The sequence below is a fragment of the Lithobates pipiens genome, unplaced genomic scaffold (assembly GCF_037356315.1).
Source record: "Lithobates pipiens isolate NorthernLeopardFrog02 unplaced genomic scaffold, aLitPip1_a1.2 Scaffold_13, whole genome shotgun sequence".
Taxonomy (NCBI): domain Eukaryota; kingdom Metazoa; phylum Chordata; class Amphibia; order Anura; family Ranidae; genus Lithobates; species Lithobates pipiens.
Genome location: NW_027507718.1, coordinates 241,672,359 through 241,816,537, shown reverse-complemented (window position 1 = coordinate 241,816,537; position 144,179 = coordinate 241,672,359). Strand labels below are relative to the sequence as shown.

The 144,179-nt window shown below is 44.3% G+C and overlaps 1 protein-coding gene across 2 annotated transcripts; it reads right to left on the bottom strand.

The window, feature by feature from the left end:
* Positions 1–22,818: 22,818 nt before the first annotated feature.
* RASSF6 (Ras association domain family member 6) lies at positions 22,819–112,914 on the bottom strand. Of its 2 annotated transcripts, none has more exons than XM_077476427.1 (11): positions 112,783–112,914; positions 82,451–82,543; positions 75,977–76,055; positions 69,819–69,967; positions 63,866–63,963; positions 60,861–61,045; positions 48,052–48,153; positions 33,821–33,872; positions 26,582–26,700; positions 26,400–26,497; positions 22,819–25,710 (listed from the first exon to the last, which is right to left on the bottom strand). In XM_077476427.1, the coding sequence occupies exons 2-11, from the start codon at positions 82,513–82,515 to the stop codon at positions 25,635–25,637; spliced, it is 1,023 nt and encodes a 340-aa protein (XP_077332553.1). In that variant the 5' UTR covers positions 82,516–82,543; positions 112,783–112,914; the 3' UTR covers positions 22,819–25,634. The 2 variants fall into 2 exon arrangements, with proteins under 2 accessions (XP_077332553.1, XP_077332552.1); XM_077476426.1 differs by having other exon boundaries at positions 112,650–112,789.
* Between the last annotated feature and the right edge of the window lie 31,265 nt (positions 112,915–144,179).

Here is a 144,179-nt window from a genome sequence, read left to right as displayed (position 1 = left end):
TTGACAGTGAGGAAAGTACAGAGGCAATGCCTCATACCAACGGCAATGACAGTTCTGGGCAAGCAAATATACCTTACAGCTATCAAGCGCAGAGCATGCCAGTACGTGATGAGAGGAGCCCGTAACTTCACAGAGGGCTAAAGGAATCCTTGCACAAGGGCCAGTCTTCATCCATAGTCAGGGGCGGACTGACCATTTGGCTAATCGGGCACTGCCCGAGGGCCCGGGCTACTCAGGGGCCCCATCAGGGTTGCCAGCCTCAGTAAAACCAGGGACAGTATGTAAAAATCTGTGTTTTTTTTTTATATCTGGCTCTGAAATGTCCCTTGTCTAAAAATCCTGAGATTATAGCTGCCCCAACTCTCCAGTACCTTCTCAGCCAATAGAAACATGTCTGTGTATACTTTGTGTACATGTATGTGTATACTGTGTGTAGGGATGAGCCGAACACCCCCCGGTTCGGTTCGCACCAGAACTTTCGAAGGGACCCCACGTTCGTTACGAACGTTAGAACCCCATTGAAGTCTATGGGACTCGAACGTGCTAATTTTAACGGCTAATATGCAAGATACTGTCCTAAAAAGGGTTTGGGGACCTGGCTCCTGCCCCAGGGGACATGGGTCAATGCCTAAAATGTTTTTAAAAATGGCCGTTTTGGCGGGAGCACTGATTTTACTGACGATTAAAGTGAAAAAAAAAAGTGAAATATTCCTTTAAATATGGTGCTTGGGGGGTGTCTGTAGTATGCCTGTGAAGTGCCACGTGTTTCCCGTGTTTAGAACAGTCCCTGCACAAAATGACATTAAACGGAAATAACATCATTGAAAACTGCTTGCGGTTTTAATGTTATATCTGGTTCCTGCAATATGGTTGAAAATCATTCAGAAAAATGGCATGGGTAGCCCTCCCTGCCCATTACCAGCCTATTTGGGTCTTGTACGCATATTAAGGGGAACCCTGTACCCATATTAAAAAAAGGAAATGCGTGTGGCCCCCAGGCCCTATATACTCAGAACAGCAGTATACAGGCGGTGCAAACAAGACAGGGACTGTGTAGGTTTGTTGTGTTAAGTTGAATCTGTTTGTAATTTTCAACTGGTACATTTTTAAAGTGTAGCTCCAGTCAAAAAAACTATTTTTAAGCTTTTTGGAAAACATAGGGAAGGGTTATCACCCCTGTATAATTTGTTTTGTCGTCCATCTTTTTTCATCTCACTTGCTGCTGTCTCCTTGCGTTTGCAAGTAGGAGATGTTTGTAAGTTGGATGTTTGAAAGTAGGGGCCTGCCCTATATGCTCTGCAGAAATGGCGGAACAAGGTGTTGGTTTTGCCACAACATTGTAAGCCCTCAAAGTGACTCTTGGTGGGCGCTGGAGCGCCCTGCTGTGAACGATTATATCAAGAATTGTAATTACATGCCATTGTTGAACAGTGGTAGAAAAATTGACCTTTGGTGGTTGTGGTGCTGGTGCCACAACACTATAAGTCCTCACCGTTACTCTGGGTGGGCACAGGAAGTGGCCCTCCTGTGAAATATTATATCAAGAATTGTAATTACATGTCCCTGTTAAACAGGGGCAGAAAAATTTGGCCTTAGGCACTGCTGCTGGTGCCACCACACTGCAACCTCTTCCATATACTCTAGTTTTTTTGCTGGAATTAGCCCTGCTGCAAAGCATTGCATCAAAAATTGTACTTAAACGCCCCTGTTAAACAGGGGCAGAAAAATTGGGCCTTAGGCACTGGTGCTGGTGCCACCACACTGCAACCTCTGCCATATACTCTAGTTTTATTGCAGGAATTAGCCCTGTTTTATTGCAGGAATTTGCAGGAAATAACCCCAATTGGGCTCAAATAGAGAACAGCTATGTAGGTGGATTATAGCGGTATGTACTGGGTACAGAGCACGCAGACAGCACGCACTATCTCCTAACACTACTGACTGCAAGCTCTATTATTAAAGATAGATCACTAGCTATATAGGTGACATGAATATCGCGGTGTATACTGCGGTCAGGGCACGCAGACAATAACCAGAAAACAGCAGAGATAAAGGGGTATATACAGATGTATACTGTGCTGTGCTGGAGGCACACACAACTTCCAATAACTCCTGCAGATGGCAATTGGGCTCAAATAGAGAACAGCTATGTAGGTGGATTATAGCGGTATGTACTGGGTACAGAGCACGCAGACAGCACGCACTATCTCCTAACACTACTGACTGCAAGCTCTATTATTAAAGATAGATCACTAGCTATATAGTTGAGGTGAATATAGTGGTGTATACTGCGGTCAGGGCACAGACAATAACCACTACACAACAGCAAGATAGGAAATCAGCCAAAAACGATCGGTGTGTACTGTGTTGAAGGTACACAGAACACCCACTGCTTCAGATGCCAACATACTACACGAGGCCGCCTCAATGGCGGCCTTATATAGTGTGGGGCGTGCACTACACAGCCTGAGCTATGATTGGCCACAGGCATCCTGCCTGTGGCCAATCATGGCTCTCCTCGCTGCTGGCGCTGCGATTGGCCAAGCATGCAGGGTCACAGTGCATGCTTGGCCAATCATGAGCCAGCAATGCACTGCGCCATCACAGTGCATTGTGGGCCGTGAGCGCCATGCGAATTTTGACGCGAACGGACCAAGTGTTTGGATTTCGCCGAACGGACGAACAGCCAATGTTCGAGTCGAACGTACGTTCGACTCGAACACGAAGCTCATCCCTAACTGTGTGATTGTATACTGTGTGTGTATACTGTGTGGCCCCATAACCTCTGATTGCCTGGGGGGCCATAATCTCCTATTGCCCGGGCGCCCATAATCTCCTATTGCCCAGGGGCCCCATGAGTTGTCAGTCCACCCCTGTCCATAGTGGTAGATGTTCAAAGCCACCTATGAGACTTAACCTATAGAATGTGTTATTGCGGTGTCTCTTTTGAATTTCACAACATTAATTTATTAACACTAAAAGGGGAAGATATTATGTTTCTTTAAATGCAACTCTATGTGGTGTTTCCTGTTCCTGCTGGGTATTAACCACTTCCCACCCAGCCACTGCATATGTACGGCTGGGTGGGCACTCTCTCCTGAGTGGACATTCAGGAACGTCCCTCAGAAGGAGGGGGATCGCGTGCGCGTGCCCGCACAGCGGCGCGATCCCAATGCACTCATGTCACCCGGACACCGTGCATCTCAGATCAGCAGGAGGGCTCTGTGATTGGCCCTCCTGATCACATGATGGCCGTGTCCAATCCCAGCCGTTATGTGATGTAAACAGAGAGCCAGTTGCTAGGAAATCACTCTCCTCACACAGAAGTTGTCGGCGAGGAGAGGAGAGCGGATCTCTGCAGCCGGCTGGTGATCAGTGAGTATGAGCTGTTTTTTACAGCTTTTTACTCACTGATCACCATCCTAGTGTCCCCACAATGTAAAACACACAGTGAACACAAAGTAAACACACATGTGCCCAAAACACGTGTCTCCATAGTAATGATCCCCAAAACACATGTCCCCCACATATATAACAGTAAAATCACATGTCCCAATGATCATTTGCACACATATGTCCGTGATCATCTGCACATAATCATTTGCGTTCATATGTCCGTGATCACACAAACCAATTATTATACACTTAATGGGATTTTTATTTTCAAAAAACATGTAGCAGAATACATTTTGGCTTAAATTTATGACAAAATTTGATTTTATTGGATTTCTTTTAAAATAGAATAAAAGAAAATATTGTTTTTATTCCAAATTTCCGCTATTTTTTTGCTTATATCACAAAAAATAAAAAACAGAGTCGTGAATAAATACCACCAAAAGAAAGTTCTATTTGTGTGAACAAAATGATAAAAATTTTATTTGGGTACAGTGTAGCATGACTGTGCAATTGTTGTTGAAAGTGCGAGAGTGCTGAAAGCTGAAAATTGGTCTGGGAAGGAAGGGGGCGAAAGTGCCCAGTACTGATGTGGTTAAGCTTCTGTACATAATGGCTTGTGCTGTCTTTACTTACATCACGTCAGACATGGGGGGCATGGATGAGTTGGACAGAATAGCTGTCTCTGATGAGGTGGACAGCATGGTGGGCACTAATGAGTAGACAGAATGGTGGGCACTGATGAGATGTACAGAATGATGGGCACTGATGAGATAGAATGAGGGGCATTGATGATGGGGACAGAATGGGGTGGGCACTGATGACAGGATGAGAACACTGGATGTGATGTCAGTCTGTGCATAAAAAAGACACGCATGAAAACTGATATCAATGTGCATAAAAATTCACTAAAACACGCCTGCAAACTGATGTAAACTTGTGTCTCTGCAAGTGAAATCTGTGCAGAAATCCATCAGTTTTTATGCATTTATGGTGTGTACTAAGGATGAGCCGCACAACCCCCCCGGTTCAGTTTGCACCAGAACATGCAAACTTGGACGAACATGCGAACACTGTTAAAGTCTAATGCCGCGTACACACGATCAGACTATCCGGCGGACTTAGTCTGGCGGACAAACTGCCGTAAAGTCCGCCGGACTTTCCTAACGAGCAGACCTGCCCACACACGGGACTTTTCCGGCAGACTAGGTCCGGTGGAAATGAACGGACTTGCCCACACACGGAGGAAAGTCAGTTCATTTTGAGCGCGGCTCCAGGTAGCTGGGACTAGCGAAGGTAGTCAATGTCGCCGCCGAAGGTGGCAAGATTGACACGTCGCTTGCCCCGTCACCTGGTATGAACTTAAAGGGGAAACCCTACGCTGAAAAAACGGCGTGGGGGTCCCCCCCAGGTCCATATCAGACCCTTATTCGAGCACGCAACCCGGCCGGTCAGGAAAGGGGGTGGGGACGAGCGATCAGAGTCCCAGCATCCTCTTTTCTCTGTAATTCACCGACTGACACAGCTCCTCTCTTAGCCATTGGGTTGTTACGCCACATTTAGGAGATGACTAGGCATTACATGTTATGGAAAACACAGAACTTTTCAGTTCCGCCCAAGGGGTGGTCCCTTAGGTAACAACCCCCAGCCTGCCATGCAGCCATCAGTACGTCAACAAGCAGTATAACGTAAAGAAAAATAGGAGGGGCGGGTGCTGTGTCAGTCGGTGAATTACAGAGAAAGGGATTTTACGGTGAGTACAAAAAATCCTATTTTCTCTTATATTCACCGACTGACACAGCTCCTCTCTTAGCCATTGGGACGTCCCCAAGCAGTGCCAAAACGAGGGGTGGGAAACAGCATAAAAACTTCATCCACCATGGCAAGTGGGAACTAGCAAAAACTTTGCCCACAAAAATGACCGTCAACAGGGAGACACTTCCCTCAAACCGCACTGAAACTGCGGAAACGAATGCAACCGTGCATTAACTTAAAGGTACTGCATTTTTACCCAAAAATTGTGTATGCAATTGCAACTACACGGCCGCCTGCTAAAAGTTGCGGCCAAAACAGGCATCAGCCGATGCACTGACATCTACCTTGTAGAATTTTGTGAAAGTGTGTACAGACGACCAGGTCGCCGCTTTACACACTTGAGCGACAGGCGCTTGATGTCGAAAGGCCCAAGACGTTCCGATTGCCCTTGTGGAGTGGGCCGTGACTGGAAAGGGGGGAACCTGCCCCTTCAAAGTGTATGTCTCTACTACAATCTGTCTGATCCACCTGGAAATGGTGGCCGACGAGACCGCCATGTCTTTCTTTGGACCAGCCACCGAAAAACAAACAGTGAGTCTGACACCCGGAAGGGAGCCAAGGCAGACAAATACACCTTCAGAGCCCGAACCACGTCCAGAGCATGAAGTGCCACCTCCTTAGGATGTCGGCTTAGGACACAGAGATGGTAACACAATGTCCTCATTGATGTGAAACGCCAAAACCACTTTCGTTAGAAAAGACGGTTGTGGACGCAACACCACCTTATCCTTGTGGATAACCAGATAGGGCGACTTGCAGGACAAAGCCGCCAGTTCCGAAACCCTCCTGGCCGATGTGATGGCCACTAGAAAGACCACTTTCTGGGAAAGAGTCAACAGGGGAATCTCTCTGATATATTCAAATGGCAATTTTTGGAAGTACCAATAACACCAGGTTCAGATCCCACGGGGGTAACGGCCCCGCTTCTTGAACACCTGGCTCTCAATAGCCATGCCGTTCAAGCCAGCGATGGTAAAGCAGGATGGAGAATCGAACCTTGAGACAGAAGGTCCTCTCGCAACGGCAGTCGCCAGGGAGCATCTGCCACCAAGCGCACTAGGTCTGCCTACCAAGGAAGCTGAGGCCAATCTGGGGCAATCAGTACTGGGATCCCCTTGGCTTCCACTCTGCGAAGAAGACACGGTAACAGTTTCAGTGGAGGAAAGGCGTAGATCAGCTGGTACTGATCCTACGTAGCCACCAGCGCGTCTGACGCATCTGCCCATGGATCTCTTGTCCTGGACACGAATCTCGGCACCTTCCGATTGAGATGGGAGGCTAGAAGGTCCACATCTAGTGTGCCCCACTGCAGGCACAGTAGCCTTTACACCTCCGGATGCAATGCCGATTCTCCTGGGTCCAGCATCTAGCGACTTAGATAGTCCGCCTGCCAGTTCTCCACTCCCGGGCTCTGCCCACCGAAGTATGTGAGCGACCTCCCGTGCGGCGGCCGAGCTTCTTGTTCCTCCTTGGTGATTGACATATTCCACTGCAGTGGCATTGTCTGACTGGATCCTGATCGGACGCCCTTGCAGTCTCATCGACCATGTGGAGAGGCAAAGCCTAATCGCTCTCAGTTTGAGCAGATTGATTGGCAATTTGGATTCCTCCGTCGATCAGAGGCCTTGAGTCGACTGAACTCCCATTACTCCACACCAGCCGTATAGCCGGTTGTGACCACTGGCAATTTGGACCTCAGCCACCAGAGCAGGGAATCCCTGACTAACTGGCTCACCTGGATCTGTCAATCCAGGGACAATGGAGATTTGTCCCACTTTGTCAAAATCTCCTTCTGCAGGACTCTGGTATGGAACTGGGCATATGGTACTGCCTCGAAGGAGGCCACCATGAGTCCCAGGATTTGCATGCAGAAGCGAAGTGACGACCACTTGCGGTTCATCAGCAGTTTTACCATGGCTCTGAGAGTCTGTAGCTTGTCTGAAGGGAGAAACACTTTCGCTTCCCTGGAGTCCAGCAGCAAGCCTAGGTACTTCAAATGCTGAGTCGGTACTATCACCGACTTTTTTAGATTCAACAGCCACCCAAATTCTTGCAGGGTCTGTATGGTGATCACCACATCCTCCTCTAACTCTGAGGTGCAAGAAGCTCTCAGGAGGAGATTGTCTAGGTAACCCACGATCGCGATCCCGCCTTGCCATAGTAACGCCAACACAGGAGCCAATACCTTGGTAAAGACTCAGGGGGCTGATGCGAAACCAAAAGGGAGAACCACAAACTGGTAGTGGACTTCCCCGACTGCAAATCGCAGAAACTTTTGATGCCGGAGGCATATGGGTATGTGCAGGTACGCATCCTGGATGTCTAAGGATGCCAGGGAGTCCCCTTGATGGAGTGCAGCGACTACTGAGCGAACTGATTCCATTCTGAACCTCTGCACTTTCACAAAGTGATTGAGGGCCTTAGATCCAATATTGGACGTACTCCTTCCTTCTTGGGGACTACAAACAGGTTTGAGTAGACCCCTGGAAACGTTCAGATTCCGGAACAGGTACAATCACCCCACGATTCAGCAGGTCCCTTACTGCCCCCAAGAGGGCCTCTCGGCGAACCGGGAGAAAGGGTATGCTGGAGGGGAAGGATCTGTTTTGTGGCCAAGAGAGGGACTCTATCTTGTAGCCGTAGGAAATCAGATTGCAGACCCATTGGTCGGACAGTTGAGAGGACCACCAACAGGCATCAGCCGATGCACTGACATCTACCTTGTAGAATTTTGTGAAAGTGTGTACAGACGACCAGGTCGCCACTTTACACACTTGAGCAACAGGCGCTTGATGTTGAAAGGCCCAAGACGTTCCGATTGCCCTTGTGGAGTGGGCCGTGACTGGAAAGGGGGGAACCTGCCCCTTCAAAGTGTATGTCTCTACTACAATCTGTCTGATCCACCTGGAAATGGTGAGACCGCTAATGCCTTTCTTTGGACCAGCCACCGAAAAACAAACAGTGAGTCTGACACCCGGAAGGGAGCCAAGGCAGACAAATACACCTTCAGAGCCCGAACCACGTCCAGAGCATGAAGTGCCACCTCCTTAGGATGTCGGCTTAGGACACAGAGATGGTAACACAATGTCCTCATTGATGTGAAACGCCGAGACCACTTTCGTTAGAAAAGACGGTTGCAGACGCAACACCACCTTATCCTTGTGGATAACCAGATAGGGCGACTTGCAGGACAAAGCCGCCAGTTCCGAAACCCTCCTGGCCGATGTGATGGCCACTAGAAAGACCACTTTCTGGGAAAGAGTCAACAGGGGAATCTCTCTGATATATTCAAATGGCAATTTTTGGAAGTACCAATAACACCAGGTTCAGATCCCACAGGGGTAACGGTGGAGGCACCGGAGGGACTACATTCGCACCCCTTTAACAAAAGTGCTCACTAGAGAGTGAGACTCCAGGGGTCGCTGAAAAAAGACAGCCAAAGCTGATATTTGTCCTTTAATGGTGCTTAACGCCAATTTCTGGTCCACTCCTTGCTGAAGAAACAGCAGGATCCTGGATATAGAAAAGGAGAGCGGATGCCATTCTTTCTTCTCACACATGGAGATGTAGGCCTTTGCAGTCGGGGAAGTCCACTACCAGTTTGTGGTTCTCCCTTTTGGTTTCACATCAGCCCCCTGAGTCTTTACCAAGGTATTGGCTCCTGTGTTGCAAGGGTTGCAAGCTCTCGAAGGCGACCCCCCACCGAGTCATGGGTGGGGGCAAACCTTCATGCGGTATCACTTTTGTTTGCAGGCTTGTTAGGCTTGTGGTTCCAGGGACGTTTCTGTCCTTCCGTGGTCATCCTGTCGGGCTGGGGACGTTTAGCCGAAGCTCCGGGCGGACTAAAAAGCCGTTTGTGAGCGGAAAATGAGGGCCCTTGCCTACGGCGTGGTTCCTTAGCCTTCCTGGCCTGTGGGAGTAGTGTACTCTAACCACCTGTGGCATTCTTAATAATGTCATCCAAAGAGGCTCCAAAGAGCCGGTCTCCAAGGAAGGGAAAATCCGCAGGGCTTTTTTGGATGCCTGGTCAGCAGACCAGCATTTCAACCAAATCAGGCGCCTCAGCACCACTGCTGACACTGAAGCCCTGGATAACAGGGGGAGGGTATCCAGAGCTGCGTCACAAATGTACTTAAGGCCTTGCACTAGTTGGTTTGCTAGTTCCACGCAGACAGGAGAAGCCTGTTGTTCTCCCAATTCACAGTGCAACAGTTTTGCCCACTCAGTTAGTGTCTGCGAGACAAGTGCGGATGCCAGTACTGGTCGCATGACTGACCCCACAACCGTAAACAAGGAAGGAGCCACTGCCTCTGCCTTCCTGTCCGTGGGATCCTTAAATGCAGGAGTTCCCTCTACCGGGATCGTGGTTACTTTGTTTAACCTGGATACTGGGGGGTCCACGACTGGAGTAGCCGAACACCTTTTGAGAAGGCTCTCCTCAAAGGGGTAATGCATGTATTTGGGGACCGAAAAGGTCCATTGCGGTCGACCCCATTCCTTGTAAATGAACTTGTCAAAATAAGTCAGATACGGCCGGGAACACCTTAGGTGAACGGGCTGGCTTACGCGACCCAAAAGGGACCTCTACATCAGCAGAGGAATCTGCTGGCTCCTGAATCTTCAGGGTATCATGCACAGCTGTGATAAGTGCTCCAACAAGCGCTTTGTCACGCACAGAACTGGACGGGGGACTGTCCAAACGGTCCTGGTCAGCGTCATCTGAAACGACAGAGCAGGGGTTACCAGCCTCAGCAGGGCCGGAGTCTGCGTCAGAGCTCTCCCCAGAGGACGGGGGGGCAGGGGCTGCTTTTTAGCACCTTTGCGCCCACACACCACCTCCATCTTGTCAATGAATGAATTGAGGACCTCCGACAAAGTGTCAAAGGGCACTGCGCATTCCGCAGGAGAACCGGTTGCAATTGCCTGGATTTCGGGGGAAGAAACACCAGTTTCTGAAGCCATGCTGACCCTACCCTGTCTGCCACCTGAAGGGGACTTAGGACAGTGATGGTCCCACGATCCTTACTGCTGCTGGCTGAGGGTTTCTTTCCCGCAGGACTCACCACCCTGACAGGTTCTGCACTGTCCAGCAAGTGGTGCCGTGTTCTCTGTCAGCTCCCAGGTGCAGAGGAATCCACTCTGTGTCATTCAAAGCTGCTGCTAATGGCGCTGAAACCGCTCTGGAATGTGCTCAGGCTCAAAGAAAATGGCCGTCCAGCATAAGGACATAAAGCACTGGGAAAATGGCTGCTGGATTACAGGAACACATGCTGTCTCTAGAGAATGCTGAAAAACTTGCTCAGGCTTCGAGAAAGTGGCCACCGGCGTCCAGTATAAGGGACAAACCCCAGGGAAAATGGCCGCTGAGACACAGGAGAGCATGCTTTCCCTTGCCCATACCTAAGATGGCCACTGACACTGAAAAAACCATGAGGGAAAGAGCTAGAAAATGGCGGTGATCAGCGCTGCAGAGATCACAGCCACAGCCTCACAGGCACCAGCCAGGGACATGAAAAACACCACTCAGGACACAGCCAGCCAGCGCAGCCCCCCCACAGGTGAGAGCCCCCCGGAAAGCCCCTGCACATGACACACACACTGCTAAGCAGCCACATGCAGCATCCCCCACAGAGAGGGGGGAGGGGAAGATAGGGACAGGAAGAGAAGAGAGGGAGGCGAGGGACCCCCGAATCGACCTCCCAGGGAATGCTCAGCTGCTCAGCCCCACCAAGGCAGGGAGAGCTGTACTTACCAGTCCTGAAGCTGGGAGACATTCCATCACAGACCCACTCTCTGATCAGTACGGGGTGGCTGCTGGCCTCGGCACACTGTGATGCAGACATCAGTAGCCGGTCATATGTGTGCCCCGGAGCATAAAAGCTCACCGACCACCTCTGGAGCTGAGGTATGTCGAGGCTGGCCTAGTGCGTAGCTGCGACCTGCACACGCTCGCTGGCTGGGCTGGGGAGACTACAAGGATAAGAGTATCCAGCCTGTCACCCAGCCGGCTGTTGATAGCAGATCACAGGATCTTTCATCTTGCACAAAAAGCAAAGCTTCTGCAGAAAAAACACAGACCGATGGGCCTGTCAGGGTTCCTAGGTCCTTCACCTTCACTAGCCAAAATAAAGCTGATGGCTGCATGGCAGGCTGGGGGGTTGTTACCTAAGGGACCACCCCTTGGGCGGAACTGAAAAGTTCTGTGTTTTCCATAACAAGTAATGCCTAGTCTTCTCCTAAAGGTGGCGTGAAAACCCAATGGCTAAGAGAGGAGCTGTGTCAGTTGGTGAATATAAGAGAAAAACAGATGACTGCAGTCGTGTGGTGGCCGATAATCCCAGGGAGACCTGGACAAAACAGCAGATCCACCAAGCAGTGACGTCACTAGCTCCTGATCAGAGAGTGTTCATACTGGACTTAAAACCAAATTGAGTGGCCTCTTACACGTATGTACTCTTCGCCCTTGTACACACGGTCGGACATTCCGACAACAAAATCTGTTGGATTTTGTCAGACGGATTTTGTCCGAAACTTGTGTTGCATACACGCGGTCGGACAAAGTTGTCGGAAAATCTGATCGTACGTAACGTGATGACATTATTTCGTTAGGACGGGACTACATTCAGGCTAGTACCCAATAGCTTTGGTCTAGGAAGTTTTATAGCCCAGCTCTAATGCCGCATACACAAGACTTGAGTTTTTGAGGGACTAGGTCCGACGGTCTTTCTGACTGACTTTCGGCGAAGTTCCAACGGACTTTCCGAATGAGCGACGGATTCGAAAAGTGATGACGTACGACCGGCAAAAAGAATAAGGAAGTCCAGTAGTCAATAGCTGCCCTAGCGTCGGTTTTTGTCCGTCAGACTAGCATACACACAAACGGATTTCTCGTTCCGGCGGAGTTCCGGTGGAAACATTTAAAACATGTTCTATTTCTAAAGTCTGCCGAATTTTTGGCAAGCAAAGGTCCGATGGAGCCCACACACAATCGAATTGTCCGGGGCACAGTGATGTGCTTTTTGGGGCACAGGGAGGCTACAATTTGGGGCACAGTTATGCTGCAATTTGAGGCACAGTGAGGCTGGAATGGGGGCACAGTGAGGCTGCAATTTGGGGAAGGAACAGTGAGGCTGCAACTTGGGGCACAATGAGGCTGCAATTTGGGGCACAGTGAAGCTGCAATTTGGGGCACAGTGAGGCTGCAATGTGGGGAGCACAGTGATGCTGCAATGGGGGCACAGTGAGGCTGCTATTTGGGGCACAGTGGGGCTACAAATGGGGGCACAGTGAGGCTGCTATTTGGGGCACAATGAGGCTGCTATTTGGGGCACAGTGAGTCTGCTATTTGGGGCACAGTGAGGCTGCAATTTGGGGCACAGTGAGGCTGCAATGGGGGCACAATAAGCCTGCAATTTGGCGCACAGTGAGGCTGCAATGTGGGGCACAGTGAAGCTGCAATGTGGGGCACAGTGAAGCTGCAATGGGGCACAGTGAGGCTGCAATGTGGGGCACGTTGAGGCTGCAATGGGGGCACAGTGAGGCTGCAATTTGGGGCACAGTGAGGCTGTAATGTGGGGCACAGGGAAGCTGAAATAAGGAGCACAGTGAGGCTGCAATGTGGGGCATGGTGAGGCTGCAATGTGGGGCACAGGGAAACTGCAATGTGGGGCACGGTGAGGCAGCAATGTGGGGCGTGGTGAGGCTGCAATGTTGGGCACGGTGAGGCTGCAATGCACGGCGAGGCTGCAATGGTGGGCACGGTGGGGCTGTAATGATGGGCACAGGTTACGCTGCAATGATGGGCACAGGTCACACTGCAATAATGGGCACAGGTGAGCCTGCATTGATGGGCACTGGTGAGGCACTGCTGAGGGGAATTGATAAAGTTGTTAATATTTATTTTTGTATCTTAATTCTGCATAAAACATTTAAGTGTCATTTCATGAGATAATTTTTGATGGCGTGGGCAGGGTAAGGGTTGGGTGGGGCAAATGGTGGCGAGTAACCCTTGAGACCTGGTTAGTAGCTCAGGACTTGAAATTTTGAGTTCTGCTTTAAGGGATGTCCCTTCCGACAACCTTAAGAGACAACTGGTGGAACTTGTTCCTGTATCAGGTCCGACTTATTGTCAAGAGAAAGGTGTTCATCAGTCTTCAAGACATTGTTGGAAGCATTGTTTTGGGCTCCATGGAAGAATAAAACCTGTTCAACTGAATTGACCTGATACCCCAGTCGATACTATCAGAATCCCTGACAAGCTGATTTACACAGGAGGTCTTCTTGATTCAGGTGCTTTTGCTAACTTGGGACTTCTACAAACATCTCAAGTATACAATTCTGCAGTTGGAAGATTTAGATGTTCAGCGCATCAGAACAGAAAAGTACCCTGTGATGGTTGATTGCAGGTCAAGTTGACATTTGATATATTAACTGTTGGACAACCCAAGGTCTGTAAAACACTAGCCATTGTGTGTTCTAAGCCACCAGGGTCCATGAGAAATTCCTCAATTATAGGGACGAACACAGACTTTCTGAGGCAGCTGTTGGTCCCTGTTGCCTCCAAAAGTGGTTATTTGGTAGAGCGAGTGCACCCATCATTGAGGTCAGTTGACAAGTGAAAGAAGGAAAGAAAAACAGAAGTTCTCCATTCAATCAGCTATGAAGCAAAGTGATTAAATGGCAATTTGCCCAGCCAAGAGACACATTGGGTGAGAGGTGTGAGGATGCTATCTTTACCTCCCAAGGAACTGATAAAATGTAAATGTTTCCCACTACAGTTTTAGTGGAGGACGACTTTGGCTCAATCCCTGACACACCTTGGTGAACCACACCACAACCTATATACAAGGCAACCCCTCTCCCTGAAATGGTGGGAGGTTCTCTTGTCAAAGCTCTAGTTTGAATACATACTGTTTAATTTTGTGTGACTTCTAACCTAACTTTGCCTCCTATTATATATACAAAGCTATGTGCCAGGTTATGGACATTTGCATGTTACTGGACATAGTCCATCCTTTGGGGGACCAAAGTTTCTTTGTTGGGGGGTGTGTGTAGCTGAGTGTTGTCCCCCTGGGTGTGCTACTGGCTACAAGTGAGGAGTGGGCTGGGCTCCTATGCCTGCTTTTCTCTTCTCTGCTGCTGCTTTAGGGCTGAGTGGCTGTGGCCAGGAGGCAGAGAAGGCTGTGGGTATTCTATCCCCTCTCCCCCCTGCTGCTGGCTGAATTGCAGGCTGAGCTGCTGACAGGAACAGGCTCTGGGTGATATTGTCCACTCGTTATTTCTTTTTCCCCCCACCTAGAACTGTAGGTATCAACAATCACAAAGGAGAGACTGGATAATGCAGCTGCAGCTGATTTTGGGAGCATTAGTCCTTAAGGGGACACTGTACAGCCATCAATGGAGGCTATGGGCCAGGATTCCTTGGCACATAGGGGAGGGGAGGACAGAACATTTTCCAAGCAAATTACCACAGATCTGAATAGTGTCATATGATGCCAGATGATGCCTGTTTAGGAGAAACGTGTCGGGAAGGGCTTGTTGATGCCACTGCGTTGCCATATTTTAATTTTATGCTTGTATTTGCCTACAACTATGTGAGTACCCATTTATGCTTTTAGTGTGAAATAAAAGTTTTAAACGGTATTACACTATGAGGCTGTATTCTCTCTTTGGTCTATAATACACGTGGAAGAACCACCGTCCTCAGTCACCCCATATGGTGGACAACTATATCATCCATTTTGGGTCATCTCTCTGTCTGCTCCGATATCCATGAGAAGTTGCAAGTTTGCCAGCTGTTTTTTCAGGTGCATCTATACCAATATACTTGCGCGACTCATTAGGTATACACCTAACTGGGTCCATAACATCTGGTAAGCCTCCCCTCAAGTGGTGGTGGATTTCTGCAAACTACTCACGGAAGTCACTATAATTTTTCAAGATTTCGCACTTTGTCACTTTTTTGATAATTTTTGTTATTTATGGACTTTAACACATTCACTTTGGTGGATATATGTATATATTTGTTTATTTAACATATTTGATATAGTGTTGTTCTAACAACATATAATTATCCCTAAGAGGAGTTGAAAATCACTATTGAAGTTGATTATATTTATCAGTATATTCTTTTTCATTGGTGTAAGATTATACAGACATTATCACACGTATAATCTAAGCGCTGCACTGTTTATTATTTTTTTATAAGAGAGAGAGTGCAGACCTGTGCTGTCTGAATCTGCACTCCCCCTAAAAGAGAGAGAAAACTGGTGAGAGCTGAGCAGAGCTACTGGGGACCATATGAGGACTGGGCTGGAGCCGTGCAGATTTTAGAGCCGTGTCTACATCGGGGCTGAGAGACTGAGCCATAAAGGGTCGCTGTCTCCTGAGATCAGAGTTGGGAGACCTGTTGCCTTGTGTGTCTACAGACAGTGAGGACCTAAGCCTTCTGGGATTATCAACAGCCAAGTGGATTCGTTGCATACTAGGAGTGGTGAGCGGGGCAACCTAGCCTAACTCCTTATTGCCTACAGTTAAAGAGGAAGTAAACCCTTCCAAACAACTTGGACCTATAGGTAAGCCTAGATTAAGGCTTACCTGTAGGTCCAAGCAATATCTCCTAAACCTATATGGTTTAGGAGATATTTGCCCGAAAATGGGCACCGCTGTCTACGGCGCATGCGCAGCGGCGAGCAGGCGCACAGCAGCGCGCAGGCGCACTAAATGCGGCAAATCCAAGAATGGATTTGCCTAATTTGTCGACTCCCGTGCGCATGCGCGGGAGTGACGTCATCGCGGCTTCGCCGTATGGCAGCGGCGGAGCTGCGAGACGCGACTCCCGTGCGCATGCGTGGGAGTGACGTCATCACGGCTGCGCCGCTGTGATTCGTCGGAGCTGCGAGACGCCACCAGCAACATGGATGCGGCGGACTACAGGGGACAGCGGCGACTTCGCTGGCTCCTGTGTCAGGTAAGTGACACATAATGAGCTACTATGCGATGCATAGTAGTCCATTATGCTTTACCTTTGCAGGGAAAAAAAGAGGAAGTAAACCCATCAGGGTTTACTTCCTCTTTAATGTCATTAGAGACTGCCTTTCCCTGACAATATACAATATACAAGTAAAGGCGCAAATATCTGGAAAATATATATGAAAAACCCGTAGCATACAGACAATGTATATATATATATATATAAAAGTATATTATACATACAGATTGGATAAACATTTTAAAAACCAGGGGAAAGTCCATAATAATAAAAATTTTAAAAGTCCAAAGATCGAAGTAAGGAAGAGGGAATGATGAAAAGGGATCCGCATACAGGGCTGCCTCCAGGGGGGAACTTAAACCAGGTTCCAACATTCTGAGAGAAACACAAAAAGAGAGGCGCCTCTGGGTGTAGACGTAAAAACTATTTATTCACATATCAGATGTTTAGGCAACTCACATTTTGGAAGTCATCAATAGGCATGTAAATTAAAGTACATCCATCATAGGGACAATCATCAGGTCTGTCAGGGGCTCTTCCTGCTAGCTGGGCACCTGGCCATATGTTGTAGACACCGCAAGATGGTGAAGCTGACTGTGGTGGAGAGAAACTCAAAGCGAGGCCTAGAGCGCAATGGGAGGCAGGCAAGAAGAGATGTGCAGTAGACAGCGGCACGCAGACGCACTGAGCATGCCGCTGCTAACAACGATTAGCCACTAGTGGCGGCTCCCGTGCGCTTGCGCGAGAGTGACGTCATTGCGGTTCCGGCCAATCACAGCGGTGGAGCTACGATACCCAGAAGGAAGATGGATACTCCATGAAAGAGGGGACATCGTTGACATCGCTGGCTCCTGTGTCAGGTAAGTGACACATAATGGGCTACTATATTTTACGTTTGCAGGGAAACAAAGAGGAAGTAAACCTATCAGGGTTTACTTCCTCTTTAAGGTTTGTTCTTAAGTTGAATTTGTTTGTTAAGTGTAGCTCCAGCCAAAATAATCTTTTTCACATTTTTTGGATAGCATAGGGAAGGATTAAAGTGGTTGTAAACCCTTACAAACCACTTTGACCTACAGGTAAGCCTAGATTAAGGCTTACCTGTAGGTCCAAGCAATATCTCCTAAACCTATATGGTTTAGGAGATATTTGCCCGAAAACAGGCACCGCTGTCTATGGCGCATGCGCCGTAGACAGCGGCGCGCAGGCGCACTGAACGCGGCAGTTCCAAAAATGGAGCTGCCGCATTTGTCAACTCCCGTGCGCATGTGCGGGAGTGACGTCATCGCGGCTTCGCCGAATGACAGCGGCGGAGCTGCGAGACGCCACCAGCAAGATGGATGCGGCGGACTACAGGGCACAGCGCGACTTCGCTGGCTCCTGTGTCAGGTAAGTGACACATAATGGGCTACTATGCGATGCATAGTAGTCCATTATGCTTTACCTTTGCAGGGAAAAAAAGAGGAAGTAAACTCATCAAGGTTTACTTCCTCTTTAACACCCCTGTAACATTTGTTTTGCTGTCTGTGCCCCTCATTTTCTGTTCCACTTTCTGTCCTTGTGACAATTGGATTTTTAAAATTTTAGGTTGTTCTGGAAACCCAGGATTGGTGATAAAGCTTCAGTGGAGACATGTTTTTCCCATGATAACTGATAATGCCCCTTACACACGAGTAGAAATGCCACCAGCAAAAGTCCGATGAGAGCTTTTGGTCCAAAAATGCGACTGTGTGTATGCTCCATCAAACTTTTGCTGGCGGAATTCCAGCCAGCAAAAGATTAAGAGCATGTTCTCAATTCTTCGGTGGAAAAAAATTCTGATTGGAAATTACGATCGTCTGTACCAATTCCGACGCGCAAAATTCCTACGCATGTTTGGAAACAATTCGACGTATGCTCGGAAACATTGAACTTCATTTTCTCGGCTCGTCGCAGTGTTGTATGTCACCGCGTTCTTGATGGTCAAAAGTTCAAAAAACATTTGTGTGACTGTGTGTATGCAAGCCAAGCTTGAGTGGAAATCCGTCGGAAAAATCTTGGATGGTTTTTACAACTAAATTCCGCTCATGTGTACGTGGCATTACAGGAGTGAATTTCCCCTCCTAGGGGTAGATTTGCTATCACTTTCTGTTGTCTCCCTACATTTGTAATTAGCAGTCTTTGTAAGTCAGATGTTTGTAACCCGGGGACAGCCTGTATTGCTATTTAACTCACATGGACAAAGAAAAAAGAATCCGCACTTATGGAGTCTGGTGTTTGCTGGCCAACATACCTAGATATTGGAAAAAAGGTTAAAACCCCATAAGAAATGGGATTTTAATGGCAAGCAATACACCAATGGACATAGACTAAAATGTAACAATTCATTCAAAAGCTTAAAAAACCTGTAGTAAAGATATGAAATACAGACCACAATAGGTTACATAAAAATAACTGGCTAATATACATAACCATCAAAGTATGTGTTAGATTTAAAGCTGTAAATAACTTCAATCACCCAACACATTTCAGGTATGTATAACCTTTCTTCAGGGGTGTTAGTTAAGGAGATATTTGATTTGTTTCTATAAAGAGAGAATGTACATCATGACATTAACATGACAGAATATTTCAGCGTATACCATGGAATACAGAAAAATGTCTGCATTACCTATCACCTTTGATGCATAGAGAAATATAGCCAAATGCCACTGCTGTGGAGGATGCGATAAGACACCACCCAGGCGGATCAGAGATTTAATATAACATTTGTACACAGAGAATCAGGAAACATACCGCAGGGCTACTGCCCTACAAAGGTTGCCTGGATATTGGCAGAGGCAACATAATCTTGTCAGTAACAGAAAGGAGACAATAACAGCCTTAGGGACACCATCTAATGAGTTCCATCCCTACAATATATAACAAGAAAGACACCAGTGTGTCTAATAGCTAAATGCCTCCCAAGGGCATCAGTCAATTCCATAACTGTTTCTAGTAGGGCCCCACCGGCTTACCTGCATATGGGACACATGATCCCCATCTCTGCAGTGTATCACTGAGTGACCCCAGGGATTTAAATGTGGCAACCAATGCTCACGCATGCAAGCATCGCCACATGGGATGGTGCCATGCACTCCACAGCCACCGTCACAAACAAGGGGCCCCCGCCCACAACACACCCCGCATTCCCCTGCTACAGCCCCAGTGGACATCCCCACAGGCACACAACAGAAGGCAAAGCATTGACTATATGCAAATATACCGTAGAAGGAAGAACATGAGTCATGAAATGGAGACCAAAATAATTGAAATGATAAAAAAATCACTAACTCCATATTAATGGTGCCCCCATATTCGACAGTAACACGCTCTTAATTGCACCTAGATTTTTTACTTAAACAGATGTTAACATATAGAAAAAATTTTATTATTGTATTAATATTGTAAAATTACTCTTTCCATCCCCCTGAAGCAAGACTGATGCCCTTGGGAGGCATTTAGCTATAAGACACACTAATGTCTGTCTGGCCCTCATTGGATGCTGTTTCTAAGGCTGTTATTGTCTCCTTTCTGCTACTGACATGATTATGCTGCCCCTGCCAATATCCAGTGTTTAACCACTTGCTTACAGGGCACTTAAACCCCCCTCCTGCCCAGACCCATTTTCAGCTTTCGGCGCTGATGTACTTTGAATGACAATTGCACGGTCAAACAAAACTGTACCAAAATGACATTTTTATAATTTTTTCCCCACAGATAGAGCTTTCTTTTGATGGTATTTAATCACATCTGGGGTTTTTATTTTTTGCTAAACAAACAAAAAATATGGAAAAGTTTGTTTTAAAGTTTTGCAAACAGGTCATTTTTCTGCTTCATTGATATGCGCTGATGAGGCGGCACTGGTGTGCACTGATAGGCTGCACTGATGGGCACTAATAGGCACACTTAAGGCAGCACTGATAGGCACAGATAAGGTGGCACTGATGGGGACAGATAAGTCGGTACTGATGGGCACAGATAAGGCGGCACTGATTACCACTGATAAGATGAAACTGATGGGCCCTGATGGGTGGCATGGATGGGTGGCACAGATGGGCACTGATAGGTACCACTGATAGGTGGCACTGATAGGTGGCACTGATGGGCACTGATAGATGGCACTGATGTGCAGCACTGTCCAGGCACTGATTGTGGGCACTGATAGGTGGTACAGTGGGCACTGACAGATGGCACTGTGGGCACTGACAGGTGGCACTGTTGGGCACTGACAGGTGGTGCTGGTGGGCACTGGTAGGCGGCACTTTTAGGGGGCACAGGTGGGCACTGAGGATCTGGGCGCATGTCCCACTCACTGCCATCTGTGATCGGCTTTTTTCACCACAGAGGATTTCCGGCTGTGTTGACATCACATGATCAGCTGTCATTGGTTGCACAATGGTGCGCAATAGTGACATAAACATTATCTCATGGCGCACAACTGTGCGCATGCCAAGTAGTCCAGTCTCCCACAGTCTGTTCTCCTTTCTTCTTCTTGAGTAATTGCTCAAGCAGGTGGTAAATGTTTTTTTTTTGCCCTAAAGAACTGTGTTCATATTATATGTAATATACGTACCAGCCCCACTGGTCAAAACATATTAATACTTTTTTCATAGACTGGAGTGCGTGGAGCCTTTATAGGACCATTGATACACCTTTTCATCTAACGAACACAACCCTCTTATTACACTGGGTTACTGGAGGAATCATGTGGATGAGTGGGGATACAGCTCTTGGCTATCTGTTCTGGTGGCGGTCCTCTGTTTCGCCATTGGTCTGGCAGTTAACACTCCTTTGTGTGCTATGGGTATGTTTTTTACATGCTATGTTCTATGTTTCATTATTTGCCACGCCGCATGCTTTAGTCTTCAATTGTCAGCATAGATTATCTATTTGTATTTCTCATTGTCTTTTTGAATCCTTGTTATACAGTATGACTCTCTTCCTGACAAGTGCCCCTGACGAAGGGATATAACTGGTCTCCAAACGCGTCGGGCTGTCCGGATCTACATGAGAATTTACCAGTATCACTAGCCTTGTTTTTATAATCTCTGTATATTGTTGTAATTATTTATGTATGTATAGATGTAATTTTTGAATAAAATATATATTTTTTTACCATTAAAGACCCATCCCCTTTGTTTTGTTTTTTCTTCTCTACGCTGCAATATCTGTCATGCCAGTGTCATTATGTACATTCTCTCTTTATAGAAACAAATCAAGTATCTCCTTAACTAACACCCCTGAAGAAAGGGTATACATACCTGAAATGTGTTGGATGAATGGAGCTATTTACAGCTTGAAATCTATCACATACTATGTGATATTATATATTATGTATATGAGCCAATTGTTTTTATGTAACCTATTGTGGTCTGTGATACATATTTTTTCTACATGTTTTTTATGCTTTTTAATAAATTGTTACATTTTACTCTACATCCCTTGGTGTATTGCTTGCCATTAAAATCTAATTTCTTATGGGGGTTTAACCTTTTTGTCTTAAACTCACATGTTACATATGGTTCGGTGCAGCATTCAACCCTTCAATAAACTTGATACTATGTGAATTTAGAGATTGGATACTAAGTACTAAAGAATGAGCTTTAACAGCTTTGATCCTAAAAATACACAGTTTTTATCAAGGGGCTGATGTTAACTTTCTGTTGGGCTAAAGTTAAGCAAGCCATGAATGGATTGAATTTCGGCCCGTTCAGCAGGGGCCAGCGGAATTTCAATTCATCTATGGCCATTCCTGTTCGAGAGGAGTAGATTTAGTGATCAACTTCTCTCAAAGGGGACTGCTGGAAAATTTGAGTTTGATCAGGGCATGCAGCCAATTGGCTCCACAGGGGAGGATCCTACAGTCAGAATACAGTCACATAGCAGGGAGGATTCACTCATCCACCCCAAATGTGGGGATGGGGGAATCTGCTCATTTATTGGACAACTTTAGCGTGCGTTTAGGTGAGGTGTGTGAATTGCTGTATCAGTTAGCTAATTTGAAGTAGGGTAGAAGCAATTTTTGAACTGTGCATTAGGAATTGTGATGGAAAATTCCTACTGCATGTTTCTGGATTGAATTTATCGCAGCTACAAAACTGGTATATGGACTTTGACTGGAACTACAACAGTAATATTATTATTTTAATTGAGTTTCTAATTGGCCATAAGCCTTATGTCACTACTAAAAGCACTTGACTGCAATTGCCAGAATTTCCCACAAGTACATGTTTTGTCCCGTTGAACCACAAATCCACAGTAGGAAGGTAACATTTTAACTCCTAGCATGAATGTCAATATAAAAATAGAGTGAGAAAAATGTGTAAAGTGTTTATCCATGGGGGATAATGTATGCCACTATGCCATCAACTCTGGGTTGCCCACTTTGAGTGTTTTTTTACGACACCCAGTGTACTATAATTACAACTTCCAGCATGCCAAACTGTCTTTGTAACTGTAAAATTAGTTATGTGCCCCCCTAACATATCTCTTATCCCTGTAGAGTTAAAAGTTACAGCCATCAGACAGCCTGTACCAACAGTCACATTCTGTGCCACATTTTTTAGACTACTAGCCAGCAAAGAAATCCCACAAAACACATATTATTAATCAGAAAATATATATTTTATTTCTAAAAATATATTCAGTTTAGGAACACAGAAACAATTATATACCTATATAACATTTTCCTTTTGTTCACCAATGTTCATACAGATTGGACAAATTAGGGCTTGTCTAATTCCAAAACAGTTAATTGATATTGTGTTTTATCTGCTCATTTCTTGGTATACTGTATATGAAATCCAATATACTTATTTAAGAAAATTGTGTGATTTGTTGAATTAAAAGAGTTTTTTTCCCCAATCTATATTTACACTGCTCAACAAACAAGCACCTTTTTGTTATAATCAATAAATACATAAGCTTATAGTCCTAAAAAAAAAAGAGAAGTGTTAACTCTTTTCCTGCCAATGCAATTTATGGTGGGCATAATCAATATTGATGGATGGAGAATGTGAAAAACTGGTGGCGGAAAAAGGTTATGATGACAAGGTATCCATGTGTAAAATCTTTAAAATCTCTATAACAAATAGGCACATACAGAAACAAATGGTAATTGCTGTTTAGACTGCCCTATGTACATAACAGCAAATGCTCTACTGAATACAAAAGAATAACATTACATTTCAAAATTAATCATAAAATAATAATAATGGACACCAGTTTTGCTAAACCTTTTTATAGTCGGAGCATCCTTTAGCCCTTGTACACACGGTCGGAGAATCCGTCGGAATGTGTCCTATCGGACCGCGTCGTCGTCGGATAATCCAACTGTGTGTGGTATGCATCGGACTGATTCCGTCCGAATATCCGTCCGACCCAATTTTCCAACATGTTGGAAATATTTCCCGACCAACTGGGCCGATCATGTGTAGAGAATTTTGATCGGACCAAGTGCCACGCATGTTTAGATCAAATTCCTACATCAAAGCTATTGGCTACTAGCCTGAATGTAGTCCCATCGTAATGAAATTACGTCATCACGTTCTGAAAGATCGGATTTTTCGAGAACTTTGTCCGACCATGTGTATGCAACAGTTTCGGACAAGATCCGACGGACAAAATCCGACGGGCAAAATCCGACGGATTTGGTTGTGGAAATCTCTGACCGTGTGTACAGGGGCTTAGAAGTCTAAGCTGTAAAAATCATAAAAGTTACTTATAAATCAGAAACCTGAGCCTGGGACGATGCATATACCAGCCTTGATGAAGTTAACTTCACATCAGAGGTTCCCGCATCACATCAGGGGTCCCTTCATCACATCACAGCCCCCCTTCATATCAGAGTCCTCTTCTTGTCAGAGTCTCACTTCATGTGGGAGCCCATCTCAGCAGAGTCCTTTCTATACATTAGAGCTCCCCCATCACATTGGAGGACCCCAATGACAGAGTACACCCATCACAATAGTGTCTCACCATCACCATTGAGGTGCCCCATCACAGAGCCCCCATTACAATGTCCCCACAGGTCTGGAGGAGGCAGACTGTCCCCTCCAAAATGCTAGGGGTGACCCTCCATGGCGTCTGCCCTGGATAAGCATCAAGTGTTACCATGGTGAAGGCCGGCCATCTGCTAACACCGTAGCAATGAATGATGCTATGTGGCCTACCCTAGGGCATTATTGGTTGTTATGGTTCTGGCAGATGACCTGATCCAAGGAAAACTGTGTCCTGTGCTGCTGCACCTTACGGGGAACCCAAACAACACCCCAGTGGAGATACAGTGATGTAGACATCTCTTTTATTTTAATAAACTATACCTTAACCTATTACACAGACTTAACCCCCCTGACGGTATTCCCGAGTCTGACTCGGGGTGGATTTTTCATACCAAAAGCGGTATCCCCGAGTCAGACTCGGGACTGCATCGCTGGATCCAGGAGGAGGTTTACTTACCTTCTCCCTCGCATCCAGCGTCGTCTCCCCGCTGTACGAGCGAGCCGTGTCTCGCTCGATCTATCACATCGGCGATCTCCGTGCCCTGCGAGCGTTGCGACGCACGGGGACGGAGATCGGCGCCAAATTCAAAAAATGAAACACACAGTAAACATACAGTATAATGTAATCTTACAGATTACATTGCTGTATGTAAACATTTCACATCCCCGTTGTCCCTAGTGGTCTGCCCAGTGTCCTGCATGCAGTTTTATATAATAAAAACTGTTCTTTATACCTGGAAACTGGAGATTGTCCATAGCAACCAAAACTGTCACTGTACATCAAAAATGATTTTAGAGCAGCTAGAAAACAGCGATAATAAATTAGAATCACTCGCAGAATTGAGCGACAGCGATTTGTGGGGAGATTCGTCATCAAATACTGAAAAGTAATGACAGTGACAATTCTGCAACTGAGCAAATTTCAGTGTTTTTGATGTGATTACATTATTGAATAATTTTTATTATTGTTATATTATTATTTGGTACAATTATTTATAATTATTTCTTATATTATAATTTATGATTTCATTTTTCAAACTTTATTATACCCGGGATGTCTGCTAGACTCTGGTTTGGACAGATTTAAGAGAGTTATTCCTAAGAATTGCAGGACTACAATATAAAACGCCAAATTTTCATGCAAAATAATGGTACCGCTTTTAGCACCTAAAATCCGAAATAATCGTACCGCCAGGGAGGTTAATACATTAATACATAACTAAATAAATCACACTACTTGAATGTTCTGCAGCCTGAGGTACATGTGTTGTTTTTAATATAATATTCAACTTTCCAGTTCTTGTCTTCTGTGGGATTCTGCTGATCATTGGTGCAGCCTCTGTAGTGACTCTCATTGTAGAATCTTATGCTGTTGAAATATTTACTTTGCTTCCTCTTCATAAAATGTATTTAGACAGCTAAACAGTAGTCTCAGTTTTTTTAACTGTTTTAAAATTCAGGTATTGAAGTACTATGGACTTTTCATAGATGTACCTAAAAATGAAGAGAAAGATGGTAACTTTTTTTTTTTTTTTTTTTTTTTTAATGATATGATAATTCATTGAATGAATGATACAGTCAATAAGATCTACAATACTAAATCGCAAGATACTATTTTTAAATCAAATGTGCATTGTATATTGTTAACTTTACACTGCTTAGATTTAACAAACTCCATATGCCCTAAGTCTGTGGTTAAATTGTGGCCAGGTTATGAACATTCAAATACTGTATGTACACTTTCCTATCAAATAGTAAAGAAAGGTTAAGGCTTAAAATATGCTGGGCATAACATTTTGGGAGTCATCTAAGCACCAGTGCTTCTGTATCTTGGCATTCACACATGCATAAATGTATGAGGCTTTTCCCAACATTTTTGCTTTCAGTAAACATGATGTACATGCATGCACAGGTAACAGCAGATGCACAGAAGCATATGTGTTTATATAAGTACAGTCTCATACAGGCATTGCCCTGCGCCACATGCTGTATTGGGCACCTGTGGCTTCCGAGGTGTGGGAAACTTATAGAAAATTTATGCCCAGGTTATTTTCAGCCTCTCACCATCTGAAAATATAAAAAAAACTTTATTAGCTATAGTCCAGGCACAGCTACACTTTTAAGTGTAAAACATGTTGACTGCATTGCTATCCTTTAGGATCAAATAAACTGCTAATACTTACTTATCTACAGTTCTCTGAATTTCTCTTTCTTCTTCCTCGTTTAACCTCTGCAATATTTTTTCTAAAAGTGGAAGGTTAAATTTAATGTACTGTGCTACCTGCCAAAAAAAGGAAACCAAAAAGCATATTTATAATCTTTAAATAGCTAAGAAGTAAGAATTGATGTACCAGTATGTACTTACATCACAGCTTATCTCCTCTGCCTCTCTGTCCATGAGGAACATCCTTGCTATGCTTCCTGAAGGACCTTGTAAGAGCCGCTCCCACAAAGGGCAGTCTGTGTCCTTTAGTTTTTTCTTTTCTGAAAGATAAAGATATTTTAGTACCGTATGTTTATTATGTTATAGATCATGTAATTTAACAAAGCAATAAAAAGCCTACACTATATATTAGATTGTATATGCTGAAATAATGAATTACATGAGCTTCAGTACTATGGTTTTACTATGACGATCTAGAATTACTAGGTAGAAGGAAAAAAAAGTAACGTGGATTATCAAAATGACCAATATCTAGGAAAATATTGTTTACTAAAAACGTTTTTGGGTTTACATATTATAATAGTATTCAATATATGAAAAATATTTTTTTATTTTCTTTATTTATGAATTCTATAATTCATATATTTCTCCATATTTACATGTAGACCAAACTGTCCAGTAAAAAGTAACATGTACAGGGAATGGTACAAACTAGAATTCTAATATTTTAGAATTCCTAAAATGAAATGAGATGAGTGATGAGAAGTATTTTATTTAGCTCACTGCCCATCCACTTATACTCACGTTCCCCGAACTATCCCAATAATTAATAGTAGCCATGGCAAATACCCAGTATTTCTCAGTATAGAGTAGTATGTGACCTTCTCTAATGATGTTGTCCTAAAACCTGAGAGGCCAATAACCAGGACTGTGAGATGGCACTCTAGCATTCAGGTTGTTTAGCCAGTTTTTCAACCTACCAGGGATATCCTGTTAACAGCTGTGCAGGGACTAAAAGCATGTAAAGCATCATCTTGTCCTGCCAGTTCCCATTTATGTCTATAAGCAGTTCACTTTTCAGACCCTTGGCCTGGATAAGAGTTCTTCACACTTCCATGTATTTACACAAATCTCCAGCACATTTACAGTATGTGTAACTCCCTATGTAATTAAAAGTAGCTGACAATACTGTAGCAGGCACTAAGGGGTTGATTTACTAAAACCAGAGACTGCAAAACCCTGTGCAACTTTGCATAGAAACCAATCAGTTTCCAGGTTGTTTTTTGTCAAAGCTTAATTGAACAAGCTAAAATTAGAAGCCAATTGGCTACCATGCACAGCTTTTGCACTCTCAGGTTTTAGTAAATCAACCGCTAAATATGTTCCCACATATACAGTATATAAAACACAAATAATCAATATACAGTGTCAAGCAGTTTACCTGTAAGTACAAATATTAATGCCCTATTTGCAAAACCTAATTTATCATATCCAATTTTAATGCATCAAAATCACAAAACAAAATGTCTGTGAGTATATAAAATACAATATACTATATCCAGTCCACCATTTACTTAGATCAGTGTGTATCCTGTGTATTTATAATGCTACGCTTAAAATACCTGTAGCACCCTCTAGTGTGTGCTACTTGAAGAGTAGTGAAGGTGCTCTAAGATTAAAACCTGAGTCACTGTATCTGGGTCAGTGTTACTAGAAGCCAGGTCTAGATCACTCATCCTGGCAGCTCTCTGGTTTCTCCCCGTGGTATCTTGAATATTGAAGAATGTTCTAGAACTAGAAGGAGGAGGTGGGGAGGAGCTACCATGAATATTGATGGGACCTCAGCCAATCCCCAGAAGTGGGCTGGCAGAGGGACTGAGAAAATATCATAAATTGACATGGGCCATGCCAGCAGGAGAGTCGAGTGGAAGATGGAGATGGAGTGCTGAGGAGAGGCTGTCGGTGGCCCTTGAGGGAACCCTGCCAGGGAGGGGTATTACCTCAGGCCAGAGCTCGGGAAGCTGGCCTGAAAGGATCCCACCATAGGAGGCAAATAGAGGGATGCCAGAAGAGTCAGCATGAAAGAGCAAGCAGAGACAGTGAGTAATATCAGTACAGTGCAGGGATAACACAAGCCCTGGGGAATCTTCATAGAAGTGTGCCAGTCAGGAAGGACTGGGGAAGAGTGTGCCAGTCAGGAAGGACTGGGGAAGAGTGTGCCAGTCAGGAAGGACTGGGGAAGAGTGTGCCAGTCAAGAGGGACTGGAGAAGTGTGTGCCAGTCAGGAGGACTGGGAAAGCAAGCAGCCAGCTGGTATCTTCTGCAGCAGTAGAACTGGGCTCACGGTCTACAGGGAGGCAGAAGGAGATGCAGTTTACTCCATATTGTACTACTTTATTCATAAAGGGACAGGATTTTCCCAGCCTGTAATGGGCAGATACTGAATTAACACTAAAGACTGATCAGCAGGAGCTGTACATGTGAACCAAGTTTGTGCAGAAGGAAGAAAAAAAGAGGACTTTGTGTAAATAAGGAGGGACTTGTACCCTTTGTTCATAGTTCTGGATATTTTTCAAGTTGGGCATCCCATAAATTTCCTATGCCATCGAAGTTATTAACCCCTAATAAAACAACAAAAACAAGCCAAGGACTGTTTTCTGTGTTGGAGTGGATGTAGGAAATGCTATGAGCCTGGCCATGTAGCAGTTGGGAATCGTAACTCAGCAGCTCGTACGTGGGGACGTGCTACATACCTTTCAATGATATTTAAAAAAATCCACAAATCAAGCAGCATATGGTGATTTAAAGGCACAGGACAGAGGAGGAGACAGCAGACAGTGTACAAAGGCATGAATTGCAAGTGCAGTACTAAAAATACACAAGATGCACACAGATTTGAGTAAATGGTGGACCGGATATAATATATTGTAATTTAAATATTCAGGGATATACTGTATATATTTGTGGGGATTTGTGGATATTCTTGAAAATCATTGACAGGTATTGCAAGTGTGGTGTTATAAATACACAAGATACACATGGACTTGAGTAAATGGTGGACTGGATATAGTGTATTGTATTTGATATACTCACAGACATTTTGTTTAATTTGTGATTTGATTTTCATTTTGATGCATTATAATTGGATATGATAAATTAGGTTTTGCATATTTGTATTTATAGGTATATTGCATGGCACTGTATTTTCATATTTCCATGGAGCTAGGGCCAGTGAGACACAGATGCCCAGACTTTCTATTGGGTGCACAATTTTGCATGACCATTGTAGCTGATTGTCACTGCTCCCATCCCGAAACTAGTTGCTAATAGCTCTCCCTTAGGTATAGATTGAACCTGAGTGTCAGTGGTGTTCTAATTTAATTATACTCAGCATTACATAGACAATGGTTTTCTTTAGCTAGTTTACTGTGTACAATTTTCTCAGAAGAACCCGATATATTTATATTCAGTACAACATTACCTAAATCTCTATTACCGCTAACCCCAAAGACATGAATAGAGTGAAAAGCAATGGAAGAAAAAACACACGGTTCAGAACTTGTCACATACAAGGGTAGTGAGATGGAGAAGAGGTGGGGGGACAGTTGGGTGCTAATGTGTGTGCTGATATGTCCTAAAATAATGGTCTCGGTTCCTCTCAGGTCATAGGCCATCCCACATACCCAGGGGACTGGGTTTTACAGAACGGTGTCCTTCTATTGATGATATTGATGCTGATGATTGTGTTTTTAACCCCTTCTTGTGAGTTGCCTACTATGTGTAAATATATGTTTTACTTCAATACTACTTCTTACAGGCTGGCTCATTGTCATCTGGAGAGAAGGGATGTAATCAACCCTGTGGAAGCTTCAAAACAATGAAACATGAAGCTTACGCATACTTAGGACTGAAGAGCAATTGAGCATCAGGAGAGCATGGGGAATGTAAGTATTTGGGTGTACATTGTATGCCCAGGACTTGCTTCTCTGTCACCCTTGCTTCATGGATGAAATTGCCAATACCAGCTATCAGTTTTACAGCCAGATACTGCTCTGTGGTTCAGGAGGGTTAATGACAGTTGCTGTGTGAATACAGCCTGCAAAGAGGCAGGCTTCTTTCACAACTAGCCACCAGCAAAATAACTTGGTATACAGTTGTGCTCACAAATTTGCATACCCTGGCAGAAATCATGAAATTTTGGCATTGATATTGAAAATACGACTTCATGCCAAAATACTGTCTTTTATTTAAGCCATTTATGATCACATAGTTGTTTGGATCCTTTTTGAATCATAACGATAACAAAAATCACCAAAATGGCCCTGATCAAAAGTTTACATATCCTGGAATGTTTGGTCTTGGTGCAGACACACAAGGTGACACACACGGGTTAAAATGGCAATTAAAACTGCCAGAAGAATTGTTCAAGATACAAAGACCAACAGGTAACCTCAGGAGAAATACAGACTGCTGAGGAAAAGGATGGTGTGGTTGTTTCAAGGAGCACAATACACGATACTTAAACAAAAGTTAGCTGCAAGTTGCCAGAAAGAAGCCTTTATTGCACCAATGCCACAAAAAAGCCCGGGGAGGTGTGTTAAGGTGTTGTCCGGCATATTGTAACCGGGCTGTTTTGTGACATTGGCACAGTAAGGCTTCTTTGTGGCAACTGGACCATGCCACTCATTTTGTTCAAGTATCGTTATATTGTGCTCCTTAAAAACTACCACGCTGTCTTTTTCCAGAGCAGCTTGTATTTTTCCTCTGTTTTTTGTATCCTGAACAATTCTCCTGGAAGTTGTGGCTGCAAACTTTCTTGGTCTATCTGACTTTGGTTTCAAGAGATCCCTGATTTTTCTACTTCTTAATAAGTGATTGAACAGTACTGGCTGGTATTTTCAAGGCTTTTGATATCTTTTTATAATTTATTTTATTTTATTAAATATATATTTATTTTATTAAATAATTTATACACAGACACCAATTGTAACTTAAAAAGCCACAGATGTGGGGAAATAAACCTTGAATTGCCATTTAAGCTGTGTATGCCACCTTGTGTTCTTGTATCAAGGCCATACATTCCAGGGTATGTAAACTTTTGATCAGAGCCATTTGGGTGATTTCTGTTATCATTATGATTTAAAAAGGAGCCAAACAGCTAAGTGATAATAACTGGCTTCATATGATCACTATACTTAAATAAAATACATTTTTTTGGCATGAACAGTCATATTTTCAATATCAATTCCAATATTATATGATTTCTGCCAGGGTATGCAAACTTTTGAGCACAACTGTATGTAGGTATTCAAAGACCTGTACATTGGGTAGATACAGAACCACCCAGCAACACACAATCCAGCATAAGAGGATGAATTGTGTAGGTCAGGACCCAACAGTCTTTCTACACTTTTATTATAAGGGAAAGTGAGGTGCACATTTTGAACTGAGAGGACAACAGGTTTGAAAAAGGTGTGAAAGTGGCCATCTAAATCAAACTAGAACAATTATCCCTAAAGAAGCCTGGGGCTATTGAACACGATCTTTTACCAATATAATGGTCTCTTAACATATTTACTGCAGTCGTTTGACAGCTATTACCTTAAATATTTAACACCAGCTCAAGAAGTCATGGCACCATGGTGAATGTATTAGGTATATAAGAACATGGTGGTTTTCTTGTTCAATATTTTTATTGAGTTTCAAGCACTTTACAATAGTCAAAAATACTAACACAATTATTTAAGGTTCATAGAACTTAGCAAGGTGTATGCAACACAACAACAAAAAAGCGATATACAGTAACAGAAAACACATTGCGTTGCTAATATATATAACAATTCTTTTTTCAGTTACCAAGAACAAACCTAAGCACAGTAACATTCATGACCAACCTTAGCAACCAAGAACAGGGTCTATAAATTGAAGGCGTCATGCGTGATAACCTGGTGAACACATCAACATCGATCAGAGGTGAACAACAAGAGGACACGGAGGCAGGGCTGGACTGGGACAGAAATTCGGCCCTGGACGTCATCCAGACCGGCCCACTTACGTTTTGAGTGTCCCATCAGCATCCCCTTTACATCAGATTCTCATCAGCAGCCCCCTTACATCAGAGTCCTATCACCAGCTCTTTACATCAGAGTCCCACCACAAGTTCCTTACATCAGAGTCCCACCACCAGCTCCTTACATCAGAGTCCCACCACCAGCTCCTTACATCAGAGTCCCACCACCAGCTCCTTACATCAGAGTCCCACCACCAGCTCCTTACATCAGAGTCCCACCACCAGTTCCTTACATCAGAGTCCCCTCACCAGCTCCTTACATCAGAGTCCCACCACCAGCTCCTTACATCAGAGTCCCACCACCAGCTCCTTACATCAGAGTCCCACCACCAGCTCCTTACATCAGAGTCCCACCACAAGTTCCTTACATCAGAGTCAGCTCCTTACATCAGAGTCCCACCACCAGCTCCTTACATCAGAGTCCCACCACCAGCCCCCTTACATCAGAGTGTCCCCCTCCCACATGTACTCACGGTTCTAAAGGCAGCCTCTCTTCTTCCTCTCTCCAGTCATGTGATAACAAGCGATAGGGGAGAGAGGAAGGAAAGTCTGCTGAACGTGTCTATCTCCCCCTGCAGGCTGGAGGGAGAAGAAAGCCTAATGCTCTCTCCAGCATATCTCGGAGACTGCTCCTCCTGACAGGAGTGAAATCGCGATCACTCACTGTCAGAGAGGAGCGGCTCCAGGACTGCACCAGACCGGCCCACTGAGCCATCGGCCCTCCGGGAATCTCCCGGTAGTCCCGATGGCCAGTACATGCCTGCACGGAGGGATGGATTTACTAAAACTGGTGCACACAGAATCTGGTGCAGTTGTGCACAGTAACCAATCAGCTTCTAGGTTTTATTATTAAAGCTTAATTGAACAAGCTGAAGTTTAAAGCAGATTGGTTACTATGCACAGCTGTACCAGATTCTGTTTGCTCCAGTTTTGGAACCACCCCCCCCCCCCCCCCCCCGCCCATGTCAAGCTTGTAAAGAGAGTAGAAAGGAACATAAGAAAGGAAGAGATAAGGATAATAAGGGGAAGGGATGCTGGGGAAAAGAAGAGGAGAGTAAAGTGAAGAAAATGGTGATTTTAAGAAACTTTGCTGTTCCCTGTCACATTCTTGGACAATCAACATTTCCCTTGACAAATTTCATGACACCATGGTGATTGGATTATGACTACTGAGTTACCCATGGGGATATAACTGCTGAGGTATATTGCTAAGAACCACGGAAGCAATTCGGATGAGTGCTAGAGAAGTTTTCAACATTACATAGCCATTCCCATTGAATGTGACTAACTACTACTAACAAAAAGTGTTTGATATATAGTGGAGCTTTTCACACTATAAAACTTCATTTATAAGACTTATGCATGCTTACCTCCTGACGCATGAATAATATATAGTGCAAATTCATTTGAGCTATTCTCAATCTGTGAGAAAAAAAAAGCAATTTAATTCCATAGGCAACAATATATAATTACAACGTTTCTTCACTCTACCTATGGTTCTTCTACAAGTGGCATAATATCAGCATTATTGGGCTTTGTACTTCCTAATATTATAAATGCCAATAATATTAGTATACTACTACTACTTATGTGAAAGTGTAAAAGCAGGAGAAATACATCACCATGATCTTACATTCTTTTCCAGATCTAAAATAGGTGTGGTTATCCATGCAAAATGGTCATAGGCCAAATTTTTTCACAGCTTGCTCCTTTCTTACAGTGCCCTGCATTTCCTCTTCATATTGGATATAATTTGGCTGTCAAAGTGTCTGGTTTCTCTTTTCTTAACCACTTGAGTAACAGCCTCGGTCACCCGTCATTATCAAGCCCTTTTCAGTTTCTAGTATTGTGATACTTTGACAGACAATTACTCTCATGAAACACTGTACATAAACAAATTTTAGGATTTTTTTGGAACCAGGTAAAGCTGTGTTTATCTTTTAGTATACAAAAAAGACAAACATATTAAAAAACAACTTGTTTTATTTACTTTCTGTAAAAAAAGGACAGTGCAAACATTCCCAAAATGACCCATTTTGGAAAGTAGACACCACAAAGCAATCTCATAACTTTTTGCCACAATTTTCTTGAAGTAAAAAAAACATGCTGATATTAAGGTGGTTAAGACATGGAGCTTAGTAATGGTCCACTAGATACAGCGCATACTGGTCATAAACAGGGGGAGGAGGTGGTGAAGGGGTTAATGTGCAAATGCCCAGGATAAAGGAGGTGATGAGTTAAAACGGTTGTTGTGTTTTTTTTTTTCCAACCTGCAAAGAAAAAGGCATAATGAGCTAGTATGCACCGCATACTAGCTCATTATGAAATACTTATGTAGCGGGGTCTCTTTAAGGACTATAAAACTACTGTTCCCAGAACCCCGCTGGTTCCCAGGATGTTTTGAGTTATGTCTCAAAGACTCATGGGGGAGGATATATAAGGAGGGGGAGAGGCCTAGTTCTTCCTCTTTGGACACCCCCCTCTCTTCAAGCAAGAGGAGATCTGTGCTGAACTGCTGAGGCACAAGGCCTGAAGCCTGGGCCTTGTGCTCTTTTCCAAAGAGCTCTCTGCCAGCCTAGTTGCACCTGAGAGACATTTTCTCATTCCTTGCTGCAGTACACCAGAAGGATTGAAGACTCGGAGGTCGGTGGATTCCTGTTCCTAGACGAAAAGGCAGAGAAACCGGACTTGGACTTGTCCGGGTGGTGAGAGCTGTTTAAAGACAGATGCTTTATCTTTATTATTCGTTTGGATTACAAAGTTGTTCTTCAAGTGCACCACCGAAAGATTGCTAGCGAATATTGTTTTACTGGACTTCCATCTAGATCAGTCAGGCCTGACTGCATAGGTAGATAGTGCTGGGTGTTAGTTTACCCATGCGGGGAAGTAGTTGAAAAAGGGCAGCGTTAGAGTTGCATAGCAATACTTTATTGTGCTGATTACTCTGTTTATCTTTATTACTGGTTACTGCAGGGACCTGCTTATGTGTTGCAAACCAAATGTTCAATTCATGTTATTCCTTTTATAAAACAACAAGTAAAGTCAGTTATATACTTTCAAAGATTGTCTATGAGCTTGAGTTACCCACGCACGCACACACACATATTTAGAGTATAAGTGATTTAATGTGTATTGCTAGATACTAACTGTGCCAGAGTGGGTAGTGCAGATTGCCGGGGGGTTGGTGGAGCTGTGCTCAGGACCCAAACCAAACTTGCGGCCCTCTTAAGTGAGGGTATCGCTATACGTGGGGGCTCGTCCGGGATTTCTGAGACAGCGGTGAACACGCCAGAGGTACCGGCATGGACCCACAGGGAGTCAGAGCATGGTGTGAAGCGGCTAAGGCCGACCCAAGTCAGTCAGTGGTCATTAGCCTCCCAGGGGAGAAATGGTCGACTGAGACCGTAGAGGAGTTAATGAAGTCAGTGTCCCCAGACCATGAACCATGGGTGATGGAGATAAAATCAGACCCAGACATCTCATATCAGTATGTGCTAGTGGAATACTGGGATGGGATGCCGGAGGCTTGCAAGCGCAACCGTGTACGGACACAAGACAACAGATCCTTTAGGTTGGCGCACGCAATAAAGGAGGAGCCTTCGCCAACGGGATCACCGCAGGCTGCGGCCCGTACCTCACCCGAGAGTCTCAGATCAGCACCGGCCACCCTTAGCGCAGAACTGTGTGCTGTCCTGTGGGAGATTGTGGCCCAGTGCAAGAAGGATCCCACAGATTACCCGATGTCGGGGTACAGAAAACTCCGGATGTTTTCAGGGAGGAAACCTGTACCTTCGGAAGAAGAGGGATTTGAAGAGTGGTTAGATAGCGCAACTCAGGCACTAGAGGAATGGGAAGTTCCAGAGTGCAGAGTGTACGCAACCTGAAGATGAGCAGGACAGACTGTAATGCGCAGGAGTACCTAGATGTACTACAGATTGTGTTTGGTGGGACAGAGAAAATCTCTGAGCTTGCTTATCAGTTAGAGCATTGCTACCAGAAAAAGGGTGAAAAACTATCAGACTACATGGGACGTTTAGATAAAATCCTGCATAGGATGATCCTAAAGAAGGGGATCAGCCCAAGAAAAGTAGATGAGGCCCGTGCTCAACAGGTACTGAGGGGAGCTCAACCCATGGATCCTATTGCATGGACACTGCGTTCCCGACTGGATGGGAAGAATCTGGAGTACACTGACCTCATCCGAATGATCAGAGAGGAAGAGGCCCTACTGGAAGAGAAAAGGGAAGAACATCTCACCGAGCCCGTCAATCAACCGGTAGCAATAGTTACACCGGCCATGACTACCGCTAGAGATAAGGAGGTGGACACTTTGAAGTTACAGATGTCCCAGGTGATGGAGATGTTGACTGCTATGATGGCGAAAGGTCAAGGGGGAGCCGAGAAACCAAGTCCTAGGAAGGAGTTGTTTCCAGATACACCAACACCAAGCCCCACTCGAGACCGAGAAGAGACGCTATGCTACAACTGCGGGGGCAGTGGCCACTTCGCCAGTAGATGTTCCAGTCCCAAGAAGAAGAAGATAGATAACCGCCAACCGGCGGGAAACGCCAGAGGGCCCCGGTGAGGGAGTCAACCGGGTGCCCATGCCTTTCAGTGAACTCCAAACTGAATAGAGGGAAGAGGAAGAGAGAAAACCAGACCCCTCAGAAGGAATGTCTACAAATAAGAAACGATAACATCCCTCAGCGGGTTTGTACTCCCATTACTGTGGGGAGGGTCAATGCATACCAGACTCGAAAGAGAATAAAGTCTAAAACCAACTGGATGAAGATGGGTCCCCAGAAGAGGGTGGCCTCAACCCGGCCCTACCCAGAAGAATTGGTCGGCCCATCCCCCACTGTCTCCATCCAGGTGGAAGGAGTCTACACGAAGGCCCTCCTGGATACTGGAGCTCAAGTGACTTTGTTGTACAGAGACTTCTATGATAGGCACTTGAGCCATTTGCCTATACAGAAGATAGAAGAGCTGGAGATATGGGGCCTGGGAGCTCAGAGTTTCCCCCACGATGGTTACTTGCCCATAAAGCTGACCTTCGATCCATCTGTGGCAGGGAAAACAGAGGTGTTTGACACCCTGGCAGTTGTGTGTCCTAGACCGCCCGGGGCCAGCAAGATGTCCCTCATCATAGGGACCAATACGGATCTGGTGCGAAGACTTCTGACCCCTCTAGTGGAGACGAGAAACCATCAAGATCCCAATATCCATCCCATGCTGAAGACAGCCTACCAACGGTTGGCCCTAGAGCAGAAGACCCCAGGAGAGGGGATAGGGAAGGTGTGGAGACTTCGGAGAGAGGGAGTGGTGCTGCAGCCCAGAGGGGTAGCCTGCCTCAGGGCCACGGTGAAGCTTACCTGGGAGCAGCCTGGCCCCTTTGTCATGCTGGAGTCCGATCCAAGGGAGGACCACTCAGGCCTGGAAGTGATACCGGAAGTGATTTCAATCAAGGCCCTGAAGAAGGCTCGAGGAAGAGTCCCAGTGAGTGTGAGAAACCCTACGGAGAGACCCATAGAGATCCCTGCCAGGATGCTGTTGGGGCAGGTGAGTCCTGCGGCCCCAGTCAGCTGGTCAGAAGTAAAAGGAACGGGTGAAGGAGGAGATGTTTGGGAGAAACTTTCCATGGAGAACCCGGACCTACCTGGAGCCTGGAAGGAGAGAGCCAAGGCCCAGCTGACTAGATGGGAGAGGATTTTCTCAAAGAATGAGTTTGATGTGGGATGTGCCAGGAGTGCCACCCACCGAATCCGCCTCCAAGAAGACAAACCCTTCAGGGAAAGGGTTAGGCGGGTCCCTCTAGCTGATCTGGAGGATCTGAGGGAGCAGCTTGCGGAGTTGAAGAAGACTGGTGTGATTCGGGAGTCTAGAAGTCCCTATGCCTCCCCCATAGTGGTGGTCAGGAAAAAGAATGGGTCGTTGAGGCTTTGTATTGACTACAGGACTCTCAACAGGAGGACCATCCCTGACCAGTATACCACACCGAGAATAGAGGATGCCCTACAGAGTTTGGCTGGTGCCAAGTGGTTCAGTGTAATGGACCTCAAGAGTGGGTACTACCAAATCCCCATGCACCAGGAAGACCGAGAGAAGACAGCCTTCATAACCCCAGTGGGATTCTTCGAATTCAACAGAATGCCTCAGGGCCTGTCTGGAGCCCCTGCTACCTTTCAACGCCTCATGGAGAAGACCGTTGGAGACATGAACCTCATAGAAGTCCTTGTGTACTTGGACGATGTCATTGTCTTCGGGAAAACTTTGGAAGAACATGAGGCCAGGTTGGAGAAGGTGTTAAGAAGACTCAGCGAAGAGGGACTCAAGCTTTCTCCCGAGAAGTGCCGGTTTTACCAATCCTCTGTGAACTATCTGGGACACATAGTGTCTGAAAAGGGAGTGGCTACAGACCCTGAGAAGTTGGAGGCAGTTACCTCTTGGCCAAGACCGACAACAGTCACAGAGCTCAGATCTTTCTTGGGGTTCTGCTCCTATTATAGAAGATTTGTGGATGGGTTTGCCCGGATTGCCAAGCCACTAAACGAATTGACTGAAGGAGAAGAGGATGGCTTGGGACCTAGGAGGGCCGGTGAGTCGGTTCAAGATCAGTGGAACCCAAGGTGTGAAGAGGCTTTCCGAACCTTGAAGAGGAGCCTTACCACGGCCCCAGTCCTGGCCTATGCCGACCCCACCAGACCATATGAGGTACATGTCGATGCCAGTCATGAGGGCCTAGGCGGAGTGCTCTATCAAGAGTATGAAGGGCAGCTGCGACCAGTGGCCTATGTGAGCCGGAGCCTGACTCCCTCGGAGAAGAACTACCCCACTCATAAATTGGAGTTCTTGGCCCTCAAATGGGCAGTAGTAGACAAACTGAAGGACTATCTCTATGGGGCGGAGTTTACCGTAAAGACAGATAACAATCCTCTGACCTACCTCTTCACTACTGCAAAGTTAGATGCAACCGGACACAGATGGTTGGCTGCATTATCCGGATTCAACTTCAGTCTAAAGTACAGACCAGGGGCTGGAAATAGGGATGCAGATGCCCTGTCCCGAAGATCTCATGTCATGGTCAATGACTGGGAAGACTGGACCCAGGTAGCACCGGAAGGAGTGCGAGCACTCTGTCAGGGTGCTGAGTTTCAAGCAAGAGGGGGCCCCAGAGCAGAGGAGATAGGAGTCACTGCAGTGGGAGTCCCTCAACCCTACTGTGGGGTAACTCAACTAGCAGAGGAACTCCTGCCAAAGCTGTCCAGAAAGGAGCTGAGCTATGACCAATTGGAAGACCCCATGGGGAGATTGGTCCTTGAAGCTTTGGAGAACGAGAATCCAGAGGGACTTCGACATCACCCTTCCAAGGAGGCTCGCCTGCTGAGGAAAGAGTTGGATAAGCTACAAGTACATCAGGGAGTGGTCTACCGAAGGGGCCCCCCTGATAACTCAGAAGATAAGTGGCAGTTGTTTCTCCCAGAGAAGCACCGAGAGACGGTACTAATTGCCTTACATGACCAGCATGGCCATCTAGGGGCGGAGAGAACTTTCCAGCTTGTCAGAAGCCGGTTCTATTGGCCCTGTATGAGGGCAGAAGTGGAGGAATATTGCCGTTCTTGTGCACGATGCATCCAGAGGAAGACTCTACCCCATCAAGCTGCCCCAATGGGCCACCTACAGAGTCAGGGTCCAATGGATCTGGTGTGCATTGACTTTCTCTGCCTCGAACCCGATTTGAGTGGATTGGGAAATGTTCTGGTGATAACCGATCATTTCACCCGTTATGCCCAGGCTTTCCCCACCAAAGACCAAAAGGCCTCCACTGTGGCCAAGGTGCTCATGGAAAAATACTTTGTCCACTATGGATTACCACAGAGAATCCACTCAGACCAAGGAAGGGACTTTGAGAGTCGTCTGATCCGGAACCTACTGGACTCATTGGGAGTAGAGAAGACCAGGACTACACCTTATCATCCACAAGGAGATGCCCAACCTGAGAGGTTTAATCGGACCTTACTAAACATGCTTGGAACTCTAGAGACAGGGAAGAAGCAACACTGGAGCCAACACATATCAGCTTTGGTGCACGCTTACAACTGCACCACAAGTGATGTGACGGGTTACTCCCCCTACCGGCTCATGTTTGGGAGGGAAGCAAGATTGCCGGTGGATCTGGCCTTTGGCATTTCCCTAGACCATGCCTCTGCTACCTCCCACAAGGGATATGTGGATCGACTTAGACACAATTTGAAAGTGGCCCATGAACGAGCTCAGGCGGCCTCGGACCAAAGGGGAGCCCGCAACAAGAGGAACTTCGATCTGAAGGTTCGAGTGCAAGACCTGCAGCCTGGGGACCGTGTACTGCTACGCAATCTGGGGATCCCTGGGAAGCACAAGCTTGCTGATAGATGGAGATCGGAGCCCTATGTAATTTGCAGAAAGCTACCTGGATTGCCTGTGTATAAGCTAAAACCAGAGGGGAAAGTGGGGCCCTTGAAGACTTGGCACAGGAATCATTTGCTCCCGCTTACTGAAGCAGTCAGAATACCTCCAGTGAGAAATCCACCTGAATCTGTTTCCATTCTGGATACCCCGGGACCCAGCACTCGGTCTCAGACCTCCCGGGTTAGAGATGGACAAGATCCCCAACGAGGTGAAGGTGGAAGAGGAGAGCTTGAGTGGCTATGGCCTTCATCAACTCCAGAAAATTCTGCCATAGATCTCCCACCTACTGAGGATACACAGGATGGGACACTGAACCCAGAAGCTACAGAGTTCATTCCATCTAGTGGTGTGCCTGAAGGCTGGGAAGATATCCCTAGCATGGCAATCAAAGGAGAACACAGTGCTGTAAAGAGCTAGGAGGGTGCTGCTCACCCCAAGTAGATACAAATAGAACTAGTTCCCCCACAAACGGGGTTTTTAGGCAGCAAGAGACAGTAATAGAAGCCAATAGAAGTAGTATAAAAGGTATTTTAATATTAATTGGTAAAAACAAACATGAGCTTCACCTGAACACTTGAATAACAGACAAAATCATGTATATAAAGTACATATAATGTCACATGGAAGTAAAATAACAGACACAGCTATGTTACACTGTATGGGTAGATAACAGTGAGAGCATAAAACTAACGCGTTTCAACCCCAAAGGGGGTCTTCTTCAGAGATGGTGGTCTGTTAAAAGAAAAACAAGATTACACTGAATAAATGGATCCAGTGTTATACATGTTAGGGATACCCAATATTAATTTAAAATGGTTTACCCAATAATGTACTTCCAGATAGGTAAGGTGGATTATAGTGCTTCGGATAAGATTCCCCCATAGGGCAATGTCTCAATTTCCTTTACGCATCTTGAGTAGTACCTGGTCCGTATGTGTTGCCAAGGTGCCAGAGGGAAGAGGAGGCAGCGTCACAAACCCACTGGCGTGACTCACGGGAGGTCACACTATTACCTTGCCCCCCAGAAGAGGAAACTCCGGGGGGGTAGGTGCGAGTAAGGGTACACCGAAGATATGGCGAGTGACACCTGCAGCGAGATCCCAACAACAGGCAAAAATTAATTAATTAAAAGCGAGGATTATTTAATATTGGAAACATGGAGTGCATACATGATATGAGGCTAATGATATCCTATCCTCATTATGTATGCCAAAGGTTGTATACATGTGTACATATATATATATATATACACACGTGCACCCCCAATTGTCCAAATATCCATATAGCATGCTTTCTAAGGCCAGGACAGAGAAAGAAAAAAGAGGGGGAGGGGGGGCCATGCCTGGGAGTCCAAGGAGCCTAGGAAAAAGGGGAACTTGATTGGTGAATTCCACCTGGCTTTTTGTGATGTTATGCCTCGACTTGCCACCTACCTTCCCTTTTTCCCCACCTTTGGATCTTCTCCCCCTTCACTAGCACAACTTTCTATTTTAAAATTTTATATTATTTTTTTTTTTTTGTCCTCCATGCTCCTCACCCCTACACTCCCCATCCCTTTATCATTCCCGAAGATCCTCGGTGGGTGCTCAGGAGGTACCTGGCTAGTCTCGGCTCTTGACATCGCTTAATTTTTATTTTATTTTATAATATAATAATTTTTCCTTCCGTTGGGAATATGTCTCTCTTCCCTCGAAATCTACAATGGTCCTTTGCCAATTTACAGTCCAGAGGTGAGGAGGGGACAATTGGGTCTGCCCCCTGTACTGACTCCCCGGCAAGGGTAGGAGTGGTTTCTGCCTGTATTTTACGGACAGGCCTCTCCACCGGTCCCCCCTCCCCCCTTGTTGAGGGATGGTGGACACATATTCCCTTGCCGGCGGCATCCTCGGACACTTCCGGGCGCACATCTCGGGCACGTCCGCTCGTTTGGGCGAACGTGCGCGACATATACTTCGCGCGCGTCCGTTCGATCGAACGAACGTGCGTAACGTTGTGACGCCACGCGTTTGCGACGGAAGCGACGTCATTTCGGGGCCGGTTTCCGGCCTTCCAGGACGCCGGGGCGGCCACACGAGGCTGATCCTATTCAGGCAGCCAATGCGTTCGGGATACACCGGTTGATTGGTGGGCGTATGCACCTGTAGCCAATCTCCAGGCTTTATATACAAACCTGCCTTCATAGGAGGTGTACATTCATCCAGGAGGAAAGAAACTTGTACCTGTTGTTTGGTGAGCACTTATTTTCCCTTTGTATTTGACCTATATTTGGTGACGTACTGCACCAAAATAAGCCTTTTTATTGGCTGTTTAATATGCGGACTGATCTAATTAATTTACAGATCGGACTTCAGGAAACATGTCATAGGGACTGCGCCAGTTACCCTTTGTGGATTAACGTCTAAGTCGCCGTCCCTCATCTTTACCTTCTGGAACAGTCTCCCATTAGGTCTTACAATCCAGGTAATAATCTCACCACTTGCCTGGCTGTTCTAATGAGGCTAGTATACCTGTTTGGTATTTTCTCACACACTACACATATACACTTTTTTTGTATGTATATATCATCATGCACTTGACTATAGACTATGTTCCCTACTACTGTCACCCATTTCAGCGCATCTTGTTTTTGCACACCTTCACATGCGGTGTTGTTTTTTTTTGTTGCATGATTCTTATATATTTTTCTTCACTTTTTCACTATTCCTTTGCGCATTCTTTCTTTCTCTGCTTGAGTGCACACTCACACCGTCTTTCACCAGTCCACTTCTCATCACCTTTTCATTTCCCCCTTTCCTCTTTTCCCCATCCCCCTTCTCTTGTGTGTCATGGCTCACACAGCAGCACACATTCACACACTCACTCATCTCTGGCTATCTTTTCCTTCGTTCCCCTTTTTCCTAGGCTCCTTGGACTCCCAGGCATGGCCCCCCCCCTCTTTTTTCTTTCTCTGTCCTGGCCTTAGAAAGCATGCTATATGGATATTTGGACAATTAGGGGTGCACGTGTGTATATATATATATGTACACATGTATACAACCTTTGGCATACATAATGAGGATAGGATATCATTAGCCTCATATCATGTATGCACTCCATGTTTCCAATATTAAATAATCCTCGCTTTTAATTAATTAATTTTTGCCTGTTGTTGGGATCTCGCTGCAGGTGTCACTCGCCATATCTTCGGTGTACCCTTACTTGCACCTACCCCCCCGGAGTTTCCTCTTCTGGGGGGCAAGGTAATAGTGTGACCTCCCGCGAGTCACGCCAGTGGGTTTGTGACGCTGCCTCCTCTTCCCTCTGGCACCTTGGCAACACATACGGACCAGGTACTACTCAAGATGCGTAAAGGAAATTGAGACATTGCCCTATGGGGGAATCTTATCCGAAGCACTATAATCCACCTTACCTACCTGGAAGTACATTATTGGGTAAACCATTTTAAATTAATATTGGGTATCCCTAACATGTATAACACCGGATCCATTTATTCAGTGTAATCTTGTTTTTCTTTTAACAGACCACCATCTCTGAAGAAGACCCCCTTTGGGGTTGAAACGCGTTAGTTTTATGCTCTCACTGTTATCTACCCATACAGTGTAACATAGCTGTGTCTGTTATTTTACTTCCATGTGACATTATATGTACTTTATATACATGATTTTGTCTGTTATTCAAGTGTTCAGGTGAAGCTCATGTTTGTTTTTACCAATTAATATTAAAATACCTTTTATACTACTTCTATTGGCTTCTATTACTGTCTCTTGCTGCCTAAAAACCCCGTTTGTAGGGGAACTAGTTCTATTGATATCCCTAGCATTTACTCAGAAGAGGAAGAAACCGATGTTCCAGAACCAGTGATGCTGTCAGAATGTGTTCCTGAAGTAGAGCCTGTGGCACCAGAGCCTGAAGTCCCAAGAGAACAGAGAGCTCGCCGAGTTGTGAGACCCCCCAAGAAGCTAACCTACTCTCAAATGGGGGAGAGCTCTGAGGACTCTGTTGTGACTGCTAGAAGAAGTGCTGAACGCTCTAATCCTTCCACTGACCCTTTGGTGGAGGGCAACCCCAGCTCACTCTCTGGCACAGTTAGGCAGGCCACTCATGTCAGTGTGACCTGTGGGACAGGGAATCCCACCTCTGAGTTCTGGTGGAAATTCCCTGTACCAACATCATACCCAGCACTTTCAAAATTGGTACAGGATATGTGTTAAAAGTTTATCTTTGGGGACCAAAGAGTTTCAGTGGGGGGAGTGTGTAGCGGGGTCTCTTTAAGGACTATAAAACTACTGTTCCCAGAACCCCGCTGGTTCCCAGGATGTTTTGAGTTATGTCTCAAAGACTCATGGGGGAGGATATATAAGGAGGGGGAGAGGCCTAGTTCTTCCTCTTTGGACACCCCCCTCTCTTCAAGCAAGAGGAGATCTGTGCTGAACTGCTGAGGCACAAGGCCTGAAGCCTGGGCCTTGTGCTCTTTTCCAAAGAGCTCTCTGCCAGCCTAGTTGCACCTGAGAGACATTTTCTCATTCCTTGCTGCAGTACACCAGAAGGATTGAAGACTCGGAGGTCGGTAGATTCCTGTTCCTAGACGAAAAGGCAGAGAAACCGGACTTGGACTTGTCTGGGTGGTGAGAGCTGTTTAAAGACAGATGCTTTATCTTTATTATTCTTTGGATTACAAAGTTGTTCTTCAAGTGCACCACCGAAAGATTGCTAGCGAATATTGTTTTACTGGACTTCCATCTAGATCAGTCAGGCCTGACTGCATAGGTAGATAGTGCTGGGTGTTAGTTTACCCATGCGGGGAAGTAGCTGAAAAAGGGCAGCGTTAGAGTTGCATAGCAATACTTTATTGTGCTGATTACTCTGTTTATCTTTATTACTGGTTACTGCAGGGACCTGCTTATGTGTTGCAAACCAAATGTTCAATTCATGTTATTCCTTTTATAAAACAAGTAAAGTCAGTTATATACTTTCAAAGATTGTCTATGAGCTTGAGTTACCCACGCACGCACACACACATATTTAGAGTATAAGTGATTTAATGTGTATTGCTAGATACTAACTGTGCCAGAGTGGGTCGTGCAGATTGCCGGGGGGTTGGCGGAGCTGTGCTCAGGACCCAAACCAAACTTGCGGCCCTCTTAAGCGAGGGTATCGCTATACTTACCTTAGAACGAGGCCCCGACATCTGGCCCGATCCACGCCGAGGGAGCTGACATTCTCCCTCGGCGTTTCTTCCGGGTATCGCGGCTCTGGCGCTGTGAGTGGTCGTGTCCTATCACATACAATCCCCCATCGGATAGTGTCCGCTGTGTACTGCGCATGCGCAGTACACAGCACACACAGATTCCAAAAATAGCCGAGGATGAACGGTGCCTGCGCCGTGAGTCCAGGTTCTAGCCCCACCATCCAAGTGGACATAGAGTAGGAAGGGAAAAGAGCCGAGCGCAACGAGGCCGAGCCCGAAGCATGGCGAGCGAAGCTCGCCCACGAGGGGCCCTCAAATTTTACCAACCCTATGTCCGCTTGGATGGTGGGGCTACCACCTCCACTCACAACGCAGGCGCCATTCATCTTCGAAGATTTTCCGAAGCTTCTTCTGCCCCGTACTGTGCATGCGCAGTACGGGGCGGACACTATATGATGGCAGGACACCATCTGCCAGAACACCGGAGCCGCGATATCGTCACTCGGCAGGGTCCGGCGTCTGCCGGGCTTTCAGCCGCGAATCCCCTTGTGCGCATGCGCCGCTTCAGTCAGCGGCGCATAGCGAGGGGAATATCTCCTAAACCGTACAGGTTTAGGAGATTTTTTTTTACCTACAGGTAAGCCTTATTATAGGCTTTCCTGTAGGTAAAAGTAAAAAAATTGACTATACAACCACTTTAATATACAGGTCATAGGAGGGAGGGTAAAAGGGTAAATAAAAATCTTTATGGGAATCTGCTGCTGCCATGATCTGTACAGTGAGTTGTAACTAAAGAATGACTCATTAATTCATTAGTTGCTCTTTCCTCTCATTCTTCCATTGTAAGAGAAGGGGAGGGCTCACTACACTGTTTACATATGTTATCACTGTGATTGGTCTCCCTTTTGTCTAAACACAGTGATCCTATGGTATAGAGGTGCTCGGATTGGCTCTGTACCATGTCCATAACTGGCCAATGTTTTTTTTTTCTGTAGTGGCTTTTATAAACATCACTGTAGAAATAAGTGTCCACCACTTCTCTGTTTAAAGATGTACAACAGTAGACAAGAGGTTAAAGTATATCTAAAGCCAAATTATTATTATTATTTTTTGCTATCTGTGTGGTTTTTTTGCCATAGTAAGAGGGTGATTTATGTACACTTCTTATACTGTAGACTGAACAGGAAGTTAGAGGATAACTTTTCAGTTTCAGAGAAATCTCACTAACAGAGACACAGACAGCAAAGAAAATCTAAGGTTTTAACTCCTTACCATTATATAAATGTATTTTCTATTTTTTAAAGTTGTGTCCTTTGTTATACTTTAAACCAACATTTACACCTTCTTGATTTTTTTGCCTAGGTTTGTGTCTATATATTCTTGTTACCTATTATTTATTTTAGTTACTGTCAGTGAAATTTTAAAGCAGTTTTCTTCTTACCAACATATTTATCAAAATAAAGAAGGAATGGGTAGCATGCGCTTCTTAGGCCCCTTTCACACATGCGGACTGTCTGTATTTCATCCATCCATTTTCAGATGAAATACGGACATTATTATTATACACGATTTATATAGCGCCAACAGTTTACGCAGCGCTATTGTCCAATTCTGCAGATGGAGGAAAATCCTATTTTTCTATCCGTCTGCAGAGCGGATCGGATTAACACGGACAGACGGTCTGTCTTCATCCGATCCCCCATAGGGGAGAGCAGAGATTTCACAGGGCGGTCTCTGCACAATGTGCAGGGACCGCCCTTTCATCCGCCGTTGATCCCCGCTGAGCAAGCGGATGTTCACAGGGCAGATCATAACTGATCCGTCCCGTGTGAAAGAGGCCTTATATTCTAGTTTAGTTTGTTTACTTTGTCTTTTTTTTATTCTCTTGTGTATGCAAAGAAAACTTCAATAAACACATTTTCAAAAAATAAAGAAATAAAGAAGGGATACTGGACACATGTTACCTACCATGAACTTATGCAATAATTGCTCAATGACTTCTTTCGTTTTCATAGTGCTGTTAATCATAACCTTTGTCTCAGAGCCAAAAGCTGGAGTGAATATAGAGGTCTGTGAATGAGAAAATATCACTTAGAACACAGTTCATTTCTAATAGCATGGGCTCACATATGCACTCAGAAAGTGGTTCTAAACCCTTACATACACCCTCCTACATAAATTCATCTTCCTCCACAAATCCTTTTACATAAGTTGTGCCTGTTTAGCTGCAGCCATCTCTTCTCTCCAGCCATTCAAAGTGCAGAATTTATACAACTTGTCTGAGCTTTTAGAAATCAGGGGACAGGGAACTCAAGTTACACTCTGCAGAGCTCAGCGAGGAGAACTGAGAGCTGATTGGAGGGAAGAGACACCCCCTTTCACATAGCACACAGGAACAGAACTGCGGCTGTCAGTCACAGGCTGTGTACTGGAGCTCCCTCCTCTGTCACATTTCATCTCTTGGTGTCAGGAGAACCTGCAAGAAGTGATTGACACAGATAGCAGTGGAATAAGGCAACAGACAGAATTGACACTTAGTGCCCTGAATTGAGACAAAAACACGCTATATAGAGGCATATGCTTTATTCTTTTTTCATGCCAAAGGTTTACTGACACTTTAACGTGACCCTGTCATAACATACAACTTTCATAAACAAGTAGACCTGAAAAATAAGAGAAGGAATACTTACTTTTTTTGCTGCCCATGCCTCAAGAATGCTGCTCTGTTCAGTAGAGATGTTCCTCAAAAGTCAGCAGGGAAACCAAAACTGTTGGGAGTGTCAAACATCTGGGTCACCCACCGCTCTCATTGTTTCCTCTCTCATACCTTCACATCACTATGGAAGAGAGTATTGATGTGAATCTCAACAGGAGGAACCAAAAAGATCTACGAGGAGACCCAGGAGATCGTCACTTCTGGAATGTTGTATGTCATAACAGGGTCGCTTTTAACCAGTATATGCAAACTATGTATTAACCCTTTGCCGTCCAACCATTGCCCATAAATGGCCAGGGCAGCTTCAAATCCGGGCTAATTCTCTCTCTCTCCTACATGTATTTTTTTGCTAGAAAGCTACACATAACCCTCAAACATGGGATCGTGTGGCATAAAAATATGCGCCCACCATTTTATTCTCTAGATCCAGAGGATCTAGGGAATAAAATGGTGGGCGCATATTTTTATGTCACACATTATTGGCGCAGTGGTTTGCAAATTTTCTGGAGAAAATACACTTTAATGAATTGTAATGCACAAAAACACAATATAATCCCCCATTGTTTGGTAAAATATAAAAGATGATGTTATGACAAGTCAGTAGATACCAAACATAACACACTTTAAAATCGAGTCTGCACGTGGAATGGCACAAAATTATGGTACCTAAAAATCTCCATAGGTATGTTGGCAGAATGGCACGGGCAGGCAAACTGGCCTACAGGTACGTCCAGCTGAAATTGCCGCCCTGCGCATGCCAGTCGGGTCCCCCGTGACCCCCGGGGATACCCGCGATCGTCTCACGGGGAGGCTGAACGGGGAGTTGCTGATGTAAACAGCATCTCCACATTCTGCCTAGCAACAAGTGACACTGATCTCTGCTCCCTGTGATTGGAGCAGAGATCAGTGTTCACTAAGACATAGCCCAGCCCCCCACAGTTAGTAACACGCCCCTAGGACACATTTAACCCCTACACTGCCAGTGTCATTTACACAGGAATCAGTGCATTTGTATAGCACTGATTGCTGTATAAATGTCAATAGTCCCAAAAATGTGTCAAAAATGTCCGATGTATCTGTCATAATGTCGCAGTCACAATAAAAATCGCTAATCGCTGCTGATACTAGTAAAAAAAAAATACTAATAAAAATGCCATAAAACTATCCCATATTTTGTAAACGCTATAAATTTTGCGCAAACCAATTAATAATCGTTTATTGCTTTTTTTTTTTACCAAAAATATGTAGAAGAATACGTATTAGCCTAAACTGAGGAAAAAAAAAGTTTTTTATATTTTTGGGGGATATTTATTATAGCAAAAACTAAAAAATAATGCGTTTTTTTCAAAATTGTTGCTCTTTTTTTGTTTATAGCAGAAAAAATAAAAACCGCAAGGGTGATCAAATACCACCAAAAGAAAGCGCCAATTATGGGAAAAAAAGGGCATCAATTTTGTTTGGGAGCCACGTCGCACGACCGCGCAATTGTCAGTTAAATTGACGCAGTGCCGAATCGCAAAAAGTGGTCTGGTCTTAAGCCATCAAAATGGTCCGGGGCTGAAAGTGGTTAAAAGCCTTTAGAAGGTAACAGTTTAGACTTACAGAGGATTCATGGAGCTAAAATTATTTCTCTCACTCTGGCGTTCATGGTGATACATATGTGGTGAGATCGCTTTTTACATATGAGTGCAAGACCTACGTGCAAATTCACATTTGTGCATTAACATGGGGAAACGGTGGGCATTTTAAAATTTTGTACTTTATTTTTTCTAAAAATTACACTGTATCTTCATTTTTTTAATCTCTTTTATTACTATCAGATGGGATGAACAAGATCCCTTGTGATAGCATAGGCCATGACAAGTCCTCTTGATGGACAGATCTGGGGTCTAATGGACCCCAGATCTCTCCTCTGCCCTCCAAAGCATCTGACCAAACCAAGATCTGTTTGATCAGATGCTTGTACACGCTGGCAAGGGCTTGTTCACATGAAACCTAAACCGGAAATGACAAAATCCTTGTCGCTTTTCGTTTCTGATGTCACACAGTGGGAGGAACAACATTCATTTTGCTCACTGTGTCCCAGGAACCGGATGCCGCCAGTCACATCCTTACCAGTGGCAGGAGGGGGTGGGAAAAGTAAAAGTAATCCAGCAGCTTCTTAGCTGCCAACATTACTTTTACATTAAAGGGAATTGCCAGCCCTAAAAAATGATATCTTGATCATTGCTCCAGCGATGACCTAGATATCACCCTTCCAATCCAGCAATGTACCGGTACGTTGCTGGACAGCATTAGCCTTTCCTTTGCATAGCATAATTTCTGTGTCCATTAAACATAGGAGATCACAAAACAAGGGTACAGGGACAAAGAAATTAGCTCTGTATCACATGATCACTGTGACCAATCACAAATGAAAACAAAGGCTGCATTTTGCAGCCAAAACTCTGCTTCATCTGATATACTTATTGGCCGTTTAAAGGATAAGTTTAACACATTTAATATTATTTTTTTTTTTTTAGGCGCTTGTAAGCATTGCACCCATGATCAGCAGGTCATGGGTGCAATCTCAGGTTCCTGCAGACTGTCAGTGTATCTGTCTGCTCATACAGGCAGGCAGTTACACAATAACAAGAAGACTCAATTAACTACCCAGAGCACCCACTAGAGCCCTGGTAGTTCATTGATAACTACAAGTCATCAGCTCTGGAAAGGATGAAGGTACTTGTAGTTCATTCATTCATAGATCTCTGTGAATGAATGACGTGCGTGTGGGTGGAGCCCTGCATGACTGTGTCCTTTTCAATTTGTGACAGCAGATGAGGGGAGAAGATCCCCAGCCCACTGTCTCATGGAGGAAGAAGGGGGTTGGGGTAGATCGGCGAGAGTTTGCAGGAGTGGGAGCATGTTACATGTTCCACCCTTACAACAGGGGGAAAAAAGGGACATATTGACAAAGGTGATCTTATACTTTAATAGATTCAGAGAAATGATTAACTCTCTGTCTGTAGTCTGTATGCAGAAACGCATATGTAATGGGAGAGTTTAATTTTTTTTATATGATTGTGCTGATCTTTATGTCTTTATTATCTTATGATCTTTATGTGTCTGTTAGACTTTTACCAGTAGCACAGTAAGAAAAAGCATATTTTGTGGGTGCACAGACTGTGCCATATGAGTGCGACACTGCATAGACCCGAGATTACCCACAATTCCGCACCATTCAATTTCCCCTCCCCTTGGTGCCCAAGGGTGCCAAAGTATTTCACAATCCCAGCCATGCTCCTGTATATAGATCTTTCGAAAATAAGATTCTTTTTCAGGACTGTGGTATTTTGTTCTGCTACTTAAAGGGGTTGTATAACCGCTGACACTTTTTTTTTTAATACCCCTGTTAGGCAAAAGGCATAATGAACTAGTATGCTCCCCATACTAGCTCATTATAAAATACTCACCTTAGAACGAGGCGTCGGTAACTCACCTGGTCTATGCTGAGGGAGATGACATGTTGCCTCGCGTGTCTTCCGGGTATCGTGGCTCCAGCACTGTGAGTGGCTGGAGCCGCAATGTCGTCACTCCCGAGCATGCGCATGGGAGATTTCTTTCCGGCAAGGTCTGGCATCTGCCGGGCTTCCAGCCGAGAATTCCCTGTGCGCATGCGCCGCTGCAGTCAGCGGCTCATTACACGGGGAATATCTCCTAAACCGTACAGGTTTAGGAGATTTTTTTTTACCTACAGGTAAGCCTTATTGTAGGCTTACTTGTAGGTAAAAGTTGAAAAATAGACTATACAACCACTTTAAATATCAGATCATTTTGGTTTACAATGTGCCTATATTTTTTTTCATGGGGTAGCAAAAGCATTCTTTGAACCTAATTGAGGAAGAAAAAGTCAGTATTGCAGCTCCTAATATTGCCACTAGATGTCACAGAAATACAACTTTCTAGAACTTGACAACTCAAGTCTGTATTCTGTACCCAGTGTTAATTTTGTTGAATAAAATAGTTTTGTTGACTAAATTAATACTATTTTAGTTGACTAAAATATGACTAAAAGTAAAACAATTCAGATGACTAAAATACGACTAAAATTACATTTTAGTCAAAAGACTAAAATATGGCTAAGACTAAAATAGCATTTTAGTCAAAAGACTATGACTAAAACTAAATCGAATCTACAGTGCCTTGAAAAAGTATTCACACCCCTTGACGTTTTCCACATTTTGTCATGTTACATTCAAAAACTTAAAAAAAAATTTATTGGGGTTTTATGTGATAGACCAACACAAAGTGCACATAATTGTAAAGTGGAAGAAAAATATAAAATGGTTTTAATTTTTTTTTACAAATAAATATCTGAAAAGTGTGGCGTGCATTTGTATTCAGCCCCCCTTAGTCAATACTTTGTAGAACCACTTTTCACTGCAATTACAGCTGTAAGTCTTTTTGGGTGTGTCTCTACCAGCTTTGAACATCTAGAGAGTGAAATTTCTACCCATTCTTCTTTGCAAAACAGCTCAAGCTCTGTCAGAATGGACGGGGAGTGTCTATGAACAGCAATTTTCAAGTCTTGCCACAGATTCTCAATTGGATTTAGGTCTGGACTTTGACAGGGCCGTTCTAACAAATTAATAAAGTTTGATCTAAACCATTCCATTGTAGCTCTGGCTGTATATTTAGGGTTGTTGTCCTGCTGGAAGGTGAACCTCCTCCCCAGTCTCAAGTCTTTTGCAGACTCTAACTCTAACAGGTTTTCTTCTAAGATTGCCCTGTATTTGGCTCCATATATCTTTCCATTAACTCTGACCAGCTTCCCTGTCCCTTTCAGGGATTACCTTTACTGACATCCCTTTTCACATATCTGCTTTATTGCACACATTTTTCCTTGGCCTTATCCATCTTACCATCACTACAGGTTGGTTTATACATGCAGTCATGCATTCCATTATATACCTTGTTACTGTTTTGCTAATTTAGCAATGTTTGAGCATATAGATTTCACAGTTTAGCTGACACCTGAACGGATTATTTAGGATCTCCAAGGTCACTCATTCCTACTCATGCCATGTCTGCCTTCCCATTGTTCCTTGGTCTGGGTTTTTTGGTTGGCTGCGCTTCCTCAGCTCCCTTCCCAAGCATATATTGCTGCCAACCTTGGTGAACATAGCCACAGGCACCTAGGCTTTGCCGATTGGTGAGTATGGGGTCTTTTTTTCTGTGAGGCCCCTCTTACCATTTGTCCATTCATTCATGTGTTACGTTACTTTTTGATTATTAGTTTCCAGATATATTCCACATGCATCCACCCCTGAAGAGCGAGCCACATCTTGCAAAACGCGTCGGCTTTTATAAATGTCATGTATACTCATGTACTTTAAATGCAATGCAATCTTTAACTATGTGTACTATTGTATCGGCTTTGCCTTTGTATGTTACATTGTTATGTGTGACAATTTCTGTAATAAATAATTTACTGTATTTACATTTGTCAATTTTATCGGCCAATTGTGCACACCTCATTCAAAGTCCCAAGGGAGACATCCGTGTTTCTATTGTACTATTAGGGATGGAGGTGTGTTATTGGTGACACCAGACTTTTCTTTTATTTATATGATGCTTGGCAGTTCTAAAGAAACAATGCATTCGAATTTAACTAAACCCATCAGATTTTAGTCGACTAATATATACTGGGGATTTTAGTCAACTAAAATATGACTAAAACAACTCAGATGACTAAAATACGACTAAAACTAAAATGGTATTTTAGTCAAAAGACTATAAGTAAAACTGAATCGAAATTTGATGTCAAAATTAACACGGTCTGCACTAATCAAAGGGATCTAGCTAAATAGCTGAAATTGCTATTTCCTGACGCCACCATGGCAGCACACTGGTGATAGGCTCCGCCTCTCTTCCACTCTCTCTGGACCAGTGAATAGCATAATTTTAAGGCCTAGTTAGGCCTCACCCCATTCTTCTTTTTTTCCTCATACCTCCATGCACCAGTGAAGAGTAAGCACTTCTGCCTCCGTGCAGCATCCGGCTGGGTTGAGCATCCCCCAGTGCAAAGTCCCAGCAATCAGGCCGCTAAATAGCCTGGGGACCCCTTCTGTAGTCTTGATGGGGTCCTGAAATGTTTCCTCTTTAGGAACGAAATCTGCCAGTAAGTGTCTGCAGGCTGAGGCTTGGGGGGGGGGGCAGCTACTTCACTCCTTTGGTCCCTTGTGTCTCACAGGGCTGCCTATCCCTTTTTGTTTTTCTTTTCTGTCTCCCTATATGTTTACCCTTTTTTACCTTGATCTTTTCCTTTTTTGTGTCTTCTTTGGCACCATTTTTTAATTACGTTTGGCCTTTTGCTTGTTTTATCCTGTGCTGGACTGTTTTCTCTGTGCTGGAGGCACTCTTGATGATATCATCGGGCTGCTCCAGTCTGTACATGCACAGTGGCTGGCGAGAGAAGTGACTGGCATTTTTCTTTTGGGAAAAGCTGCCCTCTTGTTAATAATGAGGGTCAGAGTTACAGGGTAGATCTATAGATCTTCAGGGATAATTAGAGGGGCTCAAATGGCCCTGGAGGTTTGATAAGGCAGAGCCTCCTTTGTCTGGCTCTGGATCGTTCTTCCCTCTGCTTCCTGGAACACGCAAGCTTTCCTTCAATGCCCCATACTGTTTGTTTCAGGTATGGCAAAAAAAAAAAAAAACCTGTGTTTGTATATATTGGCGTATGCACATATTCATATGTGTATATATGGGCAATAATTTATTTATTTCCCTTAGACTTTTGTTTAAAAGAAGAAAAAAAAAGGAACACTTTTTCATTTTTGTTACCAATGTATATTTTTCTCTTTCCTCTCTAAACCTTTTGCTCTCTGATTCTATTTTCCTTTTCAGCTATCCTTGTTTTTTTCAGCATGGCATTCTATTTGTCCTCAAACCATGAGTCAATCACTATTTATACAAAAGACCCTCAAATTCAAAGGTGGGAGACCATCATGTGGTAAGTTTCAGGAAAAGAGTGCCTCCCTTTGCGGGATTGCTTTGAATTTTTTCAGCCCCACATGCTCATGCTCATGCTCCCTAAGTTTAAGAGCCACGGAAGGCAGACGTTCTTTGGAGTTCTTTGGAACAGAGCCCTAGAGGCCACTCCCATTGAAGGGGAAAGTTCCAAGGATGATGTTCACGCTTCTTCCTAGAGCAACGCGACCATACCAGCAAAAGTCCTGCTGCGCCTGTGGCGCAATACCTATGCCCAATAGGCTGGTGAGTAAAGACTGCCTGGAGGAGTTTGCAGTTGACAGGTAACACTCAAATATCATTGTTATTGAAGAGGATGGAGTGAGATTTTATGCTGTACTTATTTCAGTTATCTCGGCCAGGCAGACCCCTCCTATCACAAGAAGAGCATCCTGGCATCTCGGCAGGTGGCATTATTCCACTTAGTTCCGCTACTCTGGCAAGTGGACAGCCTGCAGACAGTAGTAGCTCCTCTTCATCAGAGGAAGGCTCGGAAGCCCCGGAACTGCTGGCTTCAGTTTTTCCTCCGTTGAACTTTGTTCCAGACAGTCAAGCAGGCCAATTGTATGGGTAAAGTCATATTCACACTTTCTTCAGAACGACAAAATCCAGAGAGAAAATCTCCTTTATTCATCTATACAGGTTTTATCCTCGTTAGAGTTTGGATAGCATCGCTTTAATCCCTGCCTACATTAGACACGATGTTTGAAACTTTGGGGTGCATTTGTTTTCTCTGGCAAGTTTGGTGTAAGATACCTTATAACAGGAAATCTCTGTGTTGGTAGGAAACTTAACACAGCAATACCAGGAGTAACAGGAAGTCCGTCCTGCTCCAGCAATTAGGAAGCAAAGGAATAGGGAATGTTCCTCCTCTCAGCAGGTTCCATTCTTCTAGGCAGATGGGCTGCTATAATACATACATATCAGACCTAGGGGGGTTTTCGTCCTGATTCCATTCACAAAAAGAATATACAGACTTCAATACAAACCTGTATGTAGTTTGCAAGGGATGGTGGCTAGCGCCGGTTGTAGATCTGAAGACATTAACATTTTTTATCCCCTTAGAGATGTTCAAAATGGAGTCCATTAAACCAGCGCAGCCAGATGGCAAAATGCTATTTTTGGACCTTCACGATGACTATCCAAACATCCCAAATTTTTTTTTTTTTCATAATTGGTAAGCTTGTGATTGGCTAGATGCATTTCCAGTTTAACAGTCTGCCTTTTGGCCTATGCAGGTCTCCGAGAATGTTCACAATGGCTCTCAGTGCAGTGTTAGCTCCACCCACAGAACAAGTTCTCTGGGTGCGCCACTACCTGGACAACATTATTCTTCTATCCAGAGGTCTGAAACAATTGCTCATGCACCAAGAGATTCTTATAAACACCCTGTGGGGATATGGCTGGTTTATTAACTCTCTAACTTAACAGGTAGCATGCCGGGAGGTACTCTGCCAACTCCTGCTCTGCTTCCACCAGAGAAAACGATGGCAGTCAAAGAAGAAATTCTGAACAAAGTAATCTCCACTTGTTTGACCATCTCTCAATGCCGCAATCTTTGGAGCACAATGTCGTCATACCAATAATCCCTTGGGCGCTCTGACTTTGACAGTTTAAGCTGGGATTCTTAGCACAATAGAGGAAACAGAGTCTGGCACAGTTATCAACTGTCATTCAGTATGAGTAGGAGTATACAGTGGTGGCTGAAGAAAGAGAATCTGATGAAGTCGGCCTGTTACAACCATTACTAGACTAGATCACAATTACTATTTGTCTCAGCAAAGGTAACCTGGAAGGTACACTGCGAGAAACCATCGGTTCAGTACATTGGGAGATTCCCAGCCAAGCGGGGAAGTCTTAAATACCCTAGAAATCCAAGCAGCTTGTTTAGCACCTTTTGCCTTACTACGCAGATTCAAGGGAAGATCAGTCTCTCTGCAGTTGAACAACATGGCAGCAATTGCCTATATTCATCACCAAGAAGGAACTTGTGCCAATATGCTATCAAGAGAGGTGAACCCCGCGCTGTCGGGGTCAGGAAATCACCTGCAAAATCCGAAAGCAGTTTACCTCCTAGGGAACTTGAACACACAGACAGACTGACCATCATGCAAACTTTCCAGAACACGAGTGGGACCTACACTGTAGATCTTCTATGAGCTGGTCCACAGGTGGGGCCAACCACAGACAGACTACATTGCTTCTCACAGCAATTTCAAACTTAGGAAGATGTCTGAATCAATTCTGCACCCCAAGGCAGAGGGGAAAAATGCTTTGATTTGCTTCATAGAGCTGCAATCTAGCCTATATATTTTCAAACAACTTTTCTCGTAATAAGATTCCTCTTGAGGCTGTCGAGAGTAAACATGGTAATCATAGCCATTCCTCCATTTTGACAATGAGGGCCTTGAGATTTAGTGGCCATTCATCTCATGAGACAGAAGCCAATTCCCCTTTACACATATGCAGGCCATGGCTGCAAACAGGACGACTGATAGGGGAAGCTTGAGAACCTAGCCTGCTTCAAGGATGATCTCTACCTTGTGGAGTGTGAGAAGGCACTTTACTAACAACATCTATGCCAAAATCTGAAACAAGTTTGCGTTATTTCTCAGCAGAGCGAGATATTGATACTACGGCACCTCCGGTGACAGCTGTTCTGGACTTCTTGTAGACCAGATCAGACATGAGCCTTAGTCTATATTCCTTGAGATTGCAAGTGTCGACTAGGTTGGCAATAACAAGGCTTAAATGTGCCAGAAATCCTTTTGTTTGGACAAATTTTGAAGACAATCAGTAGGCTTCGACCACCACGAAAGAGGATCTGGTGTGACTAGTGATCAGGGACAATGTCGCTGGGTTTAAATATTGGTGTGGCTAGTGATCAGGGACACTGTGGCAAGTTGCACTGGCCTGGTTACACTGTATTCTTGTAGCTAACAATCAGGGACACTGTGGCCAGCTGCACTTATCTAAATAACACTGTACCAGTTTGGTGGCAAACAGGAACACTGTGATTTGCTGCATTCATCTGTTGACAGTGTACAGGTGTGATGTTGATCAGGGAAACTCTAGATGGCTGCATTCATCTGGTCAAACTGTACAGGTGTGATGTTCATCAGGGAAACTTTGGATGGCTGCATTCATCTGATCACACTGTAAAGGTGTGGCTAGCGATCAGGGACGCTGTAGTTAGTGATCAGGGACACTGTAAAAAAGATGCTGACATCCACAGTAGGGAAACACTCTGTTTCCTCTCACAGCTGATTGTTGTGTGAGAGGAAGCAAAGCACTGGTTGCAAAATGCAGCGTTTGTTTATATTTGTGATCAATGTGATTAGTCATAGCAATCATATGATATAGGACCAAATTCAGTGGCTCTGTACCCTTGTCTCTTGGTCTGCAATGGACATGGAGTGTCCTCGTGTAGATACTAGAGGGCGTGCAGCATTTTAAAATGGCCTCCTGCCCTCAGAAGAAAGCCGTCTGGTCATCCATGTACATGCTGGATGGCATGTGGTTAACTAAATATATTTCTTCCTTCATTTTTTCAGTTTACATATAAACAACCCTACTGGTTAACTTGGCAGCTGCAAATGGTTTGGATTTTTGGATATCTACCTGAGCTTTCTTTATATATTTTTGCCAGGGCCATAAATTATTTTATAAAACACCAGCTACAGTATGCAGAGCTTGTACTCTAAGCAGGTTGTTAATTATTACCAATATAATGCTCTTACACTATGGACATAATTACAGGCTATGCCTCAGTGGCAATTATTTACAGCTGCAGTGAAGGAGCCACAGTAGCCATCAAAGTAAAAATAATGACCCAGGTGTGGTGGAGATGCTGTGGTCTAGCACAGCAGTCCCCAACCTTTTTGGTACGGGTTAAAGGTTTTGTGGAAGAATATTTTGCCAAGGACGGGGGGGGGGATAGTCGAGGTTGACGGGGAATACGGCAGCAAGTGATTTGTAGGGCGAATGGCTGGTGTTAGCCCTTCAATCATCCCAATACTATGCTTGATATGGTATCAGAATGATTGAATCACATTGTTTCCATTACTACATTGTAATATATAATGAAATTGTTCACTCACCATAATGCAGAATCAGTGGGAGCCCTGAGCTTGTCACTTGTCACTGCTGCCTGCCACCAGATACAGCATGTCACTTGCCACCATTGCCTGCCACCAGATGCAGCTTGTCACTTGCCACCATTGCCTTGCCACCAGATGCAGCTTGTCACTTGCCACCCATAGCCTGCCACCAAATGCAGAATGCCACTTGCCACCCATAGCCCGCCACCAGATGCTCACCCCTCCAATCCCCGCTCTAGGAGACTTCTTTCTGCCTTTATTTACAGCAGCCCTGAAGCAGGCCAACCTAGAGCTGCCTTTCCTCAACTCGGTCCGACACACTGGAGCCCCAGGAAGGTGAACGCCCCTCCCGCCGATTGCTGCCTAGCGGCGACTTGGTTTCCCCCTTCAGCCATCAAATAGCTCATCTCCATGCGGCCACCATGATGCCACCTGATGTGCCTCCTCCAAGTGGCAGTGTGGCCCGGTGTTTGACAGACCACCAGTTTGAAAAGACATAGAGTTAAAATGTGCTGAGTTGACGTTCTAAGCAAGCAAGGTAAAGGTATAGTCCACACATTAATTGCAATGTCAAGGCTGCCTTCCTAACTGACAGTGTAACATACTATGTTTTCCCTACAAGCAGCACATTCCATTCTATCTACAACAGAAGTGATAAGATTAGTGACTTAACTGTACATTATTAAACCACCCTGACTGTACCATAAATAGGATAAACAACACTTAGTTTGCCAAACTTGTTTGAATGACAGCACTAAAGCCAGTCACAATATAACCTCACACCATTAGCCTAATATCTGCTGTACAGGTAACAAGAGGATATTACAAATGCAGATTTCAGGTATTATTACACAAACCTAGTGTTGAAAGGCCACAGTCCTATATATGCTAACTATTGTAAATAATGGTAGAATATTTCTAGATGATCGTAGACGCTTGCCTCTTACCTTATAGTTATAGAAGTGTCCATTGATGGAAAACCGATGCTTCTGTAGGTGGCTTCTGTCTGGAGTGTCTGGACGAATCCTTTTCCTAACTAGTGCGGCATCACTCATGGTGCGGTATAAAGACGGCGAATCAGGGTCATGGTCATTAAGGTGAGGCTTCAGAGTGCTACTGTTATAGTCACAATCTGAAGGGGTTATAGGAAGAAACCACAACAGGTTAAATTAAAATGTGAAAATAGGAAGAACTAAAATATGCAAAGTGTATTAGGATGTGAAATTTGATATTTTTAAAGTAGAATTCCAGCCAAAAATAACAAGATAGAAATGAATGGCCCATTAAAGGTTAAAATAACAAAACCAGCTTTTTTCTGTATTTTTTTTTCTCAATCCAGAGATTTATCCTGCAGCAATTTTTTCTACCATTACATTTTCCAAGTTTGATGGCCATTGCGTTCAACCCACTTCCTCGGAGCCCAGGTTGTCCTGCACTCGACACATTCTGTGACTGAAAAGGGACAGTAGACAGCTTGGCACTGTGTACTGAGCCAATTGCAGATTCAGTTGTGTTCTGAGATAACGTTTCCCTGTTTTTGCTTCAGAGAAAGAGGAGTTACAGTCCTGTGATCCTTGCATCTAGATCAGTGATGGCAAACCTTGGCACCTCAGATGTTTTGGAACTACACTACAGAGTGCATGAGCATCATGGGAAATGTAGTTCCAAAAAATCTGGGGTGCCAAGGTTTGCCATCACTGATCTAGATTGTGAGGCATTCTACTTGCAACCTTTAAATGAATGCATATACTGCACATAAGAAGATCCACTAGGATCCGCTTTGGATTCACTTTGTTTTGTAACTGTTGTATCAGCATAGGATTGAGAGAACTGTTGTATGTGAGCTACTGCAGTGTGCTTTCCCTGAAGCTGTATTTACAAATGGGCATTTTCAATCTTGGGCAGAATCGCCACCCAGGTGTGAATGAAAAATTGGACAATGCACATTTCAGATGCCATTCATTTGAATGACATCTAAAGGGCTTGTCATCCCAAAAAAGTTCAGGAGCTTCTTTTGGGCAACATGCTTCATGTGACGTGGTTAGCTGCAATTGCAACGCGATTTATCGCACAACAATCACACCAGAACTGGGTGGCACAGGGGTGTAGTGGGTAGCACTCTCATCTAGCAGTAAAAAGGGTCGCTGGTTGGAATCCCAACCATGACACTACCTGCCTGGAGTTTACATGTTCTCCCTGTGCCTGCGTGGGTTTCCTCCAGGTACTCCGGTTTCCTGCCACACTCCAAAGACATTCTGGTAGGTTAATTGGCTTCTGTCCAAAATTGGCCCTAGTATATGAATGCGAGTTGGGGACCTTGGATTGTGGGCTCCTTGAGGGTAGGGACCAATGTGGGGGTGCGATGTGTGTGTGGAGCGCTGCATAGGTTGACAGCGCTATATGGGTACCTTGAATAAAATAATAATATAATAGATGAGCATCTTAATGAGACACAATGTACAGGGATAGGGACAATTGTAGACATGCACCCACACTCACTCAGGTTGAACTGGATGGACTGGTGTCTTTATTCAACCTTACTAACTATGTAACTATGTAAGAACCGCACTGCATTTTTAAGTGCCATTTAAATGAATGGCATCTGAAATGTGCGTTTTGAAATTTGTCATTCACACCTGGGAGTTTTTAAATTGCGAGCAGAATTGCAGCGATTCTGCCAATGATTCAAAACTCCCATGTGAATGCAGCTTCAGTGTGTACTGTAATCTGTTAAATCCTTCCTATTACGCCATTTATTCAGCCCCTGGTCCACTGTTGCTCTGTCTGACAGCAGAGACCAGATAATATTACTGCTACTGCCCTGCAACTCCTCTCCTCTTCCCAAGGAGGCGGTAGAGAAAAGACACTGCTGCTGTTGCCGGGCTGTGTGTGTAATCTGAGATCCTGCTCACCGCCTGGGACCTGGGATCACAAAGAGGAAGCTGAAACTGAGCTGCTGTGGATTCTGGGAAAGGCAGAGTCTGCTGAAAGGAACTATGACTTGTGGGGAATGTAGTCCCTAGCGAGAATGAGCCTCTACATCAAACTAGTCTTGGAAATACAGATCCCAGCTTGGCCAGGGCTCTAAAGATAGGAAAAGAAAGCACTGTTCCTGGGCTAGGGGCAGTCATGAGAGGAATGTTGTTGGAGACTGACAGTGTAGCAGGCTGATAACATGATGTTTTACCACAGTGTCGGAAAGGCTGAGTAAATAACATCTCCTTGTTTATGGGAATGCCACTGTTAAGCCTGGTGATGCTGCCTTATTGTGAAGGAGGACACTACTGTAGATGACTCCACTGAGCCCCGGAAGGAGAAGGGGAGGACACAAGTTGTCATCTTGGGAGATGGTGAGAGGCCACTGGCCAAACCCTACTACACCTTGTTTAAGAGAACAGGATTGCCTGTTTGGGACATCATGCAGGCACCTATACCCAGGTTCGGAGGAACTTAATTTTGACACCTGATTTGGGCCCAACACACTGGCCAATAGTGGAAGGTTTGCCAAAGACTGCCTAGACCATTGCCCTAGCATCATCCCTTAAACAGGATCTTCCTTAGTATAGGGATTAGTGGTCTTTCACAGGTCTGCCTGTTTATTATTAGGTGTATATGTGTTAGTTTTTTTTTGGGGGGGGGGGGGGTTGCAACTGTTGCACTTATTTTTTGGTAGAGTTCATTGCTGTTTTCCATTTTTTTGGCTGTTGTATCATTGTGTATTAAAGTATTTTGTTTGCAATAAATATCCACTCTTAAGTCCAGGTGTTCCAGAGGTGCTTCATGCAAAGTCGTAGGCTCTGGGAATAGGGGACCCAAGAAAACAGCAGCTCCTTACCGGGGGTAAGCATTATGGAAGCTACATTTGATTGAGAAGAGGTTTATTGAATAGTTATTACTCTGGTAGTTTGGAAAGCTCTAGTTTTTCTTTTGGTTTTTGGTTCATAATATTTACCATTCTGTGAGTCTGATTCACCATCAGAAGTCTTTCCAGCTTCTTCTATTTCAGCAATGTGATAAAGGTCATCAAATTCGCCCCAACGCATCATTCCACTGGAAAAAATGTAATTGCAAAAATTATATCATTACGCCAAGTGTATATTTTTTATGAGACCATTATGGTTAAAGCCTAATATTTCAATGAAAGACCAGTAGCTGAGTATGGGATACTAATTCTAATTTATCACTGTAATGGTCGCCTTTTAATAATACATCTAAAATGTACAATGGACAATAGATGAATTACAGCAATACCAGCAAGTTGACTTTGCAATTTATTTGCATCTGTAGTCTAATTTATCATATCATATGATTTTCTTTTATGTATTTTAGCTTTGTGCAAATAAACAAATGTTATAAACAAAAGGAAAGCATGGGCGCACTGGGTAGTGCCTATAACCCTTTTAATATAATGATAAAAGCTTATAATTGCACTTACAATGGCAGTGAACAAATACTGGTGTAAGTATAGGGAAGTCGGCTACCTGGGCAGTACCAGGATAGAGAATTATCCACACAACGCTGGCTTCCTTATATTGACAAAAGGGGTTTGCTCACTTTGTTAGGTGCAGTTTTATGCTTTTATTATTATATTAAAAGGAATTATATGAACTATCTAGTCCATATCCTTATTTCATACCTGCAAAATAAGATGTCTCATGAAAATATAAAATCTAAGGATGAAGCAGAATTCTTGACTTTTATTAGTTATGGATAGAACAGAGAATGGTTAAAATCCCTGTTTTTTTTGTGTTGGTTAGTTTTTGTATGTTTGTGTATATGTTGTTATTATTTGTAGATGCTTATATGCCTGTTCTTTTGTATAGATGATATATGCAAGGAAAAAGAAAGAAAAATGCCAGAACTTGCATTGGACTGACCTTATTTGAGGTTTTAGAAATAAGGAATTTATATATTAGTTTAATAATGAAAGTACTATATTTTCCAATAAGAAAGTATTCTGGTCTGTAATGATGAAAATCTATAATAAAGAAATCTAATAAAAAAAAAAAAATCCCTGTCAGTTTTTTTATTGTTGTCTGTGTGCATGTTAGCGAGATTTCTTCTCCTGCTGTGTCACCCAGACAGGAAACCAAAATACTCCCCCTCCCCGGGGAAAACAGAAAAACAATAAAATACTTTGTTTTTGAAATAGAGAAGAGTTAGAACCTCTATCAAGTGTTTATTGGTGACTGTGGTCATGTTGGGGAGATTTCCCTTCTCCTATTTGTTACCCAAACAAGAAGTGAAAATAATTTCTCCCATGGGAACACAAACTTCAACAAAAGACCTTTTTATTAAAATGAAGAAAGGTTAGAACCTCTGTTAGGTGTTTATTGCTGATTTCCTGTTGTGTCGCTGAGACTGGAGACAGATTGTTTGTCCCCTGCTGCAAACTGTGGTTCCTCCTGCAGACTCCTATTTCTCTACAGCACACAATAGTGATGTAGAGACCAGGGGATTGGACCAAAGAGCATACTTACTTGAAAGAGCCCTTGCACATTAAGGAAAGGGACTACTGACTGGTTTGAAGCATGGCATTATGTTAGTGCGGAGTTCACCTTTGGGTTCTAAGAAGGGCTGGCAAGGTGGAGGAGGGCTGTAAAAGTAACCTGTGGATGGGAAAACGCTTCTCTTTGGACTTCTGGCTCCTGAATGAGAAGATCCAACCCTCCCTCCTATATATTTAAAAAAAAAATGAAAAAAAGTGCCAGTCACCTGTGATTGACTCGGTTGTTTTCTGGAACCTTTATGTTCATGTTGGAGTTATTCATTGAATTTATGGAGACTATTGATAAATAAAGCTGTGGTCTTGCCCTTCCAATCAACAACAGTTTCAGTGCTTTAAGGGCTGGTTCACACTGCTGCGTGGTGCGAGATCTCATGTAATTTGCACCGTACTGCAGTGCAAACCACATGCGCTGTCCATGTGATGCGAATTCAGCCATACAGATAGTATGGCTGAATTTGCATCGCCTTCGGACCAAACTCGCACAGGACCCTTTTTTTGGTCCGCAGCAGAATCAGATAACCTAAGTGTTCAGACCCAGTCAATCCGATTCCTGTCCGAATTTGCAGATCACTTTGCGATATGTGGACTGATTTGGGGGTGTCATTAATTTTGAATTCACACTCCCAGCAGTTGGCATAGGGCACAACGCTGCAGTGTGAACTGAGCCTTACTAATATAAAGGTGCAAGATCTGTTATGTGATATTGAGGTTATGGGATTCATTTACTAAAGAAAAATAGACTGTGCACTTTGCGAAATGCGTTTTACTCTGCAAGTGCAGTTGCTCCAGAGCTTAGTAAATGAGGTGAAGCTTTACTTTGCAAAGAATTACCAATCATGCAAGAAAAAAAAAACAGCATTTTTGCATGCACATGACTGGATGATGGAAGTCAGCAGACCTTTTGCTCTTTTTCTATTCTCTGGAGCAACTCCAATTGCAGATTGCAACTACACTTTGCAAAGTGCACAATCTATTTGCCTTTAGTAAATCAACCCCTTTATGTCTAGGCTTCTTAACAGTCATTGAACAGATTTGTTGCTTGATTAGGTTGATCAATTAATAATGCTAATTTAAAAAAGCACTGACCAAATACAGGTCACAGATCGAATAGCACAGGAATTCCCTGGAGTAACCCCACTTAGACACACAGCAATTTCCTGTAGGGCTGGACTCCCCCTTTGTTACAGACAATCTACCTGCCAATACCCCATGGCACTTGCACTTGTTGCAGCCCGCTACTGGGAGCTGTGAAAAAAAACCACATGAAATAAATACAGGCTAATTCTGGTGTTTTGGATTGCCACCAAAAAAAAATAAAAAATGGTAGAGGCTGGGTTGAAAGCCTTAGATTGGATTTGTAAACTGATCATATACACTATAGTTTCATTAAAAGCAGAAGGCCAAGCACCAGGTAGTTAAAGGCCTTTTTTGTGCCGAATCAAGCTGGTCCTGTGCTAGGCAGTGGTATGAAGCAGCAAACTCCTTACTATGCACAGCACTCAGCTATCTCTGCCATTCTGCTGGCTGTGTTTTTGTTTCTAAGTTGAAATTGCCGTGTTAGGTAAATTTAGTTGTGCTGACTTTAATTTGTGAAGCTGCATGTAATTAGTTACTTCTGTTCAGTGTTTCAGCTGCTGCTGGTTCGACTGTTTCCTCTGCTTTCCAGAGAACTGGAGAACTCTCTGAAAAACAGGTGTGGAGCAATTCAAAAAGCAGCATGAATATTTATACAGCTCTGACCAATGCCAGGGAGGATGGCCCTGAAGGCTGCTGGGGAGCTGTATAAATACTCTGAGACAAAGAGCAGTCTGGTCTTTTCCTTCAGGAGAAAACACAGTCTGGAGGGCTTGCTGCCCTGTACTTGCTGTATGTGAGACCTCAGGAGGGCTACCTGAGGGCCTGGATGCTGAAACTGTGGAGAGCTGACCGAGGGGCAGTCTGCTGATGATCTAGTATGGTATCACAGGGGAAAGGTGTCACATAGATGTTGGAAGGAGGCAACCAACTTTCCTTAGATATTTCTGAGTAGACTGCTGTGGGAGATCTTGGAGAATTTTGGGCTGCTGCCACCTCCTCTGGTGCTAGACAGTCAGCTGTGTGTTTGTTTAGAGGGGACATCGGCTGGGGTCCTGAAGAGTTTAGTCTATCTGGTTCTTTGTGAAGGTACTTGGTTCTGATTGCTTCTACTACAAAGCCAAGCCCATAGTTTGTTTGTGCAAGGACTTCCGCCTCAGCTCTACCAAAGGAAGTTTACTGTCCTCAAACTGTACATAGTTCTTTTGTGAAGTATCCCACTCTATTCCCTCAACCCTATTTCAGTTACTCCAATACTCAAAATACCAAAAAGAACACCCCTACACATTATTGAGCTGAAGAGTGATTGTGATAGTGTGTGCTTGGCTGCAGGGAAATTACTGGGAAAAAGAATCCTTCTTCAGGGGTAGCACTACACAGGTATGTCCAATCTGAAAATTTACACCCTTCTGCATTCTTAATCCCACTCATCCCACATAGGTGGGACCTTGAATTCCACCATTAACTGTTGCTAGTTGGAATGGAAAATTGCTTTACAGAGGGGTTAGGACAGTATAAAAGATCCCTGTTGTATTGAAAGTGTTTGTGAGCTCCAGTGGAATTCAAATTTGGGATTTGAAGAGGATAAAGCGGAGGTCCACCCTAAAATGGACCTTCCGCTCATCGGATTCCTCCCCCCCTCCGGCGCCACAATTGGTACCTTTCAGGGGGGAGGGGGGTGCAGTTACCTGGCTTCCGGGCTAGCTCTCTGCGGAAAGGGGCGTACATTACGCCCCTTTCCGCAAGTGCCCGCCCCCTTCCGCAAGTGCCCCGCTGCCTGCTGGGAAACACACAGATCCCAGAGGCAGCGGGGACCATCCTCATTGCGCAGCGCGGCTCGCGCATGCGCAGTAGGGAACCGGGAAATGAAGCCGAAAGGCTCCATTTCCTGATTCCCATACCCAAGATGGCGGCGGCAGCACTCGAGTGTCGATCTAGAGATCGGCTTCGGGTGCCGACATCGCGGGCGCGCTGGACAGGTAAGTGTCACTATTTTAAAAGTCAGCAGCTGCAGTATTTGTAGCTGCTGACTTAAAAAAAAAAAAAAAACGCGGAGTCCCGGCGGACTCCCGCTTTAAGGACATGTTGAATATAAGCCGCAGGAGGACAAATCTGTCATCATATCATGGATGGTATTTTCCATTGGTGGAGTGAAACCTGTGGCTCTTATCTTCTACAGATAAAACTGATGAAGTGAATGCAAAGCAGTAGACAAAACTCCATTGATTGATTACACTGTTTAGATGATAAATGTGTGTTTAGCTGGAGGGACTGGGTTCTACTGTGCTACTGGCATCAGCTGTTGCTATAACTAACTGTATTGTGAGTGTGTGTATGTTTATATAGGACCGTTAGGTGCCTATGTGAGCCTGTGTGTTACCTACTCCCAAAGCTTGCCCCTATTTAATACACATTCCTGCACCCTGTGCAATGCATACACACTTCTGAGCCCTGGCCCTGTGTGGCCCACACTCCCAAGCCATGCACCCTGTGCAATACACCCTCCTGAGGTCTGCACCCTGTCCGATACACAATTCAAGCCCTGTGCTCTGTGTGATGAACACTCCTGAGCTCTGTGTTCTATGCTATACACACTCCTGAGCCCCGCGCCCTTCACAATCCTGAAAATAGTGCCCTGTGCAACACACATTCCTGAGCCATGCGCTCTGTGAGGTACACACTCTATAATATACACACTCAAGCCCTGAGCTCCCTGAAATACACACTCCTAAGTCTTGCACCCTGTGTAATAAGCACACCCAAGCCCTGCACATTTTGTATTTTCCCTTAGCCACGGTCAGGGTAGGCTAGTGTACATGTAGCCTAAGAAAAGCAATGAGCAGCACAGTGGACACTAGCTGTCACTACAGTGCTCAGGAAGACACTCCAGTTCTCATAAGAATTTCAGTAATCGACGGCAAGAGTGAACAGGATTTGTTTTATGTTATCCCACACTGCATATTTGCATTTGTGACCCCGAAGTTGGTAGACACAATGAGATTATCAGACGAATTGTGCTTTTTTTTTTTTTTTTTTTTTTTTAGTGCATGCTAGTCTCATAATCGAAAAATGAAGATTTTACTAAAGTTATTTCTCGTACGGAATTCGGAAGTGATGTAATGTGTTGTATTTGTATTGTATTTTCGAATGACAACTGTACAGATTTAAAAAAAAAAACGTACTATCTGGTATCGGACGAGAACATTTTTGTGCTTGTCCCTTCGGATAATTTTGCATGAATTGTAGCTCAAAAGCTTTGAAAGCAGTATTTTTCTTATGATTTTCTGATTGTGTGTATGGGCCATAAGGAAACAGGATTTACCTTTTTGTTATACTTGATCCTATGACCTCTGGAAGTTGGATTGATTCTGTGGAATTACTTCTTTCATCCTGCATTTTGAATCGTATGGGTCTCTGAACTCCCCAGAATATCTCAATTAGACCTGATAAAACAATATGTCCTTTGGCCTCCTGTAATTAGATATGCAAGCATAATTAGCTTTGGGCAACAAATGAATAATAAATAGTCTGATGATCCTAATCCTAATATAAATGTCTTAAAACTATGTGATGCTGCTGGCTTTCAATAAAACGGTAACTTCTCATCTCTGCAAACAGTCCCAACTTTGAGTCATTTAGTAGTCATGACTGCTGAGAAGCTTAGGTGCAGTAATATATACCAATACCTTGCCCCCCAAGAAGACTCCAGACTGATGTAAATTGGAATTAGGGCAAGGCCACAGCTTTATTGAAATTACCAACTTTAACAATATTCAAAACACTATATAACAATACCTGTCACGGTTATACCGTGAGCATCCATAACAAAAAAATGACAGTCTATGAGGCCTGTCTCCACCAGCAGAGCGAGACAGGCATTAAACAGATCCCAACCTTAAACTTGAGGGCATGGCTCATAGGGTCAAGGGTCCTTCAGTGTAATCTGATCTCTCCTGCAGTCACGTTATTCAGAATGCACCTTTACCGGTTTCCGACTGGCTCACACAGATATACCACGGCAGAAAGGCTCTCCTGGGTGAAACACCGTACGGGTACGTCCTACCCTTTATCGCCCACCAGAGGTGCATGCACAACGCGGGGGGTGCGCAGACACAATTGCTGCTAGCCACGTGCGATCGTGTGCATGAGCGCCAGCATGGGGATTTGTGTGTGTAAACACAAATCCCTGTGCTGTCAGAGGAGAGGAGCCATATTGTTTGTTCCTACTAAATAGGAAAAACAATATGTCTCCTCTCCTAGTCACTCCCATCCCCACACAGGTAGAACACACTGAGGGAACACAGTTAACCCCTTGATCACCCCCTAGTGTTAACCTTTCCCTGCCAGTGACATTTACACAGTAATCTGTGCATTTATAGCACTGATCGCTGTATAATTGTAAATGGTCCCAAAAAAGTGTCAAAAGTGTCTGATCTGTCCGTCGCAATGTCGCAGTACCGCTAAAAATCGCAGATCACCGCCATTACTAGTAAAAAAAAAATAATAATAATAATAAAAATGCCATAAATCTTTCCCATAGTTTGTAGATGCTATAACCTTTGTGCAAACCAATCAATATACGCTTATTGAGGTTTTTTTTTACCAAAAATATGTAAAGAATATATATTGGCCTATACTCATGAAGAAATGTTTTTTTTTTATTTGGGATATTTATTATAGCAAAAAGTAAAAAAAAAAATTTTTTTTTTCAAAATCGCCGCTCTTTTTTTTGTGGGAAAAAAGGATGCAAATTTTGTTCGGGTACAGTGTCGCACAACCTCGCAATTGTCAGTTAAAGCGACGCAGTGCCAAATTGTAAAAAGTACTCTGGTCAGGAAGGGGGTAAAATCTTCCGGGGCTGAAGTGGTTAATTAAACCTCCAGAAAGTTGTTCCTGTGGCCTACAGCTCATCACCTAATATATATATAAAGTGACAGCAGGGATGGATAGCACATTCATAAAAATAGTTTTGAAAATTGCACAGCTGCAACTCCCTTTATGAGGATGGCTACTTTCAATCTACATGGTTCCACTGTAAAAATGTAGCACCCCAATGCACTCCTGATAAGGACTACAGTCAATGCTGGAACATACAAGTAAAAGCACATACACTGCCTACACAGCACCACCTATGGAACCAGGAAAAACAGTCTGAATGAATGAAAATATACACACATTTTCAGTATTGATGGACACCTTTATAGATGGGATTGGCAATTTGTGCAGATGATTGATATAGATGTACACTACTCACAACCACAGCACTCGTTATGAGGAAAGAGGTTCTGTATTTGCCACGTGGAACGATTGTTTAACAGAAAATAAAAATGGTATGTTAAATTTTAAGAAAGTGCAGTGATATATTAATCTATGCTGGATTTGACAATTAGTAAAACACAGACTATTTAGTGACAATTTAATGCCCTGTACACGTGGTCAGACTTTCCGACGGAAAAAGCGTGATCGGATCATGTTGTCGGAAAATCCGGTTTTGTGTGGGCTCCATTGGACTTTTCCCGTCGGAATTTCTGACACACAAAGTTTGAGAGCTGGATCTCAAATTTTCCGACAACAAAATCCGATCGTTTAAATTCCGATCGTGTGTAGACAATTCCGATGGACAAAGTGCCACGCATTCTCAGAATAAATTACGAGACAAAAGCTATTGGCTATTGCCCTCTTTATAGTCCCATTGTACGTGTTGTACGTCACCTCGTTCTGAATGATCGGATTTTCTGACAACTTTGTACGACCATGTGTATGCAAGACAAGTTTGGGCCAAAATCCGTTGAAAAAAATCCCATGGATTTTGTTGTCAGAATGTCCGATCGTGTGTACGGGGCATAACGGTTATACAGTATATAGCAAATAAAAATATCCCTATATCATATCCTATCCTATACTTGAATAAAGAAATCATGTACAGGGAGTTATGTAGACAGCCACTGCTGATCTCCTTTTCAAAATTAACATTTCCTGACTGGCTCTTTATACAATAAAATGAATCAAAATGAAGTCAGTGTTAATCTGCATAACTGCCTTGTTCTGTACTATATCTCTATGGAGGAAGCCATCATGGCCAGACTGGCCCTCCCAGGATACCAGGAGATTTCCAGGTAGGCCGCCTGCCCTGGGGCTGCTTTTAGTTGCGGCTGCATTGGGGTTTGCTACTGCAGATCACAGCGCTCGCTGGCTCTGTGTTCGGAGGCCGCATGTCATAGTTGATAGAATCAACATTCCGCCTATCATACGAGCCGGTCTGGGGGGGCGGTGCCATGTTACAGAGTGGCCGCCGAACACAGAGCCAGCCAGCGCTGTGATCAAGAGGAGAAGATATCACCCGTACAGCCCGCCCCGTGTGCCTGGATAGGAGGATCAGCAGCGGGGCTGCATATAGAGGAGATGAGCTTTCTATATTCCTCCATGCAGCTTCTGAATGCTTGCAGGAGGGAGAGGAGGAGAATCAAGAATTCAGTGGCTGCATGGAGGAATATAGAAAGATCATTTCCTCTATATCCAGCCCCCCTGCTGATCCTCCAACTTCCTTTAATGCCCCCCCCAGTTCACCTTGTGCTCCCTGCCCCCCCCCCCAGTGCTCTCCTCCCCACCACACTCTCCAGCCCCCCCCCCCCACAGTTCTCTCCACCCCTGTTCTTTCTGCCCCCCAACCTGCTCTCCAGTTCTCCCCATCCTTCTCTAGCCACCATCCCAGTGCTATCCACTCCCCCCAGTGCTCCCCCCGTTCTACCCCCCCAGTGCTCTCCACTCCCCCCAGTGCTCTACCCCGCTGTCCCCCCCGTGCTCTTCACTCCCCCCAGTGCTCTCCCTCCCATTCTTCCCCCCAGTGCTCTCCACTCCCCCCGGTGCTCTCCCCCCCTGTTCTCCCCCCTCCAGTGCTCTTCACTCCCCCCAGTGCTATCCCTCCCTGTTCTCCCCCCCCAGTGCTCTCCGCCCTTGTTACCCCCCCTTGTTCTTCCCCCCAGTACTCTCCCCCCCTGATCTACCCCCCCAGTGCTCTCCACTCCCCCCGGTGCTCTCCCCCCTGTTCTTCCCCCCCAGTGCTCTCCACTCCCCCCCCAGTGCCCCCCCTGTTCTTCCACCCCCAGTGCTCTCCACTCCCCCCAGTGATCTCTGCCCTTGCTACCCCCTTGTTATTCCCCCCATGCTCTCCCCTCTGTTCTTCCCTTCCCCCAGTGCTCTCCCTCCTGTTCTTTTCCCCCCAGTGCTCTCCCCCTGTTCTTTCTCACCCCCCAGTGCTCTCCAGCTCTCCCCTTCACTCTCCAGCCCCCATCCCAGTGCTCTCCAGCCCTCCATTCTCCCCACCCTTGTTCTTTCTGGCCCCCTGGTGCTCTCAAGCTCCACCCATCGCTCTCCAGCCCCCCCCCCCCCCGTGCACTCTACCCCCCCCCCCCCCCGTGCTCTCCACTCCTGTTCTTTTTGGCTCCCCCCAGCACTCTACACTCCCCACCCCTGTACTCTCCACTCCCCCCTGCATTTTGCCCCCACCCATGTGCTCTCCAACCCTGCCAATGCTCTCCATCTGCCATAATGCTCTCCAGTCCCCCGTGCTTTTCCCCCCTGTTCTTTCTGCCCCCCACTGGTGCTCTCAAGCTCCCCCCTACTCTTTGTACCCCCCCAGTACTCTCCAGCCCCAGTGCTCTCCACCCCTGTTTTTCTGCCCCCCCCAGTGCCCTTCTTCCACCCCACACTCTTAGCCCCCTCAGTGCTCTCAGTCTACCATGCTCTCCACCCCTATTCTTTTTAGCCCCCACAGTACTCTCAAGTTCTCCCCCTCCAGCGGTCTCCGCTCCCCACCCCTGTGATATCCACTCCCCCCTGCCCTTTGCCCCCACCCATGTGTTCTCCAACCTCGCCAGTACTCTCTGCTCCCCCTTCTCTCCAGCTCCCACCCAGTGCTTTCCACTTCCCCAGGACCAGAGGACAGACTGACTGGGGCCGGAAAATGAGGATGGCTGAAGGTGCAGGTGGCCAGGGACCACTCCATCACACAGCAAACAGATGCTCTGGAAGGAGCACCAACCCCATCCAAAACGAGAAGAGACCCTGCCTGCTGCTGCCCATCATGGATATCCTGCTGGCATGCAAGGTACCGTACCGAGCATCAACAACACACCTTCCCACAGATAGGGACTGCAGACTGGGACATGGGGCACAAGTGAGACTGTATTCATGGCACAGTAAAGCTGCATTTGATGGGCACAGTGAGGCTGCAATGGTGGGCACGGTGAGGCCGCATTTGTGGGCACAGTGAGACTGCATTCATGGGCAGAGTACAGCTGCATTTGGTGGGCACCCACCCCCCTTACCTTAGTGTATTCTTTCTGTGGAAGGTGGTCCCCCCCCTCACGTTCTCAGTTCCTGGGGTCCCCCTTGATGATTGTCCACTTACTACTTTTAACTGGAATTTGCATATCTATATATAATACACTCTTCATCAAATGTGCTTTAAAATGTATGGTTTTCCCTTTCATGAACAAGAAAATAATGACGTTATGATGTAGGGCTGGTATGAAATGTTTTCTTCCAGGGCTGGTTTTTATTCCCAGTCCGGCCCTGGAAGCCATTTTGGTAGAGGAGCATGGTGGCTTGGTTCCCCATATTAGAGATGCCCCACTAATGTCTGGTGGGGATATTGATGGCCCAATCACATGGCAGAAGTTTTTATTTTTCAAGAGGAATTTAAAGTGCAATTCAAGTCAAATTCTAACTAAATTCTAACTAAGGCTAAACCAACTTCCACCCCCATTCTAAGACTTTCTATATACCCTGGCAAATAAGATGCCTATACTTACCTATTCTAAAGCCACCAGCTTCAGTGTAAAGGAGAGACAGTGACAATGGCTGCAAAGCCTGGGCAATGACATTACCCATAGGCGTACTATGGGACATCCGATGTAGGCTGTCCTTCCTACTCTGAAGCCATAACTGGGACCCTATCATGTGACTGGACCAGACCAGCTTCAGAATAGGTAAGTGTAGGCATATTTTCTTTCATAGGGTAGATAGAATAGGCTTAGAATGGGGATGGGAGCAGGTTTAGTCTTAAGATACGACTGAGCTAAGATTCGATCCATGTATGGGCAGGCTGATTGTATCCAAGTGTTGGATTTTTATACATTCAATTACTAACTATAACCACTAGCAGCTATCATTGTGTTCTGCTGGCAGAACACAATAGCACTGCAGGAGGCATTACCCCATGAACACAATTGACTGTGTTAATAGGGAAACACTGACTGTGTTTCTACCCGTGGTGGAAGAAAAATAAAATTTAGCTATCTATGAGCTGCTTTAGTTAGAATTTGTTCCACAAAAGATCTTCAATTTTCAGAGTTCAGGGCCACTTTAACTAATAAGTGAAATGACAATAAACACAAATATAAATAAAAGCATGCTGAGTAAGCTACATAATGTGGATATTGTGAGATTAATTCTACAAATATTCACATGATGACTTACATGGTGGTAGGTTATATGTAGGTTCTTTTGGTCCTTGAAATAGCAATTATATGATTTCAGTAATGAATCTAGTTGACTTCTGAAAGAGAAAAAAAGTTAATACAGAATGTAGAGTTGATCTATAGAATAGATGTAGGCATTTTACAACAGGGCAAAGAGCCATGTACAAAGTAATCTAGACAACCAAACAGCAGTCATCTTGACTATGGTAAGACAGATGCAAACACTCAAATTCCTGTACCACTAAGACTGTCCCACTTGTTACCCACAATTAGAGAATAAATAGAAGATACCCTTTTTGAAGTTAAATTGACAGCAGCGGCCATTTATTAACAAATAACCAGTAGAAAACATTTGTTTAACACAAACATAATAATCTCAATGATACATACTAAACCAGGTTGCTAAACTCTTTGATGGCACTGAAGAACCCCAAATAGTTTTGTATCTGCTGGACCACATACAGGTCCCCAGCTACACAACACCGACTCTGGGACGATCTCAACTCTCCACATTCTACGCAGATACTTCCATTTTACAGAGGACCCCCTACCATAGATGTTTCCCCACTATGCCATATCACTGTTATTTTAGAAGGCCTCAAAAGATCCCAACCACCAAGCCACTATGACAGCCGATGCACCCCATGTGATCCACATGGAGATGAAGATGTGACAGGAAAGGAAAATTACAGAAAGGTAAGTATACAATTTTCCATTTTATGCTTGTTAGCCCTGCTACCTAGTCATGCCAGCCCTACACTAGTTTTTTTTTTTGCTTCAATCATATCTTTCATTGTATTAACAGTTTTGCTTTGAAATAAGCTATAATTTAATTGAAAATACTATGTTTACCCTGCCCTATTTTATCTAAACCCCAAAACATATACGCAATATCAAACAACTGGCCACTGCCCCCCACCTATAACTGGCCTTCACAGCAAGGAGCTGGCCTTGTTTACATAGGCAAATACCCGTTCTGTGTTGTTTACTGATGACTGGCAGGTGCCGGATGACATCGAGTGCCCAACACTCGCAGATTGGCTTCTGCTGTGAAGATTCACTCAGAAGGGGCCCACCAGCGGTGTGCGCATGCCCCCTGAAAGTGGAAATGCAGAATCACCTATATATACGTGATCCTGCACAGAGCTGTCACACTGTAGCAGTAAAAACCGCTATAGGGCAGTCAGCAAGTATTTAAACTCGCCTTACACTGGTTGATTTATGTATGAAAATTTGTACAAAAAAATATCTTTTTTTGCACGTATAGCACATTCAAAAATGCCTAAAGAGACTTAATGAATGTCATTTGAAACTAGTTTAAAATTTCCTTTGCTATTAATATGTGATTTCGGAATGAATGTAATTTGCCAAATGAAAAGAAAGCACAATAATTGTTAGATATCTTTTAATTTGCGAAAACTTTTCTTTCCTGCTCCATCTAATTGTCTCATCAGTCGATTTAACCCCATTAATGAATAGAAAATGAAAAGATGAACATTTTCAAATTAAATTCTACTAGTGTATGGTCAGCTTTATTCACATTCAGTTGGACTTGCTCTGTGTAATGTTGAAAATTACAGAACAAGTTCAGCTGAATGTGACTAACTACTGATATGTTTGCTGCATTTGTTTTTTTCAGCTGAAGAATATTTCAGCAACTACAGAAAACACCTATTGCTCTTACTAGAAATTCAGTGTCCTTGTCACATCCTGTGATCTGAAAAAGCGACATAAATGCTCCATGTAATGGAGATGAACAGGAGGACATGTTTGAAATCCAATATGTTTTCATAGTTTCATAGTTAGTAAGGTTGAATAAAGACACCAGTTCATCCAGTTCAACCTGAGTGAGTGTCGACAAATGTCCCTATCCCTGTACATTGCACACTCACATTGGTCCCTATCCTCAAGGAGCCCACAATCTAAGGTCCCCATTCATATACTAGGGCCAATTTTGGACAGAAGCCAATTAACCTACCTGCATGTCTTTGGAGTGTGGGAGGAAACCCACGCAAGCACAGGGAGAACGTGCAAACTCCAAGCAGGTAGTGTCATGGTTGGGATTTGAACCAGCAACCCTTCTTACTGCTAGGTGAGAGTGCTAACCACTATACCACTATACCACTGTGCCACCCAATGTTTTGTTTTGCAATTTAGATAAACTTTAGATATGTCTCAAAATTTTACACGACACTGTTTGCAAGATTACAGTTAATGCAAAAACTTGATCAACCCCTGTCCTGCAGTGGGGAAAGGGAGTTGATTTTTGCTGTTAGTTATAGGCCTGGTTCACACCTAGGCGTTTTTATTGCCTTTTGCATTTCGCAGATTTGCTCTATAGAACGTGTTTCATAGGAAACCATGTTAAATGGACTGAAGTGCAAATCTGCAAAATGCAAAAAGCACTTAAAATGCATAAGTGTGAATCAGGCCTTAGTAAAAATATATACGCACATGCACATCAAACAGAGTCTTCATTGCTATAAATAATCCCCAGTTGTGTTCCTCATTGGATATATCCACGTAGTTTATTTGCATTACTCCACGCCTGGATGAATCTGAACACGTCCTTCAACAGGTTTGCATTGATAAATAGTAACCAGGAACATATGCAAAATACAAGTCATAGCAACAACTTTGCATTGAAAATGATCTTTTGTTTTCAGAGTGGAAGAGGGATATTCAGATATTCTGTCACAAATACATCTTTTTTTTTATTTTTATATATAAGTGAGTGGTTTATACATAATAAATAATGTGTAAGCAGCTATAAAGCAGGCCATACACTAGAAGAATTTCATTTGAAAACTGTCTTTTTAGAACTTTTTGTTTGATTTTTAATTTATTAGTGGGATCAAATCAACAATCATTTTCTACCACAGTGATGAGAAAATTGAAAGAAGCAGGAGCAGGATAGAAAATGTTTCTCCAATTAATGAATTTCTAACAGTAGGTTCCCTACTGCACATGTGCGAAGCGCGCTGCGCTTTCTGAATGGCCCGGTGGAGGTGGAAGGAGGAGGGGGGTGAAATCAGGTACCCGCTCCCCCCCGAACGGTGCCAAATATGGCAGTGGAGGGGAGGGGAATCAAACAAGAGGAGTTTCCACTTTTGTGTGGAGCTCCCCTTTAGGTTTCCACAGAAAGCAGTATTGTACATTGTCTAAACAGCAAATTGGGATTTTTTTAATGTGTATGTTTGTTTTTGGTCAGTAACTCCAAAAGTATGGAAGTTAAAGTCAGCCAGGTTACTAGTGTTTTAATAATCAGGTCAGCAGTGGAATCCCCCATGTTTCTTTCAGTGGGGGTTTCCTTTATTAATGCATTATACAATGATAATGTAAAATTAGCTTTAACTGAAAGGAAACAATGAGATTTCAGTTTATTGAAGTCGGTTATGGAAAATGATGACATTTGAGAGGCACCATAAGTTACTGTACTCCTCAAACAGTCATTGTAGTTTGGACTACGCAGTAATTATTACGCTGTTCTAAATTGCTTAACTTGGAATCCCCCTATATTATTTGTGTGTGTGGTTTCCGACATTTCACTAAGAAGACACAGAGATGCTGATAACCCCTCAAATGGGTAATGGAAATGGTAAGGGCCATAGAGAAGGCTCGGTTTAGCTCTGGAAAAAGATAAATTCTGCCAAGTTTTCTCTGCCTTGAAGAGTTAATTTACTTTAATGTGGTTAGAAAAAAAATAAGAAGAACCCTTCACCTAAAATCTAAAGTTGTGTCATCAGACACAACCCCTCTATAGAAAACGCCAACAGAATCAGGCACCTTTCTAGTGCAAATCCAACTCATTTATGAAAGGTATTCTGTGTATTTGTGACCCCTACACTTCCAACTCTGGGCAGCCAGCTGTGACTGTTATATAGAGATCCATGACAAGTTTTTACCAAAACACACATCTAATCAAGAAGTAGTCAGAGACATGTTTTATATTGGCACAGTGCTATTTTTGATAGGATTTGCAAAGTCACAAAGCTGTCATTCACAGTCATACACAGAGTGGCAGTAAGGAACTTTGGCAGTGGGTCAGTTTGAGTAAATTGAAATTTCCCTAATGAGACACAGATGACAAAAAATAAACTGGTTATCCCTTCTGTACTCAGTCTAAAACTAATACAAAAAGTTTCTACTGTGCATAGTGCAGCCCTTTGGCGTAGGGTGAGTCTAACGCCTAAACATTCAAAGAATTCCTGATCTTTAGGTGTATTTCATTTTTCATATTTGTCATGCTTGATTATATTGTTATATACAAAGAAGGATGCCCAAGGGACTTTGTGAGACACAAACAACACAGTATAAAATATAGAGAATTTTTATTGAACATTTAAACACTTTTAATACATACAATTAAAAATAATTCTGGTAGACATAAGTACATACACATATGCATGGGTTTCCATAGTTACATAAATCAGGGTATAACTGACAGTCCAAGGTGTAAATGTATATATGATACATTTCTCTACACGTTTTGCGAGACAATGCTCGCTTCATCAGGAGATACATATATAAACATCTGAAATTAGAGACAGGGTTGTGAAGAATCAGAGCAGAAAGGGGAGGGGAAGGGGGGAGGAAAAGGAGAGGGGGAGGAAAAGGAGAGGGAGGGGGGGAAAGGAGAGGGGAGGGGGGGAAAACAAGGGGGGAGGAAACAGGCAAAGAGGGGAGAGGAAAAACCAAAACTTACAATTGTGCATATTAGTCCTAACGAACTTCCAAAACAGGGTAAACAGTCAGATGGATTCTTGGTTCCCATAAGTTTCCCCATTAGAAATGAAGATAAAGGAAAACAAAAGGAGATCCCTAAATGGTCTTTTGTTTTGTTTTCCTTTATTTTCATTTCTAATGGGGAGACTTAGGGCCGGTTCACACTGCGAGCCGCGGCGAGGCGTCTCCGACTTCCTCGCCGCGACTTGCAGGGGGGGTCAGGGGCGACTTGCAGAGGACTTCTGCATAGAAGTCAATGCAAGTCGCCCCCGAAGTCGCCCCGAAGTAGTACAGGAACCTTTTTTCTGAGTCGGAGCGACTCGAGTCGCTCCTCTCAGAACGGTTCCATTGTACTCAATGGGGACGACTTGCGGGAGCGAGGCGAGGCGAGCCGTGTCGCCTCGCCTCGCGCCGCAGTGTGAACCGGCCCTTATGGGAACCAAGAACGAATTTGACTGTTTACCCTGTTTTGTAAGTTTGTTAATACAAACAAATTGTAAGTTTTGGTTTTCCCTCTCCCTTTACCTTTTTCCCACCTCCCCTCTCCTTTACCCCCCCCTTTCCCATCCCTACCTTTCCCTGCTCTGATTCTTCACAACCTCTTACATGCCTCTAATTTCAGGTGTTTATATACGTATCTCCTGAGGAAGTGAGCATTGTCTTGCGAAACACGTAGAGATATACATTTACACCTTGGACTGTCAGTTATACTTTGATTTATGTAACTATGGAAACCCATGCATATGTGTATGCACTTATGTCTACCAGATTTTTTTAATTGTATGTATTAAAAGTGTTTAAATGTTCAATAAAAATTGTGTATATTGTATACTCTGTTTGTGTCTCACAAAGTCCCTTGGGCATCCTTCTTCTTTGTATATATACATATCGGGACACTCCCATGCCCCACATATGCCAGTTCTATTTTGTATTAATTATATTGTTCTCTGTGTAAAATTAATCCCTTATGCATGATAGCGTAAAACAGCATGATACTTTCTTCAATGGCAGTACTTTGAGAAACAAGAACCAAATGAATACCATAAATTAAATAAAAAGATTGGCAGGGCAGACAAAGAGTCATGACTCTATGGATTACTGTGGGCACACTGAAGCTCCAGACCAATGGTAAGCTCCATGTCTCCTGCGTTTATCTTAAAAGTTTTAAAAACGAAGTATAGCCAAAACTCTTTTGGCTGTATTTCTCCTATAGGTCACAGGAGTGCAGTTCATTCTGCACTCCTATGACCTGTTTTCAGCTGACATTGGGCTAAAGTCTGCTGTCGGCTGACGTCATTCAACTGGTTCAGGTTTTGAAAAGATCCTGATCATATGGTAAGGATCCACACAGATGCCTGGACCGACACCTGGCTCAACCTCTCAGCAATCCACTGAGAGTCTAAGCCAGCCACTCCAGCCTTCTCCACAGCCCAGTGCTTCAGTAAGCCCAGGGAAGGGGGCAGAGCAGAGAGATTGTCAGTCATGGCTCTCTGCTCAGAGAAGAGGGGAAAACTGAGCTAAGTTGTCAGTTGACTGCTAAGTTCTCAATGCAGTGCAAGTGGGGGACAAAAAAAAACATTTATACTTACCTAGGTGGATGCAGCATCATTCCGATTCCTTCATCCACCTAGGTAAGTATAAATGTTTTTTTTGTTTTGTTTTTTAAGTCCATACTTCTCTTTTAAGTGATCCATGTAAGCCTTTCGAGAGGTTAGGTTATTCAAATCTGCAGAACGATAAGACATACCTTGTGACGTACTTTGATTCTTTGATGAATGCAACTGGCGATTCCCAGACAGCATTTTTGGCCATTTTGAATTACTTTGGTTATGCTACATACCTAAAAAAGACAGAAGAAAAAAAAACAAGGATTGAATAATTGATGGATTAATACATTTTGCAATACAATGTCATATAGGTTAATGCTATGTACAGAACACGAGGACTATATAGTACCAGAAATGATGCACTTTTTATAAAAAAAAGTGTCCTAATGTGCTTTCATTCTATAGGTCAACTTATAAAAAACTAACTCCAAATCGCCAGTGTGACTACATACATTTTAATGTCGGCTGGGATTGGTCATGTACTGTATATAGTAAGTTACTACATGTACACATACTATTTGTGCTCAATGCCTATGCAAGATCTAGTAAATGATCGGATGGGTAAGATTAATTTACATTACATCGCAAAACAGAGAAGAATTTGTATCCATCCAAAATCTGGTGACAATATTTTCTCCATACAAATATTCTATAAAATGTGAGGTTGTGGATTTCAAAATTCTGCTGACTTCTAACATTCCAAAATCTACAAGCCCTGGATGACTTAGTTGATATGTTTCAGACTGATGAAAGAAAATAAAAATTGAAAAGAAGTTATGAGAAAGAGTTTTCATTCTAAATGCCATGACAAGACAATATAAATAATACAGCCCTTTTGGAATGCTGTCTAGAAATGGTTGTTTAGCAAAGGCCTATTGCATCGACCGTAATGGGTAACGCGGTAATTCTGGCAATGAATAATCACTCAAATAACACAGCACTATACTTAGCTTCTAAGGATGATAGGAAAGAGAGTAGAATTCAAAGGATGTTGATCACCTGTGAGGTTTCAGACCCCACACTTCAGAGCTACTAACCGTTAGATGCTGAACTGATGCAGAACCGACAAATTCTCTTTCTTATGACTGGAGACGAAAGATTATGAAAGGCAATCACTGAGATTGCTTGGAACTGCTTATATTGTTTCTTTTTCTCTAGCTTCAGAAGCTTGTGCATATAAGTGAGTGACAATGTCATATGTTACATCTTCCCACAAATACTCTTTGCAGTGGGAAAACACCAGGACTTTCCAGAGTACATTGGGAGGCTTCAGTCGTGCATGCAGTTATAGCAAAACATTTTTTTAACCAAAATGGAGATTTACAAGTGGGTGGTAATCAAACTATATTTCTTAGGCTGATGTCACATGGCGATTTTGCTCTTAGCGATACATTGCCAGGAAAAGAATCACCTGTAAGCGGCTTCAACTTATCCCTTTAGAATGGCCTCCTCACTAACCCAGAATGTTACCAAATATCCCACGCTAACAAGAGAGCAATACCTTGTTAATCTAGCAAATAAGGGAGCGATTCCATTAAAACAAATATGTGGTGAGTTAATGATCCTATTGCTGGTGAGTTGATTCCGCTGCCTGGTCTGCCCAGCATTTCCATGCCATGGCACCTAGTCTACCCATAGGTAGTATTGTAACCTCATGAATGTGTTGGGCTCGACCACAAAGAATACTGGCCTGATCATACTAAGCATGCAGCTGGGATGGGCATTATTCTGTATGACTGGGCACAATGAATGTGTATTACCTGGAATAAGGGCTGTGCATGGACTGTGCATCACACGATATAATAGCTGTGTGTTGCATAGCAGCAACACTTCACACTCAAATTTGTGGTCTTCAGAATAATTTACTATTTTTAAGATTTGATTTGAGGTGTAATTCACCATTCAAATTATACTAAATGGCTTTAACATTCCACAGTATCTATCATTTCTTGTCAGTGCGTTCTGTCTCAATTGACACCTACAGTATCATACCATGAGTACTTACTGTGTATTAGCAAAATGTGAAAATTCATTGAATGGGCTGAATAGAGAAGGGCACATCACTATAGTGGTGTAAAGTACAGACGTGAACATTAGTACAGTGGCAGCAAGTACTGAGGTATGTATTGGTGGAATGGCACCTTTTCAGGGATGTGCAGAAAAAAGGAGAGGCTAAGCCTGAAGTTTCTGGAGTCTCTGCCCACTTCCTCCTCCAGTCTGACCTCTGGGGGTACTGTGTACATTGGGGGTAATTAAGTAAGAGTGGTGCAAGCGCAATGCTTGCACCACACTTCTAAACATTAAAAGTGGAGCAAATTCTGCTCCTAAATAATAAAGGTGGCACAAGTCCTTTTTTTAATTGGGGGCAATCAGTTCTCCGCTCTGTGGAAAAAATGATCCACATTCTGGTTGTTGCTCTTAAAATTTCTTCAATTTATTGAATAGCTACAGTGAACAAACACAGATTCAGTTGACGAGTTTCAGCCTATAAGGCCTTAGTCAAGTTCTCCGCTATGCCATGTCTGTGACTCAAAAGAACAGGAGCTCTGTTCATATAGTGCAGTGGCGAACCTTGGCACCCCAGAGGTTTTGAAACTACATTTCCCATGATGTTCATGCACTCTGCAGTGTAGTTGAGCATTATGGGAAATGTAGTTCCAAAACATCTGGGGTGCCAAGGTTTGCCATCACTGATAGAGTGTAATCACTGTATAAGCAAAGGGAGGGATGTGTGTATGATACAACATGCCACACCTGGCAGGAATTTGTAAAACTGCTATATTCCCTCTGTCGATTAGGACCAGAAATATGCTAGTTCCTATTTCCTCCTCTTCCTTTCTCCACCGTGGTCTCCCAAGGTTCTGTTCTTGGAGCTCTCCTATTTTAGATATACCTCCTCCCTGGGTCAGCAGAGAGCCTCCCCTGGCTTTCAATATCATTTCTACGTTGACAGCACCCAAATCTATCTCTCTACCCCTCTGCTCACAACATCAGTCTCCTAATGCATCAATAATTTACTAACTGACATATAAGTCTGGCAGCACCCAAATCTATCTCTCTACCCCTCTGCTCACAACATCAGTCTCCTAACGCATCAATAATTTACAAAGCCATCCCAGCATACCAGGGTGCTAGGTGTAGTCCTGGTCTCTGAACTCTCTTTTTGGCCAAATATCCAATCACTCTCCAAAGCTTGCCATCTCAATCTCTGCAACATCTCCAAAATACGCCCCTTCCTACACAATGACACCACAAAACAACAAATCCACTCCCTGGTTATCTCTCGCCTCAAATACTGCAACTCCCTCCTCATTGGCTTTAAATAGACTACCCCCCCCCCCCTCCCCTTTCAGTCCATCGTGAATTCTGCTGCCAGAGTCCTCAACCTTACAAACCGCTCAGTGTCTGATATTCCTCTCTGCCAATCCCTCCATTAGCTGCCAATACCCAACAAATTCAAAATACTAACAATATCTTACAAAGCCATCCACAACTCTGCCTCCAGCTACATCACTAACCTAGTCTCAAAATACCAACCAAATCATTCTCTCCATTCCTTCCATGTCTTCCTGCTCTCTAGTTCCCTTGTTACCTCCTGCCATGCCTGCCTCCAGGACTTCTCCCAAGCCTCTGCCATCCTTTTAAATTCCCTACCCCAATCCGTTCAACTGTCTCCAACTCTATCCACGTTTAGGCGATCCCTGAAAACTTTTCTCTTCAGAGAAGCCTATCCTGCCTCCACCCAACAACTGTACTTTTATTTTCTCCATCAGCTCATCCCCTATAGTTATGACCTTTTGTATAACTTGACCCTCCCTTCTAGATTGTAAGCTCTGATTCCTCTTGCATCGGGTTGTATTGTAACTGTACTGTCTGCCTTCATGTTGTAAAGTGCTGGGAAAACTGTTGGCACTATTTAAATCCTGTATAATAATAATAATAATAATATTTTACTCTGAAATAGTTACTGACACAGTTACTCTCCTTACCTAATGTGGCTCACACCACTCCTGACAGTTTCCTGCATCATTATAATGGAGCAGGAAGCTTAGTTAATTCCCTGGATTGTGTGTGTTCCCGGGAAGAGGGAGAAGGTGTGCACTTCTAAGCTTAAAGCAAGAGGGAAACTAAACACTGAGGCACCCACTGCCTCCATTACTGCAGAACCCTCTATCTATCATTCCTCTCTCCTAATCTATGTAACCCCTTGAATTGATTTTTAAAACATGCAATCTCTATATCTGGCAGAAATTAAAGAGGAAGTAAACCCTAATGGGTTTACTTCCTCTTTGATTCCCTGCAAAGGTAAAGCATAATGGGCTACTATTAGGGATGGGCCGAACACCCCCCAGTTTGGTTCGCACCAGAACTTTCGAACGGACCGCAAATTCGTATGAACTTTAGAACCCCATTGAGGTCTATGGGACTCGAACGTTCGAAATTAAAAGTGCTAATTTTAATGGCTAATATGCAAGATACTGTCCTAAAAAGGGTTTGGGGACCTGGCTCCTGCCCCAGGGGACATGGGTCAATGCAAAAAAAAGTTTTAAAAATGGCTGTTTTTTTGGGAGCACTGATTTTAATGACGATTAAAGTAAAAAAAAAGTGAAATATTCCTTTAAATATCATGCCTGGGGGGTGTCTATAGTATGCCTGTGAAGTGCCACGTGTTTCACGTGTTTAGAACAGTCCCTGCACAAAATGACATTTAACGGAAATAACGTCATTTAAAACTGCTTGCGGTTTTAATGTTATATCTGGTTCCGGCAATATGGATGAAAATCATTGAGAAAAATGGTATGGGTAGCCCCCCCTTCCCATTACCAGACCCTTTGGGTCTTGTACGGATATTAAGGGGAACCCCATACCCATATTAAATTAAAAAAGGAAATGCGTGTGGCCCCCAGGCCCTATATACTCAGAACAGCAGTATACAGGCGGTGCAAACAAGACAGGGACTGTGTAGGTTTGTTGTGTTAAGTAGAATCTGTTTGTAATTTTCAACTGGCACATTTTTAAAGTGAAGCTCCAGTCAAAAAATCTATTTTTAAGCTTTTTGGAAAACATAGGGAAGGGTTATCACCCCTGTATAATTTGTTTTGCCATCCGTCTTTTTTCATCTCACTTGCTGTTGTCTCCTTCCGTTTGCAAGTAGGAGACGTTTGTAAGTTGGATGTTTGAAACTCTGCAGAAATGGCGGAACAAGGTGTTGGTTTTGCCACAACATTGTAAGCCCTCAAAGTGACTCTTGGTGGGCGCTGGAGTGCCCTGCTGTGAACGATTATATCAAGAATTGTAATTACATGCCATTGTTGAACAGTGGTAGAAAAATTGACCTTTGGTGGTTGTGGTACTTGTGCCACAACACTATAAGTCCTCACAGTTACTCTGGGTGGGCACAGGAACGGGCCCTCCTGTGAAATATTATATCAAGAATTGTAATTACATGCCCCTGTTAAACAGGGGATGAAAAATTGGGCTGCTGGCACTGGTGCTGGTGCCACAACACTGCAACCTCTCCCATATACTCTAGTTGTAGTGCAGGAATTAGCCCTGCTGCAAAACATTGCATCAAAAATTGTAATTAAATGCCCCTGTTAAACAGGGGCTAAAAAATTGGGCTGCTGGCACTGGTGCTGGTGCCACAACACTGCAACCTCTCCCATATACTCTAGTTGTTGCAGGAATGAGCCCTGCTGCAAAGCATTGCATCAAAAATTGTAATTAAACACCCCTGTTAAACAGGGGCAGGAAAATTGGGCCTTAGGCACTGGTGCTGGTGCCATGACACTGCAACCTCTCCCATATACTCTAGTTGTAGTGCAGGAATGAGCCCTGCTGCAAAGCATTGCATCAAAAATTGCATCACCCAGAACCAAAAATGTTCTTCCAACATATCAGCGGAGGAGGAAGAGGATAGACAATCAACATAACAGGACAGTCACTCAGCATCAGCATAGGCAGTCTTGAAGGGATGTGATATTTAAAAAAAAATTATTCGGTTACATCAGCTTCAGGTGCTTGATAGCTGTGGGTGATCCAAGACTGATTCATCTTGATGAAGGTCAGTCGATCAACTGAGTCGGTGGACAGGCGCACGCTGTGATCGGTAACAAAGCCACCAGCAGCACTGAAGGTGCGTTCCGAAAGAACGCTGGATGCAGGACAGGCCAGTAGCTCAATTGCATACTGTGCAAGCTCTGGCCAGTGATCCATCCTCAAGACCCAGTAAGCCAGAGGATTTTCGGTGGGAAAGGTGTCCAAGTCTGACCTTGCCCCTAGGTATTCCTGCACCATGTAAATCAGACGCTGGCGATGGTTGCTGGAACCGATCATACCTTGGGGCTGCGGACTAAAAAATTGTCTGAACGTATTGGTCACATGGCCACCTTCTCCACCTTCTCCACCGCTCCTTCTGACCGATGCCTCAGCAACACGTTGTCCAGGACCAGGAGTTTGTAACCTCCCAGTCCCAGTTGCACAGACCTTTCTGGAAAGCCTCCCGGAGATGTCTCATCTTCTGCTCCCTCTGCGACGGCAAGATAAGTTCGGCAACCTTACCGTGGATCAAGGAGAGTGGCCAGCCAGTAATGGTCCCTCTCCTTGATCCGAAGAATGCGTGGATCCTTCCGCAGGCTTTGCAGGATCAGGGAGGCCATGCAGCATAGGTTAGCTGAGGCATTCGGTCCGGAGTCCTCTGGGTCACTAAGGACAACATGATCCGCAGCTGCCTCCTCCCAGCCACGTACAACTCCATGGGTTTCTTGGGACTGTAAATCATCCCTACAAGACTGCTGCTGATGCTGAGTGCCAGCCTCCACCTCCATGCTGACACAATCATCCTCCTCCTCCTCCTCATCCTCTTCCTGTGTGATGGGTGGCCCAGCAGGAACACTGTCTGGATAAAGGGGGCCTTGAGAAGCAAGGAAGTCCTCCTCTTCCTGCCTCTGTTCTGCCTCAAGTGCCTTGTCCATTATTCCAAGCAGCGTATGCTCCAAGAGGTGGACAAGAGGTACAATGTCACTGATGCATGCACTGTCACTGCTCACCATCCTTGTGGCCTCCTCAAACGGTGACAGGACAGTGCATGCATCCCTGATCATGCCCCACCAGCGTGGTGAGAAAAAACCGAGCTCCCCTGACCCTGTTCTGGTTCCGTAGTCACACAGGTACTCATTGATGGCCCTCTGCTGCATGTGCAGCCGTTGCAGCATGGCCAACGTTGAGTTCCACCTGGTGGGCATGTCACATATAAGGCGGTTCTTGGGCAGGTTCAACTCCTTTTGGAGCTCAGCCGGCTGAGCACAGGCATTAAATGATCGGCGGAAATGCACACAGACTTTCCTGGCCTGCTTCAGGACATCCTGTAAGCCCGGGTACCTGCCCAAGAACCACTGCACCACCAGGTTAAGGACGTGAGCCACACAGGGCACATGGGTCAGTTGTCCCTGTCGGAGGGCGGAGAGGAGGTTGGTGCCATTGTCCCAAACCACCATTCCTGGCTTAAGCTGGTGTGATGTCAACCACCTCTCGGCCTGCCCCTGCAGAGCTGAAAAAACATCTGCCCCAGTGTGACTCCTGTCCCCCAAACAAACCAGCGCAAGCACGGCATGGCATCATTTTGCCTGCGTACTTGTGTAGCCCCTGGAATGCCTACGGAGCACCGCTGGTTCTGAGGACAGAGCACTGGAAGAGGCAATAGAGGAAGAAGAAGAGGAGGGGGTGGAGGAGAGAGGTGTGTCACAACCAATAGTAGCATTTTGGAGGCCTGGTGGCGGAACAACCTCCAACACTACTGCACCTTGTCCTGCATCCTTCCCAGCTGCCAGAAGAGTGACCCAGTGGGCCGTGAAAGACAGGTAACGTCCCTGTCCATGCCTGCTGGACCATGAGTCAGCGGTAATATGCACCTTACCGCTGACCGCCCTGTCCAGCGAGGCAAGGACATTGCCTTCCACATGCCGGTAGAGAGCCGGAATCGCCTTCCGTGAGAAAAAGTGGCGTTTGGGGACCTGCCACTGAGGAACTGCACATTGTACAAACTCACGGAAGGGGGCCGAGTCTACCAACTGAAAAGGCAGCAGTTGAAGGGCTAGCAATTTAGCCAAGCTAGCATTCAACCGCTGGGCATGTAGATGGCTGGGAGTGAACTTCTTTCGACGGTCCAGCAGCTGGGGCAGGGACATTTGCCTGCTATAATCGGACGTGGGTGTACTGCTAGCAGAGTGCCCGAAAGAATTTGGCTGTGACACACCTAATTCTACACCTTCATTCCTTTCAGAGCAGGTTTCAGAGAGGACTGAAGGTCTAGTGGGGTTGGAGATCCCAGCTGATGAGGAGCAAGGAGGGGTGCTCTTTGTTCTTTGGTGTGGGTCTTTGAGGTACGCTTGCCAACGAGCTGCATGGCAGGTCAACATATGTCTGGTCAAGCATGTGGTGCCCAAGCGGCTGATGTTTTGGCCACGCGAGATACGCTTGAGACATATGTTGCAAATAGCAGCAGTGCGATCTGATGCACTCGTCTCAAAAAAGGCCCACACCAAAGAACTTTTAGAATAACGCGCACAGGCGGAGCTATGCGGTGTGATTCAGTCGGTGTGCTGCCCCTAAGCTGGCATCCTGCCTCGTTGGAACATCACTGCCAGATTGCTGTCCTTCTTGAACATCCCCTCTCTCTGCGCTCACGCTACTGCCTTCCTCTAGCTGAGTATCATCATCAGAGCCTACAAAACACTGGGCATTCTCCTGGAGCATGTACCCAACACGGTGCTCAAAGAGTTCAGAAGACTCCTCAGGAGGACATGGTGGTTCTAGGGAAGGAGTCACTGATGATGACATTAAGAGGAGGGAAGACGATGCGTTGGCAGCTGCTTTGTTAGTACCCTGAGCCTGGGTGAGAGAGGATGAGGAGGATGAAGAGGGCTTGGTCATCCACTCTACCAAGTCTTCGGCATGTTGCGGCTCAACATGTCCAGCTGCCGAAAAGAAGGACAAGCGTGTCCCATGGCCACATGCTGATGATGATGATGCACCGCGTCCACGACCAGCACTGTTGTCTCTAGACACAGAGTCTGCTTGCCCTCTTTTATCGGCTCGCGCCTGTCTGCCTTCCAGACATGGTAATGGCCTGAAGGGAGATGGGAAAACCAGCAATTGGGTAGTGTATATTGTGCTGGAGGCACACACAACACCCACTAACTCCTGCAGATGGCAGATGGCTCAATTAGAGAAGAGCTATGTAGGTGGATATAACGGTGTATACTGTGGTGAGGGCAAGCAGACAGCACGCACAATCTCCTACAACTGACTGCAAGCTCTATTTAAAAAGAGCAAGATAGCTAGCTATATAGGTGGATATAGCGGTGTATACTGGGTTCAGGGCACACAGACAGCATGCACAATCTCCTACAACTGACTGCAAGCTCTATTTAAAAAGAGCAAGATAGCTAGCTATATAGGTGGATATAGCGGTGTATACTGCGGTCAGGGCACGCAGACAGCACGCACAATGGCAATGATGCCATTGACCGTAAATTGTCTGCCTTCTCTTATGCATCATTTGACAAGGCGGTTGCATGGGCTCGTAAGTTTGGTAATGGGGCTCTGTTAGCTAAGAATGATTATTGAGCCAGCTTTTCATCTTCTTTCAGCTCATCCTCACAGTTTCCGCCTGATGGGCTGCATCTGGGAAGGTCAATATCTATGAAGTGTTCTGTTTCCTGTTCCTTGTTCGAGGCTTTTAGCTCATTCTTGTAATGGGTAGTGAGGGACGTGTCAGGTTTGCAGTCCATAATCCACTACCTGAATGACTTTTTGGTGATTGGCTCTTTGGGTAGCAGGGTGTGTCAGACTCTGTTGGCCACACTGCAACATGTATTTGAGGTTTTCAGGGTGCCTTTGGCAGCTGAAAAGACAGAGAGGGCGGTTTCTGGGTATTGTAATTGACACAGAGGTGATGGAATGCTGCCCCTCATTTGATAAAGTGGAGGACCTGCGGGCGTTTGTGTCCATTGCCCTCCACAGCAAAAAAAGATTCAGTTACATTCCCTGCAGTCCCTGCTGGGCAAGCTGAATTTCGTGTGCCGAATCATGCCCATGGGGCAGATTATTTGCAGCAGGTTGGCTACAGCTACGACAGGTATCAGGTTGCTGCACCTTTATGTTTGGTTTACAAGGCCGATTGCAGGAAGAGGTTCCCTTTCATTGCGACAACTTTGGGCTGGTGCAGGCCATTAACAAAGTTTCTGCTTCTTCTCTGCCGGTGGTACGTTTCCTTAGACATCTGGTGCTTCAATGTTTGTGTCTGAATTGTTATGTCTATATATGTGCTGGGTGTGAATAACAATGAGGCTGATGCGTTGTCGGAATTTGGTGTGCCCGGCCACTTGGAGCACCTATGAAAAGGTTTGGGGGTTAATGGCAGGTCCTGGTAAATGAGGTAGGCGGTTTCTGTGGCGATGATGATCATTTGTGCTTGTTATTGTATTTCATTGGCAGGAATGGGGAGGGCGGGGCCTCAATTTCCAAGTGGTGCAAAAAATGGCTGACTTAGCATTTTGGTTTCAGCTGTGGGGGATTGGGGATGTGACAAAGCATATGTTGGTAAAGTGGATTTTGCGGGGCTACAGAAGGGGTAAGGTCATACCGGATGCTCGTTGCCCGGTCTCCTTCGAAATGCTGATGGATATATTGGGAAGTTGTTTGCTCTTCGGCTTACGAAGCTGCGCTTTTTAGGACAGCCTTTGTCCTGGGCTTTTTTGAAGCATTGAGGGTTAGCGAGCTGGTGTGCAGATCTAAATATGGAGGTGGGGGCTTGGAAGTGGCTAATGTGGTGCAGCGCGGTGTTGGAGTTTCAATTTTCATTAACAGGTCCAAAACAGACCAGCGCAGTAAAGGGACGTGGGTGGATTTGGGGGGTGTTCACGGATCTCTGGCGTGCCCGTTATGGGCTGCACTGGAGTGGATAGCATTAAGGGGGACTGGTCACGGGCCTTTTTTTTGGGGGGGGCTAAAAGGGCTGCAGTTAGGCTTGAGGTTCGACAGTTGGGTTTTCCCAGGGGACAGGTCAGGATAAGATGGATCGAGTCCCGGGGTTGTTATGGTCCAGGGTCTTACCCGAGGTACATCATTATTCTCGGCTTGACAGGCCCCCGGACATGCTCCTGTTGCATGTAATGGGTAATGACCTGGGGCTTCACGCCTCCCGAGAATTGTGGGATATCAAATTAGATTTCTTGCGCTTGCAGTCCCTGTTCCCTAACACTATTGTTGTGTGGTCCGACATGGTGGATAGGACTTCCTGGCTTTTGACGCTGTCGGCGGAGCGGGTTAAAGTGGTTGTAAACCCTTACAGACCACTTTTACCTACATTTAAGCCTAGATTAAGGCTTACCTGTAGGTGCAAGAAATATCTCCTAACCCTACACGGTTTAGGAGATATTTGCAAAAGACAGGCACCGATGTCTATGGCGCATGTGCCTTAGACAAAGGTGTGCAGGCGCACTGAGCGCGCCTTTTCTAACGGAGATTGTGCAGTTAGTGGCAGCTCCCGCGCGCATGTGCGGGAGTGATGTCATCACGGCTCCGGCCCATCACAGCACCGGAGCCGTGATACCCAGAAGGCAGATGGATGCTTTGGGGAAGAGGGGACAGCGGTGACATCGCAGGCTCCTGTGTCAGGTAAGTGATACATAATGGGCTACTATGCGATGCATAGTAGCCCATTATGCTTTACCTTTGCAGAGAAACAAAGAGGAAGTAAAACCCATAAGGGTTTACTTCCTCTTTAACAAAGCTAGGATCAAAGCAAACAAATGGCAATGTTTTTGTCCGTAGCGGTGGCTTGGCTATTCCCTATTGGTACTTGGAAAAGAACCATTGGCTGTTCTTAAAAAGGGATGGGGTTCATTTGATTGTGGTGGGGATTGACCTTTGATTTTTGGGTCTGCAGGAAGGCATCCAGTGTGCCATTCGGTGTGGTGGGCCGCCCACGCGTCTGTAGCAGAGGTCGTAGGGTTTTTGAAGGTGGGGATGGTTACGCACTTTGGTGAATGATGGGTTGGGCCCATCTCTGATATGGGTGTTACTGCCATAATAAGCGTGGAAGTAATATGTGTTGGGGAGTTGGCTATATCGGCTGGAGAAGGTGCCAAACAATTGTCCCCAAGCCGGTGTAAGTTGCAGCTGGGGGCCGTGAAAAGGCAAGGTGGTACCAGATACAGCTAGTTGGTCAGTCAAGGGTGTCTTCAAAAATTCTAAGACCTAGAAACAGGCAGTTACATTCAGTCTGAGAAGTTAGGGTATGTTTTTCTATTTATTGACGGTTATATTACCGTATTTATCGGCGTATAACATGCACTTTTTTCCCCTTAAAATCAGGGGAAAATCGTGGGTGCGTGTTATACACTGATCCTCCACGTTTTTGAGCCTCTGGGCGGCTTTCAGCTGCCTTCGGCCCTTCTTTGTGGCTTTCGGATGCCATCGGCCCTTCTCGGAGGCTTTAGGCCGCCTTCGCCCCTTCTCGGCAGCTTTCGGCCGCTCTCGTCGGCTTTTTGGCCACCTCGGCCAAAGCTGACGAGAACGGCCGAAGGCGGGCGAGAACTACCGAGCGCCGCCGAGATATATAGGACATCCGACTCTGTATCTCGGTGGCGCTATTTAAAAAAAAAAAACTGCAAATAAAACTCACAAGGCTGCAATTGACAAGGGTACAACGATGGACAAGGCTGCATGACAAAGCTGCATATGACACTGACAAGGCTGCAATGATGGACAAGGCTGCATGACAAAGCTTCATGACAAAGCTGCAAATGATTGACAAAGCTGCATGACAAGGCTGCAAATGACACTGATAAGGATATATTGATTCCTAAACTTTTTTCTTTCAAATTCCCTCCTAAACTTATTACTGTTATACGCCAGCGTATGCCGATACATACGGTATGTAAAAAGTTATTTTCCTAGTTGGTTATTGTAATAAAAGGGCTGCTATGGCCATTTAAAACCAAGAAGTATGTCTAGTCTGATTTATTTAAATAAGTAAGGTTGTATTGGGTATATGGCATACAGTACTTGGGAAATACCAAGGCATGATTAGGAAGTGGATGTATATGTATACACATCTCTCTGCAGTAGTACTGTACTTTCCCTGGGGAAAGCCACCTCACTTTACATAAGTCTGTGTCTTGTGAAGCAGTACAGGAAAAAGAGTAAAATGAAAACCAAAAGCAAAGACTTTGAGAATGAAAACAAAGCATTTAGAAATTAACAATTTAAAACAGCAATTTAACCACTTAAACCCCGGACCATTTTGCTGGCCAAAGACCAGAGCACTTTTTGTGATTCGGCACTGCGTTGATTTAACTGACAATTGTGCGGTCGTACTACATGGCTCCGAAACAAAATTTATGTTTTTTCCCCCCATAAATAGAGCTTTCTTTTGGTGGTATTTGATCACCCCTGCGGTTTTTATTTTTTGCGCTATAAACAAAAATAGTGACAATTTTGAAAAAAACACATTATTTTTTACATTTTGCTATAATAAAAATCTCCCAAAAATATATATTTAAAAAAATGTTTTCAACAAAGAAAAGACACATACCAAAAGGTGAGAGTGCGCTGCTCACCTCCAAAAGAACTCAAATGGAAAGAACTCCTCTATAGTGGGGTTTTTAGGTAGTCAGAGAGGGCGGTTTCTGGGTATTGTAATTGACACAGAGGTGATGGAATGCTGCCCCTCATTTGATAAAGTGGAGGACCTGCGGGCGTTTGTGTCCATTGCCCTCCACAGCAAAAAAAGATTCAGTTACATTCCCTGCAGTCCCTGCTGGGCAAGCTGAATTTCGTGTGCCGAATCATGCCCATGGGGCAGATTATTTGCAGCAGGTTGGCTACAGCTACGACAGGTATCAGGTTGCTGCACCTTTATGTTTGGTTTACAAGGCCGATTGCAGGAAGAGGTTCCCTTTCATTGCGACAACTTTGGGCTGGTGCAGGCCATTAACAAAGTTTCTGCTTCTTCTCTGCCGGTGGTACGTTTCCTTAGACATCTGGTGCTTCAATGTTTGTGTCTGAATTGTTATGTCTATATATGTGCTGGGTGTGAATAACAATGAGGCTGATGCGTTGTCGGAATTTGGTGTGCCCGGCCACTTGGAGCACCTATGAAAAGGTTTGGGGGTTAATGGCAGGTCCTGGTAAATGAGGTAGGCGGTTTCTGTGGCGATGATGATCATTTGTGCTTGTTATTGTATTTCATTGGCAGGAATGGGGAGGGCGGGGCCTCAATTTCCAAGTGGTGCAAAAAATGGCTGACTTAGCATTTTGGTTTCAGCTGTGGGGGATTGGGGATGTGACAAAGCATATGTTGGTAAAGTGGATTTTGCGGGGCTACAGAAGGGGTAAGGTCATACCGGATGCTCGTTGCCCGGTCTCCTTCGAAATGCTGATGGATATATTGGGAAGTTGTTTGCTCTTCGGCTTACGAAGCTGCGCTTTTTAGGACAGCCTTTGTCCTGGGCTTTTTTGAAGCATTGAGGGTTAGCGAGCTGGTGTGCAGATCTAAATATGGAGGTGGGGGCTTGGAAGTGGCTAATGTGGTGCAGCGCGGTGTTGGAGTTTCAATTTTCATTAACAGGTCCAAAACAGACCAGCGCAGTAAAGGGACGTGGGTGGATTTGGGGGGTGTTCACGGATCTCTGGCGTGCCCGTTATGGGCTGCACTGGAGTGGATAGCATTAAGGGGGACTGGTCACGGGCCTTTTTTTTGGGGGGGGCTAAAAGGGCTGCAGTTAGGCTTGAGGTTCGACAGTTGGGTTTTCCCAGGGGACAGGTCAGGATAAGATGGATCGAGTCCCGGGGTTGTTATGGTCCAGGGTCTTACCCGAGGTACATCATTATTCTCGGCTTGACAGGCCCCCGGACATGCTCCTGTTGCATGTAATGGGTAATGACCTGGGGCTTCACGCCTCCCGAGAATTGTGGGATATCAAATTAGATTTCTTGCGCTTGCAGTCCCTGTTCCCTAACACTATTGTTGTGTGGTCCGACATGGTGGATAGGACTTCCTGGCTTTTGACGCTGTCGGCGGAGCGGGTTAAAGTGGTTGTAAACCCTTACAGACCACTTTTACCTACATTTAAGCCTAGATTAAGGCTTACCTGTAGGTGCAAGAAATATCTCCTAACCCTACACGGTTTAGGAGATATTTGCAAAAGACAGGCACCGATGTCTATGGCGCATGTGCCTTAGACATGTGCGGGAGTGATGTCATCACGGCTCCGGCCCATCACAGCACCGGAGCCGTGATACCCAGAAGGCAGATGGATGCTTTGGGGAAGAGGGGACAGCGGTGACATCGCAGGCTCCTGTGTCAGGTAAGTGATACATAATGGGCTACTATGCGATGCATAGTAGCCCATTATGCTTTACCTTTGCAGAGAAACAAAGAGGAAGTAAAACCCATAAGGGTTTACTTCCTCTTTAACAAAGCTAGGATCAAAGCAAACAAATGGCAATGTTTTTGTCCGTAGCGGTGGCTTGGCTATTCCCTATTGGTACTTGGAAAAGAACCATTGGCTGTTCTTAAAAAGGGATGGGGTTCATTTGATTGTGGTGGGGATTGACCTTTGATTTTTGGGTCTGCAGGAAGGCATCCAGTGTGCCATTCGGTGTGGTGGGCCGCCCACGCGTCTGTAGCAGAGGTCGTAGGGTTTTTGAAGGTGGGGATGGTTACGCACTTTGGTGAATGATGGGTTGGGCCCATCTCTGATATGGGTGTTACTGCCATAATAAGCGTGGAAGTAATATGTGTTGGGGAGTTGGCTATATCGGCTGGAGAAGGTGCCAAACAATTGTCCCCAAGCCGGTGTAAGTTGCAGCTGGGGGCCGTGAAAAGGCAAGGTGGTACCAGATACAGCTAGTTGGTCAGTCAAGGGTGTCTTCAAAAATTCTAAGACCTAGAAACAGGCAGTTACATTCAGTCTGAGAAGTTAGGGTATGTTTTTCTATTTATTGACGGTTATATTACCGTATTTATCGGCGTATAACATGCACTTTTTTCCCCTTAAAATCAGGGGAAAATCGTGGGTGCGTGTTATACACTGATCCTCCACGTTTTTGAGCCTCTGGGCGGCTTTCAGCTGCCTTCGGCCCTTCTTTGTGGCTTTCGGATGCCATCGGCCCTTCTCGGAGGCTTTAGGCCGCCTTCGCCCCTTCTCGGCAGCTTTCGGCCGCTCTCGTCGGCTTTTTGGCCACCTCGGCCAAAGCTGACGAGAACGGCCGAAGGCGGGCGAGAACTACCGAGCGCCGCCGAGATATATAGGACATCCGACTCTGTATCTCGGTGGCGCTATTTAAAAAAAAAAAACTGCAAATAAAACTCACAAGGCTGCAATTGACAAGGGTACAACGATGGACAAGGCTGCATGACAAAGCTGCATATGACACTGACAAGGCTGCAATGATGGACAAGGCTGCATGACAAAGCTTCATGACAAAGCTGCAAATGATTGACAAAGCTGCATGACAAGGCTGCAAATGACACTGATAAGGATATATTGATTCCTAAACTTTTTTCTTTCAAATTCCCTCCTAAACTTATTACTGTTATACGCCAGCGTATGCCGATACATACGGTATGTAAAAAGTTATTTTCCTAGTTGGTTATTGTAATAAAAGGGCTGCTATGGCCATTTAAAACCAAGAAGTATGTCTAGTCTGATTTATTTAAATAAGTAAGGTTGTATTGGGTATATGGCATACAGTACTTGGGAAATACCAAGGCATGATTAGGAAGTGGATGTATATGTATACACATCTCTCTGCAGTAGTACTATACTTTCCCTGGGGAAAGCCACCTCACTTTACATAAGTCTGTGTCTTGTGAAGCAGTACAGGAAAAAGAGTAAAATGAAAACCAAAAGCAAAGACTTTGAGAATGAAAACAAAGCATTTAGAAATTAACAATTTAAAACAGCAATTTAACCACTTAAACCCCGGACCATTTTGCTGGCCAAAGACCAGAGCACTTTTTGTGATTCGGCACTGCGTTGATTTAACTGACAATTGTGCGGTCGTACTACATGGCTCCGAAACAAAATTTATGTTTCATAAATAGAGCTTTCTTTTGGTGGTATTTGATCACCCCTGCGGTTTTTATTTTTTGCGCTATAAACAAAAATAGTGACAATTTTGAAAAAAACACATTATTTTTTACATTTTGCTATAATAAAAATCTCCCAAAAATATATATTTAAAAAAATGTTTTCAACAAAGAAAAGACACATACCAAAAGGTGAGAGTGCGCTGCTCACCTCCAAAAGAACTCAAATGGAAAGAACTCCTCTATAGTGGGGTTTTTAGGTAGTCAAGGGGGTTTCTTTCCCCCCCTTGGCTGCCAAAAAACCCCACTATAGGGGAGTTCTTTCCATTTAAAAAAAAAAATAATTTTCCTCAGTTTAGGCCAATACGTATTTTTCTACATATTTTTGGTTAAAAAAAATCACAATAAGCATTTATTTATTGATTTGCAAAAAAAGTTATAGCGTTTACAAAATAGGGGACAGTTTTATGGCATTTGTATTAATTTTTTTTTTTTTTTACTAGTAATGGCGGCGATCAGCGATTTTTATCGTGACTGCGACATTATGGCAGACAGATCGGACAATTTTGACACATTTTTGGGACCATTGTCCTTTATACAGCAATCAGTGCTATACAAATGCAGTGATTCCTGTGTAAATGACACTGGGGGCAGTGTAGGGGTTAAGTATGTCCTGGGGAGTGATTCTAACTGTGGGGGGGGGGGGGCGCATGCCTATGTGTGGCACATCACTGATCTCTGCTCGCAATCACAGGGAGCAGAGATCAGTGACACTGTCACTAGGCAGAACGGGGAGATGCTTGTTTACATTAGTATCTCCCCACTCTACGTCTTTGTCACGGGTATCCCTGCGGACATCGAGTCTGCGGGACCCGCAACCCGACTCACGGCCACCCCTTAAAGGGCAACGTACAGGTATGTTAGTTTGCCTGCACGAGCCCTTCTGCCGTCGTATATTGGCGTGAGGCGGTCAGCAAGTGGTTAAAGCACAAATCTAGGAAATACATAATGCTTTAATTACTTTGTCAAGCGTTGTAGAAAGCTCATGACAAAAGAAACGACCTTGAATTATATACACATGTTGGTGTTTGCACTTCTTACCATTTTCACACCCTGTCTTAAAATTTCTGAGCCTGTGAAAGCTACAAATTTATCCACATTGGAGTCAACAAGTGCTGTTTGTAGTTTCTGTTTTATGTAAAGCATACTTTATGCTAATGAAATATGTTCGCTGTTTTATCTGCCAAAGGATTTGCAATTATACCTAGGTAACTATTTGTCTACATCTTGCACGGTGCAAAGTTAGACAAGTGATATTACAAGGTTAAGCAATTCAGCTTCCCTTGTCACGTCTTCAACTCCAGCCTGCTCTCTGGACAGCAAAAATGAATCATCATTTCTGTCCAGTGAACAGGGACCTACCTACCTGAGAGCAGCTATACTGAAACCACAAGTAGCATCATCACCTTACTGACCATCAGAGGTGTGTGTATTACTACAATGGCTTGCCAAATTTAACAAATTGGTAGAGAGGTAAACCAGTACCAGTTACTGGAACTATACAGTATATTTAGCTGTTAGCCTAAGGTTAAAATTAACAGGGACATTCTGCATATGTGGCATTGCTAAGAAGTTACAAATATAACTTTTTGTCTAAAAGTATCTTTTTCATTTTGGACAGAGTATAGAATGGTTAAAAACCCATGTCATTTTTTTGTTTTTGCCATCTGTGTCTAATTACAGAGATTTCCATTCATTTCCTGTCCTAGGTGAGAGGAAATCTCACCAAAGCATAGAAAATCCCCTTAGACAATTGTATTGGAAAAGAGTTTCTATTGAAAGATTTCCCCTCTATTCTTGTTTCAGTAAAAGCTCTAAATAATGGAAAATTGTATCAAATACTTACCGTAATTTTCCTTTCCTGATGCTAATACATGGCAGCATACATATGATATAGCTCTGCCCCTATATCTACCCACAGGACCTGCTTAGCTCTATAAGGCTGCATTCACACCTGAGCGTAGCGTGTTTGAAAGTTTTTACTGGCGTTTTGTCACGCGACAACGAGCGTTTTGTCACACTACAACGCGCGACAACGAGCGTTTTGTCACACTACAACGCGCGACAACGAGCGTTTTGTCACACTACAACGCGCGACAATGAGCGTTTTGTCACACTACAACGCGCGACAACGAACGTTTTTTAACTTCGTTGTTTTTTTCAGCCAATAGGAAAAATATTTTTCATCTGCTTATTTTTTTCTTGAGCAGATACAGCGTCAAAACGCCTGTAGAAACGCTCGTTGTCGCGCGTTGTCGCTCGAATCGAGCGTTTCCATTAGTTTCTATGGGAATGAAAACGTCCAAATCAGCCCGATTCGCGCGACAAAAAAGGGTCCAGAACTTGTTTGAGCTTCAGGCGTTCGGCTTCAGGCGACATGGAGTGGAGATGTGAACGATCTCCATTGAGAATAATGTATTTTTTCCCCTCCAGCGTTTTGTAGCTTCAGGCGTAGGGCTACAAAACGTTCAGGTGTGAACGGGCTGTCAAAGTATTTTTTCTTTATTCTCTCTTTTATTGTGTAAACAAGATACACGCAATAAACTCACATTGCAATATCCACATTATATTTTTACAATGTACAATTAATTCTCCCCTTTTCCCCCTCCCAAGAAAAAAAGGAAAAAAGCAACCCCCTCCTCCCCCTTAACCCTTAGACCTCCCTCAAATTCCTCCAACCCTCTGACTTTTTAAACTCCATCCATTTTCTCCATAGGTTCCAAAATGTCAAAATGTAATGAATCATCTACTATATGAATTGTTTCCTCTATGGCTCTCCCCATTTCCACTCTTGCTACACACTCCTTCATATTTGGCGCTTCTTGGGTTCTCCATAGGGTCAGAATCAAACCTTTAGCTGCATTTAAGAGGTATGGGACTAAGGTATTCCTATATTGGGGCCCCGTTTTTCTCGTGTCTTAAAATAGACATTCCCAGGGACCATTCTGAATATGTTCTCCCATTATTTGATAGATCGCTGTTATAATTTTACCCCAGTGCTCTATAAAAGTCTGACTGAGAGCTACCTCCCCCATTCTCCGTATAAAGTACAAAGATCAGAGGGAGAGTTTGTATGCTGCTATGTATTGGCGTCAGGAAAGGAAAATTACGGTATTTGGTACAATTTTCCATTTCTGTGACGCCAACATGACAGCATACATATGATACATAATGAGCTTTTGAGAGGGAGGGTTTAATGCTACAAACTTAGCCTTTATTTGACAATAGACATAAAAGCTTGGATGGTTTTCCTCCCAAACTCTACTGTAGTAAGAGCTGCTGGATCCACCCTGTAGTGTTTTAAGAACGTATGATGTGATGACCAGTAGGGATGGGCAAACGGTTTGGTCCGAGAGTAAGTTCAGGACGAAGCTTTTGTTGCTCGGGCGTTCGGCAAACATCCAAACAAACATTTCGTTTGGCGGTCTCTACGTCCCCCTGAACCAACCACAATGCATTGCGGCGCGGAACAGTACATTGCAAGCCCTGATTGGCTGAAGCAGTGAAAGCTTCAGTCAATCAGGGCACAGAGCACTGTCAGAGTCATGATTGGACACTGTCATTATGACTTTATCCAATTATGGCTCATTCCCGCCCCACAGTATAAAAGTATTCTATCAATGGCAGCCATTTTCAGTGTGATTTCGCAGTGGAGAGAGATAGAACAGGACTCTGTTCAGTGCTATTAGTTAGTGTGGTATACTGTGCAATTTTACTTCAATTGTAAGTGTAGAATATTCGTTTAGTGTCAGTCTAGGGATAGTGTGAGTGTAGTAAGGAGGACCATCATTAAGGTTTGCATGGTGTGCAACTAGAGTAGGGACAGCTCAGATAGTTTCACTGTAGTGTAGTGAAACCGTGTAATTTATGCATACATTAGTGTAGAGTAGGGACAGCTCATATAGTTTCAGTGTAGTGAGACCGTGTCAGTAATATTTACATTAGTGTATAGCTAGAATAGGGACAGTTCAGATAGCATCAGTGTAGTGGTGGTTGAACACCGTCTATTTGATTGTGTTACTGGCAGTTTAACGCCATTTACTTCTGTGTACATTACTGGCAGTTTAATGCCATTTACTTCTGTGTGCGTTACTGCCAGTTTAACACCATATAGTTCTGTGTGCGTTACTGCCAGTTTAACGCCATATTGTTTTGTGTGCGTTACTGCCAGTTTAACACCGTATAGTGCTGTGTGTGCTACTGCCAGTTTAACGCTATATAGTGTTGTGTGCGTTACTGCCAATTTAATGCCATATAGTTCTGTGTGCGTTAGTGCCAGTTTAACGCCATATAGTTCTGTGTGCGTTACTGCCAGTTTAACGCCATATAGTTATGTGTGTTACTGCCAGTTTAACACCATATAGTCTTGTGTGCGCTAATGCCAGTTTAACGCTGTATAGTTCTGTGCGTCACTGTACGCTTGGTGCATTATATTGCAGTATATTATAGTGTATCCACGGAGTGTGTCTGTGTAGTTTGAGTACTCAAATTAAAGTGCACCAAACACCTCTTTACATTGATTAAAGTGCATCTATTTCAACTTCTTCTTTACATTTGCTTATAAGCACCGCCCCGTCCCTCCCAATAGAGTCTGGTAGGACAACAAGAGGAGGCAGACATTCCCTTGGCACTGTAAGGGGGCCAGCAACAAATGTGTCCACGGGCAAAGGTGGATGTGGTGTTCAGTCCTCAGGCAGGGCACCATTTCCTCTGTTTAGTGAGTTTGCCCGTGCTATCCAGCCACAGCATGCAGAGGAGGTGGTGGACTGGCTTACTAAACTTTCCTCATCCTCCTCATGCTCTGTTAACCAAGCAGAGACAAGTGTGCAGTCCCCTGCAGTTGCCAGAGTGGATAAACCTGCCCCCTTGTCCACATCTATTCCTGCCATAGACCCAACATCAGCCAATGAGGAGTTAGCTGAGTTATTTGACCACAGCATCAGCCACTTGCCCCTTGATGATGCCCAGCCATTACTGGATACACTGGTAGACAAATTGGCATTGATGTTCTCCAAGCCGCAGCGTATTTCCAATTTGTCTCCAGTGGTAATGATGAAGATGGAGGAGATGGAGATGATGATGATGAGGTCACTGATGCAACTTGGGTGCCAGATAGAGCAGAGGAGGAAACTGAAGGTGAGGCAGCACAACCCCAAGGAGGCCGACATCAAAAAAGAGTAGAGAGCAGCCACCCTATTCCATCACATTCTGCAGCTGTTATCTCCCAGCCCACTCTCCAAAGCTCATCTGTCTGGGCCTTTTTCAGCACATCTGCAGCAGATCGCACTGTTGCTATCTGCAAACTGTGTCTCAGGCACATTAAACGTGGCAAAAACACCAACAATTTGGGTACCACATGCTTAACATGGCATTCAACGTCCAACCACTCAACCCGTTGGCAAAAGCACCAAAAAAGCCACCCAGAAGGGGCACAAATCTGCTCCTCCTCCTCCTTACCCACTCCAGTCTGCCCCTGCTATACTGAGTCATTACCTCTCAGCAGCCTCCACTGACAGGGATGATGGTATTGCACATGTTTGATATTTAATGTATATTTGCTTTTTTGCACAGTATCATATTAATTTTTTTGGCAGTATTGCACATGTTTGATATATAATGTATATTTGCTTTTTTGCACAGTAGAAAAATTATTATGTCAATTTAGGTTATTATTTCATTTGCACTTTTGCACTTCATTGACGACCCTGATAAATGTCTGCTAGTTTGAAGCATAGTTAAATATTTTATTAATTTACTATAAGAAAAATATATATATTTTATTAAGGAGCGCAACACCACTCCCCTCTTTTTTCAACTATACACAATTTGGACACGAGTTTGGTCCTTGCGGTGGATGCAGCACCTATTGTTTGAATATACTATAAATTCCTTTTAGCGCAGGAGTACTTATCTTACAACTTTTATAGCACAGGGTGCCGCAGGTTCTAGCAGAACATATGCCAGTGGCACACCACCAGCTGTAGACTGTAGATGGAAAATTTCTCTGTCCCATCTGCTGCAGCGAAGAAAAATCCAGTTCCTGACACCCACATGCCCAGCGTCTAAATACAAGCTTGTCAAAGCTATTGGCAGGTTCCCAGTCGCTACTACTATGTACGTAAGGCTGTTCCATCTCTCTATCATCACATGGAAGAGAATGTTCTGGCATCATTGGGCAAGGCAGTCAGCCAAAAAATCCAAATTACTGCTGACACCTGGTCCAGCAAGCATGGGCAGGGATGATATATTTTGTTCGCAGAACACTGGGTAACACTGCTTGCAACTCGAAAGGATTCAGGACAGTGATTGGTGCTGCAGCTTGTTGTGCCCCCATATCTCCATACAGCTGGTGGGGATGATGCCACACCTATGAGCTCTACCCCCTCCTCCTGCCACCTTCATGCCCTCCTCTGCAGAATTGTCCTATGAACATTAGGTACCCCCCAAGTGTTCAAAGGGCTATTCCATGAGTTAGGCTAAAAGGTGCCATGCAGTGCTTCAGCTGGTGTGTTTAGGGGACAGGAACCACAATGGAGCAGAGATTCTTGCGGCTCTGCAGGGACAGGCCCAGAGGTGCTTCACACCACACCAGCTGGAGCCAGGAATGGTGGTGTGCGGTAATAGCTCAAACCTCCTGTCTGCCCTTAGACAGGGAAAGATGACACATGTCCTCAATTTGGTGGTGCAGCGTTTCCTAAATACATACCCAGGGTTGCAAGATGTGCTAAAGCTGGCCAGAGGAGTCTGTAGCCATTTCAGGTGGTCATACACAGCCAGTGCTCAGTTGGTTGAAATTCAACAGAATTTCTCAATCTCTTGAGGCTGCCTCGGTTTTCTTTCCCCATGCCAATGGCTGATTATTAAGGATGCATTCACTGTATGGGCACCATTTGAGGAGGCCACAAGGATGGTGAGCCATGACAGTGCATGCATCAGTGACACAATCCCTGTTGTGTTCCTGCTGGGGCAGACTCTGCGTGGCATTATGGACAGGGCACTGGAGGCAGAGCAGCAGGAGGAAGAGGGGGGACTTTCCTTTCCTCTCAAGGCCCACTTTATCCAGACACCATCATTCCTATGTCACAGAACACACAGGAGAAAAGAGGGGAGGAGGATGAGGAGGAGGATTCTAGCACTTTCATAGGGTTCGAAGAAGAGGAAGAACGTGGCTGAGAGGAGGAAGTTCCAGATGTTGTCACCCTGAGTGACCCTGAGTAACCCCATGGAGTCTGCTGCTCAAGCCTCTGCAAATTTGAGGTGCATGGGCAACCTCATGCTTCAAAGCCTGCCAAAGGACCCAAGAATACGTGGCATAAAGGAAAAGGATTACTGGTTGGCAACCCTCCTTGACCACTGTTATAATGGGAAGGTCTCAGAAATCATCCCTTCCCCACAGAGAGAGCAGAAGATAAAATCTCTTCAGGACACGTTAAAGAGGATTTTATTGAACGTTTTTCCTGCCTGCAGTAGGTTACAGTGTCGTGGAAAATCTTGTTTTGATTTTTTCTGTTGGTCAAGAGAGGAGCTTTGGAGAAGGTGTCTGCCTTTTTTTAGTCCTCGCCACCCAGGGCTGTCAGCTTCCACATCCCATCGGCAGCATCTGCGTCACATGGTGGACGATTACCTCTGGGCCAAAACAGAGATGGGGAGCTTTCCAGCTGATGATCCACTGACTTACTGGGTCATGAGAATAGACCATTGGCCAGAACTTGCTCAGTATACTATTGAGTTGTTGAGCTGCCCTGCATTCAGCGTGCTTTCAGAACAGGCATTCAGTGCTGCAGGACGTTTCGTTAATGATCATAGAAAGCATCTGTCCACAGACTACATGGACCATTTGACTTTTATAAAAATGAATCAGCCCTGGATTACCAGCTATGAAGCCCCTGATGCCAATGTCACTGATTAAGTCTTTTTTTGGAATGTGGAATTGCTGCAGGACTTTGAGGCTGCCTAGCTTTGAGGGTGTTTAATCATTTCATGTGGAAGAATGTTTTTGGTATAAGTTTTATGGGCACAATTAACACCCAAAGACCAATTTTTCAGCACTTGTTTGACAGGTGCATATCATTGCAATATTTTTTGCCTTCATCAAGAGCACCTCTATAGGGTTACTGTGGGAAGGCGCCCCCGACACCCAAAGAGTAATTTTTCTGCACCTGTTTGACAGGTGCATATCATTGCAATTTTTTACAGCAATGCCAATTCTTGCTTTCATCAAGATTACCTCTATAAGGTTATGGTGGGATTGCGCCACCGATATCCAAAGACCATTTTTTATGCACCCGTTACTTCTATTCAAAGTCAAAGTGACACCAGAATGTATCCAAAAAAATCTCTAATTTTGTTCCCAGTGCACAGCATTGTGGCCTTATCATACACACTGGCTCCCTAGCTGTGCTCCCTAGCTGAGCAAAATATAGGCAACTTGCAGGGAAAATTTCATTTTTTGTCTTTATAAATGCAATTATTGCTGCATGGTACAGATCTGCCACTTTACAGGTAGACTAATGCCTCATACACACGATCAAACAATCCGGTGGAAAATTCGCCCGTGTGTATGCTCCGGCGGACTTTTTTTTACCCAAAAGTCCGGCGGACTAAGAAAGTATTTTTGCACTCCAATCTGTCTGCCGTACTCGCATTTTGGCAGACAGTATGGCCGTGTGTGTGCCAGTCTGCCGTACTTTTGAAATGAACGGACTTTTCCCGCCCAGAGAAAAGTCCGCTCATTTTGAGCGCGTCTCCAGGTAGCCTTCACCTGGTATGGCTTTCTTATTCACAGCCGCCCTCTTCTTCCGACTTCGGGGGTCTTGTCCCCCTCTTCGGTTATTCTTGCCGGGCCACCGCGCCTTCTTCTAGCTCTTTTACAAGCGGTGGCCCGGTTTTCTGTCGCCGCTGTCGCCGTCTTGTGTTCTTTTCTTCTTCTCTTCGGGAGATGTTGCCTTGTCGCTGTCTCCGGTCACAATGGCAGGGATGTGGCAGGCGGGGACTTATATAGGATGTCACAGTCCCAGAGGATGCTGGGACTGTGACATCATAATGGGCGGGGACATCATCCGGCGATGTCCCTATATAAGTCGCCACACGCGGCGTCCCTGCCATTGTGACCGGAGACAGCGACAAGGCAACATCTCCAGAAGAGAAGAAGAGAAGAACAGAAGACGGCGATGGCAACAGCGGCCACAGAAGAACCGAAGAGGGGGACAAAACCCCCGAAGAGGGGGACAAGACCCCCGAAGTCGGAAGAAGAGGGCAGTGGCGAATAAGAAAGCCGGGCTTCTCCGCTAGTGAAAGAGCTAGCAAAAGAGCAGAAGATAATGGAGGAGTTCGGCGAGAAGACCCCCGAAGACGGAAGAAGACCCCCGGAGCTGTGCAATAAACTATTTTAACCCTTGTGTGTTGTTTTTTTTTACTTTTTTTCACAGGTGAATGGGTAGGGGTACATTGGACCCCATACTCATTCACATAGGGTGGGGGGCCGGGATCCAGGGGCCCCCTTATTAAATCCACTCCATTATCCACTCTTACACACCTATACACAAGCCAGTGGTCCTCTTGGAGGTGTGTTTGGGGTCATTAATATGTTGGAATACTGCCCTGTGGCCAAGTTTCCAAAAGGAGGGGATCATGCTCTGCTTCAGTAGGTCACAGTACCTGTTGGCATTCATAGTTCCCTCAATGAACTGTAGCTCCTCAGTGCTGGCAGCACTCATGCAGCCCCAGACCATGACACCACCATCATGTTTGACTGTAGGCAAGACACACTTGTCTTTGTACTCCTCACCTGGTTGCCACCATACACGCTTGACACCGTCTGAACCAAATACGTTTATCTTGGTCTCATCAGACCACAGGACATGGTTACAGTAACCCATGTCCTTAGTCTGCTTGTCTTCAGCAAACTGTTTGTGGGCTTTATTGTGCATAATCTTTAGAAGAGCCTTCCTTCTGGGATGACAGCCATGTAGACCAATTTAATGCAGTGCGTTGTGTATGGTCTGAGCACTGACAGGCTGACCCCCCACCCCTTCAACTGCTGCAGCAATCCTGGCAGCACTCATACGTCTATTTCCCAAACACAACCTCTCAATATGACGCTGAGCATGTGCACCCAACTTCTTTGGTCAACCATGGTGAGGCCTGTTCTCAGTGGAACCAGTCCTGTTAAACTGCTGTATGGTCTTGGCTACCATGCTGCAGCTCAGTTTCAGGGTCTTGCCATACTCGTTTAGCCTAGACCATCTTTATGTAGAACAACAATTCTTTTTTTCAGATCCTCAGAGAGGTCTTTACCATGAGGTGCCATGTTGAACTTCCGGTGACCAGTATGAGAAAGTGAGAGCGATAACACCAAATTTAACACACCTTCTCCCCATTCACACCTGAGACCTTGTAACACTAATGAGTCACACGGCACCACGGAGGGAAATGTCTAATTGGGCTGAATTAGGATATTTTCACTTAGGGGTGTACTCATTTTTGTTGCCAGCAGTTTAGACATTAATGGCTGTATGTTGAGTTATTTTGAGAGGACAGCAAATTGACACTTTTATACGAGCTGTACACTCACTACTTTACATTGTAGCAAATAAAACATTTACAAAAATGTGAGGGGTGTACTCACTTTTGTGAAATACTGTATATGTCCCCCCTTTTTTTTGGGCAAAGAGTAACAAACATATATATCCTTCCCCCCCCCCCCCTCAAAATCAGGAAGTTTTGTGTCTACCTCCTTGAGAAGTTAAAAAAATACATGGATACATGGAAAAAAAACTATTTTAAGAATACATTTTCACATTCAATCATGCAGCAGAAGTAGTTGTACAGTATGTTTTATTTTGTCATGCATCCACATATCCTCTCCTTTTGGAAAATTATGTCAAGAGGGTTACAAAAGATATGACATCTTTGAATCTTTTTACAGTAAGTAGACCACAGTGTTTTAGTTTACACTGTGAGTCAAAGATATTTCATTTAAAATGGAGTAAAATTATGTAGAACTTTTCACATTTCCAACTTAAATTTTTGACAGAAAACCTAGAACCAGGTAGGTAAAGACAGGTAACTTCAGTCCTCAGAAGGGTGGCAGTGCGATGACACCACTCGAGCAAGTGAAAGTATTGAGAGTGGGGTGATTTGTAGATTGCCCACTGACTTCCTGAAAAGGGCCAGAAGTAAACAAAGATATCATGTGATCACTGTTTACCTCTGACGACCTATGGTTTGTTCTCTGTACTGGGCTCAGGGTTGCCATATCGGAGCGGATATTGTCGGATTGGATACTGATTTCTCTTACGAATGGACCAGCCATATTGGACCCAGATAGGCTATATACAGTCCCTGCTGGGTAAGTGTGTTGCACATGCAGTATGGGGAGTATCTAGATAGAGAGGTACACACTGGTTAGGAGGAGATAGGATGAGAGCAGGGAAAGGTTATTGGAGAACAGTATGAAAAGTATCTAGATAGGGAGGTACACACTGGTTAGAAGGAGATAGCATAAGAGCAGGGAAAGGTTCTTGGGGAACAGTATGGGGAGTATCTAGATAAGGAGGTACACACTGGTTAGGAGGAGTTAGGATGAGAGCAGGGAAAGGTTATTGGAGAACAGTATCAGGAGTATCAAGATAGGGAGGTACACACTGGTTAGAAGGAGATAACATAAGAGCAGGAAAAGGTTCTTGGGGAACAGTATGGGGAGTATCTAGATAAGGTCGTACACACTGGTTAGGAGGAGTTAGGATGAGAGCAGGGAAAGGTTTTTTGGGGAACAGTATGGGGAGTATCTAGATAGGGAGGTATACACTGGTTAAGAGGAGTTAGGATGAAAGCAAGGAAAGGTTTTTGGGGAACAGTATGAGGAGTATCTAGATAAGGAGGTACACACTGGTTAGGAGGAGTTAGGATGAGAGCAGGGAAATTTTTTTGGGGAACAGTATGGGGAGTATCTAGATAGGAAGGTACACATTGGTTATGAGGAGGTAGGATGAGAGCAGGGAAAGGTTTTTAGGGAGCAGTCCTGCATCTTACTCCACCAGTGCAGCATCCTATCTGAGAGGTTCATTTTAAAAGACTAGGAAAAACATTTAAGGAGAACTCCTTGAGCATACTCCCACTTATTTCCAGGTAAAAATGTGCATGTTTAGTTGACCTGTTTATTTGGAATTACAAAAGACCCTCCATTCTAGCCTGCATAAATGTGAGGCAGGTAATTTGCCAGTGCCCACAATGCCCATTCTGGAGATACAGAAGAGCATAGCATTGATCGCATAAGACTGAGAGTTTTAAAAAATGTATATTCATAACATCTGCCAATTATTAAAGAGCATATGGGCTGGCAAAGCATTGCAGGTATCTACACATTTTGAACTATATGCCTGGTGTGCCAAGCTGGCTTTACAAGGGGATGGCAACATGTGTTTTCAAATGTTACTAAAAAAAAAAAAAAAAAAAAAAACAGTACCTGGTTAAGCAGATCAAGTAATGTTCACTTAGGCTGGATTCACACCTATGCATTTTTTTTGCTTTTTGCATTTTACAGATTTGCACTACATATTGTGTTCTGTAGAAATCAATATTAAATGGACTCTAGTGGAAATCTTCAAAATGCAAAAAGCACTAAAACTGCATAGGTGTGAATCCAGCCTCATACCAACTACCTATGATTCAACCAGATCTGCTGCAGACCTTGGAACCTGTGGACTGATTAGCTGATATTCAATAAAGAATACACATCTACTCCAGGGAGCCTAAAAACACATGCACCTTCTTGTTTCAAAAATGATTCAATAACCACAAAAACGGACAAAACGACTATTTCAGTGAAAACTATGCAGGGAACGTTAGCACGTCACGCACGGTTTCATCCAAAAGCCCAAGCATAGACTTTCATCTCTATTCAATACACATGACCTAAGTTAAACATTTCAAATATTGAATTCTTTAATAATTACTTAAAGTGAAGCTCAGTGATCCCTGAATCCTGTTTTTATAAGCTAGTACCTAGACTTATTTAGTAGATATTCACCCATGTGTTCTTAAACAAGTCCACGCGCAGCATGACCTATCCATAGTTAAATGACACCGATATCAGCTTTTGAAGAAGTGTCGCCTGTGGATTTCAGATATTTGTTTAAAATCTCCAACTAGGGAATTTTTTTTCAGATTACACTTACCCTGCTCTGTCAGAAAATGACACTTCATATCACTTGCAGCTTCATGGTGCGTCCAAGACAACATGGCACTGTACAAATGACCTGAAGGCTCACCCGATTAACTCATAGAAGACAAGGAAGAGTTAATACTTACTTTGCAGACACACAGGTATTGAAGTTTGAAGCCACTCCTTTGTGCCTCAGTGCATTTCGGGAGTGTTTACCAAGCCTGATCGAGCAGCTGATAGAAAGGGACTTGTATGCACATTCATACCTGGAGGAGGGGTGTGGCCTATGCCTGGCTCAGACATCTGTCACTGCAGGGCATGGACTCTCCTCTTCAAGAAAGTGTACTTTATGATCAGTGTTTTAAAACACAACTTTTATTTCAACAGTCATCATTTAGACATTTTGATTGCCGTCAATAGAGTACTCATTCTAACACATCCTTCTCAAATACTCATTCTGAATAACTGGACATGTCTATTGTAATATTATTATTATTAAATGCTCGTCGGTTATTGCAGTGTTTGGTAAACCAAAAAGGACTATTCACTGCATAACATAATTGCATAGCTCCCGACTGTCCCTGATTTCGAGGGACTGTCCCTGATTTCGAGGGACTGTCCCTGATTTGGAGCAATGTCCCTCATTCCTTCTAATTTGTCCCTCAGTATGGTCTGATCTATATAGATGTATATAAAATGCACAATTTATCTATTAAAAAGTGTTTCCCAGCGCTAACCCTTTAATCTGATTTCTAAATATCTGTATTTGTAAATTCCAAAAGACAATATAAAGAATAGTAGTGGTAAAAAATCACTTGTGGGTTTAACCAATCTTGTTTATTTGTACAATTCTCCTTTAAGGGAGCGTGGCAAGGGGCGTGTTCTATGCCTGCATACTTTTGCTGATAGGTGTCCCTCATTCCCATATCAAAAAGTTGTGAGGTATGTAATTAGTTTCATAGTTAGTAAGGTTGAATAAAGACACCAGTCCAACCTGAGTGAGTGTGGATACAATTCGCCCTATCCCTGTACATTGTGTCTCATTAAGATGCTCTTCTATTATATTATTATTTATTTAAGGCACCCATATAGTGCCATCAATTTACACAGTGCTCCACATGTACATCAGTCCCTACCCTCAAGGAGCCCACAATCCAAAGTCCCAAACTCACATTTCTATACCAATTAACCTACCTGCATGTCTTTGGAGTGTGGGAGGAAACAGGAGTAGCTGGAGGAAACCCACACAGGCAAAGGGAGAACATGCAAACTCCAGGCAGGTAGTGTCATGCTTGGGGTTTGAATCAGCGACCCTTTCGCTGCTAGGTGAGAGTGCTAACCACTACACCACTGTGCCACCATAAAATTGTTCAATGTCTTTTTGATCTACTATCAAGTATTGTAAGTGCAAATAAAATTTATTATTTATAGTTGTCCTAAAGACTGCACCTGATGCAGTCCAGTGCATTTTTTAATCTGCATTAAAAATGCATGCACAGTGTTATGCATGTATTCCAACGGCCTTAGTTCACACCAGTGCAGTGAAAAAAAGTAGAACACAGCATTTTTACTGTATGGAACGTATCTGGAATGTGGAAAATGCATGGAAAATGCACTGGAAAGCATTAGAACACATGCAAATGCACCAGAAACACACCAGAACATACATTTCCTGAACTGAGATGAAGAAAAAAGAAGTGAAAAACGCATGCAAAAGTGCATGCAGAAACGCATCTGGAATGCAGAAATTGTGGTGTGAATCGACCCTTAACCACTTAAAGAGGAACTGCATTCTGCTCACATAATTTGTAATAAAAACATCTATGCCATTCTGAAGCTTCCGTCCAACCACTTTACACATTATTTTATATATACTGTGATTCTGTACTTGCCAAATATGGCATAGAAATCTCCCTCTAACTCTGTTTGCATCCATTTTAACTGTGGGCAGCTGAAGGTGCTGCCTGTTCACTTCCTGGATTTACACACAGGCACCCCTCCAGCTCTGCAGCTTTCATTGGCCCTCTTATGACTCACCCCCCCCCCCCCCTTCCTGGCAAACTCTCACGAGAGTGAGAGAGAGAGAGCTGTGCATGATGTCATAAGCCTAGGCTTTTTACCAGAAAAGAAACAGGATGTGGGCTGTATAAGGTATTTACTGGCAGGAAACAAATGTTTTACTATCCAAAGTTAAAACAACAAGGGCAGAAGATTTATTAGATGGAAAGTTGAATAAATGACTAAAGGTCCTCTTTAAGGTCCACTCTATAGTAATTTTACCTTCTGGAAGCCGATCGGCGAGTGCATGGTACCCGATGTCCTCCAGCACCAGAGAGACAGAATTGTGATCTACCTACGTAAACAAGGTAAATCATCATTCTGACAGGAGGGAAGGGACTTAGTTTGTGTCCCTGCAAATCAGGGAATAAATTCCATCTCTTCCCCTAGTAAAAGTACCTCACACAGTATAGTATAGTATAGCATAGTATAGTATAGTAAAACACTGACTAGGCACACAGTTAACCCCCTGATCGCCCCTGATGTTAACCCCTTCCCAGCCAGTGTCATTAGTACAGTTACCGTGTGTATTTTAAGCACTGATCATTGTATTACTGTCACTGCTCCCCGAAAAGTGTCAGTTAGTGTCAGAATGTCCACTGCAATATCGCAGTCCCACTATAAGTTACTGATCACTGCCATTACTAGTAATAAATAAATAAAGATAAATAAAAATATCCATAGTTTGTAGACGCAAACCAATCAACATACGCTTATTGAAAAAAATGTTACCAAAAATATGTAGCAAAATACATATTGGCCTAAATTTATGAAGAGATTTTTTTTTATTGAATGTGTTTTGTAGCAGAAAAGAATAAAAAATTATTATTATTTTTTTTTTTTTTTCAAAATTGTCATTTTTTTGTTTATAGTGAAAAAAATTAAAACCGCAGAGGTGATCAAATCCTACCAAAAGAAAGCTCTATTTGTGGGGAAAAAAATGACATATATTTTTTTGGGTACAACATTACATGACCGTGCAATTGTCAGTTAAAATAACGCAGTGCCGTATAGCAAAAAATGACATCGTTAGGAAGTGGTTAACCACTTCAGCCCCGGACCATTTTGCTGGCTTAAGACCAGACCACTTTTTGAGATTCGACACTGCGTCGCTTTAACTGACAATTGCACAGTTGTGCGACGTGGCTCCCAAACAAAATTGACGTCTTTTTTTTCCCCACAAATAGAGCTTTCTTTTGGTGGTATTTGATCACCCCTGCGGTTTTTATTTTTTGCGCTATAAATAAAAATAGAGCGACAATTTTGAAAAAAACACATTATTTTTTACTTTTTGTTATAATAAATATCCCCCAAAAATATATAAAACATTTTTTTTCCCTCAATTTAGGCCGATACGTATTCTTCTACATATTTTTGGTAAAAAAAAAATCGCAATAAGCGATTGATTGGTTTGCGCAAAAGTTATAGCGTTTTCAAAATAGTGGACAGTTTATGCCATTTTTATTAATAATTTTTTTTTTTACTAGCAATAGTGGCGATCAGCGATTTTTATTGTGACTGCGACATTATGGCGGACACTTCGGACATTTTTGAAACATTTTTGGGACCATTGTCATTTATACAGCAATCAGTGCTTTACAAATGCAGTGATTCCTGTGTAAATGACACTGGCAGTGAAGGGGTTAACCAGTGGGTGGCAGTGTAGGGGTTAAGTGTTCCTAGGGGCGTGTTACTAACTGTGGGGGGCTGGGCTTTCTTTTAGTGAACACTGATCTCTGATCCAATCACATGGAGCAGAGATCAGCCTCACTTGTTGCTAGGCAGAACTGGGAGATGCTGTTTACAACGGCATCTCCTAGTTCAGCCGCCCGAGAGACGATCGTGGGTATGCCCATGGCGATCGAGTCCACGGGACCCGTGACCGGACTCACGGGGGTCCCGTCCGGCACGCGAGCGGGGCAGCAAATTTAAAGGGATGTATAGGTACGCCCATTTGCCTGCCCATGCCATTCTGCTGACGTACATCGGCGTGCGCCGGTCGGGAAGTGGTTAATCTTAACCACTTATGGATCACCCGCCATAGTTATATGTCAGCTCTTTGAAGTGGAATATCACTGTTATGGCAGCAGCTAGCTGCCATAACCTTGGTATCCACTTCTTTGGCGGGCGGTCCGCTATAAGATAAAAGTGGTCTATGCGGTGGATTCGCTGCAAGATCACTTTTATCGGTGGCGGAAGTGACCCCTCCTGCCGCTCTTCGGTGCCCCCAGCCGCTTACTGGAGCCGATGACAGTGGTGGCGGCGATCGGATCCTGTCCCCTGCTTGGCATGGAGCTGAGTGAGGGGAAGATTGCCCCCACCCGACTCCATGCCATTGCAGGCCGGAAGCGACGTCAAAACTTCACTTCCGCCCATAGCTCTTAAAGGGACTTTTTATTGCATTTTAGTGTAAATATGAGCTCTGAGGTATTTTTGACCCCGGATCTCATATTTAAGAGGACCTGTCATGCTTTTTTTTCTATTACAAGGGATGTTTACATTCCTTGTAATAGGAATAAAAGTGACACAATTTTTTAAATTTTTTTAAAGAAAGAATTTTTAAAGCGCTCCGTCCCGCAGAACTCACGCGCAGAAGCGAAAGCATACGTGAGTAGTGCCCGCATATGGAAACGGTGTTCAAACCACACATGTGAGGTATTACTGCGATTTTTATAGAGTGAGAACAATAATTCTATCTCTAAACCTCCTCTGTAACTCAAAACATGCAACCTGTAGAATTTTTTAAACGTTGCCTATGGAGATTTATAAGGGTAAATGTTTGTCACCATTCCACGAGCGGACGTAATTTTGCAGCGTGACATGTTGGATATCAATTTGATCAGCATAACATTATCTTTCACAATATAAAAAAATTAGACTAACTTTACTGTTGTGTGTTTTTTCCCAAAAAAGTGCGCTTGTAAGACCGCTGCGCAAATACGGTGTGCCAGAAAGTTTTGCAACAACCGCCATTTGATTCTCTAGGGTGTAAGAAGAAAAAAATAAATAAAAAATAAATATAAATTATATATATATATATATATATATATATATATATATATATATATATATATATATATATATATATATATATATATAATGTTTGGGGGGTTCTAAGTAAAAAAAATATTTTAACTTGTAAACAGCAAGTTTGAAAAATAGGCCTGGTGCTTAAGTGGTTAAAGTAGAACTAAAGGCAAATCTTTTTTTTTCATTTTGGACAGTGCAAGTACACGCATATGCAGAAACGCCTCTGGAATGCAGAAATTGTGGTATAAACCGGCCCTTAATCCTAAAGTACAACTAGAGGCAATCGTTTCTTTTTCATTTTGGATGGGGCAAGTACAAACGCTTATGCAAGAAAAATGGATATATTCCAATGATCCTAGTTTAGACCACTGCACTGCTTTCATGTGCTTTTAAAAAAAAATAAAAAAATACAGCATGCAGTATTTTTTTTGCACTGGAATGCACTGAAAAAGCACATAAAAGTGCACAAACCTACATGAACGTGTACAAATGCAACCTACTAAAGAAAATAAATTGAAATAAATGAAAAAAAAATTCTCATGTGAAAACGCGCTGCAAAAGCATGCAACTGCACATGCATTAATACACAGTGAATGCAGAGACTGGTGTAAATGCATACTTCCAAACTTTTTGAGATGGGAATGAGGGACACCTATCAACAAAAGTATGCAGGCATAGGACACACCCCTTGCCACACCCCCTTGAAGGAGAATTGTACAAAAGAACAAGATTGGTTAAACCCACAAGTGCTTTTTTTTACCAATACTATTCCTTTATATTGGCTTTTGGAATTTATAAATGCAGTAATTTAGAAATCAGATTAAAGGTTTAGAACTGGAAAATACTTTTTTAATAGATAAAAAGTGCATTTTATATACATCTATATGGATCAGACCAAAATGAGGGCCAAATGAGGAGGAATGAGGGACATTTCTCCAAATCAGGGATAGTGCCTCAAAATTAGGGACCGTTGGTAATTATGTAAATAAGCCCTAAAATATACTGTGTAAAGTAGTTCATTATATCTGTACATCAAAAAAAAAAAAAAAAGAGCGTCTTCTCCCTCAGACACCATGACCAACTTGGATAGTGTGGAGAGTGACCGTACCCCTTCACCTTTGACCCCCCGCAGCCACTAGCAGCCTGTTATAGTGACAAAGTGAGAGCGGGGAATGCCATCTTGCGTGGGAGCAGGGCTGAATCCGCTCCGTCTCCTGTTCTGTCATCTTGCCTCCACTGTCCTTCTAACCCCTTCCTCACTCCTCTGCTTGTCCAATCTGACTCCTAGTTATGTCTGCCAAACCCCGCCAATGCACTCTGTGTGCCCAATGCACTGTGCTGTAAGAGGAGTTCTCTGGGCAGCTCGGCGGCAGTTTTGAAACCTTCTCTCTGTCCAAAGAATTTGTTCAGAGGACTTTGCCTCAGCGTCCCTTGTACATGGGGCCTAATACGTTTTGTCATCAACTTCATCATTAACTTGGGTGTTTGATTAAAACTGTTTTAAAACGGAATGACGCTATGAGAGCTTTTTTTTTATCCCTTTGGTATTGCCACTGACGAGCTTGGGATCCATTAGCAATTTATTGGAGTCTGGCATTCCAGGATCTAACATGGTGTGAACTTATACAGATCTATCACTGGCGATTTTGCATTAGAAACTAAGGAGGTAGTCCGTACCAGGATCTGACGATCAGAGGAGGAGGTCTGCCCATTTGTGGAGTTTAAGGCTGATTTTCACCTGATTTCTGATGATTTTATCATCCTAAGGGAGCGGTGGCCCACATGGTGTGGTGAAGGGATGAAGAGTCTCAGGAATGAAATATAATTATCAAATGTTGGTGATTTTGTTACAGCTGATTACCTCATACAGATTTTTCAATTTTACCTATACTAAGAGCACTGTGCTGACTTTTTAACTATACCTTTCCTACTATTGGACATTTGTTATTGATTTAATAGTTTAGTGCTGCTAACGCTAATTTCCCCCCGGGTATGTAGGCATACTTACTATTATCTGATTTTTTTAATAGCGGCAGCTGAAGGCTCTGTGCCCATTTTATTTACCATGTTCATGAGCACTGAGGAAAAGTGGATATTTGCTGTTTAGTGATTATTTGCTTTCATTTGCTTTGACTCTAATGATATAAATAATTTTGCATAGGGAGAGTGTAGAACAATTTGTTTGCACATGGTCAGAAAGGAATAATTGACGTCAGCACAATAGAGGTTGGGAAAGAACATGTATCAGGAATCCCCTACAAGAGAGACGCGACATACAGTCTGGCTGAATTCCATTACAGTTCAAAATAAGGAACTATCGATAAAAACAAAACGTAATGTGATACTAAATTCTGTTAGAAAAAAATATAAGTACCGGTATGTATTCTTAACTAAAAAAAAGTACTTTCTACGGCCTTTTCCCACTCTCCAAACTCCCTTCTTTTTTTTTTTTTTTTGCTGCTGTGATCCGACTTCCTATTAGCGGGTGGTTATGTTTGTTCTCCATGTTTCCACTGTATGTAGAAAGGTAGCTACTAAGGTTGAGCTCAGGAGTGTTTGTAAGTCCACTTGCCCGCACCCGCCAGGAAGCTGACACTCCACATCGCTAATCACAGACAGTAAGACATTTCCCAATCCGCGGCTGCACAGATCGGGGCAATGTCTGACTGCCTGTGATTAGCGCAGCTGCGCCGACTTCCTGGCGGGCTCTACACGTGGACCATGTGAACACGCCTGAGCTCACCCTTCATGATCAGCTGATGGACTTTCAGAGTTCTAATGAGCAAAGTTGCAGCAGTATCTTCATCCTTTTAGAACGAATTAACCCATAGGCTGGATTCACATGTTTGCATTTTTTGTGCTTTTTGCATTTTACAGATTGGCTCTACAGAACGTGTTCCAAAGGAAACCATGTTCAATGGACTGTAGTGCAAATCTGCAAAATGCAAAAAGCACTAAAACTGCATAGGTGTGAATCCAGCCTTAGAGAGTATCTGACCAAAAAGTACAAATCCTATTGCAGAGGATGCCTAAAATGTGACTTGTATCTTAGAGCAGACTTCTGGTAAAATCAGTGAGCCAATCACACGAGGAGGAAATTACATTTCTGGGGAATGTCTATACACCAACTGTGTACAGAAGGCCTCCAGGTTGCCATGTTACATTGAATTTTAGGGTTCTTTCCCAGTGAGCAGTTTTTGATGAGCTTTTGGTGTCTAAAAAGCAGAATAAATGTAGCGCATGCCCTAGAGAGCAGCTGGTAATTTGCTCCCCTTAGCACACAACGAGGCACACAGCATTTTTGTCAGTCTTTCTCTGGTTCAAGAACCAGTCTAAGCCTTTGTACACACGGTCGGAGATTCCGACAACCAAATCCGTCGGAGTAATTCCGACTGATTAATTCCGGAAGAGGCCCGGGAGTGATGTTGCATACACACGGTCGGACAAAGTTGTCGGAAAATCCGATTGTACATAACGTGATGACGTTATTTCGTTACGACGGAACTATGTTCAGGCTAGTAGCCAATAGCTTTGGTCTAGGAATTTGATCTGAGCATGCGTGGCACTTTGTCCGTGGGAGTAGGCTACACTTGATCGGAGTATGTCCGATCGGAGCATTTTGTCTGAAAATTTTACCGGCAAGTTGGAAAACTTGGTCCGTCGGATATTCCGACGGAAACAGACCACACACAGTCGGAATATCTGACAAAACGGTCCGATAGGACACATTCCGTCGGAATCTCCAATCGTGTGTACAAGGGCTAAGGGTTTCTTTTTTCTAATTGGGAAACCGTGAACTTGGATTGAGAACTGTAGAACTTGAACAACTTTAGGACTACTAACTTTCTGGCTGCGCATGTCCGACTCTTGACAAAGGACAAAAAGTACACTTTTAGCTGATAGTATTACACCCCTGCTTGGCTACAATGGCACACTTCTGGTTATACTTCACTTAACAAATTCCCACAGAATCTCTCTGCTGCCTGTTATCTGTTCTCTTCCTGGAGACTTAAAGTGGATGTAAACCCTCACATATATCCAGTGAAGTGAACAGCCTCAGATGATACACAGGGATGAAACAAATTTCCTTACATAAGTTAGAGATTTTCTCCTTCTGTTTAGCACTGGGAGTGTATTCTTGGCATACAGTCAAAACAGCAGACAATTGAGACATTGGAGGAAAGGCACAGACTTACAGTACCTGCTCTGTTGCAGTAGATTTGCACAGAGCAGCCCAGATCCTCCTCTTCTCAGGTCCCTCTTCTGTGATCCTAGCCACTGGCTCCTGTTGAGTGCCCTCACAGCAAGCAGCTTGCTATGAGGGCACCCAAGCCAAGTCACAGCTCACTGTGTCAATTCAGACAGGAACCCCCGACCCAGCCCCGTCTTGATTGGCTAACTGACTTTGACAGCAAAGGCAGCCAATGGCATCAGGAGGGAGAATCTCAGACAGCTGGAACCCTCGTGGACTTCGCTGGACAGAGATGGGCCTCATGTAAGTGTTAGGGGGGCTAAGGGGGGCTGCTGCACACAGAAGGCTTTTTATCTGAAGGCATAGATACAGGGTTCTCAAACTGGCGGCCCTCCAGCTGTTGCAAAACTACAAGCCCCATCATGCCTCTGCCTGTGGGAGTCATGCTTGTAACTGTCAGCCATGCAATGCCTCATGGGACTTGTAGTTTTGCAACAGCTGGAGGGCCACCAGTTTGAGATCCCTGGCATAGAATGACTTTACAACTACTTTAGGCACTACACAGTCACTCTTGTAGCACTGGGGCCTTGTACTCACTCAGCCACAAGGTCATTGGGTGCCCCCTGCCGATATCTACCAGGCTGTTTCCCCATGAGGTTGATGAAGACTTACTTAGCCACTGAACAACTTGGGCTCTCTCCTACAGCTTCCTTCCCAGCTCTCCTCCTGTGAACTTTCTCCGGACCCCTTGGATTCCCGGGATGCTCTGTAGATTAGCCCCCCAGCTAAGCCTAGCTGGATCCTGGCATTCCCTAAACTAGTTTCTGCCCAGGAGGGCAAGGCCCCTCAACAGTGGTCCTTTCTAGGCTGGACCCTGGAATGCTGCCTTACACCAGCATGCTGCAACCACCCCCCTTGTCACTCAGGCTCAAACTATTTATGGGCTCTCTCCTCACCTCAAGGATTGCTGGAACTCGCATAAATATTTAGACTGCAGTTTCTGCCCTCCCTCCCACTATATTCTGGAAATCTCCAGAATACAGGAGGAAGTAGCAGAGCAGCAGCTTGTGAAAACCTGAGCATCCCTAACCAATCAACCCCCGCTACACTGATTACAGTGGAACCAAATTAAATGTACCAGCCTTTTTTAAACCCAGGAGTTTGCTACACAAAAATACTTGAAAAATATATACCTTAAATCCTATGGAACTCTTCCCACCAATGTATGTCATGTGTTTTTAAAAGTCTTGCATGCTGCATTTATGCTGCATGTTTAAAAAGCACACCAAAAAAACAAATCCCCATTGAAATGAATGGAAAAAGCATCACAAAAAATACACCAGAAAGGCATTGTGATTGTGTTTTGTTGTACTTTTTGAGTCAATTTCTTTGTTTTATAGATGCATGATTGTTTGTCAGGCAACCAGAAAAAGCACCAAAAGCACATCAACAACACAAAAAACCCACATCAAACACGCAAATGCAATTTTAGATCCCTTTCACACCACGCCACCCATAGCATCGGTGGTAAAACGTTTTACCGCCGGATTTGCGGTGTATTTCGGCTGCTAGCGGGCGCTTTTACCCCCGCTAGCGGCCGAGAAAGGGTTAAAACCGCCACAATAGCGGCGTTTTGCCGGCAGTATTACAGTGCTGCCCCATTGATCTCAATGGGGAGCAGCGATGGAGGAGCGGTAAACACACCGCTCCAAAGAAGCTGCTGGCAGGCCTTTTCCTGATGTCCTTCCAGCGCTCCGCTGCAGTGTTCACACTACAGACAATAGTGCAGCTGTTTTAGGGCGGATTGCAGGCGCTATTTCTAATGCTATAGTGCCTGCAGAACGCCCTGGTGTGAAAGGGGTCTTACTGTGTTTTTTTACTGCAATGTAAACAGGCCCTTACAGGACATTACATCAGCTGAATGAAAAGGAAAGGTAATACCAGCTGATTGGTGGCAGCTGCTGATTGAGAAAACGTTTCTAACAAGATCAAATGATCATCTTCTGTCGAATGGGGACCCCACACTGATTGAAATTCAGCCTGTCCCTGCTAGGCTTGCCACCTTTTCTCTAAGCCAAACCTGAACACTTAAGCGGCATGGGACACCTTCGGGTGTCCCAAAGAGAGGAGTAATGCGATGCACATAGCGTACCACAGCTAACATTGGGTGTGGCCAAATTGCTCTTACTGATATCATTGCCTTGCCCCCCCCCCCCCCCCCCCAGTGATGCTGAACCTGCCGCCTGCAGCTCCCGGACAGCAACAGATTTGTATGAGACTATCTTGGTTACTTGGGTAGCCACAGCCTGGTCTGAATGTGTCCGGGTTTCAGCCTGCCTTAAACCCAGACACATAATTCAAAACCCAGACTGTCTGGGTGAATCTCGGAGAGGTGGCAACCTTAGTCCCTGCTGAACCATCCACATTTTGATCAGTGTATCACCAGCTCAACTCCAGGAATCTCTGATGCTGAGGCAGCTCAGCAGACAACTAGAAGACTCAGATGAGGATAGACAATAGCAGGCTCCTTAAAAATCTCACAAACAGCTCTTCAATCAGTAGATAACACAAAGAAAAAAAAATGGTTTGTACTTCCTTATTTTCTTTTTTGAAACGTCTTCAAGAAAACAAATACTTGCAGTCAGTGAGAGCTTCACTGTTAACTAAAATTCTGTCATACTCATCATGCCTAAAGAGGACTTAATAACCACTTGACATCCACGCTATGGCCGAATGATGGCCAAAAAGCGGACCTGAATTCCCGGAAGGCCGTCATATGACAGCCTCCCCTGTGCACGCTCCCTGTGTGTGCCCTAAAGGGCGCGCGCAGAGCGTGCTGTGATCATCGAGTCAATGAGACTCGGGTGATCACCGATCCGAGTAAGGGGCCGGTCCCGGCCCCTTTCCATGTGATCAGCTGTCAGACAATGACAGCTGATCACATGATCAAAACAAAAGCTCGGTGATCACTGCCACCCATCAGTGGCCATCGCTGCCACCTATCGGTGCCCATCAGTGCCGCCTCATCAGTGTACATCAATGACTGACAAAAATTAACATTTTTTAAAATGTTATAACAAAAAAAAAAAAAAAAATCGCACAGGTGATCAAATATCACCGAAAGAAAGCTCTATTTGGGGGAAAAAAATTATAAAAATTTCATTTGGGTACAATGTTGTATGACCGCGCAATTGTCATTCAAAGTGCATCAGCGCTGAAAGCTGAAAATTGGTCTGGATAGGAGGGAGGGTTTAAGTGCCCAGTAGTGGTTAAAAAGGCAAAATCAGGTTGGCAGGTCCACGATAGCTTGGGCTCAAAGGAAGATGGACTGATTATTACTCAATCTGGAAGAAGACATCTAGAGGCAGATTAGAAGTACAGCAGGGGACATCACAAAATTGATGCTTAGTATTGCAACAAAAGCCAATTTTTTCATTCTTACGTGGCTTTTACTTTTACGTTTTAGCTGGAGTTCTACTTTCAAAGGAGAAGTGGCACAGTTAGCTCTTGATATAAATTTACAGTAGAGTAAAATAATTGAACTTGACAATATCTGACAGCCTGTGCTGTGTGAATAGGGATTTGTTGCATCCTGTTTAGAAAAAAGAAATATCCAAGCCCATTCATGACATCATCGACTCACACTACGCTACACACCTTGTTTAAAGCTGGTATGTTATCAGGCTACAGGTACATTTATGAAATACCCTGATGTTGATGGCATCTAAGAGAGGAAATTAACATTTTGATAAAACATAATATAAGAATACCCTTATGGATATGAGTGATGTTTAATACATAGTTTGATATATATATAAAACCTTCATAAATATAGGGTGTCATCTAAATGTAACAGCTGTAGGAGTGTAGTGATGACAATATTGTCTACAGTGGTGTGAAAAAGTGTTTGCCCCCTTCCTCATTTCCTGTTCCTTTGCATGTTTGTCACACTTAAGTGTTTCGGAACATCAAACCAATTTAAACAATAGTCAAGGACAACACAAGTAAACACAAAATGCAATTTGTAAATGAAGGTGTTTATTATTAAAGGTGAAAAAAAATCCTGTGTGAAAAAGTGATTGCCCCCCTTGTTAAAACATACTATAACTGTGGTTGTCCACACCTGAGTTCAATTTCTCTAGCCACACCCAGGCCTGATTATTGCCACACCTGTTCACAATCAAGGCATCACTTAAATAGGAGCTGCTTGACACAGTAAGGTCCACCAGAAGATCCTTAAAAGCTACACATCATGCCGAGACCCAAAGAAATTCAGGAACAATTGAGAAAGAAAGTAATTGAGATCTATCAGTCTGGAAAGGGTTATAAAGCCATTTCCAAAGCTTTGGGAATCCAGCGAACCACAGTGAGAGCCATTATCCACAAATGGCGAAGACATGGAACAGTGGTGAACCTTCCCAGGAGTGGCCGGCCGCCCAAAATTACCCCAAGAGCACAGCGACGACTCATCCAAGAGGTCACAAAAGACCCCACAACAACGTCCAAGGAACTGCAGGCCTCACTTGCCTCAGTTAAGGTCAGCGTTCATGCCTCCACCATCAGGAAAAGACTGGGCAAAAATGGCCTGCATGGCAGAGTTCCAAGGAGAAAACCACTGCTGAGCAAAAAGAACATCAAAGCTCGTCTCAATTTCTTCACAACGCATCTTGATGATCCCCAAGACTTTTGGGACAACATTCTGTGGACCGATGAGACAAAAGTGGAACTCTTTGGAAGGTGTGTGTCCAAGTATATCTGCCGTAGAAGGAACACTGCATTTCATAAAAAGAACATTATACCAACAGTAAAATATGGTGGTGGTAGTGTGATGGTCTGGGGCTGTTTTGCTGCTTCAGGACCTGGAAGACTTGCCGTGATAAAAGGAACTATGAATTCTGCTGTCTACCAAGAGATCCTGAAGGAGAATGTCCGACCATCTGTTCGTGTACTCAAGCTGAAACGAACTTTGGTTCTGCAGCAGGACAATGATCCTAAACACACCAGCAAGTCCACCACCGAATGGCTGAAGAAAAACAAAATGAAGACTTTGGAGTGGCCTAGCCAAAGTCCTGACCTGAATCCTATTGAGATGTTGTGGTATGACCTTAAAAAGGCCGTTCATGCTCGAAAACCCTCTAATGTAACTGAATTAGGACAATTCTGCAAAGATGAGTGGGCCAAAATTCCTCCAGGACGCTGTAAAAGCCTCATTGCACGTTATCGCAAACGCTTGGTTGCAGTTGTTGCTGCTAAGGGTGGCCCAACCAGTTATTAGGTTTAGGGGGCAATCACTTTTTCACACAGGGCCATGATGGTTTGGATTTTTTTTCACCTTTAATAATAAACACCTTCATTTACAAATTGCATTTTGTGTTTACTTGTGTTGTCCTTGACTATTGTTTAAATTGGTTTGATGTTCCGAAACACTTAAGTGTGACAAACATGCAAAGGAACAGGAAATGGGGAAGGGGCAAACACTTTTTCACACCACTGTATTTCAATGCATAGTTTATCATTCCTTTGGTGATACAAAATTTTAAATGTAATATTTAGCAGTACAATAAAGATGAATAAAGAATGTACATTTTAGTAACATATCGTACAGGTCCATTTATTCATTATGCAATAACTTCAGGGAGGCGTCTGATCGGTCCCAAATTCATTCTGCAGCAGTACAAAGATCCCAAACATACAGCCAAAGTCATAAAGAACTATCTTCAGTAAAAAATAAAGAAAACGGAGTCCTAGAAGAAATAGTTTGGCCCCCACGGAGCCCTGATCTCAACACAATTAAAGTCTAACTCCAGGAGAAAAATTAAATTAAAGCTTGTTTGGCTGTACTTCACCTATGGATCACAGGAGTGCAGTTCATTTTGCACTCCTGTGATCCATTTTCAGCAGACAGTGGACTGAAGACCGCTGTCGGCTGACATCACAAAACTAGTCTCGGCTAGATTGCGACAATGAAGTCGGGATCCACCCACATGCCTAGACTGGCACCAAGCTCAGCCTCTCAGCAACCCCCTGAGAGCCTAAATGGGCGCTCCTGCCCCTCCACAGCCCAGCGCTCCAGTGAGCGAGGAGGGGGCAGAACAGAGATCGGTGACTGACAGTCGCAAGCTCTCTGCTCAGGGAACACCGAGAACCAAGCTGCCGTGGTGTTAGATCGCTCGGTTCTCAGTGTTAGAGTCGGTGGGGACAGATGCATCATCGGACAGATGCTGCACCCACCTAGGTAAGTATGACTGGAAAAAAAAACAACCCCATACTTCTCTTTTCACCACTTGCCTACTAGGCACTTTTACCTCTTTCCTGCAATTTCCAGACCAATTTTCAGCTTTCAGCGCTCTCACACTTTGAATGACAATTGCTTGGTCATGCAACACTGTACCCAAACAAAATTTTCTGCATTTTTTTCACACAAATTTAGCTTAATTTTGTGTGTTTTTTAATCACCACTGGGTTTTTTAAGACCAAAAATTTTCAAAAACAAAACAAAAACTTTTTTTAGTTTGTTGTAAAATTTTGCAAACAAGTAATTTTTCTCCTTCACTGATGTGGCTGCACTGATGAGGCAGCATTGATGGGCACTGATGAGGAGACACTGGTGGGTACTGATGAGGCTGCACTGATAGACGCTGATAGGTGGCACTGATAGGCTTCACTGATGGGCACTGATGAGGTGGCACTGATGGGCATTCATGGGCACTGATAGGTTGCACTGATGATAAGGTACTGGTGGGCACTGACAAGGAGGCACTGGTGGGTACTGATGAGGCTGCACTGATGGGAACTAATACGCGGCACAGATAGGTGACACTAATAGGCACTGGTAGACAATACTGGTAGATGACACTGATGGGCACTTATTGGCAGCACTGGTGGGCAATTATTGGCAGCACTGGTGGTCAGAGACTGGCAGCACTACTGGGCACAGATTGGCAGCACTGATGGGCACTGTTGGGACTGCACTGATAATCAGGACACTGATAATCAGTGCCCTGATTATCAGTGTACATGTCCATTTTAGAGAAGCCAGTTATCCACTCTCTTCTCCTCATGCTGTAAGCATGAGAGGAGGGCCAATAACCGGCTTCTGTTTACATCCATGATCAGCTGTGATTGAACACAGCTGATCATGTGGTAAAGAGCTGCTGTTTGACTCTTTACCTCAATATGTGATCAGCAGTGCCCTCTGGACACTGTGATCACAAAGCGTTCCACCTGTGCACAGCAGCGGGCGCACGTCAGGCACAATCACCGGGGGGGGAGGGGGGGGGGTCACACGATATCCCAGAACTAGCTGGCAAAGCTGTAGCCATCATCACAGCAGCAGCTCACCAGTGCCAGCAATATTACAGCTCACAATCTAGTCACACACAGCAATTAGTCTCTGCTCTGCGCCCAGGTGACTCTGGCTGTTGGCATTCCCAAAATCAGAACTCCAGATCCCAATTAGGCTACTGATATGCAGCAGTGATGGTGCACACTGGACAGTGTGCACTATCTGGTCTCCATCATGGCAAAAGGAAGCCGTATCCTGTACAGCCTATTTCTGTGAACAACGCAGTTCAAAAGCTCATGATTACAACAGAGTCTTTCTCCTCTGGGCTACGTTTCCACAGTGCAGTGCTGTCTGACTCAGTCTATTGAACTCTTCCTGCACAGCAACTCGCTCCTCTTGCTGATATAGCTGTTAACCAGTTCAGCACCACAGGGCAGCAGCTGCAGCTAGTGTCTTTCTCTCTCTCCATTCTTAAGTCTCATACACACGATCAGATTTTCCGCAGACAAAACCTTAGACATTTGTCCAAATAAGTGCGCGATTTTGTCTTGCATACAAATACGAACGTAGTCACGTACTACGTGGTTTTTCAACTCTTTAGCGCCACCCTTTGGGCTCCTTCTGCTCCTTCTGCTAATTTCATGTTAGTAGAAGTTTTATGAGTGTTGATTCGTGCTTTTCATTTCACACTTTTTATTTAGCGCTTTTCAGTTCGCGCTTTTCATTTCAAGCTTTTTAGTTAATTTCTGAATGGCCGTTTGTTAACCAGACATGTTGCGAAATTGGAGGATATAACGTGTTTTTTATTATTGGCTTTGGAGTTATTGTTTTGACCCAAGTCCAGTCCAGGAACAGGAGGAGAAGGATTTATTGGACCAAAAATTGGTTGCTTTATTAATCGTGACCAATTATGTCATATGCCTTTGCTGCAGGAGCTCCAGGAGAATAATCCAGATAATTTTCGGAATTATCTCCGGATGACGGACCTCTGCTTTTTTGGTTACGTTCTATTGGCAGACAGCATGACTAATTTTATTTGTTTTCTTTTTTAATGTACAATAAAAAAATTGTGGAGAATAATACTTGGTTATGTGTTTTACTTCAAATGACAGTTTGGGAGTAGGCAGTTACATAAAAAAAAAAAAAATGACAAGGGACGCTAACATAGTTGTATCTTTAATCTTAAAAACTACAGGATAATGATGTTGTGGTAACTTGCCCAAAAAAAAAAAAGCACAATAATATTATTCTTAATATCACTAGAAAAAAAAAAAGCCTTTTAAAATACGTTTGCCATAACTCCATCAGTATCACCAGCAAAGCAGCTTCATTATTATCCCATTAAAGAAGAAGAGAATGTGCGCTGCATTTCAAGATTTCAGAATTTGCTGGGGCACGAATGAACATTATTACTTTTGGCTCGTCCTTGCTTCCGAGCATCCGTGTTTGTACTTTGGACTTTTGTCCGACAGACTTGTGTACACTCGGTCGGAAAATCCGACAACAGACATTTGTCCGCAGAAAATTTTAAAGCCTGCCATCCAACATTTGTCCGTGGAAAATCCCACAACAATTGTCCGATGGAGCGCACAAACGGTCAGATTTTCCACCAACAGCCTGTCATCACACAATTCCTGTCAGAAAATCTAATCGTGTGTACACAGCTTTAGTCAAGCAACTGGCTACAAACATAGTGTGTAGAGGAAGTTGGCACTCAAAATGCAAGTCAACTAACTGTATGAAATTAAATAGCTTAGTCTCGTCTTAGTTACTACCTATTGTCACTTGTTTTGTCTAGATCTGTTATAAACTGCACAAGCTGAGTAAAGTTATTGTTTGCAAGTTTCATGTCTAGTCTGTATCTTGGCAAAGGTACTTTCCCTATATTATTACATATTCCGTATGTTTCTATTGTCGTTATGTTCTAAATCACGTGACTGTTTTCTCCAGTTTCATATACTCTTCCTGCCTTACAAAGGTCAGAATGCTTGTTATGGAGAAGGGCGTCTTAAACATTCATGGAATGTGGTTGTCTGTCATAAATGCCTTGTAGGCATTAGCATTCTGCCTACTACTTTTCCTTCTATATGATATTTGTTTGCCCTTTTTCTGTACTCAAAAGGCGATAATACATTTTACGGGAAAAGCCAATGCAAAAGGTCATTTCCTCTCCCAATACATTTATACTGTATGTATAATGCACAGGCAGAGTGACTAGAATAAAAACTGCTTGTACTTCTAAAGCTGGATACATACTATACAACTTTTGTTCGATTTCCTTAACCACTTTCAGACCGGACCATTTTGCTGGCTTAAGACCAGACCACTTTTTGCGATTCGGCACTGCGTCGATTTAACTGATAATTGCGCAGTCGTGCAACGTGGCTCCCAAACAAAATTGACGTCCTTTTTTTCCCACAAATAGAGCTTTCTTTTGGTGGTATTTGATCACCCCTGCGTTGTTGTTTTTTTGCGCTATAAACAAAAATAGAGCGACAATTTTGAAAAAAAAATCATTATTTTTTACTTTTTGTTATAATAAATATCCCCCAAAAATATATAAAAAAACATTTTTTCCCCCAGTTTAGGCTGATACGTATTCGTCTACATATTTTTGGTAAAAAAATCGCAATAAGCGAATATTGATTGGTTTGCGCAAAAGTTATAGCGTTTACAAAATAGGGGATAGTTTTATGGCATTTTTATTAATATTTTTTTTTTTACTAGTAATGGCGGCGATCAGTGATTTTTATTGTGACTGTGACATTATGGCGGACACATTGGACATTTTTGACACATTTTTGGGACCATTGTCATTTATACAGCAATCAGTGCTATACAAATGCACTGATTCCTGTGTAAATGACACTGGCAGTGAAGAGGTTAACCAGGGGGTGGCAGTGTAGGGGTCAAGTGTTCCTAGGGGCGTGTTACTAACTGTGGGGGGCTGGGCTTTGTGTTAGTGAACACTGATCTCTGCTCCAATCACATGGAGCAGAGATCAGCATCACTTGTTGCTAGGCAGAACGGGGAGATGCTGTTTACAATGGCATCTCCCCGTTCAGCCTCCCTGTGAGACGATTGCGGGTATCCCCGCGGCGATCAAGTCCACGGGACCCACGACCGGACTCACGGGTTTCCCAATCGGCACGAGAGCGTGCCGCCAGCGGCGCGCATGCGATGGCAGGGCGTCATATAGAAATGGACGTACCTGTACGCCAATATGCCTGCCCGTGCCATTCTGCCGACATACATCGTCGTGTGCCGGTCGGGAACTGGTTAAGATTTACCTTCAACTATGTAGTACAAGGGCCTGTCTGATTCATACAAATTGAAACTATTTAGGTTTAACTTCATATAATATCGTTTTGGTAAATGTAAAGGAAAAAAATTGACCAAATACGATGCAAGGACAGCTATTGGCTACTGGCTATTGAACTTCCTTGTTTAGTCCTGTTTACGTCATCACGTTCAAAATGAACAGACTTTCGAACGGACTTAGTCCGGTCATATGTGGCCAAGTCCGTTTCGTTCAGAAAGTCAGTTGGACCTCTGCCGAAAGTCCGTTGGGAAGACCGTCGGACCTAGTCCGTCGAAAAGTCCGGTCGTGTGTATGCGGCATTAAGGTGACTGGCCAAGCATGTCTCCAGACCTAAACCCTATTGAGCATCTGTGGGGCATCCTCAAACGGAAGGTGGAGGCGTGCAAGGTCTCTAACACCCACCTGCTCCTTGATGTTGCCATGGAGGAGTGGAAGAGGACTCCAGTGGCAGACTGTGAAGCTCTGGTGAGCTCCATGCCCAAGAGGGTTAAGGCAGTGCTGGATAATAATGGTGGCCACACAAAATATTGACACTTTGGGCCCAATTTGGACATTTTCTCTTAGGGGTTTCCTCACTTTTGTTGCCAGCGGTTTAGACATTAATGGCTGTGTGTTGAGTTATTTTGAGGAGACAGAAAATTGACACTGTTATGCAAGCTGTACACTCACTACTTTACATTGTAGCAAAGTGCCATTTCTTCAGTGTTGTCACATCAAAAGATATAATAAAATATTTACAAAAATGTGAGGGGTGTACACAATTTTATGAGATACTGTATATACGGTGTTAAAATAAAAAACGCAGAACACACCAAAAATCGCATTCACAAAAACAACACTTGCGTTTCTGGCACGATTCCATTAAAGTCTATTACATGCAAAACACTGAAAAAAGTCCCCGACCCTTTCCAAAAATGGCCCATGCCACAAAATGCATAGATGTGAACTTGTACCATAGGAAACCATGTTAAATAGACCGTAGTGCATTTCTGCAAAACGCACAAAAAATACATAGGTGTGAACCTAGGGTAAAAACAACCTGAATGCACCTGAAAGCATAATGTATTTGGCATGCTTCTGAGTCTTATATCCAAATTTAAAGGTCCTTAAGGGTGTAACTTGATACACACTGGTATGAGAAATAAAACTTGACGTAGAGGCTCTCTACTTTAGTATCCCCCACTGGAAGGGTCTGCATGACATTCTTAAACCTGAGAGGTCAGAATCAATGAGAATACTGCTCATTTATATTGAAAATTGTGAAATGTAGCACATATCATAATGTCTTTGGAAATGAATCAAGAACCTCTAGGTGCTGGGGGGTAGCAATGGCCATATGTTGTGACCAATTGTATGTGATCTGTAACTGTTGGTAGTGGGAGCGGGACATTTTTTCAGATGAGGTAATGTCTATGTGCCTGTACCATATTTTTGTCCTGGCACAGGTACATAGATGATTTATTTTATATTCTGGGATGGAATCAGACAGGAGCTAGAGGCAATCATGATATAATTGAATGAAAACTTCTGAAACATAAAGTGGTTGTAAACCTCAGACATGAAATATGAATAAAACATATCCCTCTATAGTGTGCACTTGTCTCAATCCAAAGCACTAAGTGTAATTTCTGGCTTCTGTTTCAATCTTCTGCTATCAGCATGAATCACTTCTGACAATTTTTCCTGACACCAAGAGAAAATGGTGACAGGGGAGGTACCTCAGATTGACAGCCTCAGCTCTGTTCCCATAAGCTGTGTGAAAGGGGGTGTGTCGCTTCCCTCCAATCAGCTCTCAGAGCTCTCTTCACGGAGCTCTGCAGAGCGTAACTTCAGCTCTCCACCCCCTTTTTCTAAACTCTCAGACAAGATTTTAACTTCAGCACTTTGAACAGATGTAGAGAAGAGAAGACTGCAGATAAACAGGTACAACTTATGTAGGGGAATTTGTTTCACCCCCGCAGCCAGCTTAAAAGGTATTTATACTTGTGTATCTGTACATGCTTGCAGTGATTTCTATGCAACCAGGTGCGTCAGAGATTTGAGGTTGTTCTTGGAGTTCAGGCTAAGAACAAAGAACTCAAAATTACCAAGCACTCCTTCGGGGGTGGCACCAGGGCCAGTGCTACCATTAGGCAAACTAGGCAGTCGTCTAGGGCGCACTGCTGCCTAGGGCACCTGACCAATGGTTTTCCTCCTCTCTTCTCTCTGCAGCAAGCAACTAAGTCTCAGCATCAGCATGCAGCCGCCACTTCATTCGCACATAGTGTCAGAGGCACAGCGGCGGCAGAAGACTGTGTCTGTGTCCTGATTCCCAAATGAATGGAAGCAAGCAAACATTAATTTGTGGGCACTGGCAGGCTGAATTAATGGGTGCTGGTAGGCTGCATTTGATGGGCGTTGGTGAGGCTGCATTTGATGGGCCCTGCTGAGGATGAATTTGATGGGCGCTGGTGAGGCTACATTTGATGGGTACTGGTGAGGCTGCATTTGATGGGCGCTGGTGGGCTGCATTTGATGGGTAATCATTAAAAAGGTGGGGTATACATGGGCAGGGCACTGTGGGTGGAGTCAGGGTGGAGCCAGGGGGAGCGGAAAAATTAGGTTTTGCCTAGGGTGTCAAAAACCCTTGCACTAGCCCTGGATGGCACTACATTTGCTTCAAATCTAATCAAATGCTTCTTTAGGTGAATTTCCTTTGTGATGTCACTTTTATACATGTCTGTGCAGGATCAAGCAACAGTGACCTCTACTGTTAGTGCACTGTTTAAACAAACAGTACACTCAACACCATCCCTGTATTTCTTCTGTTTCTGTAGAACTACAAGTTATAGCATTCAATTCTTGCATGTTTCTTGTCTCTGTAAAACCATAAGTCTCAGCATACAATATTTGATTTTGCAAGTCATTTCAAGCCAATACTTCACCTTTTAAAGTCACTTGCAGAAAATTTTTGAGTGGCTTTTTAAATTGTGTATAGTGTGGGGAAATTTTAATGCATCAAGTTTTATATGTAGCTCCTCGTTTTTTTCTAATTTTTTTGCCCCAGTGACATCCTGTGTAAAGGTGAGTGTCACTGGGGCAGGATGAGAGGAAATCTCCCTAGTGATGGCAGATCAGCATTGCCAACACTGGCGGATAACAGGGCCGTGCCTAGAGCATTTGACACCCGGGCGGATCCTTGATCAGTGTAGATCAGATGTCCCACCTTCTTTGATGTCAGCCCGACCATTAATACTCCCCCTACCTCTTAATATTACCTGAATTAAGGAGACCATACATGAACTCGAGTACAAATGGCCATAGCAGCCTTTTATTTAAAAAAAAAAAAACGTATTAAAAATGAACATTATTTTTACATCAACATCTGAAACACAACTAACAGTCCTCAGCCTGTTGGTCTTTGATGGCACCCATAATTCAAAAATTTTACACTTGTAACACTGGGGGACCTTTTACCATAATAGGCCACCAGACGTGACACAGCAGCTTGGAGACAACCCACACCCGCAGTGCAACCATTACCATATTCCACCTAACCTTAGTTAACTGGAATACACCAGAGGAGCACATACCACTGATGAGTCCACAACACTTCCATCTCTAACGTATTTTCTTCCACCGTCAAAAGACCAACCACCGCCACCGCCCACAAGGGTGACACCTTGCCCTTGAGAGCCCCTCCACACACGCAATGCACGTTGAATTCCATCCTGTAACCCAAGGGACCATAAATCTATACCCACCCCACCCCCCCTTAGGTACAGTCCGGTATCCGACTCCAATTCTAAATAGCGGATAACCATGCCTCCATTCCAAATAAAAAATCGACCCACCACTTTATTGACTTTTATCTGAGTTTTATTGATCCTAGCAACCGACCGTGTCATACGCCAAGTCGTCCAAGCCACCATGTCGGACCACGAGACCAGCATATCAGGGAAGGCTGTACGGAGCCGCAGGAAATCAAACTGAATCTCCATAATGAGCTTCCTAATGGAACAAACCCCCAGATCATTCCCACCAACATGGAGTACTAGAATGTCCTGTAGCCTCTCAAGGCGTGCAAAACGATGCACCACGGGCATGACCCTGCTCCACATCATCCCCGGTACCCCCAACCAGAGAACACACACCTCCCTCATGGAAATACCTAGCTGCCTGCCATTCGGCCTGACGTCAGCTCGCCTGGCCCCCCAAAAAACATATGAGTGGCCCAAGATCCAGACGAGGTATAGCTGCACTCCATCTGAAAGAAAATAACAAAACCACTGGATAACACCCACACCACCATGAATACTCACCCAGCATGATAAAGAAACACAAAAAAAACCCTGTCTGAAATGAGTCCCCCCCCCCCCCCCCCCCACCTTTTTAAAATGATTAATCAGCCAACAAATGTGGGCAAATGTAAGTACGGAATCTCCTAGAGTGCCACTCCCAATCCGCCTGACAGCCGACTCATCCAACCTATACCAAGCAGACTCTGTGGCCACCCCAATAAAGAAGGCATACTGTACTTCAAACCCGCCGCCCGTAGACCCTTTCAGAAAATGGCTATAAACTGAAACTTGGACAATGGAGACCCATCCCAATGCAATAGAAACAGCCCCTCCACGACCAGGGGAACCTCTAAAAACTCCCTTATCACCCTCACTGGACACACCAGGGAACCTGGCAAGGGCAACAGTTGGACCCATGCGCCCCTGCCCGCCTGGTCCCTCTTGGACCTGTGCAGCAATACTCGCAACCTGTCCCTACTACAAATCACATCCTGTACCAAAATTTCCCCCCTGGAACCTTCCTAGATGGACTGACCAGCTTGCTAATCCTAAATGCCCCAAAAAAGGCATTCAATAAGGCAACTTCGTAGCTGGATGAACATAACAATCCCAGATGCACAAAAAATGGCCTATAAATTAGCAAAGGACATAGACCGTCTAGCATCCTTGCATTTATGGGACTTCAGATATCCATTTACTGCCTGTCGAACCCAAAAATCTTTTGTAAAAATCCACCCATCCCTGCAACTTAAAGAACCCCCTGTTGCTCGGCCATTGATGCCAGCTCTCGGAGCCTGTCCCATTGAAACTGAGACAAGGAGTCAGCTAGAGTATTGTCTACCCCCTGGAGGTGAACACCATACAGAAAAATGTTTAATTGTAGGCAGTGTAGCACCATGTGGTGCAACAGCCGTATGACAGGTTGAGACAATGTTGAGATGCGGTTAATGACTTGAACCACTGCCATGTTGTCTCAATTCAATTGAATTTTCAAGTTTCAAAATGACTTGCCCCAGATTTCCATGGCCAGCACAAAAAAGCTCCAGGAGCACCATGTTACTGAGAAAACCCTAGTCTAACCAGGAATGCGACTAAGGTTCTGCTCTCCAATGACCCTGGTAGAAGACCCCATAACCTGATGACCCTGCTGCGTCCGTAAAAAAGCTCCAAGTCAAAGTTACTCACCAGCCCAGACATCCAAACCGATCTCCCATTATATTCTTCCAGAAATGTGTGCCATACCCTCAAGTCCTCCTGATGTTCCCGAGTGAGACGGATAAAGTGTGTAGGGGACCTAACCCCCGCTGTAGCAGCCAATAGCCGTCTGCAAAAAACCCTGCTTATGGTAATAATGCGACATGTGAAAATAAACTTACCCAACAGGGATTGTAGCTTCCTAAGCTGGATCTTGTGCAGTTCCAATATCCCACGGATCTCTGCCTTGAGGGCCAACAATGTATCCTCCGGCAACCGACACTCCATGGCGTCCGAGTCGAGTACTATGCCTAAAAAACTGAACATGGTAGTTGGGCCCTCCGTCTTATCCTCAGCCAAGGGAATACCAAATCTACCCGCAATGTGCTGTAATATAGACAAAAGTATCGCACACACCTTAAAATTGGGTTTTAGGACCCGCTTCCTGATTGGCTGGGAGGAGACTCAGGACGACAATAGCGAATATTAATTCACTATTGTCACTTAACTGGGTGGGCTCAGGGCGCTATGCTCTGCGCCCTGAGCACCCACTCTTTTTTGAGCCTCCGGCTCTAATCGTGTGCTTCTGAAAAAAAAATAACCTCATTGGAATCCATGCATCAAGCACCCGACATGTAGATTAGGGGCCGGGTGCATTGGATTAGGAGGGTGGCGCCCCTAATGGAGTGGCCACCACTAGTTGCCAACCTACCAGATTGAAATTTACTGACAGGACACACAAAACTTACTGGCAAAGCCACATTTTAGCTGCCATTTCCAAAAGTTACAGAATTACAGTTTTAGGTGCAAATTTCAGGATTTAGGCTACAAACATGTACAATACAGATACTCCTCGTATAACAATTTATCTGTTTAACGACTGCTCGGACTTATGACCAGCTCTCTCCACCTGAATGACGGGCTGTACATCATTGTATTGTACAGTACAGTATTTTCATTTGTGTTCTGTACTTTATGTAAATTAAAACAACATTACTGAGCTGGAGTTGTGTGTTTAGACCTCATAATACAGTACAGTACAGTACAGTAGTCAAGAATGCTTTAACCACTTACGGACCTCCGTCAAAATAAGGCAGCACTTTGAAGAGGGATATCGTTGTTATGGCAGCAGCTAGCTGCCATAACCCGGTATCCTCTTCCTCATTGGGTGGTCCTCTTTCAAGATAAAAGTAGTCTCTGTGGCGGATTCAAGATCACTTTTATCAGCGACGGGAGTGGGCCCAGTGCCCTCCATCGCCTACCGGAGCTGCCGGCAGTGACAGAGACGATCAGGTCTTCTTCCGTGTTAGGTATGGAGCTGAGTGAGGGGAAGATAGCCCCCACCTGGCCCCATACCACTGCAGGGCAGAAGCGATGTTAAAAAAGTCACTTCCGCCCTATAGCTCTTAAAGAGAATTTTTTTCAAAAAGCTTGCGTGCAGAAGCGAACGCTTACATGAGTAGAGCCCGCATATGAAAATGGTGTTCAAACCAGACACATGAGGTATCACCATGATCGTTAACATGAGAGCAATAATTCTAGCCCTAGAACTTCTCTATAACTCAAAACATGCAACTTGTAGATTTTTTTTAAACGTCGCCTGTGGAGATTTTTAAGGGTAAAGGTTTGTCGCATTCCATGAGCGAAATTTTGAAGCGTGACATGTTGGGTATCAATTTACTCAGTGTAACATCATATTTTACAATATAAAAAAATTGTGCTAACTTTACTGTTGTCTTATTTTTTTATTCAAAAAAGTGTATTTTTTTCGCAAAAAAAGTGCGCTTGAGAGACTGCTGCGCAAATACGGTGTGACTGAAAGTATTGCAATGACTGCCATTTTATTCTCTGGAGCAGGGATATGCAATTAGCGGACCTCCAGCTGTTGCAGAACTACAATTCCCATGAGGCACAGCAAGACTCTGACAGCCACAAGAATGACACCTAGAGTCAAAGGCATGATGGGACTTGTAGTTTTGCAACAGCTGGAGGTCCGCTAATTGCATATCCCTGCTCTAGAGTGTTAGAAAAAATGTTCTGACAGGGGATGAGAGACAGATCGTGTGTTCCTACTAAGTAGGAACAGCGATCTGGCTCCTCCTCTAATCAGTGACATCCCCTCACAGTTAGAAACATACCTAGGGAACACACTTAACCCCTTGATCGCCCCCATAGTGTTAACCCCTTCCCTGCCAGTGACATTTATACAGTAATCAGTGCATTTTATAGCGCTGATCGCTGTACAAATGTCACTTGTCCCAAAAAAGTGTCAAAAAGTGTTCCGATCTGTCTGTCGCAATGTTGCAATCCCACAAAAAAAAATCGCAGATCACCACCATTACTAGTAAAAAAAAATGCCATATAAATGCCAAAAAAATCGATTCCCTATTTTGGAGACACTATAACTGTTGCGCAAATCAATCAATATATACTTATTGCAATTTTTTTAACAAAAATATGTGGATAAATACATATTGGCCTAAACGGATGAAGAAATTAGATTTTTTACATTTTTGGGGGGGGGATATTTATTATAGCAAAAAGTAGAGAAACTGTCATTCTTTTTTTGTTTATAGCGTAAAAACTAAAAACCACAGAGATGAGCAAATACCACCAAAAGAAAGCTCTATTTGTGGGAAAGAAAGGACGTTAATGTTTGGGTACAGTGTGGCACGACCGCTCAATTGTTAGTTAAAAAGTCTCAGTGCCGTATCTCAAAAAATGGCCTAGTCATTAAGGGGGCAAATCCTTCCAGGGCTGAAGTGGTTAAAAGGGTTTGTAAGGGCAGAAGGTTTTTTATCTTAATGCATTCTATTCTTCTGTGTGCAGAAGACCCCCTCAGCCCCCTCTCTGTCTCAGCCACTCGTGATTCTCCTTCCTGAATGGCTGAGACACAGCAGCGGCACTATTGGCTCCCGCTGCTGTCAATCAAAGTCAACTAGCCAATCGGGGGGGGGGCAGGTTTGGGCTCCCTGCCTGAATGGACACACGGAGTTGTGACTCGGCTCAGGTGCCCCCATAGCAGACTGCTTGCTGTGGGGGCACTGAACAGGAGGATGGAGCCAGGGGAGCCGTAGAGGGACCTGAGAAGAGGAGGATTCAGGCTGCTCTGTGCAAATCCACTGCAACAGAGCAGGTAAGTTTAACATGTTTGCTATTTTTCTAAGTAATAAAACAAGACTTTACAATCAGGCACCACTTCCACCATACTCACCGCCATCAGGGCTGCCCGAACAAACTGCAACAGGCACTTGGATGGTCTCCACCGGCTCTGGATCGTTACTGTACATGCGCAGTACCGAGCCCAGCATCATAGACATATTTTTAACTGGCAACCTTTTCCTGTCACTGGAATTTACCGGCAGGAGAAAAATGCCCATTTTTTTTTATTGGCTGCCAGTAAAAATACTGACAGTTGGCAACACTGTGGCAGGTCAAATGACAAATATTCTAAATCATCCCCACTCTATAAAAAACTAAACTTAAAAAATGCATGGCTGACGATCCATATTTGGGAAATGACTTGTCACTGAGTGGGTCAAGCCTGATGAGACCTGCTATTGGACTGAAAACAGCTATGAATCTACCCACTGCCAAGCGCAGTCGGTTGAACGTAAGGCGGACCTGATGGGGAACTGGTTTCTCAGTTTCCCATCAGGCTCCACCCACCCCTAGTAACCATCAGTTGTTTTTTTTTTCTGTCTCCTAATTACCCTGCCTCTAAACGCCACTTAATACCTATATGTGCATGGGCACATAGGTTAACAATCAGGAGTGTTTAGAGGCAAAGAAAAATAATGCCAGATCCCCTTAACAGCCACATTAAAAATGTCCAGTGTGCATGAGACCTTAAAATTAAAAAAGGCTCTTTGCTTATATATTCTTGAAGCAATGTGTAAAAATATGGTCTTAATTTTTTAACAAACGTTGTGCTTTAACTCATTACCTGTTGAGTAAAAGTGCCTTGGTTGACTTCAGACAATGGAACATTCAGAAAGGGAATGCGTAAAAGCCTGAGGCTTTGTCTATGTGTGTACTAGAAAATAAAAATGACATTCCAAATTATTTTATGTCCCTAGGGATGTCTGTCATACACAATTCTTGCTTGTCAGGCACGTGTGATGAAATGTTTCATGCTTTAGCCTGCTAAGAATGTGACTTCCCTGGGATGGGTGTTACATTCAAACTGGCTAACAGACAGCACACTTGGATTTTAACTTTTCTACATAGAAAAATCGAACATGTTTAATTATATGTAGCACTATCCCTGTAGGAGCTGCTAATGAATGTTTAGTTCTGCACCTTGCCTCTCAACCTTGATAACAGTCTCGACCCCTCTGGCACACCTTGTCATGGTCGTCTCCAGAGTCCAGTGGCTCATGGAAGACCTATCCACAGAATCCCTTCGTTGAGCGTTAATAGGTTTCCCTGGGCGCGCGTTGGCGCGAACGGACGCACGCGGGTGCGAGCAGGTATGAACGGGCGCACGCGGGTGCGCGAGGTTGCGAACGTGCGCACGCGGGTGCGCGGGGTCACGAACCGCTGCACGGTTTCACGTGGGCGCGCGCGGGCACGCCGTGCGACCGTTCTTGGCGCCCAGAGGGCTTCTTAAGGAATCCGTTCTAGTGCCCCGGTGCTGTCCAGTCTACAGCGTTCCTGTGACTTACCTCTGCTTACCTGATTGTTCCTGCTCTGTTCTACCCGGCCTGTTCCTGACTACTCCTGCTTGCTGCCAGCCTTGACCCTCGGACTGTCTGACCACGCTTCTGCCTTCTCCTTTGTACCGTTGCTGCCTGCCTGTTGACGACCCGGCCCGTGTTTGACCCTGCTTGTTCTGCCAGCTGTTCCAGTCTGCCATCTGTGACCGCTGCTGTCTGCTGCCTGCCTGCCAGCCGCTCCAGTCTGCCATCTGTGACCGCTGCTGTCTGCTGCCTGCCTGCCAGCCGCTCCAGTCTGCCATCTGTGACCGCTGCTGTCTGCTGCCTACCTATCAGCCGTTCCAGTGTGATCACCTGTACCCGCTGCCAGCCGCTGACTGCTCACCAGCTGTTCCAGAACCACCTACCTGTACCCGCCTCTGTCTGACGCCAGTTCCAGGGCCAATCCTACTATCACCTGCTTGGCACTTGTGCCCTCTGAACTCTAGAGTCCCTGTCCCCACTCCCATGGAATCTCGAGCCAGAGGCTTACGAGAGGCCGCTCCCTGCACTCCGGGCTCCTTCCACCAGGTACGTGACACACCTGCTTGGTAAAATTAATGTAGGACCCAGCAGTAGAGAGACACTGACAAACCATAAAGTATATTTACCAAAGCCCTGGAACCTGTGCCTTCACCTGTTGTAGTAGTAGTAAAGAGACACACAGAATACCAGTTAACCATTCAAAAAGTCTACTAAAGTGAGTAGCGACACAAAAAACAATATGATCGAATGTAAACAATAAATGGTAATTGATAACAATAATTGTTGGTATGAAAACTATGCATTTAGTAATCAAAATAGAGAACAAAGATAGATGGGGGTACAGTGGGACAGATGCCCAATATACTCAAGGACCTATATTCAACACTTTCCCACTGAAGCCCCACTATGCACACACCAAATTGCAAGGTAATGCGAAACACATGTAATGGCACAATGCAATATCTATCTTTTACTCAAGGGCTCCCCCTAGGTTATAATTCAATGTCCCAACTTCCTAGTAGAACTGTGACGCTTTGTAAGAGATGATAAAAGTTCCTGGTCTTCAGATATCTTCAGCTAGCCCAGAGTTTTAAGCTGCAGCATTTTTAATCCAAACAGGGAAACAGAGAGAAAGCAAACAGTAGAATAAGTGATACTCTGGTAGCTGTTAACTGAAGATATAGGGCACTTGTAACACTTCCTCCTTATTAGTGGGTGTAATACAGTACTGACTTTATAGCAAAGGAAATAACAAATCCTAGAGTTCAGCTGTATGCAGCCCGTGGGTAAGTGAAATGACTTCTGAGGAAATACAAGTCTCACTAGCAGTCTGTAGATCACTCACTCAGTTAATGGTGCACTCTACTGAAATGGGCAGGTGCCCGCTCACCACAATAGACTCAGAGGCTGTGAGGCTCCGTCCAGACTATCCTCCTGATGCCTCAGACTGATGAAAGATGGCGCCACAGCGCTATACCGCACTTCTGCATGGCTGAGATG

Bases quoted from the DNA above. Each gene is read 5' to 3' on its own strand.
- RASSF6 (XM_077476427.1), bottom strand. From the start codon at position 82,515: ATGGCCAAAAATGCTGTCTGGGAATCGCCAGTTGCATTCATCAAAGAA. The intron at 33,873-48,051 runs GTAGGTAACATG...TTTTTCTCACAG, and splicing joins AATTATTGCATAAGTTCATG to ATTGAGAATAGCTCAAATGA. The intron at 25,711-26,399 runs GTAAGTATTAGC...CTTCATTTTTAG, and splicing joins ATTCAGAGAACTGTAGATAA to GTACATCTATGAAAAGTCCA.